At 38.2% G+C, this 144179-nt stretch overlaps 7 protein-coding genes across 9 annotated transcripts; 3 read left to right on the plus strand and 4 right to left on the minus strand.

Moving 5' to 3' along the window:
- Nucleotides 1-860: 860 nt before the first annotated feature.
- On the plus strand, nt 861-6429 carry bri3bp (bri3 binding protein; the record flags this gene model as incomplete). The annotated part of the gene is made up of 3 exons (XM_079250766.1): nt 861-1037; nt 5269-5371; nt 5476-6429. 3 exons carry the CDS (start codon nt 861-863, stop codon nt 5895-5897), a joined length of 702 nt encoding a protein of 233 aa, XP_079106892.1. The 3' UTR covers nt 5898-6429.
- Nucleotides 6430-12701: 6272 nt separating this feature from the next.
- Nucleotides 12702-17171, minus strand: wdr31 (WD repeat domain 31; the record flags this gene model as incomplete). Its single annotated transcript, XM_079250892.1, has 9 exons — nt 17097-17171; nt 16217-16349; nt 15798-15872; nt 15527-15671; nt 15151-15251; nt 14917-14984; nt 13641-13782; nt 12995-13157; nt 12702-12904 (listed from the first exon to the last, which is right to left on the minus strand). Exons 1-9 carry the CDS (start codon nt 17141-17143, stop codon nt 12702-12704), a joined length of 1077 nt encoding a protein of 358 aa, XP_079107018.1. The 5' UTR covers nt 17144-17171.
- A 4816-nt stretch (nt 17172-21987) lies between these two features.
- Nucleotides 21988-41475, plus strand: LOC306764264 (guanine nucleotide-binding protein G(q) subunit alpha). The gene is made up of 7 exons (XM_079251359.1): nt 21988-22940; nt 30144-30328; nt 33255-33409; nt 33508-33636; nt 35602-35731; nt 36739-36892; nt 37925-41475. The coding sequence occupies exons 1-7, from the start codon at nt 22805-22807 to the stop codon at nt 38113-38115; spliced, it is 1080 nt and encodes a 359-aa protein (XP_079107485.1). The 5' UTR covers nt 21988-22804; the 3' UTR covers nt 38116-41475.
- A 1666-nt stretch (nt 41476-43141) lies between these two features.
- On the plus strand, nt 43142-53221 carry LOC306764265 (guanine nucleotide-binding protein subunit alpha-14-like; the record flags this gene model as incomplete). The annotated part of the gene is made up of 7 exons (XM_079251360.1): nt 43142-43265; nt 49921-50105; nt 50304-50458; nt 51079-51207; nt 51291-51420; nt 51515-51668; nt 53031-53221. 7 exons carry the CDS (start codon nt 43142-43144, stop codon nt 53219-53221), a joined length of 1068 nt encoding a protein of 355 aa, XP_079107486.1.
- Nucleotides 53222-54390: 1169 nt separating this feature from the next.
- On the minus strand, nt 54391-94422 carry vps13a (vacuolar protein sorting 13 homolog A). 3 transcript variants are annotated; one of them, XM_079251898.1, is made up of 75 exons: nt 94305-94422; nt 93532-93575; nt 93386-93428; nt 93177-93272; nt 92464-92565; nt 91065-91174; nt 90848-90907; nt 90623-90682; nt 90273-90353; nt 89907-89964; nt 88918-89045; nt 88667-88773; nt 88377-88548; nt 87979-88041; nt 87377-87509; nt 87122-87216; nt 86832-86974; nt 86370-86571; nt 86169-86283; nt 85390-85526; nt 85128-85260; nt 84756-84873; nt 83775-83916; nt 83439-83550; nt 82675-82850; nt 82120-82276; nt 81869-81948; nt 81706-81765; nt 81378-81570; nt 81167-81283; nt 80914-81017; nt 80543-80710; nt 80107-80414; nt 79857-80004; nt 79454-79625; nt 79127-79251; nt 78834-79003; nt 78397-78653; nt 78012-78196; nt 77775-77918; nt 76438-76647; nt 76123-76266; nt 75899-76000; nt 73510-73662; nt 73012-73270; nt 72433-72593; nt 72171-72274; nt 71717-72029; nt 71355-71491; nt 69974-70268; nt 69329-69433; nt 69037-69183; nt 68726-68857; nt 68427-68560; nt 66063-66195; nt 65430-65487; nt 64963-65134; nt 64386-64539; nt 64104-64250; nt 63506-63587; nt 63332-63401; nt 62957-63071; nt 62699-62812; nt 62373-62518; nt 62161-62242; nt 61851-61964; nt 61286-61361; nt 60804-60967; nt 60548-60593; nt 60269-60392; nt 59894-60008; nt 57170-57255; nt 55796-55919; nt 55634-55708; nt 54391-55537 (listed from the first exon to the last, which is right to left on the minus strand). In XM_079251898.1, the coding sequence occupies exons 1-75, from the start codon at nt 94402-94404 to the stop codon at nt 55487-55489; spliced, it is 9762 nt and encodes a 3253-aa protein (XP_079108024.1). In that variant the 5' UTR covers nt 94405-94422; the 3' UTR covers nt 54391-55486. The 3 variants fall into 3 exon arrangements, with proteins under 3 accessions (XP_079108024.1, XP_079108025.1, XP_079108026.1); XM_079251899.1 differs by lacking the exons at nt 54391-55537; nt 55634-55708; nt 55796-55919; nt 57170-57255 and adding exons at nt 57483-57912; nt 58901-58948; XM_079251900.1 differs by lacking the exons at nt 54391-55537; nt 55634-55708; nt 55796-55919; nt 57170-57255 and adding an exon at nt 57483-57912.
- A 1120-nt stretch (nt 94423-95542) lies between these two features.
- On the minus strand, nt 95543-96808 carry LOC306764476 (C2 calcium-dependent domain-containing protein 4C; the record flags this gene model as incomplete). Its single annotated transcript, XM_079251650.1, has 1 exon — nt 95543-96808. The coding sequence occupies one exon, from the start codon at nt 96806-96808 to the stop codon at nt 95543-95545; it is 1266 nt and encodes a 421-aa protein (XP_079107776.1).
- Nucleotides 96809-108439: 11631 nt separating this feature from the next.
- Nucleotides 108440-109396, minus strand: foxb2 (forkhead box B2; the record flags this gene model as incomplete). The annotated part of the gene is made up of 1 exon (XM_079250836.1): nt 108440-109396. One exon carries the CDS (start codon nt 109394-109396, stop codon nt 108440-108442), a length of 957 nt encoding a protein of 318 aa, XP_079106962.1.
- Nucleotides 109397-144179: the final 34783 nt, after the last annotated feature.

Raw genomic sequence — 144179 nt, forward strand, 5'->3', positions numbered from 1 at the left:
AGTCTACACCTGAGATCCTGGGAGATATATATATATATATATATATATATATATATATATATATATATATATATATATATATATATATATATATATATATATATATGGAGAGAGAGAGAGAGAGAATTATTAGTTAGGAAATTGGTCAGGATTGGGAGGCTTATTAGTAGGGATACTCTTGTAAAGAAAATTTTCTCTCGTGCAGAAACCCGGGACGTAGCCATGCAAGCTTGGTGCGTCAAAAAAGAACTTTTTCGATGTGATGCAAACATGAAGGAAAGGAAGCTCACCGTTTCACCAGTAGAGGGCAGCAACAAGCCTTCGATAAGCCTGACCTGCTTCAGCGCGACTGCCACATTCAAAAATGTAGGAAATTTTAGCAGTCCAAAGATAACTCACTTCATAAAAGCTTAAACTCGACTCTGAAGAAATGTTATAATAGTGTTGAATCATAGTATTTATTTAAAGTGTTTATACAGTTATAATATTGATGCCATTTTAAAAGCACAGATTTTTGTAAGAAAAAAAATAATAATGTCGACGTATAATGGTTATAATTATTGCATTATTTAGATTTTAGTCCGTAGAATAGATCATTGTATTTAAATGAGATAATCAACAAGCCTGCCATTATAATTTTGGCTAGATTTCATCCAAGAATGATTAGTCAGGATAGGGCGTGAAAGAAAACGTTTACGAGATGTCAGTAAATGCATCACGGGTTATCAGCACCATCACAGCCTGTATGTCATCTTTCTAGCAAGGTGTCACTGTTGGCAGCTAGCTACCTGATTAGCTTTTACTTTAATTTTATATTATCGATACATACTTTTGCTTAACGCCCCTAAGCTTGTGGTGCCATGAAAGGAATCAGGTTTTCGGTGATTTTCCTGGTTCTTTCTGTGTCTTTGTTGTGCACATCCGAAGCAGCCAGGAGCAGGACCAGCAACCAGAACAGCTTTCGACGGGCAGCGAACGGCATCTATCAGACTCTTAGCAATGTGTTCGGAGAAGAAAACATTAGAGGGTTATACAAGGTGAGCTTTTGGGATTTTCGAAAGCAAGACAGACTGGTCTTGTTCGAGCTGTAGCAGGCCTGTGGTTTGTGGTCTCTGTAGGGTAAAACTGGAGGGAAGCGCGCCATGGCCTGGTTAACAATCTAATGGATGCCATTTTGAAATATTAGCCTTTATCCTGTGCTTTTTTTTTTTAATTGTCTAAAGAAAAGCCCATCCAGCTAGTGTTATTGTATATTCAAAGCATTTAATATGTATTCTTGTAATTCTAATTCGGTATTTTGTGGTGTTATCTACTGCCACTTGTCATACACAGTTCATCAGAATTGTTCTTATTAATGCACTACAGAAATGACAGTCCTATCTGTCCTAGCAGTAACAGCCCTCGCTCTTCTTAAAGACTGTATCCAGGTCAGTGGAAAACTGCATTTACAAAGGCCAAACTGGATCAACGTGTGTGCTTTATTCGGTCTGACTGCATTTCCTGTATTTTGAAGGTGCTGGTTTATTTCCTGCATTTGACCGCTAAGTCAAGTGGCATGTGTTGAGCTCTTTGTGTGTTTAATCTTAAATCTGAAAAAACAGAAATTTCCCTCTTTACATGTGTAGATGTCAGTGTTATATGTTAAAAAGCCTAGTGTCTCATTCATTTCCCTGATATGCAAATTATGAGCAGAGGTGCAGGAAGTATTAAGTTCATGTTGCTATATAGAAATGACTGTAAAAATGTGGCATTAGTTGTAATGTGTATATGTTATCAAGAAGTGTACTTTTGCATGGCGAAAGGTACTTATTAAAGAACTTTCTTCCCTTACCTCACAATAACTCAAGTTTAGGATGGGTCTTGCATTTTTGCAAAAATAGTATTATACCAACTTATTCAATTGTAATTAACTTTATACAGGGAAAACTACCTTTTCCATTGAGCATGTAACTTTTCTACATACATATTTAGTTATAATTGACTTTATACAGGGGAAACTAACCTTTTCCACTGCACATGTAACCCCCACTCTCTTCTTTCATTACTTGGTTGTTTGGAATTTAAAAAAAAAATAGTGATAATTGATAATCTTTTTTAATACATTTTGGTTAAGCAGCTTCTTTCAGATACACCTATATATATATATATATATATATATATATATATATATATATATATAGTTAGATAAATAATACATAATATTTTGTCATTTTGTCTTGTTTGAAAATAACTTTATTTGTAACATAACGTTACCAAAGTTAGATTTGGGTGTTTATGTAACTGAGAAAAAAATAACTAAATGAACTTGAAATGGCAAAAGCAATGTCTAGTGTAATGGAATTATAGGGTAGAATCCTTTAAAATAAATAATACAAAATTAAACTGGCTTCTTCCAGGATTTTTTCTAAACCGTGGAGTAGGGCTTCCCCATCCAGCCGATTAAAATGGGGCAAGAAATTTGTTTTAAATATATAGAAAATAATATTGAGCACAAGTTCAGAATTGAAATCAAAATTTGATTGGGTGTATTCCCAGTGACTTATTAGCAAAGGCTGTAACATGGGTAACAACGTTAGTATCAAGTTAGTAGCAAGTTTTCTTAACTAGAAGTAATCATGCTGTAGCTAACATTACCTCCATGCAAAAGCATTGCTCAACTTACGCAGTTTGTTTGGGGAAAAAAAGAAAATAGTGTGTAAAGATTTTTCATTCATCTTTTGCTGTCTCTGGCTGGTTTCCTGAACATGATGCTGACACACATCGTTCAGCACTGCTCTGCACATCTCCCGCCACTGATCCACCAGAGAGCGTGTGCGTTCATTGTGGGTTTAAAGACAGCTCGAAAAAACACATAACGACATGTTAATGGATTAAACGGTGGTAGTGACTACAGAAGTGTATGGGGCAGAGGGTGCAGATACGTGTCCCACGCATACCCAGCTTCATTTCGCCTCTGCTCCCTCGGATTCCTTTTTCTTTCTTAGAAAACACAGAGTCAACAACCTGACACCGTCCTGGTTTTCCAAATGCAACTGTAACTGATGCAGGTTAAACACCAGCTGATCGACGAGCATCGTGGCATGCACAACCCCACACTGCCATAGAGGAAGTTTCACATTAAATATGAAATTACTTTTATTATTTATTTATTATACATAAAGACACAGAAACCCACCCACTCCTATTGCTGACAACTTTTTCTAGTTCTTGTGGCCTCTTGAACAAAGTTCTTGCTTCTCATGTAACAAGCAGATGTCAGAGGCTTTGCTCTGTTCTGTCACCTCTTTCTACACTGAAGCAAGTCTCAGTAGAACCAAACAGGAAGTTGGGACTCCAGTATTGGTTTTTCAAAATGGAAGCTATTTGCAGTGCAGCGCCACATTTCCTGGGCAGGTTACAATGTCACACTTTCATTATAGTTCTTATATGTGGGCAAATATGGACTTGATGTTAATATGGATCCCTTTGTACAGTATAATTTATATTTGTAACTTTGATAAAAAAAAATCATCAGTTTTATGGCAAGGCGGCTTTTATTTTGTCAGCGATGTGCATGATTATTTACATGTGGCAGAATGATCAACATAACACCCATTTCAACAAATTTCCAAAGTGCTAGCCCAGGAAAAAGCCTCTAAAACAGTCAAGTTAGTAGTAATAGAATATGTAATATATTCACTAGACCATAAAAGGGAAGTTTTAGGGATTTAAAGCGGTGGGCATCAACTCTGGTCCTCAAAATGTGTCATCTTGCAGGTTTTAGTGTTTACCTGGTATAACACGTTTGATTTAAATGAGAAGGTTCTCCAACAACTTATCAACCTGCACCATTGATATGAGTCAGGCGTGTTGCAGCAAGAACATACTAAGACCTGCAGGGTTGTAGATCTTGGGGGACTGGAGCTGGTTCGTAAAATTCTGATCTCCCAAACTGTGATCTGGAGATATTTAGAAGGACCCTGTTTATCTGTATACTTCAGTGGTCGGTCAGGGTGCATACCAGGTCATTAAAACTAAAGATCTGACAAGGTCATTTAAGGCCATGAAGATTTGAAATCCTAGGTTTGGCTTTAGAAATCCTAACAGGATACTAGAGAAGGGAGGCCAGCCCTGGGGTGATGTGGTCAAAACCTTTTTGTGCCACTTTTTTGCTGCTGTTTTATTGGCTGAGGTGGATAGAACCTGACTGATTCCTGGGTACAGTTAGTTACAGCAGGCAAGGCGAGAATATACAAATAGTAGTTGAAGAAATTATGATTTTAGATGTTTTGTTTGTTTTTTTTTAACTATAGATATCAACAAATATTTTAAAGTTTGACCTGAGCATCAAAACAAAGGTTGGAATCAAATTACTTCTAGTAATTAGTTAAATTACTCCTAGACAGTTATATTACTGTCTGATATATCAACACAGCTATATTAATACATTTTACAGAAATTAGGGGGACTAAACAGAACAACCTGAATTTATTTATTTCTTTTTTAAATTGAACGTAAGGACATTTTGATTAGTTTTCAAACACAAGTGTTATTGCCAGGATCATTATTGTTATTGCAAATTTCTGTGAAAATGAGTAATTAAATTTCATGTGCAGTAGTGGGTTGGTTCTTGTGAAGACATTTTCCAGCAGAAGTCTAGGTTCCATAAATTGTGTTTAATCAGTCATTTTAACTTGTCACTATTCTGTCGAAAGTTTATTCATTTCAAGATTCAAATCAGAGAAAATGAGATGCTTTGCTCAAAGTTGCAAAATGCATCTTGGATTTTAATTCTTTATATGGGGAATATGCTAATTCTCCATGTCTTATTGTCCTTGTATTCATCCTTCCTCCAGTACTCCTTATTCAACCATTCACTCAATTAGTTCCCCTGAATATGAATGGGGAAACAACACACTTAAGAAACATTTTTTTCCCCAGGAGAAAGCATAAAACCTTGATACTTATTTATTCTAGGGGTCTATTTTTGGCAGATATACACCTGTTATTGCTCTCACAGTACCAATTTATTTTCAGCTCAAGTAACTATCTTTGAATAAAAAGCACTCAGCAGAGTTCATAAGCGGAAACAAGACGTGCTCACACAATAGCAGAAGACAGAAAATAGCCAGAGAGACTTTGACATTGTAAGAGGCAGAGTACTTTGTATGTGATCCTGTGGGATCACCTGCAAGGCTGAATTTATTCTCTTGGCTGTTTAGAAGGAATATTTCAAGTAAAAATGAGACTTGGATTAACCCATGACTTCTCTTTCCCTTCTCATCGTAGTTTTTCTCCAAAGCAACGGAGCGGTTTGTCCATGGAGTGGACTCTTTTCTGGACACCATCTGGAAGATCTGGTCAGATCTGCTGGATGTGATGGGCATTGATTGTAAGCCTTTAACTGTAAAGAGTGAAGCATGTTCACATGGATATTTTCCAACTTGGTAATAATATTCATTTTCTCCTGTTTTTCTCGTTCTCTTGCTGGTGTAGCCTCAAACCTCAGCCACTACTTTAGCCCCACATCTCTCACCAACTCCCCAGCACGCGCCCTGCTCCTGGTCGCTGCTGTGCTCTTGGCTTACTGGTTCCTCTCTATGTTCCTGGGGGGGTTCTTTTACCTGCTGCACGCCGTCTTTGGACGCTTCTTCTGGCTTGCACGTGTCATACTCTTCGCCTTGTCCTGCCTCTACATCTTGCAGAAGTTTGAGGGCGATCCTGAGCGTGCGGTGCTACCACTGTGCTTCATCATGGCTGTGTACTTCATGACTGGGCCCGTTGGAGCGTACTGGCGCCGGGGAGGAGGGGCAGGTTCATTGGAAGAGAAGATTGATCACCTTGACACCCAGATCAGGCTGCTGAACATCAGGTTGACCCGTGTGATAGACAGCCTGGAACACAGCGGGGATCAGTAGACGAACCGTAAGCTGCAGCCAGGATGAGTTTTGAGAGTAGGGTTGGGGAAAAACCAAGTTTAAATGTTAAAGCAGTACAATCCTGCACACTTCTGGAGAAACACAACTACTGAATATTTACAACTCTACTGTCAGGTGGGGAGAAACCAAGGTTTCAACGCAATGTTTCAAAGGCTTGAATCAGTTTTGGTAAGCAGATGAGTTTAAAAAAAAAAGAAAGAAAGAAAAAAGAAAGTCCTCAGTGACATGGACAGTTGACCTGGAGCTCACAAACAAACCAAACATTATGTATTTAATTTTTGCCTCAAGGATTTGGAAGGTTTTTCTACATCTACAAGAAAGTTGTCAGATATTTCAGGCATCTGGCCTAATTCTACACCTCAACTACTTTTGAGAAGCCTCTTATTTGGTTTTTTGTTTTGTTTTGTTTTGGCATCTACCAACAGTACTTATGGTTAATAAATATGCATTTATGTATGTTTGCTTATCCTCGAAAATAACCAGATGCTCAAGACTTGTCCACAAAAAATTGTCCTCCTTTTTAGCCTTCTTTGGGAGTGGGGGTGATAACAGGGGGGGACTGATACATTGTTATTTCTAATATGTAAAAGCTTAAATATGTCAGATAGTTGTCCATAGTAAGATTTATTTATTCCATATCCATCCAAACTGTAAAAACACATCTATCTAGTTTATTTCACTGAGTCGTCATTCCATGGTGACAATAGTTTAACATCAGGACCTCTTTTTCTCGTGTGAATGTGGGTGGGTGCCAGAGCAAATTCCTGAGACCTACTCAAATGTGTGTGCATGTGAGGGGCCGAGCTAATGAAATGGAAAAGCACTGTACTAAAAATCACCATCTGACTGGAGGGAAATGCAGCCAGCGAGTATTATCTCAGGGACTCATTCAACACATTGAACTGAAATTTGATATCAAGTGTGTTTAAAATGATGTACTGGCCTCTTTGAGTCTTTTAACAGTTAGGATTTGGGATCTGTTTCCTCACAACACTTGACATTTCGCATTGCGAGCCAGTTGCAAAGTTTGATTTGTGCCTGATATGTACACCAAATCTAGATTTCATCTTTCCAATGCAGGAGATCTACAGGGATCTGAACTGCAGCTAGAGGCTCTAACCTTAATTGGGAAATAGAAGTTTTAAAACGTTTGTCGAGCCGTTTTTCCATAAACTATTTGCGAAGTCACATCATGGTGAAAAATTTGTTTAGACATGAATCAAAAGGATTCATGTCTAAACAAATATTAAAGGATTTGGGGATAAGTGAGATCAGCTTTAAAAAAAAAAAAAAAAAGTTATCAATTAAATGAGGGCGAATGCTTTTGTTTCTGTGGACAGAAAGTTAACATACAGCTCCCTCTTTTTATTTTTTTAACTTATGGAAATTCCTGCATCATTTATTGAAGATACTAAGTGATCATCTCTTTACAGTATTTTTAAATGGTACTAAATACCAATTGATTAATCATGCAGTATAACATTGTTCAAACGAATGTTGTAAGCATCCTCATTACTGTAATTTGTTTATTTCTGCTGTTGTTTAATGTTATGCACTGTCTCAACATAATGGCCTTTTTCATACTTTTATTTCTCATTTATGTGTCTCATATCTGTAATTTAATTATACCCCCCACATCTCTTATGTCTAAACCAATCCCAGTGCCGTCCACTTTCAATGAGAGCGATTGAGTTGAGGACACGTTAGGGGTTTTGCGGATCAATGGGACTTGTATTTAAATACTAAGAATGAGTACACATTTATGATATACCCCTGATCGAGTATATTCATTGCAGCACTGTTGTCATGTTTCTCCACATTGTCTGATAAATCTCAGTTTTAACTTTTGTATCAATGCATTTTAAATGCATGTTAATTTCTTTCATTGGAGTAGTTGTTTTCCTTTTTTTTTTTTTAGTTTGATCTTAAAACGAGTTGCTTTCCAAATAGTCCAAAAAAAGTGAAGTCAGATTGTCTTAATATACATTTGTTGTTTAGCAAAAACTCACCCAGTTAACCCACCCAGCTCATGTATCTGATGTAATGTGGGATTTAGTTGCATGTTGCTTTTTTTTGCCTTTTTTCACTAGTCAAAGTATTCATGTTTTGGACTGTCTATGTACAGAACCCTCACGCAATGTGATGTTGGTGTGATGAATTAGCCAGAAAGTTATTCTATTTTTAATCTTATTACTGTTCAAGGTGTTTTCTGTATCTTTTAACATGTGCATGATTTGCTGAACTTCATAGACCAAACTGTTACACTTGAAAGGCTCCTAAACATCACAGGACTGAGCTTGTTATGAAGCAAGTCTTCTCTTTCTCTCCATAGTCACTCCTAGTAAGGACCCCTGATGTGAAAGAAGGTAAATCTTCAGTAGAAAAGATAAGAATCAGTCTTTCTTTTCTCTTAAGACAGAACCCAATGAGAAATGGGTTTGATCTTGGTGAGTTGTGTACTCATGGCCTACAGATCTGACTGTAGCCATAGTCTGTGTATGTTTAAAGATGAGATGATGTAACGTGACCAGTGAAGGTGTTATGCAAATTATTGTTCTGTTGCTGGAGGAAAATGTAACCCATCTTACAGTGGATCATTGCACTATTGTGTGAAAGTTCAAATGTGTATATAGTGTTGTACTCCGACTCATTCAGGATTTTTAAGATTTTTTTTTTTGGATCTTGTATTTTAGACACTGAACTAATCAAATGATTATGGAAACACTCAAAGATCTAAAAAGGAGACTTCTTTTGAGCTATCATGGAAGAAGACGTAAATACTCAAGCTGCCACTGGCTGTAGATCTATCCATGCATCACCTAGAAGCTGAATGGTACCACCTGTTTGTATCTCTCAACATTAGACTGAATACTACACACACATTGATTTTAAGTGTCCAATAAATGTTCTGAAATTCCATTGTTTTCTGTACTGTATTATTTTTCTTTTATTCCAAGTAGCCTGCTTTTTATACTCTGTTGTGCCAATTATGTCTTGTTTTTTTGTTTTTGATCGAAGGAAAGTTTGTAACTTTTAATTTTATTTGTAAATGCAGATGGATTTTGTTTTCAATTTTACCAATTAATATTTTTACACCTTTTCCCCTTAAAGTTAAATGTTTCTGTACTGCTATGTGGCAAAGCCAACCTGTTCTATCTGCTGTTGTGTTGTTTGTGTTATGAATGTGTGTCTTAATGAAAGCCTGTTAGTGGGGGAACATGGCTCTTTTTGTGTCGGAGTGAAAATGAGGTCCAGATTTGAATAAACACCGCCGTATGGCTGAATGTCCAACATTTTCTGATTCATTCATGATCTCACAACATGCTTTCCTCTTGTTCCAGAGTTTATTAAATTAGATTCATTTAGGTATGTATTTCCCGCTCAATATGTCTCCAGGAATGCCTGGAGTTTAGTTTATTTCCAATAAGTACAAACAATTTTCTGTGACCTGAGCAACTTCCACTTATTAAAATACATTTCTTTTTATGCATTTATAGTATCTGATGGTTTTCTTCCATTATTATATTCCTATTCTTAGAGGCACACATCAATCGTGGGTGATTTTTTTTTTTTTTTTTTTTTAGCACTTGGTGACTTTAGAAACAGTGCTTATTGAGTTAAAAGGGAATAGAATTATAATGTGTTGCAAAGAGTACCTCCAGAGGAAACCGTTAGCCCAACCCTTTGGATAAAAGGTGCCAAGTCGGAAAAAAATGTTTTGATGTTGTTGCAGGTGACACAAGAGTTCCATCTGAACAGCTAAATTTTATGAATTATCAAATATAGCTGTAGTTCTGGATTTAAATTCTTTATTTTGTGTGTGTGTGTGTGTGTGTAGGAATTTGTAGGTGGAATGTCACTGCACTGCAAACTCAAAGCACAGCAAGAATAAAAAGTTAATTGTGTGACAGTATGAAAAGCCGTATTTATTGCTTTATTCTCAAGTACCAAACAGATTACATTAAATCTGCAGCTGTTTACTAAGAAATACCCAAAGACCTTAAATGATATGAGTTTCTTTGGTCTCTCTCACTCTCTCTCTCTCAGCAGTGTTCCAAAATCCATGTGAAATAATACAACGTGCATGGACTCCTACACTATGGCCATCCATCCTCCGTTTTCTTAAAACATATTGTTGATGTGTCACATCTGTTTAAGTTATCCAGGAATGGCATGACTATCACTCCGAAGGTAACATGTCATTTATAAATTTCATTTTACTGTAATTGTGTCAATATTTAGTCAATGTAATATCTACCAAAACTACCTTGTCTGTATTTTCAATTTCATTTCAACGTATGAAGTAAGCGACTGGCAGCAGACTCTATGCTGTCAGCAGATCATCTTTATTTTACATTAGCAATTTCATTCCTGCTTGTGTTCTTTGTTAGTGTTCATCAAAAAGATAACTCTGGTCATTTGCATAGTTGTTTTCAAAATGTAATAGCTATTGGCAAAAATCTGCGTGAGAAGAAATAGTCTACACAATAATAAAGAATGTTTATATATTCTAGTGTTTTCATCTGGTCTAACATCAGCCAATCCAAACTTAAGTAAAAAATTAAATTTACAAATAGTCTTCATTATATCTTTTGGTTGGCCACTTCAACATGGGCATCAGCAGGCTAAGCAGATTGCAGCTTTGGTGGTTGCTGAGGCAACAACTTGGGCATGGGAGTTTGGAGAGGCCATAGAGAACAACTTCCTGCTAGCTTCGAGGAAGTTCTGGTCCACCATCCGGTGACTCAGGAGAAAACTGTGCCACATCAACACTGTGCATAGTGGGGATGGGTGGCTGCTGACCGCGACTCAAGATGTTGTGGTTTGGAGGAAGGAATACCTTGAAAAAACCTCCTCAATCCTACCAAGACATCTACCCATGACAAAGCAGAGCGGGAGACCCGAGGATGGGCCCGCCTATCTCCAGTACGGAGGTAGCTGAGGCCGTCATTAGCTCCTTGGTGGCAAGTCTGCGGGGGTGGATGACATCTACCTGGGGTCCCTTAAGGCTCTGGATGCTGTGGAGCTGTCTTGGTTGACACACCTCTGCACCATCTTTTTGCCATCATGGATAGTGCCTTTGGACTGGCAGACTAGGGTGGTGATACCCCTCTTCAAGAAGGGGGACTAGAGGGTGTGCTCCAACTATAGGGGGATTACACTCCTCAGTCCTCCCAGTAAGGTCTATTCAGAGGTCGTGGAGAGGGAGGTCCATCAGATAGTCGAACCTCAGACTGAGAAGGAACAGTGTAGTTTTTGTCCCAGTTGTGGAATAGTGGACCAGCTCTGCACTCTCTTCAGGGTCCGGGGCATGCTAGCTCACCCAACCAGTCTATATATGCTTTGAGGACTTGGAAAAAGACATTCAATAGTGTCCCTTAAGGACACCTATGGGGAGTGCTCAGGCAGTATGGAATACAGACTCTCTTGTACAATCTGTACAGTCCCTTAACGGCCGGTGTTAGACCTTGGTCAACATTATTGGCAGTAAGTCAGATGTGTTTACAGTCAGGGTTGGGCTCGACCAAGTCTGCGATTTGTCACCAATTCTGTTTATGACTTTTATGGACAAAATTTCTAGATGCAGTTTTGGCGTTGAAGGTATCCGTCTTGGTGGCCTCAGGATGTGTGTCTGCTTTTTACAGATGATATGGTTCTGTTGGCGCCATGGGGTCATGCTCTCCAGCTTTCACTGGAGCAATTTGTGCTGAGTGCGAAGCAGCAGGGATGACAATCAGCACCTCTAAAGCTTTATGACTCGTCTCACAAACAGAACCACAAAATCTGAGTAGCTACATCAACAAAAAGAAAACAAAACTTTTGCATAATCTTAGTTTTCAATTCATGATTCATGACAAATCACAGCTCACCACATGGCTTCCTTTCCTTCTACAGTAATGCTTTCAAATTGTCAGTATAAGCCTAAACTGATAAAGTACATTAGTGCTAGGAATGAACACATTATTACTTCGAATAATAATAATGGACATAAAGTGAATCAGAGGCTTTTTTGGCCAGTGAAAGTCTGCAAGTCTGGAGAGTGTTGTATTTTCTTTCTCTGTCAAGTTTACAGCTGCAATACATAAACTGTATCTGCAGCATACCAAGACCAACATATGCTAAGTCATCACCAAAGTGAACTTGCACACTTTGATACTGGACATATCCAGAGTTTAAAGCCAAGGCCTTAGTTAATATGAATGCCACATTGTCCTGTTAGCCTGCATTAAGCACACCTGGTTGGTTAAAGTAATGTATCAAATTTCGTAAATCCCACTTACTGTCTACTGGTTCGAGAAGGCGACACTCCAGGCAAGACTGGATCACCAACCAGGTAACTTCAAAGGTACCTCAAACCACACAAGAGCCTCAAAAGCCCCAGTTTCACCGGGTGTCACTTAGTATTTAGAAATTAAGCTGACTGTACAAAGAATTCAAACTTCCCAGCTGCAATTCCAATGATGATAAGTCCTGGGCTCTTCTTACTTCTCAGGTAAAAAGCTCTTCCAAATTGATCACTTTGATAGCCGTCCATGGGTGTCCTCTGGCGTACAAAAGGTGCATCCCCCCACACGTCATTATCATCTGCTCCTTTTGTTACAGACTTCAGTCGTTCTTACATTATTCTTAGTATGGCAGTGTAGTAAAGCAATACTGTCAATAAAAATGTGAAAAATTGAAACAAAAAATTGTAACATAACATAAAATCCAGCAGTAACAGTTACTGAATGCCAGGCTGTTCACAGGTCAGTTTTACAAGTCACAACCGGCTGCTCTGTGCTGTCAGAAACGGGCCACAACCCTAATGTCCAGGCTTCCTGTTCCACCAGAACATGCACCAGAACCCTGGGCCTGGTGTGATCCTTGGTCCACCTGGATATGGTGGAGACCGGTGTTGAAACTGGCACACAGGAGATTGACAGAGTCACTGGGAGCCAAAGAAACCAGCGGACCAGCGCCATCCAAAGACAGCGTTCCTAGACAGACTGAAATTGATATAGCAAGAGAAAAGATGTAAAAATATTCATTTAAAAAATAAAGTTTTTTTTCTTTCAGTCATGAGTTGGAAATGTTACCTGCTGTATTCTGATCCCAGATTTTGACTGAGCTGTCATGGGAAGATGTTGCTACCCGAGCAGTGTCACCATGACACATAGGAAGAAACATGCAGCAGGCTGTTGTCTGAAGATGACCTCTATACTCCACAACTTTACAGCCAGGCTGACGCAGATCCCAGAGCTAAGAACACACAACCATAACACTGCTTATACAATACTGTCATTTCCGGGCTATAGGCCACTACTTTTTTCACATTATTTGAATTCGGAAGCTTAAACAACAATGGCTAATGTATGGATTTTTACAGTCTAAGAAGTCACTTTGTGCTTCGCGCACACACCTCCATCATGGAGAGCACACTAAGAAATGCATATTATGCAACCTTTAAGTTAAAAGCGATCGATGTGACTGTTCAAGAAGGAAACAGAGATGCTGCACCCTCAGTGCAAGGTACAGCTTGTACTCTGGTGTACCCAATAGCCCCAAAATTAGAATAATAATGTTAAATGTTTTAGGACTACCTGCACAAACAAGTGGAGAATGCACATCTCAACACACATGGCACAAATTAATTTCATTTAGTGCCCCTTGTATCAACCTTAACACATTCACCATTAAAATTCTCACAGGAAACAACCACACAAACCCTTCCCAGTTTCTCACCGTGGCTTCACAACCCTGGCCTCCAAAACCGTTGCTGCTGGACACTAAGTAGTGACCATTTGGAGAAACGTCACAGTGGGTTTGAATGTACTGCTTAGCTGGAAAAGTATTGGTCACTTGCCATGTTCTACTGTCCCACACCCTTCACACAAAAAACACTCATTAGACACAAATAAGAATATACTGTCCTCAGTTGCAAACAAATACTGTATATCGACAATGGTACACATTAAGTCACGTTAATACTACAAGGATCTTGGTTGTGACAGTCCTTTGTTGGAGTGTTCTACTTTTCAACTAATGACTGACACAAAAGAATCATCTTTGTGCAAAAGGCATTAAAGTTTAACAATGAGCGAGTATCCGTTTCTAAAAAGAGAGGAAATATTCAATACAACCTAGCTGATCTATTTTTATATTAAAGAATCATCCAAATATTGTCTTAGAAATGAATGCGGCATGTAGTCATTGTATCACAGTGTACTGATTACAACATCTGCAATTACAAGAAAGCAGCTGGTTTAATGTCTTGATTGCCAAAAATGTTCTCAAGGGTTGAATATACATAAGAGGTCATAGATCAAAGTTTCACTTAGCTCAGTGTTAGCATGTGTGATTACTATAATCACTTCTCTTTTCGATTGCAACAAGTAGCTGCTGTCCACTCAGACTGTCACTATGATGACTTTCATATTTTTAAGCTCTGTTAAATCTCTTGCTTCCACCACTTATTAAAAACACACATTATTTGCTTTATGTGAGAGCTTAGTTTAGCCCCAGTCCCAACGTTTAAAATATGTCCTCATTTAGATAACAGCGGTTAAGTGTTTGCTTAAGTTATGGATAAAGTTTGGAGCATCGATGTAATTCCAATATTATATAAAAATCAAAGTGATTAGCTCATTTTCTATTATAACAACAATTTGAACACAGAAATAAGATGGGTCAGATAATTTATTACCAAGTGCAAATCATCCAGAAAAATGGGTTTTATCCATCTTTGACTGATTAGTAATCAGATATTGACTGGATTTACTCACCACCATAAATATAAAATATAGAAAAACAAAAAAATCTGACCCTGCATAAACATCATTCTGCATCTGCTTATAATACCAGTATATTACCAGCATTGGCAGCCAGTGAGACTTGTGATACCATTGTTTTTATGAAGTTGAAACCATTTGTGGATTTCTCTACAAGCTGAGTCCTTTTATATTAAATATCAACAAAAACATATCCACATATGCAACTGCACAATAAAATCTTCCTGTACCTTATGGTTTTATCCTCGGAGGTCTGAACTATAGAGGAGCTGGCTGGGACCCAACATACATGAGTCACCTAGACAGGGACACAGACGGTGAAGTGAAAGAGTTTACACCTTGCAGAGCATGAACACAACACCTAATAATCCGATTAAATAGAATATTGATTCAATTTTTCTCTGACAAAAACATGCCTAGGAGGCAGTCTAGCATGCTGAGTACACAAAAACTCTTATTCTCACCAGGTTTCTGGAGATGTTGTGTCTCTGTTCACATTTTGCAGATTCTATATCCCACAGGCACATCCAGTTGTCACGTGAGCCAGTGCACAGCTTTCTCCCATCTATTACAAACACATGTGGATGGCTGGTAATTAATATCAAATAGATTAAGTATATGTTCACTGACCACTGGGACAAATGAATAACTGACACAGTTTGGGATTGATAAACTACCTGCACATAAATTAAACCTAATACACCTGGTACTATTTGTTGTGCATCACACATGCTAGAAATGACAAACTGCCAATGTTATCTTGACATAAAAATCTTGAAGACCACAGTTAAAAATTTATTAAAGACAGAGGAAACTATGTGTGTTTCCTTGTGTAACTACCAGGGCTGATAGCAAGTCCATTGACCACCAACTCATGCCCACAAAATTCCTGAATAGGTTCATCTCCCTGGTTTAGGTCCCACATCAGAACAGTTTTGTCCCGTGAAGCACTAAAGATCCATGTACTCCCTGGATAGCAAAGCACCTGGTGGATAGATGGAAGCTGACTTTAGAGGAGATAGGACCAGAGAATGCATGCATGTAAAAGGTGTAAAAGCTTTGGACAGCACCACATCTTTATCAGTCTGTGTACACACAGTATTGACGTTACCTTGGTAACTTCTCGGTTGTGACCCTGGAAAGACTGACACATCCGGCCTTGTTTCCAGTCATACACCACAACAGCCTGCAGAGGGGAACACACACATGATGAATTAATGCCTGCATTATTAACTAGACATAATGTATCAATTCTTTGAACTAGACAAGTCTAACATTCTTATTTGATTTTTATTTTATTGAATATTGATTATTATTTATTAATATTAATATTATTTTAGTATAATTTGAGTACTATTTACATTAACTCATTGGCTGTCAGTCATGGTTATAGCAGATGTCTTTGGCAGCCAGTCACATAAGCAGTGTGCTTAATGAGTAGTAATTATATCCTACAACTTGTACAGTTCAATTTGTCATAAATACTTTTAGCTCATTTATGACTTCCTGTTTTTTTTTTTTTTTTTTTACCTGGTCACTCCCACCAGAAACACAGAGATCTGGGCTGAGACTTGTCACAGTGTTTATGGATCCATGATGGGCAGGTTCATACTGCAGGACCTGACTGTCAAAGGTACTATCAGCCTTCTCGGTTTGAGATGTCCTGTTCAAAGCATCAAGAAAAAACAATACCCATAAAGTTTACAAAGAACATTTTATTGATATCACATTGGATAGCTGATATATTTTTGAAAATATAAACTAATTTTAACAAATATTCTCAACATTTTTTTTTGCTTTGCTGCAAAAATGTAAGCGACTTTTGGTCTTGAATACAGTATTGTTTGTCCATGTGATCCAGATACTATGTCCATCCACAGGCAGCATTTATAATGCTTAAGAGTAATTATTATCAAATCAAAATGATCTTTGATCCATGACTTTGCAAGTTTTTTTAGTAACCTTTGGTTACAGAACTTTTCTAGGGTAGCAAAAATTTGTCTTTGTCTTCTAAGTTATGTCAGAACATGCAATCTGACTTCTCTCAAAGTGATTTATTGTCATCTTTCTTTATCATAATTGTACTTATCAGTTATAAAATCCCATTTCCAACAAAGCTGTGTAAAATTATAACAAATCAGAATTACTTTATCTGTTTAATCAATCATTTTGTAAGTACAAGATTTTAAGGGTTGAGACTGAAAAATTTTGTCTTTTTTTTTGTGCTTGCGTTTTTTGGAAAAATCATGTCGGTTACTTAGAATAGAAACATTTTTGCTCTGACAGCTCAGTTGTCAGAACTGAGTTCAGCTTTCATGTTTTGTTTTGTTTTTTCTAATATAACAATGTCTTGTTCTTGCTTAGACATGACACAACTAAAGGAAAAATGTTTAAACTGGAAATATCTCACCTGTAGAGCTCAGACCTCTTACGAAACTTGCTCTGTAGTTTGCCCATATCTGCCTAGGAGCCTACAGCCACACTGACAGACAGACACATTATAAAAAAGGGAACAAAATAAATGCCATGTAAAATAAACATATCTCACTTCAAGATGTAAAAAGATGTGTTTGTTTGTAGTGTTCAAACCTTGTTACAAAAGTTTGATCCATTTTAAAAAAAACAGCGAAAGAAACCATACTACACAACGCCATTAGGCATAAAATGACTGATGTGCACTGGATGTTCATTATATCATTGCAACAATATTCCCCTCAGTGAGATTAAAACCTCTGCCATACAAGCACCACTTTCTCACGCACGCTCAGCTAAGCTCCACCCTCGTTATCCCGGCGAACTCCCCCAACAGGCGAAAGGAAGGAGAGACCTCAAATCCTATTAGCGCCGCATCATTACCGTCACAAGGAATTAGTCTTTCGAAAACACCTGCTATGAATCGGTGCTGGCAATCATTATACAACTAACTCAAAATAATTGACGATGACTCTGGGTTCTTACACACTCTCGGAGTATGGGAGAAAGACATCTTACCTGTCACTAGGAGGTGTGGTCGCAAGGTGATGCTGAGGTTGAGTCGCTAGCTCGCTATCATGCTAACTAATCTTTATCTATCATGCTAAGAAAGATCAGAGTACTGAAACGTGGACGCACACTCGTTAAAAGTTGTCAGAGTCGTTGTTGAAACGACAGAGAATCGTTTCCCGTGGAGTGCCATGATAGTTTGGAGTTGAAACTCCGTAGGAAAGGGAACAGAGGTTTTCTTCTACTTTTTAATACTCATCCTTCTCTCCGTAGTGACCGTGAAGCGACGCTTTCTCGTATCCAGGGGAAGGTGCGGTCACGTGACACTGAACAGGAAGTGCTCGAAGCTCTTTTTCTTACAAAGTAAAAGCCCTGTAAGACTAATTGTCATTGTACCTGTTCGTTGAATATTTTGTACATGTTCAGGAGAAGCTGTCACAGAGCACTGGATAAAAATGTAGATCCGACAAGAATGCCCCTGCTGGCTGTGCATTATTTCCACCAATATTTGCATATATATATATTGCAATACAACACTGTTTTCATAAGAGTTGTGATACAGTGTAAAATGTACAGTTGTGCTCATATTTATTCATACTCTTTCATTAAAGAAGGAAAAAAACAGCTGCCTGTAAAATAAGCTAAAATTGACCAAAGTAATAATAAATAAAAATTTTATGAAAAACATTACATTTTTTTCTAATTCTGATTCAATAAAAATATTTCTTTTGAAAAGCAGACAAATAAGATAACTTATTACATATTACATCACTCATAAACTAATATTTTGTTGAACAATCCTTTTATGTTTTCGCTACAGTCAGGTGTTTTTAGTTTTCCTTCCTTTTTTAAGTCTCTAGTTATTTGAGTAACTGTTGTAAATTCAGCATTTTCTTTAATGAAAGGGTATGAATACATTGGAGCACAACTGTAATTAAATCCGAATCCAGTAACTTGTTAATCTCATGAATGCATATTTTATCTTGAACAGAACATAAACACCATATCAGAACACTTGAGACATTTCACCTCATTTTGAATTTGGTAACAGAGTGACGTTTACCAAATGTGTATTCTCATCTCTTCTCTTCCCAACTGCCTGTAAATGTGTGGTAAGTGAAGAGACCACTTGCTGGAGTTTTGTCTTTAGTTGCTCAACAATCCTGAACTTTTGTTGCGCTCTTTTTTTTTTGTTTGTTTGTTTGTTTTGTTTCATGATGAATGTTCTCTGTTGGTGAATAGTATGGGTTGCAGACAGGCCAGCTGTCTCCTGTGAAGCATGCTTATGTGATGGATGCAGTCACTGGTTTAGAATAATCTTGCTGAAATATACAAGGCCTTTTCTGAAAGAAACGTCATCTTAATGGGAGAATAATATACTGGTGTAAAACCTTAATGAACTTTTTATGTACAGTATGTTTAGTGAGGGAAATAAGTATTTAATCCCCTGCTGAATTTATAAGTTTGCCCAGTTCTTTAGAAATGAACAGAATCTAATTTTTATGGTTGTTTACTGATTATGGATAGAGATGGAAGTCAGAAGATCAAAATGTTACTGACCTGTAGCTGACTGTCCTTTCAGAGCAGTTTGGTCAACCTTTAGGTACAACCATTCACACCCCAGGCTGTAATCCTGGGTCAAATCCAACAGGTCTCTCAACAGCTAACATAATTTTTCCTTTTCATGTCATGCCTTGGGATTCTTCAGCGTAGCTTTGATTTCTACCCGCCTGACACTGTCAGCAAAGATAAGACCAGCCTCAACTTCATGTGCTCGATTCAAACAAATGCAGTACATGCAATTAAGTGCTGTGTTACTGGAATGTCCCCATTTCAATGGTTGAAATGGGCCACTTAGTTAGGCTACAGTCTAAACTGCTCAATACCTTTGTGAGATGACCTCAATCCAAATGTCTTGTTTGTACCAAAGAGAATAAGTATGTTACCACAATAAAAATGGAGCCAAGATTATTTTTTTCAAATGATAACTAATAATAAAATAACATCTTGTCTTGCACATTTAGCTCACTTCATTTTACTAGAATGACTCAACGAAAGGCAGCCTCTAAAATGTCTTCACTGTAATTTGGATTTTATAGTGCAGGGCGTGTTGTGCAGAGAGAAGTGATGTACCACGCATACATTTCCAACAATTTGTGCTAACTTTACATAGGCAAGTATTCAGCAAAGAAAATCCATACATGCATATCTACATTTTTTATTTATTCACCTGTGCACATCTGTTTCTAAAAATACTATGTGAAATTTCAGTAAAAAGAAATGGTCAATGATTTGCAAATCATTTAAACACTCATGATCAATAAAATTAACTGTCAATAGGTCAGTAACTTGGTTAGGTGAGAAAAGAGCAAATAAGATCCTGATTCATGCAGGAATTAAAACAAAGAATGCTTTGAGATTAAGAAGATTATTTGAGAAGAACATTTCTTTGTGTTGCAAAGAATCAATTGCTGAAAGGACTTGCAGAATCTGGAGAAATATGTATAGGGCATCTAATTTCTGCATGTCCTTTATGCATATGACAAAGCCAAAAACCAGTGCTGAATGGCTGGGATATTCAAGCCTTGAGACAGTACTGCATTAACAATGGGTACAACTGTGTTGTATGAGTTACCGCAATGACTCAGGAACACTTCAGAAAACAGTTTTCCATGATCTCAGCTCATCATTGCATCCACAAATGGAAGGTAAACCACTCTAAGCAAATTTTAGAAACACTCTTAAAACCATTTCTGGGCTCTTTAAAGATTTGTTCAAATAACATGGAAAATTGTCCTGTCCTGAGTGTCCTAACTCAAGTCTCTTTTAAAGAAAAGCTTTAGTCTTATCTTAGTAAAGCTTTTAGTGGAATATTTTTCAGAATGACTATTTTATTTTATTTTTTATTTAAGCTTAACATTTTTAATAAAATTTCCAGTATCTTCCTTTCCTTGATGTAAAAACATTTTACATTCTATGTAAAATGTGAATGTGTCATGTATGCATGTCTCAAGGGTTTGTGGTTTAGAGGTCTTGATGGGTAAATATGGGGTTATGGTTGTTCATGAGACTGGCTTTTACTGGCTGTAGAGAGAGCAGAGAAGTGTCAGGATGCGAGATGGATGCTGAATCAGCCTTCAGATCAACATGTGAAAATCTGAAAATCCAAATGTCCGTGGTGGAGCTTTAAGAATAATTTGATTGACGGTTGACCTGTTTTTCTTGTGTACATCAGTGCATTAATACAGGCGAGGGCCAGTTTGCATTATCTGCAGTTGTTAGGTAGCTACTCAGTGGAAGGATCCCTAGACTTTTATGAGGTCTATTGTGCTGGAAAAGCTGGTGGCACTTGACAGATTTTAGGTTTGTTTGCTAACAGTTGTTTCAGTTTGGTTTTGACAACCATCGATTGAGTTAGTGGCAACATATTGTGCAGGACAAGATGGAGTATACAGTTCCTCTGTGAAATGTGTCTCTGCTAAGTTCAGGATTCTCATCTTGTCGAGACACCTCCCTATTTCTGTTGCTATACTGTTTTGTTAAAGTCTTTCAGCAATCCCTTCAACAAAGCAAACAAACATAAATACAGCTGAATTTAAATCAAGGATTGGGCTCTTGATATAAGTCAGTGGAAAGAAGGTCTTATGTTTCATCTAGCCAATGGCAAACAGCAACACAGTAAATTTTCAAAAGGTTGAGATAATAGAGCCTTTGAGTTTTAGTTTAATGTAGACCATAACTACATTCAGTAGCACAACAATCTGTGGCTCCTGCACTGGCTGTGGAGTTGAATGAACACCTAAATAAAAATAGAACATAATGACCTTCACGGTTTACTGCAGTGCTATTTGATTGCATACTTGTGTACTTGTTATTGTTTCTGCTGCACAGATTGTTCAAGCTGAACTTTCCCTACAGTCATTAATGCATTCACTAACTAAAACGTTGTGCTTTATAAAAGGTAAAAAAAAAAAAAAAAAAAAAAAAAAAAAAAAAAAAAAAAAGCTATTTGTGTTTTCCAGTTGTTGACAAGACGTTTAAGTTGGACAATGTGCCAACATTTCACCCTCAAAGTCAGCGGTAAAACGGCATTTAATGCAGGTGGAATTTCCCTCTCTCACACCCCCTATCCACGGAGTTGTGGGCTCTTTGTGACCATTTGCACGCATTTTCTACTCCACAGGTTGGGAGGGAGGAGGGGGGATAAATACTTGTGTGGCGTTTGTTTGACGTGACACTCCCCCTGGTCGATGGGAGGTCGACGTCACCCTGCCAGCAGAGGAGTGGATGGCCTCTGCAATAAAAACACATGAAGAGAACTGAGGGAAAGGGGAAGATTGGCCGGGGACACGGCGTGGGTCTCTTTTTATTTCACTCCGCCGAATAGCCACGGACATGGCCGCCTTTTAAGCCAAGCAGGGACATATTGTCGGTAGCGAGAGTTGTGGCTGAAATACGTTGTTATGAGTGGCTTTCTTGGCTTTTGGAGCAGACAGAGAGAGATAACTGTACTGTATCCCAGCCCAGCGGATTGGAGTGAAAGTCCGCCATATTCTGCCTTACCACGCCCGGGAGTCGAGCTATTGGAAAATAAACGGACAGCTTCATGTGTTTTTCTCGCCGCCCTCTTCCACTGCTGGCAACTTGGAAACAAGGGATTTCAGTGATTGAAAAATATCAACATTCAGGACTTTAAAGAGAGAGGCTAGCCGGGCACAGATGACAATGCTTAACGAGATCACACAGAGCAGTACGGAGGATGTGTCTTAAAAGGATCTGTTGATCATATTGAGACGGAAAAGCAGATTAAACCAATTAAGACTGCACAGATATTCATTTGAAAGCGCTTTGGAGACTGTTGTGAAGCTATTGGGAGGCTCAGAAAGCGAACCGAAACGGGGGGGAGGGGGTCAGCTTTTCATATATCAGATTTTCCTTCTCTCCCACAATCTGAAAGCTGTTCAGACTCATTATAAGGGCGTCCACGCGTTATTCCACCACAAGCAGGCCTGCATGAGGACGTTATTTGGCTTTCACAGTCCTCTATTCCCCCTCCCCAAAACAAATGTGAAATCTGGATGACTCAGTAAGAGGGGGGAAGAAGCGTAAAAGTGCGTGTTTTGAAAAGGAGCGAGAATGACCCTGGAATCCATAATGGCGTGTTGCCTCAGCGAGGAGGCGAAGGAAGCCAGGCGGATCAACGACGAGATCGAAAGGCAGCTCCGCCGGGATAAGAGGGACGCACGCCGGGAGCTGAAACTGTTGCTTCTCGGTAAGTTCAGCAGAGGAGGGATGGGAGGGGGTGCAAACCCAAATTCCTCTCTGAAGGAAATAAAAAGCCATTGTCTGCGGGGGGCGTCTACTAATGGGGCTTCTCGTCTAGGTGAAATTGGGAAGTGGGTGGTTAAAATATCAGTGTTAGAGGAGTGAGTGCACAGATTTGGCCGCTCAGAGGGAGGCGATGCTGCCCAGCAATGGCCTGCATGGCTTCTAGTATCAAAACCACCTTATTTGAATAACTGGGAACAATTAGTATGAGGAAACAAATGCATATCACTCTGTTTTGTTTTTTTTAAACCCTCCGTGCTTTTTACTGGCCCAGCATTAAAATGTGCAGCCTGGACTGGAAGGCCTGACCAAGTGTTATGACAAATGTTGGCTGGGCCAAAGTCTGCGCTTTATTGGGTGTAATCAAGACACTTTTGCAGCTTAAAGCCGAACCATGGTAATGATTATATCACAGTTCTCTACAAAACTCAGGGGCCTTTTGTCCTCTGCTGAAACCTGCTTGTGATTGTGACAACACCTCTAAATAGTTATATTAATCTAATTTAGATCCCCCCCCCCCCCCCCAAACTCATTAAAATCCAACACCACACTATGGCATTATACAGAGAAATACAGTAAGTCGAATGAAATGAGTGGAATTCCTTGACTCTGTTGTCAGTGTCTCGTGGCTTCATCATAGTTCCAGCGAACTTCTCTTCTAATCCTGGTACCTGTACACTTACAATGTGTTGGGAGGGGAGTCTGTTGAAAGTATTAGTCATACTGAAGAATTGTGTGGAAAACAAGCCATCTACTTACCATCTAGTTTTTAATTTGATTTTCCTTGCAAAGCCCATTAAGCCCATAAGATGTCTGTGGTCCTATGCAATAGTGCCAAAAGTCTCTCTTCCTGATCCAATTCTCCCTTTTCTGATTTCCTTAGAAAAGACACAAAGGAAATGGTGTAACAAAAGCTGAACATTTAGACCTCTCCATGCTTGTTTTGTCTACTGAAGGCTTCCTCAGCAAACAGATGTATTAATTCCACTTTAAAGGATTTGAAGGTGCTGCCACTGCCAGGACCCTGGATAAGTATGGTTAAAGACTGCATTGTTATTGCCCCTTAATCTCTTCTAACACTCAACAATTTGCTCATTATTTAAACACTTGAACAGCCGATCACTTCAACAAAAATGTGCAAAACTGGCAACATAACAGGCGTCATTACCTTGTATGTTTTAAATGAGTCTCCATCTTCATGCTGCACAATATTTGACCATCTATGCCAAATAATTAATGACTCTTTCATATTTAATGCCTGATTTTGTGTTGTATCAGCCAATCACTGTGCTGTAAATTTGAGCTATTATATTTCAGCGTAGCATGCTTCAAATGAGGGGATGTTTACAGTTAATGTGTTTTAATATGGGGTCCTACAAAATATGCTGTAAGGTCCATGAAGGGGAGCTGAACATTTTCATGCATATCTTTCAATATTTATAAAGTTGCAGGCAAGTAGATCTGACTGGATCCAGCTTTTATGTAGATTTTAAGATGCAGATTTCTGCAGTTCGATGTTGCATGGAGAGACTTGTTAGAGTATGATTGGGAAATGTGAGACGGTCAGGGCTAAACCAAGACAACAGTCTTCATTTATCCACATGGCAAAGCGCACACACATACAATATACAACCCAGAACTCATATCATTTATTAGGTAGGTAACTCGTGATTTGCTATGAAATTATGTTCATGTGTGTGTATATACTTCATGTGGTCAAGTTGACCAAAGGAAGTTATGTGTGCTCTATTTGGTTCCAATAACCCATATTCTATACCCCTAAGTGCTTTATGGGTTTTTAAAGCCACTAATTGCTTTGACTCCCGCGGGACTTGAGCACTAAACTTGATTGGAGAGTTTGGTGCTCAAGTCCCGCAGGAGACTTTTTATCTCAGAGAAGTTTTCCTCGGATTGTATATCATGACTTTTTTTTTTTTTTTTAAAAAACAAATTGCCTTGGCTTTTAGACTGCACGCACAATATTTCAAAGCCACTAATTGCTCTGTCAACATGAACTGTATATTTTGAAATGTACACAACAGAGTAAGTGAGAGCAGTGCTAGCATGTAACCTATCCACTTTTTTATGCATCTAATATCCATTAAGAGCTTTTAAAGTAATGATGTTAATGCATTGAAATTAACTCATTTGGCTTTAACAGATTACCAGAAAGAAATTACCAGCAACAGTGAAAAGAGATTTTGTAGAATGAAGAGCTGCCAGGTAAACATCTTCTTTAGTTCATGCTGAAAAGTCAAATGTCCTTTTCATACGGCCCATTCAAGGCAAGACTGGGACACTTTAGTTGAGCATCAAGTGTAATGAGGAGAGTTGTACAGTGACTTAGAGTTGTTTTTTTTTTTTTTTTTTAAATTTAAAAAAAAAGTGAGAAAATGAAAGATATTTGAAGGGGAATACCAATGATGTAGGACCTCTCTGCGAGAAGCAACTGATATTGATCTCCAGCAGCATTGCATCATAAAAACAATCATTGAACATCCTAAAAGCTTGACTCAAAGGTAACTGTGCTTTTCTGTCTCTTAAATACTTCACCTCTCATCCAAAAGGCATTTTTAGTTTTAAACTTGACTGGGGAGGAGTTCCAGATTTTATAAGTTGTAGTTTGGCAATTAACAAGTGGGAGACAGTCACATTCATATGGCTTCAACAACCCTCAAGTGTGAATAGCATATAGAGCTTATAGGTGTTTTAATCTTTAAGGACCCAATCCATGAAAAAAGGTTAAGAAAAGACATATTTTTTTAAATATAAGGTATTTTACTTTTTCCTTGTGTAAAGAGAATTTAGTGATTTTTTTCTTTAGTTTTATTAATCATTTATTCCCATGAAATGTCAAATTTCTTATTGTGTAATCTTCTGCTCTTTGGTGTCTATTAAGGAAGACCTGTATTAATGACCAAGACATCTTAATCAGACCATCTCATAGTCCTGAAAAGTAGTGTGTAAGACGAGACTGTTCTATATTTTGCTGACTTGTGTAGTTAATATTTTAAGATATGTTTTCAACAATGTCCCAGCCCAGAAAAATCCACAAATCCATACAGTTAGATGGTTGATGCCAGTGTTATATCTCCTGTCCCTCCTGTAGTCAGCCACACAGGCTACTTAAAAAAAAACAAAAAAACTACATTAATGGTTTGTTTTTCCATATTGCAACAAAGCAATAAAATAGCATGAATTCATAGATATATTGTATATTTTGATGCTGTACAAACCTACTCTGATGAGGCCCTGTTGCTAATGCTGAGGTGACATGTTTGATAGCATTATTATTAGATTCAGCACACACATTTGTGAGTTAGGGTGGGTTTGTTTTTAAGCTTTATTAACTCGCATGGCTTTCCCATGGCTGCCTTCACCACATAATGGTACAGTACAGTAGCTGTCTGCCTAGTTAACTGACCTGATGCCTCGTTAACAACAGTTCAGGTATTATGGCTTGAATAAAACTATACATTGAAACAAAATGAGTATTTAAGACTAAGTAAGGCGAGTAAAGCTGTAATAGATCATATCAGTGAAATCAAGTTTTTTTTATTTGCTTTTTTTAACACCTGAAGTGATGAGGGAAAAAAAGGTCCCATGTCATCACACTTTTATATGCTGTCATTAAACTGTATTTTTTAGTACAGTTTTTAATTGAGACATATTGTGGCAGAAATGACATGTTTTACATTTAAACAACCTTAAGTGGGTAACATACAAATAAGCTCCTCATTCCTTTTTTTCTATTTATAAAATAAGTTGGTTTTTGTTTTTTTTGCTTTTTTTTGTTTTGGTTTTTTTTAAAAAAAAAAAAGCCATATGTGTGAAAGAAAGCAGATGCTGCATTGGCTGAACATTTAAGTTTGCAAACCTGTTTTGCTGTGGGATATTTAAGATCCCCACATTTTTTCTAAGAAAATCTGTCATTCAGGCATCGGATGTTAAGTGTGAACCCTGATGACAAGCAGTTCCATGTAGTAGATGTTTGATCACAAGGTTCTTAGAGCAACAGGACAGAAGATCACAGCTGCCTGCTCACTGGGAACCTTTGTTTAATTACTATAATGCAGCTATTAGAACAGATGCTGTTAAGAGTCTTTTCATCCGACATCCGAGAGTCAAAGTCAATGCTGAACAGTAACATGAGAAAAGTACTTTACTGCTATCACTGTTGGACAATTGAGATGTGGGTACATATATCTCCTGCACATTTGAACTTAAAGCCACATTGTAGGGTTTCTTAATGTCTCTTTACATGGTGGTAATGCATTGTGGAGTTCTTCATGGGGCAAAACATATAGTCCCCACAGTACAAAATTTTAATGTTCTGGGTTTCAATCTGTTGGTCAAAACAGTCCAAAAGAAAACTGTGACTAAATAATACATTTATATGATATAGACATGACTTCATGGATTGTCATTCATGTCTGAAAGACAGATGGGTTCAACCTAAATGATTATCGGCCTCATCTACATCTGATAAATTAATTTTAAAATTGCTCAATTACAAAACTGGCACAGGTCATCTCCAATCCTTAAGAGACCATCGGACCTAGTTTCTGATATCCTGCCCCCTTTAACATCCACACGTTTAGTTCACATACACAGACAAAATCAGATAAGTGGGATAGCAACAAGTGGGATTTGAAGATAAGTCACAAGAGTAACTGTAATTGAAGAACATTAAGAATATTGTAACATTTTAGTGTCAAGTTGTTCATATAATCTGTTATAAACATGTAAGTGTTCAGCTACACAATCACTGTGAATCTCTCTGTCCGACTGATGAGAGCAGTGGGAACGTTTTGCAAAGCCAAGTAGAATTTATATTTTGGCAGAAGTGGAAGTATCTTAAAGGACTTTTTTACATAGTGGCATCCTTTACAATTTCATCCTGAAGACAGAATTTACCGTTGCAAGTTTGAGTTTCCTGTTGGTGTCTTCTGCTGTCATCCCGACATAATTGTTTAGTGACTGTACAGTAGGATTGGTATGATACTAAAAATTCAAACTCAACACCAATACTAAGGATGGTGCTTGATACATGATACTGTTTTTGATACTACAGAGGGGAAAAACTATTTCTTTAATAAATCAAAGTCAAAACAAAAAAAAACACCACAGTTTATAGGATTAAAAATATAAATATAAGTAAAGACAACAGTGTGAAATAAATGTATTATTTTAAAGCAATGGAAAATACGAGTGCGTTTTTAACTTAGACAATGGTGAAGCGCAGAGAGGAGCAAAGTCAGAACCCGGCAGATAGTTAACTTTTGCTAGCGGTTATACTGGACACTGGAAACTGTTTGAAAGGAAACTGAAACTTTATCACCTCCTGATACTCCACAGATAATCCAAAACAATCCAGAGCGCATCATCTGCTTCCATGGAAGATGCCGTTCTGTTTGGATTCATATCGGCGCGTAAATCTGGAAGCATCGCTTCAAACTCCAAACAACGATCTTACTTACAGTATTTCTACCCTGTTTTTGGCTGCTGCCATTTTGAAAGTGCGTCAGTAGTGTAAATATTGGGTCCACCAAGTAGCTGCTGTAGGGAGAGGGGCTGCCCACTGCCATGCCTGATCAAAATGGTTGGGCGTGGTTGTTCCATGAGTGGCTTTTAAGTATCGATACTAATGTAAATTATTAACTAACTAGATACTACATTTTAGTATTGATTAGTATCTGAGTATCAATTTTTATTTATTTATTTTTGGACAACACTGCTGTACAGAAATACTCTAGCTCGTCCCAATAATTGGAACTTTTGTTAAGTCAGGATCAGAGCTGACAACAAAGACCGTGTCATGCATGTTGACAAGTACATTGGTGAAAAAAATATGTCAATGCTTAACTAAAAGGGTAAAGTAAAAAACTGTACTCTTGAGTTGAATCTTTTTTCAGGTTGGGACTTGCCACTGCTGGTGCTTTGGTGGATTTAAGGGCTTCTGAAATGCATAACTTGTACAAACACAAAGGGTTTTTCCATGACAAAGAGCAGCTTTCTTTCTTCGCTTTTTTCTTATCTGAGTGCAATGAGAGGCTTGGCGTGGTTACCTCAGATGTGATACTGATCCATAAAAATCAACCTCAAACAGGGGTTAATGCTAGATCACTGAATTGATTTTAGATTGTAACTCAGTGACTCAGTTGCTGCTGATAGTAAGCCGATATTTAGACCTTGTATATTAAATTTTCTCTGTATGTGTATGTAGACAGTTTGTTGGAGCTTTGCGAGAGCAGTTTTTTTTTTTTTTTTTTTTTTTACAAATGCGTCCTCTTGCCTTTGCGTATGCTTGAATCTTAAAGTTACCATGAAACTGCTGACAAAGTGCTATTTCTTTCCTATATACTTTTTTTTTTTTTTTTTTTTTTTTTTTTTAAAAGTACTGAGCATGCACATAATGGTGCCGCCAACTGGTTTGTTGAATACTTTTTTTTAACTCTTAAGGTCACAATTTTTACAAATTCCTGCAGTGACCGTATTTCAACAAAGACATGGAAAAGGAGGTTGATACTTGAAATCTGACTGCAATAGGTTACATACCTTTGAAGGATGGTAACCAAGCCTTTATAGAAGTAGAGATTATAAAGAATGTATTTTAAAGACGTTGATGGGAGACTTTTGGACCCAAAGAACACCCTAGTCTCCTCTGATTGGTTAGCTACACAGGCTTGAGCAGGCACAACTATATAGAAAAAATATAAATGTATAATTTTTCTTTGCAATCAGAGTTTAATTGTATCCAAGTAAAAATTGGCATGCACGTCAGCCTTCCTTTTTTTTTTTTTTTTTTTTTTTCCTTCAAAAAATTCAAAGTAAACAGAAATATGTCTCCTGGGGCAGATACTGATCATGAAAATATTTCATGGGGATCTTAAATGAGATTGGTTCTGAATGTTGACAGAAACTGCAGCTGACATGCTGCGATACCATACGATAAAGAATTGTTGTAAAATAACGGTGCTGCTTATGTGTTGGCTCATAGAGGTCCTGGCAAATTCAAAGTGGCTGGATGTTGATTTGAAGAGCACGAACACTGACACACTCAAACGTGTTGTGTTGCTGGATGGAACCCAGCACAAACCTACTATATAAATAAACTCTTTGTCCTCTTTCCTGTCTGCTTTCTCAGGCACTGGGGAAAGTGGGAAGAGCACATTCATCAAACAGATGAGAATTATCCATGGCGCTGGTTACTCCGACGAGGACAAAAGGGGTTTCACCAAACTGGTCTACCAGAACATCTTCACAGCCATGCAGGCCATGATTCGAGCCATGGAGACTCTTAAGATACCCTACAAATACGAGCACAACAAGGTAACTGATGTCCTTTCACTCAATCCGTGTGAATCCTCTTTTAACAGAAATGACAGTGGAAGCTATGGGTGACGAATAGTTGGAGAGAATGCGAGCAAGTCTCTACGAAATGAACAGAGCATGTTGCATATTTTTAGCGTGCCATCTATCTTATTGCGAACAGCCATCCATAATCATTTCCTGTTGTCCTGTTTTGTTTTTTTTTTACACTTCCTGTGTCCTTAAAGCACTCCAGCGCTCCATCACACCCTTTATATATTTGTATTTGCTTGCATGTTTTGCGTGCACTCAAATTCACATGTATGTTCTGCATATGCAAACAAATGCACACATGCAAACCGGCCAGAAGAATGTACTCTACTCAACCAAATTTGAACAACGCCGTTTCTTTTTTTTTTTTTTTTGTCTTTTTGTCATCTTTGTGCTTTATGTTGAACTTGTTATGTTTAGCTTCACAAGCTGCTGCAGTGGCCTCTTTTTTGTAGTTTATTCCCTGTGCTCTTGATGATTGAAAGGAAATGGCATGTAGGACTTGTCACCTTGGCAACACTTTTTATTAATCAGGCCAGTTCAGGTGTCAGCTGTGACCACATGTTTTCAGTTTCTTTTTGTGCCAGGCCACACTTTGGTTAGATGTTTGTTTAGTTGCTCGTTGGACAGCGACATACACCGCTTGAGAATCTTCACAAGGAAACGGTTTCAGTCCCAAAATTTCATTATGCATTAAATTTGCAATATAGCAGCCAGTCAAACAAGAGAGCCAGACCATGGACACCTATTCACCAAGTGTGTATGTAGTAACGCCACGCATGACAACTTTGTTTGGTCTGTGCTGGATCATCAGTCTGCAAACGCGCTTTCGCTTCCCTTCTTTTATGTGTATGCTTCTTAAGAATTATGCTGAAAGTGATTTCCTTTTTGTTTGTTTTAGTCTCCCTAAACACAACAATACAACAGTCTTTAGTGTTTTTTTTGTTTTTTTTTTTGTTTCATTCCACAGTAATTTTAGTTAACCACTTCTGTTATGATCAGTTATAATAATAGTTATGAGGTGCAAAAGCAATGATTAATGAAAGTTATATTTTGCTGTCCTTTAATTATTTATATTTATGCTTTTCATAGAGATCATAAATAGCATGTTGAAATCAATCTTGAAGGCAAAGCTTAATAACTTCAGGTGTCAGAAGACAGTATCAACTCAGAAACACAGCTGTGTCACTGAGTTAGACTCCTTCAATCTGGAAATATACCATTCAGTGATTTGTGAGGTTAGCAAGGAAAAAACACCTCGCAGCACTCAGCTCAGGTTATTGTCTCCTCCAAACTTGTACATTAAATCAGGTTCCACTCTGTGATGTTATTCTGGATTTCAGAGTTGGGAATATGAAATTCTGGGGTGATTTTTTTTTTTTTTGCTTTGTCATTGACAACAAATATTCATCAGCAGCCAAATTAAAAAAAAAAAAATTAAAAAGTCTAATTCTCCATTAGCAGTTTATTTAATGATTTTACATACAAACAATGTGACTGCTAGTAGATTGATGGTTAGTTAGGGTATAAAAGATTGTGTTTAAGCCGGTCAGTCAGTGTATTGGCAGGGTTTTGTGATTTTTGCAGAAGAGTATGAAACGTCATCATCGTGCTGTAGAACAGCATAACACACAGCCTGCTAGGATTTAATTAGTGAATGGAAAATCATCCCCATTTGGGTTTAATTAATGGTTGATTGATACAGATACTAACTTTGAAGATCAAATGATCTGTCCTGCCAAGTGAGCTATTTGTACCAAACATGCATTCCTCTGTTTTTATATAAGGTGTCAGTGGGAAGTGTTTGTTTGACAAAGGTCACTAACATCACAAAGGAAGTGAAATTGAAAGCTGTCTGTGTATGTTTTTACTGTCTTCTTGGTCATTTACAGTAATTCTATCGTAGACTGCAGGCTCATCAGATCCATCCAATCGAGCAGCCATCATGACCATCACATTTTGCCCATTTGTGGTTCAGATTGTGTAGCTGACTCTCTAAACTCTTCTTGTTGAAGACTGAAACCACATTTTATGCCCTGCTGCTGGCCTTTAAGGTCTGCATTAGCAGTTTAACATTACTGCTGTGTATCCATGTTAGCATTAAAGCTGTTTGACAGTTATGTGTTAAAAGTAATTTTGGGAAAAATAATTATTGTAAGTTTTATTAAAATAATATTTTATGCATATTTTTACAGTTTCAGAATTATCTTTGTATGTTTTATCCCAGCACACTATATATTTAACATGTAGTTGTTGTCTTGTGTAAAGTGAAAGGTAATGAATAAGAGTTATTTATCTTTCTCATGGTGGTTGCCATGTGCAGTGTTTACCAACAAACCCTGATGCTAAAATATTATCGCAATGCTTATCTGTTTTAAAGTGGCCTGTCAAAACCATACGCTGCTTCCTACTGCACATGTGGGAATGTTTCCTATTTAATTTTAATATGTAGTTTAAAATCCCATTTAACATAAGAAAGAGAGTTTCTCAGTGTTGCTGAGTGGAAGTGATGTTAACCACAACATAAATGTCAAGAATTCAACCTGTGTGTGAAACTGTTTCAGCGCTGAGGCCCATGTCGGTCCCTATAACATGGGACAAAGGAGATTTTTTTTTATTAAGAATCTGAGGCAGCAAAACTTTCAACTTAATTTTCTTAAAACCTCCGGTGGGATTTGAGCTCTGGATATTCAGTCCATGCTGAGCCTCAGGGTACAAAGTAATTTCTGAGTTTAGAAAATGTCAATAAGTGAGAAAACTGAAGAATTGATGATTAGGATTCACGACCTGTGCTGTGACTTTTTTTTTTTTTTTTTTTTTTTTAATCTTATTGAAAAAGTTTTATTCATGTGTTGTGCTGTTGCATAAACTTCTTTTCGGATGTGTTCTTCATCAGGGTAACGCCAACATTGTGAGAGAGGTGGACGTAGAAAAGGTCACCATGCTTGGGAATCCTTACGTAGACGCAATCAAGAGCTTGTGGAATGACCCAGGTATCCAGGAGTGTTACGATCGACGGAGGGAGTACCAGCTCTCAGACTCCACAAAATAGTGAGCAAAATTAAAACTATAAAGGAAGTCCGACAATTGATGGTGAAGTTTTCCAACGATAATGAATCCTGGGTTTTTTTTATTCCCTGTCTCTCTAGTTATCTGAACGCGCTGGACCGCATCGCTGTACCCTCCTATCTTCCCACCCAACAAGATGTGTTGAGGGTTCGAGTCCCAACTACAGGCATTATTGAATATCCATTTGATCTTCAGAGCGTCATATTTAGGTGAGAATTTGACCCAAAAAAAAGCAAAAAAGGATTGTGAATTTTTTATGGTCCGAGCGATGTGTTGAAGAGTGGATCTGATTAGTGAAACATACTTTGCAGCGTTCTACACTTCAGAGTATAAGTGCAGAATACGACTAAACTTAACTTTTGATTTGGTGGAAAGACAAACAGGCTTTTTTTTCCCCACCAGATAATTAAATTTCCATTTCAAAAAATGTGGAAATGTTGGTGTGAAAATTCCCATTGTGGCATTGCTGCACTTAAAGCGAGTCATCATCTTTTAAACACTCAAATCTTCTTTTAGTTGTGTTTTCAACTCCAAATACTTCAATAAATCACTGAAAGTGCAACTTTGTTAAACAGTTTCATTTTCAGTTTTCAAGAATATTCCATAGCGAGTTCCCCATCTGTACTCACACTTTTAGTATTACAGTAGAAGATTCACAACTTAATGCCACAGTCCCTTGGAAGTTTCACCCAGATGATCTACAGCAGGGCTATTCAACTCGTGACCCACAGGCCAGAACCAGCCCATCAGTCTACCTGGACTGACCCACCTCTTAACTACTCTAAATGGTAAATTAATCATTTAATAGCAGAGACCAAACTGTAAGTCACTCTTGATATTTCGGGACACTACGTAGCACTGCCGTAGCACTGTTGAGAGTTGAAGACACCGGCTTCATATGAAAACGTCACATTTAAAAGAGAAGATGTTGGCAGTGAAAACAGAAAATTGGATTGCAGCACTGATGCGTACGCACACAATGCCAACGCCATGTGCAGAAACATAAAACTCCTTAAACATCTGAGGATCAGTCTTAACACAGAAGCAGAAGGGCTGAGGTCATGTTGAGGCAACATTAAGAGGAGAAGAACAGGTGCTGCTAAGGTGGAGAGACATTACTCAGAGTCCCTCGGCGCTGCAGGCGGGTACTGCCGGGTACTATCAAGTGGAGCTGTTGAATATGTGTGGCAATATCACCATTTTTTACGTCAGTTTGATGCTAGGTTTAAGTTTTTGTGCTGATATTTAAACAACAGGAGTTCCCTGCAAACATAAAACTAAGGCTTCCTGTTTTGCTCAAACGTGCAGTCAGAAAAAGGGTTAGGAAAAAAGTTGTGAAATACATAAATACTACAATAAATAACTACATACTTTCTAGCAGAGTAGATCATTACTTAGACCAGGTGTTATTGAACTATTCAATACTTGGTACCAGACCCACTGTGAGCTCTTAAAAGGTAGTCTATTTTTTTTCCCATTAATAGATACGATGCAGAATAACATCAATAACTCAATTTCTTTGTCTGATGATTAACTGAATAATTGTAAATGCAGGGATAAATAGATGCTGAGGTGTGTGTCCCTGGTCAGTTATTGTGTGCATAATGTACACATTAAAAATCTCAGCATCTACTCAGTGAGTAAAGAATATTATGTGCAGAGGCATTCCAGGAGAACCCAGGGTCATTTCTCAACAAATATCCACCAGGTTCTAATGCTTGGCAGAGGAAAGAAGAAAAAAAACACTTAGTTAAATCTACCAGCAGTTTCTTTTTGCACTTTTGTTTTTATTAGTCTTAGAGAGCTTGATGACCAGAAAAATATTAAGTTTTTAAACCATAAACTGGTTACATTTTCTCTCTTACACTAAAATCCAGCAGGGAATGTTACTGTGGTTTTAAGAAAATGTGATTTTAGATAAAAATGTGATGTTTTATGTTCATTTTGTGTTTGATATATAAGTGTAACAGTGGAAGGAAATATGTGGCCCACCGAATAAAGCCCTCAAACAATTTGGTTTATGGGAAAATGTAGATTAATAGACCTGATCTACTGTCTCGTGGCGCTGATTCCCCTTTCCTCTACAACGCCATGCTGCGTCTGTCAAAGTATTTTTTTCCATGGAGCACACTCAGTGACTCATTTCTCTCTCCTGGACGGTGCTGCCTCAACAGGATGGTGGATGTTGGAGGTCAGAGGTCAGAGAGGAGGAAGTGGATTCACTGCTTTGAGAACGTCACATCTATCATGTTCCTGGTTGCGCTCAGCGAGTACGACCAAGTCTTGGTGGAATCCGATAATGAGGTGATTTATCTTCTTTGTATTAAAAAAAATCAATCTCAATGTGACTCATTGATGGGATACTTGGAACAGTTTTATATTGTTTGATCAGAAGTAGAACATTCTATTCTATTCTACAGTCATTTAGCAGACGCTTTCATCCAAAGCAACTTACATATGAGTGAGAACAACACAAGCACCAAATCAAACAGTAGAGGACATCGTAGGAAGGTGCTGGTGGACTGTCCACTTGGATGCAGATCCTTGCATGAAGTGCTACAGGCTGTTTGTTTACTCTCTTCCCACTACATAATATCACCTATGTTACAATACAAAGAATTAATACCATAAAGTTTGTTGCAAAGAACTGGGCTAAGTTCTCCAATTCTCCAATAAATACAGCCATACTAAGTGTTGAAGTGCTTATTGAAGAGCTGAGTCTTCAGCTTGCTCTTAAAAACATGACACTAAGGTCATGTCACTAAGGTTAATTTAAAAAAAAAAAAAAAAAAAATTTGTTGAAAATAACAGCAATGAAATTGTCCTCCAGCTTGGATTAGGACCACCACTCAGGCAGCGTTTGTGGGTGCCACCTCAGGCCACATCTCCTTCTGTAGAGAATATGCGCGTGTTCGTTAGTTTGTTAACAGTGGATTAATGGGTGTGTGTGGGTGCGTTCATGTGTGTGTTGTCTGCACTCACGTGTTAGTTCAAATGTTCATATTGCACAACAAGAGGACACACCAGCGACATGTCCTTTATATTCTGATGTCAGTGGATTTTTTTTTTTTTAATAAAATAAAGTAAAAGTTGGTGAAGGTGCTTCAATGCTCTGCAAAATGTTGTTCAGTTTAACACTAAGTGACATGGCTGCCCTTTTCTCATTGTTATTGGTAAATATTTTATAAAAATCTCTTGTTAATAGGATGAAAAACAGGTTTAATTAAGCCATTAAGCGCTTCTCCTTGTCTCTTTTTTGTTTCTCTCTGTGTTCGCTACGCTACTCGCTTCCTTTCACACCCTCTGTGTAGAATCGGATGGAGGAGAGTAAAGCTCTGTTTAGGACGATAATCACGTATCCCTGGTTCCAAAACTCCTCAGTCATCCTGTTTCTCAACAAGAAAGACCTTCTGGAAGAGAAGATCATATACTCACATCTGGTTGACTACTTCCCAGAGTACGATGGTGAGTAGCAGTACTTTGAAACCAAACACTCAGACTTTCTTGGGGGGGTTTGTTTGCAAAGAGTTTCTGTATGCAAAGTTATTTGATAGAAGTTTCCTTTAAAGACTCTTGAAGACAAAAAAATTTCCAAGAACTCTCCCGTCAGAGATTTTTTAATTTGCACATTTCTGTATGGAAGTTGTATGAAATGGAAAGTAGTTGGCTTGTAGCTCGTGAGGAAGAGCAGTCGGCTTTCAACTGGAAAGTTAGATCGATTCCAGGCTTCCTGACTCGCGCTGAAGGGTCATTGGGCAAGACACTGAACCCAAAGTTACCCCCTGATGTGCCTATGTGGATGGATGAATGTACCATGTAGTTTACAGCACTTTGACTGGTCAGTATGAGTGGAAAAGCACTGTAAGTACAGGTCATTTACTATTTGGTGTCACCTGCTGACTTGTGCATGTTTTAAGACCTCAAGCGACTGCTGTCATCTTGGTCTTTTAAAACCAGAAGTTATGAGAAAGCAGCTGAGAACAACTTGTCACTTGTAAGCAACACTGACATGATCAATAACCTGATTTAGTGTCCATTTTACTCTAAGTAGGGACCATAGTGTCCATGTTGACATGATGCTCAGGTGTCAAACTTGACATGATTTAAGCATATAAATTATTAAGGAAAAGTCTGCAAAAGAAACACAGTTCGTTTGTTCTTTGGTGTTTTTTCCTGTTGATCCTCAGAGTCCCGGTTTACATTCCTGCATCATACCTTTTTCTGTGGCTTACAGCTGCATCTACATTTCCTGTCCAGCGTATGGCTAAAACTGAGCTGCAGGAACTAAGTTGTGTTGATCTGATGAGAATGTTATACTGTTCTCGTCTGATTACCAGTCAGCTAATCCAAGATTTGCAATGAGGTGTTTACATTAAAAAAAAAAAAAAAACTAGTCTCACCACAATTACAGAGGCTGTACGGTTTGTCATCGCAGCCACTATTCACCTTTAATTCTCTTTGATTTCCTCACATTTGACCCTATTCTTCCCTTTCCAGGTCCACAGAGGGATGCCCAAGCAGCTCGAGAATTCATCCTCAAGATGTTTGTGGATCTGAATCCAGACAGCGATAAGATCATCTACTCTCACTTCACCTGTGCCACCGACACAGAGAACATCCGTTTTGTCTTTGCCGCTGTCAAAGACACCATCCTGCAGCTCAACCTAAAGGAGTACAACCTGGTGTAGAGCGCGGCAGGGCGTGTGGCCACAGACCCTCAACACACAATGACTGACGCAATTTATGAAAAGATAGATAATGCACTCACATGCGCGCACACAGAGAAATATCTGAGGAAAACGGCATCTAATGGCTGCATAATACTAATTTATTTGCCATTTGTTGATCTCTTGGTCCCTGGGGGGTGAACAAATGATCTTGATATTTAAGGAGATGATGGGAAGCAGGGGGAGGGGCCAGGATATTTGCAAGAGTTGGGGAAGAAGCTGATAATAAATGCAGCATGCTCCATCCCTCCTGCCTTTTTTTTTTTTTTTTTTTTTTAACCCTCCTTCCTAACTGTCATTTCATTCGGAGGATTCATCGAAGGCTTTTGCCCAACAGGAAATGATGTAAGAGACTTGTATTTGTAAATTTCTTTTTGCTTTAACAGACTGATTGGCAAGTGTATTGTTAAGTAGGCATAAACTGTGATTTTTAAATTATTTCAGATTGATTTGATATTATCTTCAATTATTATAATTCTAATTATTGTCACATAAACTTTGGTACCATTTAAATAAGCGTGACTTAGGAGTCACATTCCCTGCACACAAGTGTTTATAGTCTCTTCCCACGAGATGGGCTTGTGGTATATCACAACCATGAAGTTCTTGACTGTGAAACTGGCTTTAAAGACATTTCCTTAGCAAGATGATGGGGAAACTCACAGCTGCTCTATCATGTCAAAGGGGAATGAAACTGGCGGAAGCCACTTTACACAGACTGAAGGGAACAGAGATGAGGATCCACGAGACAGCGTTATTAAATGATTACATTCATCTGTGCCACATTAATGCTTTTTTTATTATGGTAATGTGTATGTTTACTGCCAATGCCAAAACAACTCAAGCCCCAGACTCCACTCAGCTGTGTTATCTACTTCAGTGAAACAAGAGGTGTTGAGTGAAGCAAAGGGCAGGGCTATTAGCGCCGAAGGAAGGGACTGATTGACATAACTAACCCCCCCCCCCCCCCCCCCCCCCCCCCGGCCAAAAAATCTTTTGCGCTCTCTCTTTTTCTTTCAACACAGTTAAGCTGTATCTTTGTAATTGTCCAATCACAGCCCGGCTGTCTTGACTGTTGTAGTTGAATATCAGTGGAGAATAAATTTGGCTAGTTGCTGTGTAGAGGGCAGAGTGTTGACGTTCAGTTTGTACCAAAGTAAGCCCTTCCTGTTTATGATTGGCACCTTTTTAACTTACAATTCCCAAGTATTTTTTGTAACAGTTCTGTAAAACATTAGCCTGTAAATTACATTTATTGAGGCATAGTGCAATTACGAATGCTATAATCATTGTACATACATCTTTTTCTCACTTTCTCTGTGTGTGTGTGTGTGTGTGTGTGTGTGTGTGTGTGTGTGTGTGTGTGTGTGTGTGTGTGTGTAAATAATGGGGCATCTATGCTGGCTTTGTAATCATTACTTTTTGGCAGACTGAATGTGCGGTATTGAAAATATGTATCTATGTAATTGTATTGTATGTCTAATGGCTAATTCATTTTTGGAGACAAAAAAAAGTTATTTACATATTTTGTTTTTGTTCCTTTTTTGAAGAGGAGAATGTAAAATTATTGTTAGTTCCAGTTTTATTTTTCAACAAAGAAACATTATTCAGCTTCAGAGTTGCATTATGAAGAATATTGCTATCAGATATAAGATTAATTGGAAGGCCAGTGCTAACGCTAGATGTTTTTGTTGAACTGACTTTTGTATGACAAACTGCAGACTGAATCATAACCACAGAGCTTATGATAATAATTAGGTTAATAACTGGCCTCAGGAATAGAGTATTTGTGGCATAATAGGTGTAAATTGCACCACTTAGTGATTCTCATACCCATATGTTGGATTTGATTACACAGCCTCCTTTTAATGAAAGATCCTTCGCCTATCCTGCACACCTTGTGGCCCTGAATACTCCTCTCCCCATCACCAAGCACATTTGCTAGCAGGATTTCTTATTTAATCAGTATTGTTAAGCCAACATGGACAATGGGAAGGTCACATGTTACACTAAAAAAACCAAAAAAAAACTTGTCATCTCTCCAAAACACACCTGGTGTTTTAAGTCCCCAGTCAGTGATGGCCATTAGTATAGCTGGCCTTATTATGATGAAGGATGGTTAATTTTCTCAATTGTGCTTGTTTCCCATCTTGGTTACCACAATTTGATTAGAATTTGGAGTCTTAATTTAGACCTAATTTAATATTAAGATCATTGAAACCAATTAACAACACCTCACATGTACATATTGCCTTATCAAACTGTGCCTCTGAAGTCTCATGCAAGGCACCTGTGTTTTTATGACCAGTGAAGCTCCTGCAGCTGGTAATGCCCGTTGTGCAGCTGGAGGATTGTTTAGTCTTGGCTTCGACATTCTATGCTGTGAGAAAAGCTAAGGAACAGCTTTGAAATGTAGCTCATGTAGCTATTGTGACATAATTACAGGACATTACAAGTGTATTATGCGCAAACTGTTATCAGAACTTGCTTTGTATTTTTGCAAAGTTGTCACACCAGATTCTTGTCTTAAAGTCTGCACTACAGTGCATTATGATGCATTGAACTGCCTGATGTGAGGGGGCTTGAACAGCAGAGCTCCGACACGTCAGGTTTTGTAGAATCTACTCATAAGGTGTCGCAATCATTAGCAGCCACCAACTGAGCAGTTTTTTTTTTGTGGTTTTTTTCGGGTTTTTTTGGCTACGCGCTGGCATCTCCTGGCTATTTTGGCAGGTAAGCAACCCCTCACTCTGAGGCCCTGCTGTGTTCAGATATTTCAGCTGGCTGGTTAATTGCACTTGACAGTGGTTAGTTTTGGCAGGTAAACCCACTGCAACAAGTCAATTTTCCTGTCCAGTTCACATTATACTCAGAAAATAAAGATTTTTTTCCAGTCGCCACTTGTCAACAGCATGGCTCAGTGGGACAGATTAACATTTTGCTGAAAGTTAAATGCTGTCTATGCGATTCTGCTCATTGCCAGGGAAGATATTTTGAGGCTGGACTATAGTTTCCACTTATCAGTGTTGATGATCTGTTGTTGTGGGCTTGTAGTAATCAGTAACTTGTGTCCCCGCTGTTGTGAAGTGGATATTTACACTCTCCTTATTTAAAGGGAAGATCCTACTGTAAACAATTCACATGCTCCGTTCTAGCAGACTACACAGGTATGTCTGAGAGCTAATAAAGAGGCTCACAAAGTGCAAAATGATCTGAAATCTAAGCTTAATGTCTCGGTTTAGATATTTCTTTGCTTTTTTTTACAGTCAAAAATAAATTGCAACAAAACTGAATTATCCTTGCCAATGTATAAAGTATGAATGGAGTCTGGATGGATGGATGTGAGCCAAAACCTGTTCATGTACTCTGAGGGAGTACTGGGAGTTCTTTTGAGGTTGAATTGTCCTTTTAAACAAGTAAAAACTCCAACCAATGTGGGTCAATGGTTGAGGTGTCATTTTCAATGTATAGAACACAGGTTTAGGGTCTACTTCCTATCAATTGCTTTTTGCTCAAGTATCAGATGCATGTTACACATGCTTTCAGCTGGAGTACTTTTGGACATATTTGCGTCTGAATCTTGAAGATATGAAATTTAATGACTGATTTTTGAACAATGTTATTTCTTGCTAATTGTTTCCTGTGTCCATACACTCCCAATCTCTCAACGTGTTTCTGAATGAAGCAACGCGTTTCTTTTCAACTCTTCTCTCAGTTTATTTAATCCAGGATGTAGTTTACAGACCTTTAATGGGCCTGAAAATGGAAGAGATGAGCAGCGAGTCTTCTAATTAAATAATATGTAAATCAAGGCTGGATGTGCTCTGAGGTTTACAAGAAATGAAAAGCAAAACCTATAAAAAATATTTAGGCAACAATATTTGGTTCTCTAGACAAGATCCTGCGTGTCCCAGTGCACTGATGTGTGCAAGAAAACTGTGGACATTCATATCAAGGTTTCCTCCCAACAGAACGACCTAAAATGTTAGTTTAATCTAATTTTTCTCCTTTTTTTTCACCAGTTTTCTGAAAACATAGTAAGAAACCTGGCTCTGGTTTGACTTGTACTGGACAATAAGACAGTATCTCCATTATTCACCATGTTATTACTGGAGGGTTATACGATTAAGTCTTTTTCATCCGCTCATGTTTTAGGAAATCCTTCCATCTCTTCAGGTTTGGAAACCTCAGTGTCATTCTCCTGAATAAGCCTGATTTCGTCAGCTCCACATGTGCGTATAGGATGCGTAAATGCGCCATGAGGTCATGCGGGATGCGACTCCAACTCTCCTTCATCTCCTCAAGGTGAACCCTCCAGACTCCTAGCGGCAGATGGGTAGAAAAGCGTGCAGAGGTACGGGCATAAGCGGCGGAACTCTACTTCCCCTTTTCCAATGAAACTGTGGGAACTATGGAGCATGTTTTTACTCTCTTACCCGTTTCATACATATCTGACGCCTGTGTGTAGCTGCCGAGCATACCTAATGTTTTCTTATAAAGATATGCACTCCATGGTGGCAAAGATTGTTATGCGAACTGTATTGACTGTGGAGGTGACTTCCCATTTTATCCTCCTCTATTTGCGGCCACTACCACGCCCTCCCCTCTGGCCAGGAATAAAGTTGATCCAAGAGCCTTTCAGGTTCAGACTAACCGCCGCTTTTCTCCAAGAGCCTCCCAAAGGAAAAGAGAAAATCCCTTTCAAAGTTTTATCCTGCCTCTTAGCTTCTGAACACTGAAACCTTTTGGCTTTAAGGAGGATAAAGAAGAAAACAAAGCTACGTTTACCTGCTTGTCGTTGCTCACACAGCTTTAAAACATTTTAAAGAAAAGGGAACATCAGTCCTGAAGATGCGCTGCGCCATTTCTCCTTGAACCTTCAAAGTTCTGAGCTGCGACTTGTTCTCTGACACCACTTCCAAAGACTGCAAAAGTTTTCCCATTTACAGCTGAGGGGCCACTGTAAGGAGCGAGCTGGTCACTTTGGATGATGGCTGGGTGTTGTGTGTCGGCGGAGGACCGGGAAACCAAGAGGATCAACGACGCGATCGAGGAGCAGCTGCGGAGAGACAAGAAGGACTCTCGCAGGGAGCTGAAGCTGCTGCTGTTAGGTGAGCATCACTCAGCAGGACAACCATGTGGCCTTCTCAACACTGGCTTGTAACACTCGATGAGTTATTCATACATGGGTTTGCGTTTTCTTCGAAAACATTCATTTCAAGTTCCTTAAAACAAGTAAAAACTTCATGTCGTCTTTATTTTTCATTTCGCCATTTAAGAGGAGGTGTGAACTCCTCCAAGACGCTCGGTGGACAGTGAAGCTTTGGATTTGCTGTTATCTTGAAGCTTTTTGACCACACATATGAGCAGGCAGGTTTTATGACCAGTGGGACTAAATCCCTAATTATGAAAATAAAAAGTAATTTTCCTATTAAGTATAGATTTTTAAAATGTAGTTTAAGTCAAAACACTTTATGAGGGAGATAAATGGCTGTTTGATTGTTTCATAGATGTAAGCACGCAAGTTTAAGGTTGAGACCATTTTTGGCCTACTTAAAGTAAGAGTCTTCCATTTGTCACTTCTTGTCTGCTTCTTGTCTGATCTTCTCTCTCGAGCCCACCGGTTCGTTGCGCGCGGGCTCCGAGATGAGTCGAGGATTTTGTGCACCGGAAGATTAAAATCTTCATTTCTATAATTGACAGCCAGGTATAAGGTACCTAAAACAGCATTGCAGACAGAAAAGAAGCTGGTTTGGGAAAAGCATTGCGTTAGATGAACTGTGGGTTCACTCCAGGAAGAAGCGCGCGTCACTCTGCTTATTCCTCGCCTGAACAGTGAATAGAAAGACAATTATTAATAAAGGGAAATAATTAGATGTCTTTGTGAAAGCTAGTCTACATTACTGCTAATGTATTATCTTTCATTAACAGTATAGAAAATAAGTTTAAACATTTAGAATTGAGTATTTTGCTGGCGCATAAATATGGGAATATGGAGCAGGGAGTGATCACAGAAACATTCACAGGCCTTTTGTCATTAATATTCACTTTTCCGTGTTACTGAAGTGCGCAAAGCTCATATGCCTGAATAAAGATAGTTTCTGTTTATGTTGTGGATGTTGGAAGCAGCTGTTTTGTCTATACCGTCAAACAATCCAAAAAAGAAAAACGGGATGTTTCCACTTGCATCCATGGTTTATTGCATTTGTCAGAACTTTTTTTTTCTTTTAACTTACGGCAGCTGCGTGGGAGCGTTTCAGGGACGCGGCTTTCTGTCACTCAGTGGTGTGTTAGAAAGCCATAACTAGCTGCTGTGGGTGCGCCTCATGCAAAATAATGCAAATCCATCATGGAGCAGAACATGAGCCTCAAGTTTGCAAATACTGTTCTTTCAAAGGCAGTTTTCACTCAAAAGCAGGTGTTGCCCACACCACCTCAACCAGCATTTCCAATAAATCTCATTTACTTAATTCACATTTTATTATCAGTGAGCAAAAACTTAAGTGGGAAAACCAAAGCAAGCTGCTGAAGTGGTCAAACATACACCAGTTTGTCAGTACGATTCATTTACCTGGTCAGAGTGACTCAGTTCTCAGTGGATTTAATTAAGATGACCACAGTCACAGTCACAGGCCTACAGAGAGTATGAGCAGCGTGGAGACAGAAAATAACACATTAAGATTCTGCCTTGTTACACTGGGATCGCTCCTCATAGAGCCATGAAACAAACAAACAATCTCAAGAAAAAATTAATGAAAGACTTAAACTTATCAGAAATAAGAATGTACAACAATTTGACCAAAAAAAAAAAAAAAAACAAAAAAAAAAAACAGCATTAAAGAGAAAAAAGAAAAGATTTTTCACACGTTGCTCTTTACAAAAAGATTGAGTTTTATGTTTTGGTGTTTACAAACGTAAAAAACACAGATGAGATAGTAGAAAAACTGATGAACATATCAGACCCCTGACCCAAAGCGTACAAGGGCCCTATAGAAGAGCTTCTGTTAAAAGCAGCAACATTTCTTGTTGTCAGTCAGGGCACCAGAAAGATGCACAAAACAAGTGAGATGCAAACAAGAGTTGTGAGATTCCTACAAAGGCATATATTTACCCAAAACAAATATATCAAGACTTAAGTATCTACCCTGTGACTCACCTTAATAGGGAAGAACATACACACTTTAGACATAAAACCTATTGTAAAACTAGGCTTGACCTAACAACAGAAACACATTACAATAAAGAGACCTTTAAGACATATTTAGCTAAGTGTCTTTTTCCTTTGGATTTTGCCCCCAAATTAATATCCATAGCTTAAAATAAAAAAAAAACCCAACTGATATTTTGTCAAAAGAATGTATGTAAATGAGATTTCAGGCTGTTTGCTGTATCGCCATTCATACTTTTGGAAATCAGTTTGTTGTAGTGACTCCATGTTTTGCATCTTGGACTTTTCTGATCTGACAAAAACGTTTCAGTTCCACAAACACAAATGAAAAAAGAAATTCTAACAATAATAATTATTAAAGGATTTTCCACTTTTTTCTTGATACAAGAGAACAGTATTGCTCTCTACCTCCAAAGATAGCGCTTCTAAAATCAAACTATCTAAAAGTAACTATATAAAATAGCAGCTTCTGGTCCCTAATTATCTATTTTCAACATATGTAATGAGCAGATCCTGTCTAGAAAAGTTTCATTCTGCCCCCAACATCACTGATGGGTCAATGGAAGAGCAGCAAGATTTAGAAAGAAAAAAAAAAAGCTGTTTAAATTTTCAATTTAATCAACTTTTTGCAATTTCTTGCATACGTAGCCCTCACTCCAATCGTCATGATGTGCTTTGAGAGATTGCTCATGGCTCGTATTGATCCCACTGTGGACCCACACCAGTATGCGTGTAGAACTGATTCACAGAGGATGCCATTTCTTCTGTGGTCCATACAGTCCTCCCCCACTTAAAAAACAAGGACTCCTGTTTGTGGATTTTACATCAGGGTTTAACAGCAGCATTACAGATCCACAAACGTGGGACTCTTGGACTGTGGTCCACTCTTTGCAATTGGCTCCTGGACTTCCTGACGGGCTACAGACCATGAAGATCCATGGCATCTCCTCTTCCCTCATTACCCTCTGTGTGCTGACCCCCCTCTCCTGTTCACTCTGCTAACACACAGCTGCTCAGCACAACATCTGAGCTGCTTCATTGTGAAGGTTGCAGATGATACAGGTGGTCGTATTGCCAACAGCGACGAGCCCGACTACAGGCAGGAGGTGAAACATCTGGAGGGTTAGTGCAGAGATAGCAACCATCAATGTGAAGAAGACCAAGGAGATGATTGTGGACTTCAGAAGGGGGAAGGTATTCTCCCCCTTCTCCCCCTTCTCCCCTGCACATCAGAGGTACAGTGGTCTCTACCTTCAGGTACCTGGATATCCATGTCACAGACAACTTTCCCTGGAACAACAACACTACCCGCTTCATCAGGGAGGCACAAGAGCAGCTCCACTTCCTCAGGAGGCTGAGCCGGGCCAGACTGGGGTGCTTAATCCTGACATCTTCTTATAGATGTGTGGTGGAGAGTGTCTTGTGTTCCTGCATCACGGTGTGGCACGGAGGCTGCTCAGTGGTGGAGAAGAAGCTTCTGCAGAGGGTGGTGAACAGAGGATTGTGGGACACACTTACATACATTTACATATCTAGATGCAGGAAAAGGGCCTCCTGCATCATGAAGGATGCCACTCACGCAAACTTTGCCCCCCTCACACCAGGCAGGAGGCTGAGGAGCATCAAGAGCAGAACCACCAGACTGAGGAAAAGTGAGCCCCCCCCCATTAATCTGTTTGTTTAAAAATAAACCAGTAGAAAGACTAAATAAAATGTAACCTGAAGAATCCCGTTTACCACCGTGTACCGCCTGGTTTTGTTGTTCTTTTTCAGTGCTTGGGACTGAATAGCAATTCATTTCATTTTAAAATAGATGTTTGTTATTATTGTTTTCTGTGAGACGCCAACCTGCTGCTCTTTTGTTGCTTTCTCAGGTCATGAATGGTCTGAACCACGGGTAGCTCTGATTTCCACCTAAATTATTTCACAGCCATTGTGGGTGGCACTTGTCCTTATGAACGAATCAAGACATCCACTAAAAAAAAACCATTTTATATTACTGTTGTTTTTTGTTTGTTTTTCTAGCTTACATATTTGTGTATATGTTACCATTACACACAAACACACTCACACACTGAAAAAAATTTAATTATGCTTATTAAAAAAAATACCAGTCTTTAGAAGCAGAATCGTGGTTTTCCCCCTCTTACAGTTCTCCTGTCTTACTTGCCCAGTCGCACCTCATCACCAAGAAACTTGACTGGTAAACAAGGAACATTCAAATGAGGATCATTTGTCTAAACCTAATTTGCTAAGATGTAAAGTCTTGTGTTCATGATGCCATGCAAAACAGTCATGACTAGAAAACATTCAGACACATACTCTGGTCTGACTTTTCTGTCACCTATTATTTAGTGAAAAACTCTTATATTTGTAAACTCTCAGTAAAGCGGTGTTTCTCCTCATGAGAACTTGATGAGGAAGTTCAATAATCCTACTCAGGTACTCTGGAGGAGGATCACGGCTAAAATAGGCAGGGCTGGGGGGGCCTGAGGACTGGACTTGAGAAACACTGCAGTAAACTAACATGTAAATGCAAATACTGACAAAATTGATTTTACTTGTTCTGGTGTTTTCCATTAGCCTTACTTTTCAGATGTTTTGAATACTGGTCAAAAAGTTGTACTAAGAGCACTTAAATAAAACCAAAGTTGTATACAGTACTACCACAAACTAACCAAAGTACTGTAATTGGCTGCTCCTCCCAACTAACTAAACACGAAACTGTCTTATGTTAAAATCCAGAGTGAAATCATTGCATGGAAACAAATTTAACTGGAAATTTAAGCAGAGTACAACTCTGCTTAAGCACTTTACTTCCTGAACTATTGACTCACAGGTGTCCGTTTGGCAGTCAAATCTACATTCAAATAGTTCAGTTTGCCTTTGTTTCCCTGCATGAACAAGTTGGCAGTCAAGCAAAGTCACAATACTTGTTTACTTTTTAAAAATTTTGCCTTGATGCTGAGTAACAAGTTTTGCAGAGATAATACATGGATCTTTTCAGTTGCAGGAAATATAAATTGTCACACACAGAGTTAAATCAGTTACATTTCTGTATTTTTCTTGAAAGCTGAAGTTAAACTTTGCATTTAGCGTAAAAATACAACACTTAGTTGAAAACTAACAACAGAGGTTTAATTGTACAAAAACCAAGTGTTGCTAGGAGCAACGCTGACTTTTGTCTGCGTTTGAACTGCTCCAACATAACACTTCTGTTTGTTTCCTTTAAACCTTTAATTTGGTTTAATATTATTAATTGATGTTTAATGAAACAATCCAACATTGCATATAGCAGAAACTATGTCATTAACCTACAGACTGTAACCTGGTGTCTCTGACAGACAGCCGCTTGTAAAAGTAGCTCTGTACTCAGAGTGGAAAAATATTTAAATGGTACCTTATAGTCATGCTTCAATATTAATTATTTAGTGATTATTAAAACAGATATGTTACAGTCAGCAAGTACATCGTGTTCCATTTACTTTTGTACCTTTAGTTAAAGTAAAAAATCAAAACCTCTGACTTTGCCAGTGAGCCTCTCTAGAGTTTAATTTCCTTTGAATGTCACTTCTTTCTTTTAAACATCTCTTGTCCAATCACTACATTGTGTTGGTTATCACACACTTCAGTGTTTTGTTTTGGTTTTTTTTCTGACAGCTTTGACTTGTCAGCGTTGTCCCGCTGCCTTTATAATCACTGAAAAGACTTCTGGAAAGAACAATAATTGCAGCAGTGAGAACTTTATGCAGAACAGGATTTGCTTCAGTGTAAGGAAAGTCTCAACCAGCATTAGTGACAAATATTAATAGTTGATATTAACCAGTAAAACTTTAATAATGCAATCTGTCTACACAGTGAGTTTTAGGTGTAATTTCACAGAAACGGCCCTCTGCTGCTTCTTTATTACTCTGAATGCTGCGCTATAATCAACAGCTTTGAACAAGGATGGCTTTATTATTGTACTGTTTTGTAATTTTACTACAGCCTTTATGATAAATAACTATCACTTTTTGAAATATAAAACTGTATTTGTTTGACTAAAAGTCCCCAAGGATTCACTCTGACACCATGAGAGCAGAGTTCTAGCTGGACTGATGGAGATTCCAGTTTTAACATAGATGAATGTGTGATTTAGTACTCTGTTTCTGAGACTTTACCTGTTAAAGACAGAAAATAATTTGTGGAGTGAAGGTGGTTTAACCCTTTATAGGGCACTCAATGAAATACCTTGAAATTAGAAATTTTAACCTAAAATTTTCCTTCTGGTATGTACCAAGATCTCTATTCTGTTGTTACATTAAAAAAAAAAAAAAAAAAAGTTTCATGCTGAATATGAAACAAAACGAAGTGGTCAAAAATAGTCACATGCACCATAAAGGGTTAAGGAAAACTGGGCTTATACATTGTCTGTATGGTTGTAATAGATCTCACAAACAAAGAGCATAAAACTAATTATGTTTTATAGGCAGTAATATTGATCAGCTGTGTGACACCTGTGCTCTCCACCTATCTGACACCATCACATGCCTGACACAAATTTCTCCTCCTTAACATATAAAGACATCGTTGTGCTTAATGTTTTGTGTGCCTCACAGGAACTGGTGAGAGTGGAAAGAGCACCTTTATCAAACAAATGAGAATCATTCATGGAGGAGGATACACAGATGAAGACAAAAGGAGCTACGCTAAGCTTGTCTACCAGAACATCTACACATCAATGCAGACCATGATCCGAGCCATGGGGGCACTCGGTATATCTTTCTCTGATCCCCAGAACCAGGTACAAAGTCAGAGTGGGTTTGCTCCAGTTTGTTCTTACATCATTTTGTAGTTAAGATTTCTTTTAGAATTGGAAGAAACACAAATGTTAAATGATTCAGTTTTAAACGGAGTAAACGTTTTCCCTCCTCCTGTCTGTTTTTAATGTTTTAGATTCAGGAGATGAACTATTGTTATGTGATTGTCTCTTCGTCCACAGGGCCATGCAGACTCAGTGCTGGAAGTGGAGGTAGACAAGGTAGAGGAGTTGGATCAAAACCTTGCGGTGGCCATCAGGAATTTGTGGAAAGATGCAGGAATACAGGAGTGCTATGACAGGCGCAGAGAGTACCAGTTGTCTGACTCCACCAAATAGTGAGAAAACAGCTGTACAACATTCATAGTACGCACTAACATCCACACAGGTCATCTGTTACATGGTTGTGAAATTTATCTAAAGAAAAAAAACTTTTTCTGGTAAGGTAATGAAGATCAAAATAGAAAGAAAAAACAATATTTAGCTTGACTTTCTTTTTTTTTTTTTCTAACGTTTTTGCAAATCCTCACTGAAGTAAAATCATGTATATTTGTGTCCACCTTTATTGAAGTGTTTCCTTAATTATTGCTTTTGCCTTGAAAGTTTAGCAACACACAAATATTCTTTGAAATGTAGATAAGGAACAGATCTTTTTTCTGAGTAAAGACCCACTGTTTTAAAGTTGCACCACTTCAATTCAAGCTGTTCTGAGGACATGTCTGAAAGTGTTTTTTCCTCCAATCTCTTTAGACATCTACAAAGATGTTATACACTCAATACAGATGTTTTAGAGAAAATGTGTTTAAAGTGACGTCATCTGCGTTATCTAGCCAAGAGTTAAGACGTGTAAATTTTATATTAAGCTTGGATTTAAACAGAAATTTATATATATATATATGTGTGTGTGTGTGTGTGTGTGTGTGTGTGTATATAACTTTTTTTTTTTTTGTTTCTTTAGCTATCTCACAGACTTGGATCGGATTGCAGAGCCTTCTTATTTACCAGACCTTCAGGACATCCTCAGAGTCCGAGTGCCAACCACGGGTATCATCGAGTACCCCTTTGACATGGAGAACGTCATTTTCAGGTGAGATGCCACAGACTGTCATGGCTTTGTTTCACTAGACACAGACATTAGCGTCCTCTTTGCTGTGGCTGCTCGAATTACAGGATGGTGGATGTGGGAGGTCAAAGGTCAGAAAGAAGGAAGTGGATCCACTGCTTTGAGAATGTCACCTCCATAATCTTCCTAGTGGCTCTCAGTGAATATGACCAGGTCCTGGCTGAGTGTGACAATGAGGTGAGGACAGTCATTTTCCAGTTTAAGATGCCAGTTTGATTCCTCACAATGTGCGCTGAACAGCATCTCCTTCTCTGCTGCAAATTTATCTTAGAATCGGATGGAGGAGAGCAAAGCCCTGTTCAAAACCATCATTACCTACCCTTGGTTTGAGAAGTCCTCTGTCATTCTTTTCCTCAACAAAACCGACATCCTCAAGGAGAAGATTATGTACTCTCACATAGCCACCTACTTTCCTGAATTCACAGGTTAGTTTGTGTGAATACTGCTGTTTTAAATTCATATGTGATATATGCTAAGCTAACCGTTTTTATCTAAAGAGTACCTTTAAAACCTTTTACCTTCTTTTGCTCTTGTTTGATGAGGGATATCGAAAGAAAAATAGTAATGCACAGATACCACTTTTTTTTTTTTCGAAATGAGTACAAACTTAAGTGGTTACATTTGAGTCGATACTGAACACCATTATTAATAGCAATAAATCCTCGTACATTTTACTGGCATGGAGACCGCAGTGCAACATACAATGACTGTGGTTAACTGTGTAATATATCAAATGTGTCATTCTGCAGCCATCCTCTATAATTTGGATACATTCAGCATCTTTAACAGGATAAAATAGTTTTTTGGTGGATTCAGTTCACCGCTGTGACAAGGCACCTATATGCCCAAAATCTGATTTTCTCACAGAGTTTAGGTCATTCTGATTTTTATATGGCATATATAATAACATTTACATTTTTTAACAAACTTACACACTAATTACAGATTAATCTCTTTACATTGATCCATTTGTTTTCACAGCCTTAATTTTTTCACTCTGGTATCAGGTGCTGAGGTATCTGAAAACTTTTATGTATTGCAAAGACAAGTACACACACATAGTATTGGACTGATGTCAGACACTGGTACCAGTAATAGCGCATCTCATGTTAAAAAAAAAAAAAGCATTTATGGTTAAAGAAATATTTACTTTGGGATTGCTGAGACAGCTTTTACTTAGTCTTTACTCAGTGTTCCCCTGTGGGAATTTGTATTTGCTCAACTGGATCTAAATGAAAACAGAAATTTAAAACTCTTGTATCTCTTGCAGGATAATCAAGTTTGAACCCTCATCATAATTGTCATAATTTAACTTTGTTTGCACTGTAAAAAGCACAGAGGACCAAAGTGTTGTACAAAATGTAAATGAAAGGCATAAGAAATAAGTAGCATACCTTCATGCTCGACAAGGAGCACTTTAGCACTTAGTTTAACTCTATTTATCAGAGGAGTTTGAGAACTTGGCCCAGTTCTGTGCATGTAGTGAAGAGTGAGATGAGTACATGGCACTACATGGCAACACCTGCATCGCAGCAGTTCAACTAGCACCTTCCTATCATGTCCTCTACTGTTTGATTTTGTGCTTATGGTGTTCTCACTCTCATAAAAAGTCGCTTTGGATAGAAGCGTCTGCTAAAAAACCGTAGAATAGAATAACACATGACACAAAGCATTAAACAAAACACGAATCTCTAAAGTGGAGCATTTTAAATTTGACAAATGATTTAAATTAAATATGAACAATTCAATGAACACCACAAATAAATGATATTTACCCTGAATTTCAGGACCCAAACAGGATCAAGGAGCAGCTCAAGAATTCATCCTCAAAATGTACCAAGAACAAAACCCAAACAAGGACAAGAAGCTGTACTCCCACTTCACCTGCGCCACAGACACAGAAAACATCCGCTTTGTCTTCGTGGCTGTCAAAGACACCATCCTCACAGCCAACCTTAAGGACTTCAACCTGGTCTAAAATTGAAGGGATTTGGAGGGGAAAAAAAACAGGTCACTTTTTTTTTTTTTTTTTCTTAGCAACATAAAGTCTAACACTGCAAATTCAATGTTTTATTTTAAACCAGGTGGAACTGAAGTGCCTGAACAGATTGTGTAGGTTTATGTTTAAATGATCTTTGTAAAGATTTAGTTTTCATTTTTATCTCTATTGCATATAGATATCCTGTATAAATGATACTTTACTGTAGTGCTACAAAAGCAAAATTAGTGGGAAGGAACTTAAAACCTGATCCACAGTATGAACTACTTGTAAAATACAAGTCTGAGTGCTTTAACTTATACATTCTTACTTAGCAGTTGATTGAGTTCCTTTAGGCACTTTTTTTAAGCACTGAACCACAATGCCGTAATCACTGAATATCTTGTCAAACATTTCAGAAAAGGTGGGAAGTTTTTCTGAAATGCAACATCCATTCTTCATGTATTTGTGTGAGCTTTGTTAGCAGGTCTACGCTGCAGGCAGACCCGTCTAGTAGCCCTGCATTCAGTCTGCATCTTTGAATCTGCTCTGTTGTAAGTTCTGTAGAATAAAGGTCTGATGTTGTCCTACTGAATAACCACAGTCATCCAAGGAAAGACGTTGCCTTGATGATCACATATTTCTCCCCTGTAATTCCAACATGCACTACTTCATCGATGCAAGCTTCACACATCATGCACGTTCATGCCGTGGACCCTGATGTGCATCCATGGAAATAAGGAGTCACTCATCCTTGTTTGCTCCCTTTATAGCCAATCCTGACACCTTTACCAGGCGAACAATAATCTGCTGACTGCACACTCCAGAAACACTTTACTTGTACATTCTGTGAAACTCCCATCCTTTGCATTTGAGCCACCTTCCTTTTTGTGTGTTAATATTAAATTCTAGTTTAATTGAAATTTTTCCAAAAATGGGTCAGTGAAACCACCAAAAATTACTCATTTAAATTTTACTGCATTTTGTAGAAATGGAGATGGTGCAATAACTTGAGTTGTGCTTTGAGAATTTGCTCCAACAATTTAAGCATGAATTAAAGTTGTAATGAATAAAACAAGTAATGTATGTTGTGAAAAGGCCAACAATAGATGTGCTTGACTTGTTTTTTGTGCAGGTGATCAATAAAGAGTGTGCAGAAACTTGAAGCATATATTTTATTTTCTGTAAACAGCATGAAAAAGTCACTGCAGTGCTTATTTTCCCTTTCCCTGAATAAAGAAAAAAAAAAAAAAAAAAAAAAACTTGGATGGCAACAGAAATGTTTAGTTATATTAATCTTTAACATGCCCCAAACCAAAAGCAAATCTCTGACATTTATCTAAGAGTAAACATTAGCTGATTATAATTAGCATTCCTTTCTTTAAATATACTTTCTCTGCATTATTCATCATGTTTGGCAATGTGTATGTGGTATAAAAACATAAAAAATACATATTACAATCTGCTCACTGATGTCAGGATGGGTATATACAGAAAGATTATACTATTGGCATATACAGCAGATTGAATAGTACAGTATAAAAATAGCATGCGTCTCTAAATCACACACTGAACAGTCCATTTTGCAGTAATGTATAAAAAAGAAGTAAATAAAGAATAACAATAATACAGTGAAGCTCATTAACAGAAATTTGTTTCCCTTTAAAATTTTCCAGTAAAATGAAGGTTCTGTAACAAGTGTGATTAATTTGGCTTCATTGTTCAGGAAGTTTTTCCAGCTTTATTAGTGACATTTTAGCCCATTAACAATTTAAAAATTAATTGATAGCAATGAAATGGAATGAATTAGTTACTAAAAGCTTAAAACTTAATTATGGCAAGATAAGTATTGAAATACTCCAATTCAAACCAGCATTTTGGATTTCAGCAGATATAACAGTGTTTATTGTAAACTGAAGACAATTTAATTTTTTTTGTTAAACAAAATAAAATATGTAGTGTAACTGTGCAAAAAGACAAGTGCAATCAGGACAAAGAGGGTGAGACAGTTTGGTTCACACTAATCTCTGCTTCTGGGATCAGCTCATGCACTGCAACTGAGAAACTCATTTATAGTACTTCCGTTAATGTGCACGCACACACACACACTACATCTTTAATACCAAACACCCACTAACAGTCAACATACGGCATAGTTTTTGCACTGCTCACACATGTAAGGAAACAAAACGAGCATGCAGTAAAGTCTAAAGGCACTGACACACACACTAGCAACATTTGCGTGTGTTAAGTACATCTTGCTCTTCAGTATTTGGGTAAACTCTCTCTGGCATCTTCCAATTTGTCAAGAACCCACTGAAAAAGTCAGAAGTTTCACAACAATCATTCATAGTGACGACAGGCTGGACAGTTAACACATCTGGGCACTTTTAGTCTAAATGGTTCGCTTACCTTGGCTATCTCAGGAGTTTGAAAGTTTATGATCTTCCCAAACTCTTTGGCATGAAACACTGATTTCACTCTCTCCTGCAGCATATGAGACATGTTTCAAGGATAATTCAAAGGATAATCATCTTATATTACTTTTCTATAGCACTTAAAGCAGCCTTGTACCTTGGCCTCTATACGAAGTCGGCGGTGCTCAACAATCATCGGGTCCTTTGTGAATTCTTCAAAGAGATACTGCCACTCGCAGGTCAGCTGGCCAAATGTGCCTTTAGTCACAAAAAAGATTCCCCTGGAAAATAAATGGTGGGAAAATAAGCCAGGAGAAGAACTGACTGCCACATGGTAAGAGTCCTTATATGAAGGGAGGTGTAACGACACAAACTCTGGAAAAAAACCAGACAGAATGAAAGGTATCGGAGCTAGCAGGTACTGGAAATTGTGGAGTGTGTCGAGTTGTTGCACTGCACAACAGCTACTGTCAACTATTCCAGATATAACAAACATACCTGTTTTTACTGGGCAACTGTGGATCTATAAAAATGAAACTCATTCAAAGGGTCATGTTACTGCACTGTTTAAGTAATACAACACCTTCTCGAGCAGACAAGAACACACCATCTACATCATGACTTTTCATGTACAGATGTGTTTTAACCACCTTTGACGATGAGCACAAGTAGAAAATGCACAGTGTAACAAACTTAGCATCTAAGGTGCTCAGTGTCATTTTTTTACTTTTATCTATTGACTGAACTGCTGACTGCAATAAACAAAATACTCAAGTTTATTTTTCAAGCCTTCATTGGTCGCCTGTATACAGGCGGCTGAAATGAGTTTCCTCCGCAGGGTGGCCGGGCTCTCCCTTAGAGATAGGGTGAGGAGCTCAGAGTAGAGCCGCTGCTCCTTCGCATCGAGAGGAACCAGTTGAGGTGGCTCGGGCATCTGGTCAGGATGCCTCCTGGACGCCTCCCTGGTGAGGTGTTCCAGGCACGTCCCTCTGGGAGGAGACCCCGGGGAAGACCCAAGACACGCTGGAGGGATTACATCTCTCGGCTGGCCTGGGAACGCCTCGGGATCCCCCCCGCAGAGTTGGCAAATGTGGCTGGGGAGAGGGAAGTCTGGGCTTCCCTGCTTAGGCTGCTGCCCCCGCGACCCGACCCCGGATAAGCGGCAGAAGATGGATGGATGGATGGGCCTTCATTGGTTACAACTTTAGAAAACCCAAAAGGTGACATCCAGAGGTGGTAACCTCTCTGGACATTATGCTTCATAACATGGCGGTGTTATATATGTAGTGCGATGTGCATGACGTGCACAATCTGTGTACAAGTTCCTTAATTTACAGTAATAAAAGCAACAAATTGAATTCATTAAAAAGAATAATGAATATTATAAATCACATTAAAACACAAATCACTGTAAAATTAAACACTGACTCTCTGGCTTGTTCACACATTTGGCTTTTCAACAGAAATCTAGAATAGGGAAAAGAAGCCAAAGTGTTCATTTCCAACTCTGTAAGATGTTACAGTCACTCACCTCTTGGTGATCATGAAGAAGTCAGAGTCATTGACCATTGCATGAGCAAAGTATCTATACTTGGCAAAACGTCCATTCTCAATTTTCTGAAAAAATAAAGTACAAAAATTAAAAACTATTTGTTTTTAAAAAAAATAAAAATAAAAAAAATAAAATAAAAAAATAAAAATGATATTCTGTAACAAATCAAATAAAACATTTTCAAATGTTTAAACAGAATTGAATAAATGAATGTGGGCACAAAAGTTAAATGGGATGAAATGAGAAGAGACGGTGATGAAATATGGGATGGAACAGACAAGTAGGTGTTTAAAATATAGTTTATTAAGGATAAAATGGCAGTTTAATATTTCTGGCAATGAAAAACATTCAAAATGAAAGAAAAAATGGTCATAAACATTTTGAAGACAATCTTTAAATGAGGAAATGATAATGACAAGAAGATATATGAAAAAATAAGAAGAGTGGAGATAAAATAGGTGATGAAGATGGAAGAAACTCAACAGGGGACATCAGCAACATATTTAACGAGTAACTAAACAAAACAGATAAAGACACATTCTCGCTTCCTCATTAAAATCTCTGGTTTCACTAACTTCTTCAATAGGATGAAAAACTTTAGTAGCGACTACTGACAGCACCAACACTACACTACGTCAACTCTACAGTAGTTTCTAGCTGCTTTACTCATCATCCTCATCCTCTGAGTCAGTTCTACTCCATTCCCTGTAAGCCAATCGCCTCTGTGGATATGACAAGAAAGAAGAATGAAAATCAGAGCAGAGAGTTTGTTTCTAATGAGCCAGCAGCTCAGACTTTTAGAGAAAACGCTGAGTTTTAATTATCCATCACATTATTTGGTTAAATCTTAATTAAGTATATAAGTATTTATTTATATTTATTTGCTTCATATTCTAATATCTCAACTCACTTTTACTTACAAAAATTTTCAGATTTCCCATAAAATTTCAAAGCACTAATTAAATATAATCCAGTCAACCTGTAAGCTGAATTCAACATCATACCAAATTCTTATTAACACTTCAATTATGTGCAAGACTTTAATTGCAACTCAGTATTTTAGTGCAATAATTTACCTCCTGTTATACGAGGACAACTGAAGGCCCTGTAAAGTTAAAGACTTGGTTGCTATAGTCTAAACTAACTGCAACTGAATAAACAATGCTAAATTTCCTTCAGGATTAATAAAGTTTATCTCACAATGTGAAAGCATGGCTTCCTCTCTCCTCAGTCAAAGACCAGCTCTTTTTCTTTATAGTTTTGCTTTGTCTGACTAAAAAGGTACATTACTTTCAAGAATTAGTCATCTGAAAAAGTAGCTTTAAAAAAGCTTTTTACTCATCTTTTGCTTTGATTTAGCAGAAAGGGGTTCTTCTGCAAACACAAGAGCATGCACGCAAAACTAGCCTACCAGCCCTAAAGCTAGTGAACAGAGGGGTGACAAATTAAAGAAACAGTATGAGGAAAAAGAGGAAACAAATAGAATGTGGGAATGCTGGCTGCATGGCTAATAAAAAAAAAGAGCATGTGAATCATGTGTGGGGACTTCTACATAAACCAAATGCGATATTTAGAAATTTTAAATATGCAGAAATTTGACAAACGTGAACTGTAGTTGTTATGACCCACAGTGACCTGGAACCAGAGTGAAATGTTTTAATTTGTCACCTGTCTGTAATTTCTTTTTAAAAAATCCTACAAAGCTCTGACCTGAGACTCATAAGCAGAAACTTCAAGCCACTCCACCCAGCTCGACTGCTAGATGACGTCACACAAATCAAACTTCAGTGATTCAGGACACAAACACTCACATTCTACACAAAAATCTAGAAATGTGCTGCTCATGTTAATGAGCTGCCTAGCATCGTTTTACTGAACAGCTGCTATAGTTTAATCAAAAGTTTGAACGATTTATATATTCTGATCATTACTGATTTACTTTTCTGAATTGTTGCTTCTGGACCATGCTCTTCCTGGGTGATGATTACAAGCTCTACTACTCATCGGGGTGTTGCATAGTTTAATGTAGACTTTAGATCAGGTAGATTTTTTGATTAAATTAGGGGGCATACTGTATGGTTTCCCACCACTTTGCTGCCACTTTTGCTGTGCTATAAAGTTTAGATTTGCCTTTATGCTCAGTAAATGTGCAGTTTATAGGTTTTAGCATTTCTGATAAACATTTGAGACAATAGAAATTGTAACCTCAAAATCCAAGGACATTAACCATTCCTGTTGAAGTTATCAAATATGATCATTAACTCATTTCGGGAGGTTTTCCACTGCTCAAAGGATGCTCAAGTTTGGAAACTTTGCTGAATAAATGAGTCAATAGGCAGACATAATTACAGTGAAAGGAAGCAGGGCTCACGTTTTCAGCCTCTGTTTACTGCAATGGTGCTAATTATTTATTTTTAAATGAAAAGTCAATGAAATGTGTGTTTTTTTCATAGCAGTGCCCAAACCTTCACATAAAATTATTTTAAACAAAAACCCTAACAATGACACTTGCCACATGATGCATAAAGTGGCACCAAACTACTTTTGCTCAGCTAAAACAGTGAGGCTGAAGTGAACAGTAGCTATGCTGCAGTAAATATAAACTGCAACCAGTTTCGTATGCATTAAAACAAACTGGTTAAAAAAACAGAAGAAAAATTTCTTTTTAAGATGTATTACATGACATACAGATTTTTTTCTTACCTGAAGCATTTGACTCCCGATGCCCTCCCTCTCCTTATACGGGCGTATGACACCATCTTCGTGTATAAAGCGAGGAGGACGTAGAGGTTCAACATCTTGTGAGGTCTCTGCAGCCCTAAGATCAAGACAGAAAGGAACAGAGGAAGATATTGAGAGACAGATTCCTTATGAATGCATACGTACCTAAACACCACATTCCAACTATCAGCTATAATAAAAAAGTTTGTAATTTCACTGATTCACTGCAAGCCAGATACAGCATATCTAAAGTCAGCAAACCTACAAAAAATAAGTTTATCTGCATAATCTACACACACTGGTGTGGTAAGCACATGATCACATGGCACAGACAGAAACTACCAATCACCAACCAACCTTTTGATCCCTTGGAATGTACTGCTGGCCATGTCAATAATGCCTCCTGTCGGTCGAGCTACTGCACCAACCAAACCTTTGCCAACACCTTTAAAGAAGCCGGCTGCACCCTCTCTCTGGGCACCTACACAAAAACACAAAATTGCAGTCATGAAAATGTAAACGAATATTTGAGCATTTCCATAACTGTTGCAATATTTCTGAATGACATAAAAACCAAAATAAATGCAGAAACAGCATTTATTTTTTATTCACCTACAAACAGTAGTCTCAACATACCTTTAATAGGTTTGGTAACAATCCCTGTGATTCCGCTGACAAATCCCTAAAACACATGAGCAACTACTATTAGCAAACAATTCACACATTCCACAATAATTCCCATCGGAACAGTTTATATTATCATTTCTACTTTCAACAATTCAACAAAAGTATTTAAAGTTTTTATTTTTGTGATGAACAGAAACAGATGCAATGTTTTTTTTTTTGTTTGTTTTTGTTTTTTTTAAGTGCAACAAATAACTAGTTTACTCACAGAAACAAGTCCTTTTCCACCCCTGGCCAACCCATCTTTTAGACCACTAGGTTGTCTGTTCATGGTTTCTCGTCTCTTCTGCTGATACTCCTCATCCATGGTGATCGCAGCCACACCCTTTGCTATGGTACCTGTGATCTTCGAGGCTGCACCCGCTATACCCCCTGTTTAATAAAAGTCAAGTTACTATATCAAATGACAAAGAAGAAAAATTCGTGGTGTGTCAAAAGTCAGCTGTTTGAGGTAAAGAAATACTGACAATTAAGAGATTAATGTACTTTATTTTTACAAGTCAAATTTTGTTGAAAAACAACTTCAGTACAGTACATAAAAAAAAACAAAAAAAAAACATATGAAGCATCTGACATCAGTGACACCAGATCAAGTCCAATCCATGCACATAAAGTACATTTTAAACTTCATGAATTTTTTCTTTATTCTTGCAAGATATTTCCAAAACAATATTTTACTGAGGTACTTACCCACAGCTCCTCCGACCAGAGCCTTCACACCAAGAGCCATTCCTTCAACAAACTCCTCAGGACCCTGAATGGCTCCCTGATTTAAAAAAACATAAAAACATCATCTATATGTTCACTTTTCTTAAGAGACTATTTATTAAGCAAAAGCAATCTTAAAATGTAAAAGCAATTTTTACTCCAGATTAAACATTTTGAAAATCCATTAATCCATTTTCTTAACCGCTTGTTCCAAATACAGGTCGCGGGGAAGCTCGAGCCTATCCCAGCAACCATTGGGTGAGCATTTAAATTTTTTTTTTTTTTTTTTTTTAAATTACTAATAATTTCTGAAGCCCTGATGTGAGCGAGAAGTCATTTCAAGGTCATGTTTCCATATTTGTGATCCATCCCTGGGCACCAAAGACTTTTTTTTTTTTCCTACAGAAGACATTTAGATTTTACTGATATCGCAGTTCTATTAAATGATTCCATTGAAACAGCATGTGCAAAAGTGTGGCCTCAACAATGTCAAGTGATTTATAAAGTATGACTTCAGAAAAATGTATTTCTTCTGTTATATTCCTACCCGATAGGGTTCATAGAAGAATGCCTCTACACCCTCTGATAATCCTCTGATCAGCCCAAAAGGGTTTCCAAGCACATCCAGGCCGAGGACAAGCACATACATCTGTTTTATAGCCTGAAAAATACAGTACACATAAACAGTGCTCATTTTCCATTACTGGTTTAAAGAAAAAAAAAACACCACAAGTCTGCATTACAAACCTGTAAAACCTATTTTTACTATTATCATACACCATTTTTAAACTGGCACATGAACATGCTTTTAAAAGAACATAGACGTAAATACAGCCATGGAGGTCAGTGCGTGTTACCTGCTTTGAATAATGTCTGATGACTTCCCACTGTAGCTGCTGAGTAGTACGAAACTGGAAAGTCAACTCAAAGAAGCCCAACCTGAGGGAGAAATAAACCCAAATAAACAAATGACATCAACAAGCATCTAATGCCAGAGCACACAAACATCAAAGACTGCTTTCATTTGTGACTTATGCATGTGTATTCTGGCCTTCTTTTGCATTCATACTTGAAGACGACGTCCTGCACATCAGTGAGAGTTGCTCCGATGCTCTTCAGCAGCAGGTTGAGGGACTGCATAGGAATGAGTTCTGCATCTCTCTTTTCTTTTAAACCATCTTCTCCTCCGGTGCTCAGCGAGAAACTCAAGTGCAGCTGCAAACAAAAGTTTTTTTCTGTTCCCGCCCTCATTTTATAATCATGCAATTTTCTTGCAACGTGATGATGTTGCTTTATTTATGTCTTATTCACTTTAAAGTATTACATGAAGGAGTCAATGTTAAGATCACTTAAAACATTGACTCTTAATAGTTGACATTTGTTGCTTTTACAAACCTTGATGGGGGAAATGTGGAAGTACTCATAGAGGCTGACAGGAGACGTATCAGCCGTGGAGACATGGTTTAGTTCTGTCTTTATGTATTCTATGTCCTTCTCAAACAGTTGCACCTGAAAGAAAAAGGCAAACACACAGGAATATGTAAAAGTGTGCACACTGTAACTCTTGAGTTAATAGCTATATTATTCATGCATTACAGATTTTTTAACAAACAACAAGGTATGGTAAGCCCTGTGCTAATATGTATAGCTGACCTCCTGTTCTGAAGTCCTGATGCTGGCATCCTCAGGGGAGAACAGGTCCAAGATGGCATACAGGAAGCCGAGATCAAGTTTTAGATTCATCTCTTGAATCAACACCTTGAAATACCTAAAATGAGCAGACAATCCAAACATCAGTTTGGAGAAAAACTCATTTTTATTACATATAAATATCTGTTGGTGACTAAAATTAACAAAGGACATTAAAGAAACCTCAAGGAAAATGGGACCAGAGGAAACTGTTTGATTCATCTAACATAAGACACCATTTGTCATTTAGAATCTGTGTTATCTTGCCTTAAAGAAATGGGAAACCATGAACATTACAAGGAAAAGTACGTCATGAAGGGGAAGTCACATAAGATTTACTTGATGCGAGATATATCCGAGTGTCCTGCTGCTCTGGTAACAATGCTGATGTCAGTAAGAGGTTTGGGTTCTGGAAGAAAAGTCAGAATAAAATCATTTTAAAGACCAATAATGGGGGTAAAAAGTAAGAGCTTATTATGGGAAATGGAAGCCAAGACAAGTCCGTTAACAAACCTGAGTCCATAGCAATTGACTTAGGCAGTTTTACTGGGTAAAACACATAGGGGAAGATGGCTCCTGGCAGCTGATTTTGGATCTATAGGGGGAAACATTATGGAAATGGAACACTACTGTATACATAAAAGCTTGGACTCAATGTAAAACAAAAAATAATCATATGCATACATATAAAATCCTTTTGGGTACTGGAAGACAGGCTTAGAGAGGTGGAGGCTCATAACACATTCATTTCTGTCGAAGTGAATTCACTAAAACATATTTAATGTCCTAATGCTCCAAAACTCTTATCTTTTCCTTACACTGTCCACATCACTGTGATACAATATGTATTCATATTTCCAAGTAGTTCTGATGTGATATGTCAATACTGAAGTCAACATTTTAACATTTTGATTCTCGCTCTCTCTTCACCTCCTATTTGAATATCTTAAATTCTCCAAAAAGGCAACATAGTCTAACAGTTGTTTCTGGATTTTGCCTGGGTATTGAGAATGCAGCGACCTTGTTAATGTGTATTCAGTTGGCCGGGACCATTGAACAGTTCAAATGTGACAATCCCAATAGCCCTACTTCAAACTGTACTGCTGCTCACCTGTATGCAGTGGATCTGGACACGATAGGCTTTCTGTCGTGGTGACACGCTGTACTCCACCTTCACTCCAGGCAGGAAGTGCCTCCTGAGTGGAGCATCACATGGCTGAAGCATTCGCATATCCGCAGGATTGGGTGTAAAGCACACCTAAGAGCCATTTAAAAACATCATGAAGTTCAACAATTAGGCCTAAACTACTTTACATTGCTACAATTAATTAATTTTCTAAAGTGAGGTGGGTAATTGATGAGTATACACTCTGTAAATGATTTAGATTATAACCTGGAAGTTGTTCTCCAGGGTCGAGGTGGAAGGGTCTGTGTTCCCAGATTTAATGTATTTCTGAAATTTGCTCTCCAGCATCTCAGTTTCTTTGGTGCTCAGAGTTTTCCACCGATTCTTCTTCTTGGGCTTTAGTTCCCACACCACATCAGAGCTAAGACAAGAACAGGAACAGAAATAGTGGGACAAATTCATCATGTCGACACTACATGATGACTTTAAATATTTAACAGCATCCCGTTCTGATATAAATTATGCGTCTACTTATAACACCTGTACTATTAAGTATGTAATGTATTTATGTCATAATACAGGCAGTATCTGCTGCATCATTCATTCAGATGCTGAGCTGAGAGGAAGTGATGAAAGACAAAATTTCCCACCAGCAGAATAACTATAATGTGCAAAATAAGCATCACTCAACATATGAACACTTAACAAATCACAATAAGTACCATATTTTTAGACCATTTCATAACTCATTGAACCCATGAGGTAAGATGTTTTCAAGCATGTAATTATTACTGGAAATTTCTGAACTTTAACCATTTACTAAACACACACAATGACAAAGCACCTTGTGATCCCAATATAGGAAACCTCTTGGCTGGTGGTGTTGTTGACCAAAGAAACGCCCATGTTCTGTAGCGACAGGATGATTTCCTGTTCGGCCAGCTGCACCTTCTCATTCTCACAGACCAGTTTATACACATGTTGGTCCTCAGTGAACAGCACGACACGTTGTAGACCTTGGCATCAAAAACAGACACTGTTCAGAAATGTAAAAAACAAAAAACAACAACAAAAAAAACCTAACAATCAAACATATCTTAAACTTGGAAAGAATTCAGGGATTTATTTTCAAATTCATCAAGGATGGAAAAGAGCTTAGAATGAAATTAGGTGACAATGTGACACCTTATTATCAACATGTTCTGGTTATTGTGCTCATGCATCATTAACAACAAACTGAAAATGTAAAGATCAGTTTAGTGAATATAAAATGATGAAGGGTAGAGGTTCAGATAGATTCTTGAACTTTACCTTCATAAAATGAAACAACAAAAAGTTTCCCCTCATCGTTCATGTCGCTACGCAGGTCCTACACATGCAAGGGTAGACAAACACACATGTTGTAAACAATCAATACCTTAGAAATATTGCCAAAACCTGTATTCAACCCATAACACTGTGTTCCAAAGAATTATACTCTGGTCAAAAAAATATATTAAAAAATCAAAACAGCTTAATTTTACAGGCATTGTTATAAATGTGAAATGAAATGGACAAAAACCAAGGAGAAAGATCACACTTAAATCTCTAAAAATGTTAAAGATTCTCCAAAAGCTTCTGAAACTGTAAACATATATTCACCATTTACAATACTTTTTTTCAACCAGAAATTCCTTATATTCTTAATAAAAACAATGCAGGGCAGTGATTTGAATCATTGTCCTCTCATTCTATAAACTACCAGCACAGCCTTTTCCCCGGACTCCAGGGCTTGTTGTTAGATAAACGCCTTTTATTGGAATTATTCTGTGAAAATTTCACAGTATAATAATATGAGACTAATGTCCTGAATGAAAAGTTTCTGTGCAAGGTAACAACTACATCCTTAAGAAATGATGACCATCACTCTCAGGCATGTGGATCAATCTGACTCCAGTACAGTACCTCCTCACTTTTCAGCTTCCCAGTATAACTGCCACACTTCCAGCAAAGCTCTCGGGACCCAGTGGGTGCTGTCCAGGTGTAGTACACAGCTTTCCCAGCCTCCAGCTCCTCCTGCTCTGCCTCTTTCTGAGTACTGCACACAAACCAAATGCACCCAGACACACAAAGAAAATCTGTTTAATGTGAAAAAGAACAATTCACTGATCGGAAATAAAAGAGAGAGAATACAAAACCACAGTAAAAAACAGGATGATGTAAAAGAGCCCGCCCACCAGAAGTTACACATGCCAACGATCCAGTAAAATTAAAAAACACAAAAGGTATCTTTCAGAGTACACAGTCAACTCATTGAGAACAACTGTAATCCTGTAATCCTTGAAAAAGTTAAAGGGGCTCTATGATGCTATTTCTAGTTTCCAGCGCTTTCTACAGTGTTATAGTGTTGAATACTCATCAGACACATGAATGGCGCTGTTTTTTTATCACCTAAGCCAGTTTGAGTTTTCCAGCACTCTCTATGTTCGGTTTCCATGGTGAAAGAAACCATTAGTTTTAGAGAGTTTTTTTTTTACTTCAAAATTTTAGTGACCTTCTGGGGGAGGGATTCAGTGATTGGTCAGCTTCTCTAGGTTGTGCACATCCACGAGAAGAAAGCCACGCCCACCATCACTGCACAGTATAACTACGCCTAGCAGTTGACCAATCAGATGCCGCCCGCAGGCAGGACATAGGGTGGAGCTTTCTCTGTTCGCTTGTTTCTGGCTGATCTATTTCTTGTCCTTCTGGACTTGCATATTAAAATAAATCAGACTGAAATGTGCATAATAGAGCCACTTTAAGATTCAAACATGACAAAGATGTAAAAACTGCTCAATGAAATAATGAAAAAGAAGAACAAGAAGGTTCAACTTTTGCATTTAGATAGCAAACACTAGTTACTGTAAGAGAATAGCTGGAAGAAGCAGAAGCTTCAACTCCTTTGGAAGAGTCCCATCAGCGGCAGTCCAAGCTAACATTTCTACAGGCAGAGAGGACAATGCTCACAAAGCAACAGAGTGAATGGTTTTAGATGTCTAATCTGCTCCTTTTACTTCACCGCTGTGATATTTTGCTAAATTACGTAACAAAATTCTTGTGACTATATTTAAAAAAAACAAAAAACAGCATTTTAGGTTCTTGATAAAAGAAATAATTTGGGTGTGATAAAGTAGATGTAGTTGAATTAACCAGTGAAACAGAGTGAACACTTAAGAAGTGTCAAATTTTCAGTCAAAAGGACACATCTTAATGTCACTGAAGAAAAAAGAAAAGGAGCAGATTACACCGATTCAGAGCTGAAGCACTATTCTTCTACTTTATCTGATCAAACTCTGCAAGCAAACGTGTTGTCACTTAAAGCCATGGAGAAAAGAAACGTAGTCATACTTATTTATACCTCCATGCTTTATTCCTAACTTTTGACTTTTTATATAAAACAATATTTAGATCATAACTGATTTTACTGGTTAATTTTTCTACCTTGTGCCATTATTGGATCCTAACAAATTCTCCTGTACTGTTGCACGGTTACATCTACCTATGTACTTTCACTGGACTGATGTTGACCTAGCACTTGGCATTTCACCAAAAGAAAACCTGTCATGACAACTTCTCTGCTATTCCTCAACATATATAAAATCATGAGATCTTCAGCAATAAACTTTATACAACAACAGTCTTTTTTTTTTTTTTTTAATTGATTTTTGGTCTTACTTCCTGCATCATTCAATATTTCCTACTCTTTACACGGTGTGCAGAGTATGTCAGAGCAGTTTCTCCCAATAACATTTTTCTACCTTTCCTCCTCCACTGAGAAGGAGAAGTCAAGCAGCTCATCAGCCAACCACGTGGATACTGTCCGAGCGCTGCAGGACTCGCACAACACAAAATTATCGTCAGCAAAAAACAAAACCTTTTAGTCACTGTTAACATAGTTCAAAACAGCAATAGAAACGGTACTGTCATTCAACACACACATACAAATGCAATGAAAATGTGAATGCTGCATGTGAATAAATATAACATGATTGTTTAAGCCTTCAGTCTGAAACAAAAAATGTGAGAGGACAAAGAGAAAACATTAACAACACTAGAATTGGACAGGCATGACTCTAGAAATAAATAAGTCTTCCACTAATCAGAACATCAGCAAGTTTAATCTTCATCCTTTCTGAGTATCCAAAGCTGAGAAATTTTACCCCACATTGCTCTGAATGTGCTTATTAGTGAACATTATCTTGTTTACAGAAATACATAATATACAATTCATATAACACGTCAAAGCTTCAAACTATCTATCAAGCTTCCCCTCCTCGAGTTACTCACCTCTGGTAGAACTGAAGAGTCTGGTCTTTAGTATGGTTGATGAGGAGGAAAGGAGCGGCCCCGTCATGGTACTCAGAGAATCGGATTGTGGCAGAGTGCTCTGACAGATTCACATCTACAGTGATTCCACCCATCTGCAGCAACAGAAACACACAACTGTCTGGAGAAGGGGATTTAAAAGGCTTTCTAAAATGCAATAGAAATCTGCTGGAACAGAATGAGATAGAAGTCTTTGTTCCAATCTAAAAAAGAAAAAACACCACCACATGCATTAACCTTATGTGTGTGTGGCTACTTACAGAGTTGTCCAGATGCAACAAAAGACAGTTCTCTGGTTGTGTAAAGTCAATAGTCAGAGGAGGCGCTAAGCAACCCTCTACTTTGATCTTTAGCCGCTTGGTGTCGTTTCCAGGCCAGAAGGGAACTGCTGACTAAATGAAGAAAGAAAAGAGTTTAAAAAGCCACTTGTAACAGAAAGCCATCAATCAGTTGTACTTGATACGCAAAACAGATTTTGTTTGAGATGAACATAGTAATTCATGGATAATGTAAACCGAAGTTATGCAAAAAAAAAAGAAAAAATGTTAATTCTATTTTGTTTGGGTCCAACCTGCTCTGGCTGAGCTTCAGTCCAGATTTCCTGCCCCTCCTCACATATGAACACACGTTGCTTGGTTCTGTTAGCCAGCATGTAAAATGGTACAAAAGTCACGATGCGGGTCAGGCTGAAACTGCTCGCATCAATCTTTACACCAACCTGAGAATAGACAGACATCAAACAAATAAGAAGTTAAAAAAAACTTGACTTAAATTACAAAGTTGTTGTTTTTTTTTTTATTTACCTAATACATCTGTGTTTTAGAAGTAATGTGAGATGTTTAGCAAATGTTTTAAATTCTCACCAGATAATCTTTGTATCTGCCTTTACATTTCACTTCTCCATAGCTACCAACTGTGTCCAAGGAGAAGTCATCTGACAGTTCACTTTCTGAGATCATTAGACGGATCTGAGGGCAGACAAGAATTAAGGTCTTATTTACAAACAGTACAAAATGATGGTCAGACACTTAATTATGCGCTGCACAAACTTACACCCAGTATATATATCCAAAATAAAAAAGGTACTGGGTGCAAGTTTGTTGAGTGTATAACTTCAAGAAGAGGCAACACAAAACTAACAGTAGTTCTCCAGACACTTTTTAATGATAATTTAGGTCAGGGGTAGGCAACTCCGGTCCTTGAGTGCCACAACACACCTGGCACACACCAGACCTAATCAGCAGACTTGTGCAGAGCTTGACATCAAAATATGCACAAGTCTGCTAATTAGCCATTGATTTGAACCAGGTGTGTTGCAGCAGGGAAACTCCTAACATTTGCAAGACTGTGGAACTCGAGGACCAGAGTTGCCTACCCCGATTTAGGTTTTTTAACTACAAAATGTCAGATACTTTCTTTCATAATTCAGAAAGTTGGATTGTTGGAAATTGCGTACTTAAAAAAAAAAAAAAAGAATAATTTTAGCAGATAAACCATTTTCCTGTTACCTTATTGTTTCTCAGAAAGTGTCGGGGCTTGAAGGAGAAGAGCAAGGGCATGTCATAGTCACAGGGGTGTTTACGGTGGATATCGTCAGCTTTGTACTGGAGCAACCTGTCAGTCTTATTCACCATCCAGTATGGTGAATGGATAGCAATCTCAGTCTGTCCTGGGTCGTATTTAACATGGACTGCAATGTCCAATTCGGCCCTGATCCTCTCTGCACCTTCTCCATCATCTTCATCATCCTCTCGTAGAGACTGGAACACAATGAAGGTGATTTCATCCTGGTCACGGCAGAGGCTGTAAGAGAAGGTCATTGATTTATTCCAGATAAAAAAAAAAAAGTAATACTTAAGTTACCATTTTTTGTGTACTAAACATTTTGGTATTATAACCATTAGGGGTGGGAAATCAAACAAAAAAATTTAATATCAGGATTTTTTGCTTCACAATTTTAAAATTTGAGAAAAAAAAAAAATTGAAATAATAATCCATTATAAATATAGTCATTTTTATTGTTTTTATTTATCTTTTTAATAGTCTTCTTGGGCGTTATCGCAGCAGAATGATGGTCTGGCCATTGTGTTTTTTTCCTAGTGACTAGCAAAAAAAGTTTTGCACATCTTTTTTTGTTTTTAGTCAACAAAAATTTGCAATATCGAAGAATCGGGAGAATCACAATTTAAATAGAATTAGCACCCAAAAAAACTGGAATCGAATCAAGATGAAAGCATCACAGCCCTAACAATCAATGCCTTGTTTCCATACATGTCGGTAGTTTGCAAGTCATCTAAACTTTCATTCATTCCTACCTCCAACAGATACCTCCCAGAAATATGCATAACATTCCCTCCTTTTTTAACCCCTGGATTTGGTCTAGAGCATGTTAACATATTTAAACTATGTAGGTATATTTTGGAGATTACATCTCTATGATAAAGAGGCATTAGGCTGGTAAACTGATCACGAAACACAATCAATCAACACTTGTATTTACTCCACAATTGGAGGTCAGTGTAATGTATCAAGTGTATGAAGTTCATATATCTTTTAGCAACAACTTTCACAAAAAAATATCACTGAACCTTAAATATCACCTTAAACCTCCCCCTGTATAACTGTTGTTCTGTCACTGTCTTGTCATATTTACCGTAAAACTACAGTTACAAGAAACCTGCCAATAGCTCCTCCCATTGCTAAAGCGACATAAAGCAATGAGAGGAAAAAAACTAAACAAAAACAGCTCCCTTCTGTACAACACCAGGGGGAATAATCCATACACTACCAACCCAAATCGCATGTACCAACCCATTTACAACAAGCAGACAAAGGTGGGGACAGAAGCAAAAAGGATAATTAAGTCAAGGAATAAAACTTAATTTAGACCTGTATTCAGAGGCCCAGTCCTGAGCCAAGTAGTCCAACAGGCGGAGATCAAGACTTGACTGGTTTATAACAGCAGTGTGGAGTTGAGCAGAGTGGCCTGAGTTCAGAGTAGCCTCAGGAGCAGCAATTCCACTGTCCTATTGACCAGTGGGTAGAAAGGTACAGTGATTACAGCAGTAAATCTAGAAAATCACATTACTTTTTATTTATCAGCATGCAAGAAAGAAATCATTGAGATAAACATATTTTTTAAAAATAACTATCTGGATTTGAAGTGAGTTCTCATTTGCATTATGAGGACCCTGATGATAAATTACACACAGTCAATGGTGCAACGTACTTGTATTGTTATAACATCCTACCTTTAGTTTGTAGGCGATGGGGTAAGGCAACAGATTGCGTAACAGGACAGAGGGCCACAGGTGAAGCACAAAGGGCACATCAAAGTTTTCCCCAACACCTCCAGTGTGTTTGAATGTCACTGTATCCCTTAATGGCACCATGTTGACCGTCATAACACCACCCTGATCCCCACGGCGGCGGCAGGTCTGCTGGAGGTGGTTCTCAGCGAGTTGGTTGCCTAAGTCTTCATAACTGAAGCCTTCTGAGCACTCAAACTGTTGGCTTTGATCATCGCCATTGTCCCCTGTTATTGGCTGAAGACTCAATTCAGACCTGAGATTGGTGGTATGTAGTAAATGTGTATGAGGGAGAGTTTGTGTTTGATAGCAAAAAAAACTGTACGGCTAGGAATGAAGTTGAAAAACAAAAGAAGTTTAGTATTGTGCAGAAATGAGCAGGCTTGTCTGTTCCTACCTGTATGAGTCTAGAGGCACACAGAACTCCTCTGTAGGCAGGGCAGTACCCAGATAAACAGATCCTTCAAAGACTTTGAAAGGTATTGAGAAATGATTGATGATCTGCGTAGTCAAAAACAACAAACATAAAATACTGTGGTTAATTGGGCGAAACTTTATTAAATCCTTTAAAAGTGATCAGTAAAGAGGCATTGTTAATACCACCTGCTGTGCAACAGTATCATTAAAATGAAGAAATTTGAAAATGTTGAGTGATTTACCTGAAAAGGAGAGCGGATCTTGATGAACTTGCTGCCCTTCAAAGAGTAAATCTGACAAACCAGGAAACGAGTGACTCCGGAGTCTTTGTGCATCACACTGTACAGTCCCCTGCCCACTTTGATCAGGGGGATCACACTGGCGGAAGTGTGGCCCACAGGAGCTGAAAAAAGAGCAAATGTCAGCAGTCTTTAAGATACAGTTTTGGCTTCATAGTAGACTTTATCATATCATTAACTTCCACAAAGCTGGGGACAAACTAGATAAGAAGGAGTAAAAAGTACTTTTCTGTCATTTTTTTAAATATCGAACTTAACATAACTTTACAATATTCTTCCAAAATATTGTAAAGTCAGATTTCTGGCTTTAGAACAAGCCCTAGATCTGGTTCTGACATGAGAGCAGTAATGTCATCACATTAAAAGAAAAGATATTTTATTTGGCTTTTTTTTTTTTTTTTTTCTTTTTTTTTTTTTTTTAAAATCAGCCGTAACTGTAGGTAGTATTTGCTGTCAATCAGCAACAAGAACCAAGTGATAACTGACTGTGTACAGCATAACTGAGTGTAAAATGCAACTCACTAGGTTGTATGTAGTAGTCTTTTCCACTTAGAGAGATCATGGCTGAGAACTGATCAGAGTCCGTTGTGGCTGAATAGTCCATCTCAAGAGTGTCACCGTCCTGTAGCTTCACCGTGTTGTTGGTGTTCTGCTTAGCGATGGGACAAAACATCTTACTGTGTAGGACAGAAACTGGAAGGCCTAGCCGATTTTTCACTACAAATGGAGCCTCATCCTTTTGAAAACTCTCAGCAGTCTGTTGGGCAGCCTCTGCAAATGCCTGAAAGAAAAAAAAAACCCCACACAAAATCAGATATTTTTTATCAGATATATAGATCGATCGATCGATCGATATAGATATATATATATATATATAGATATATAGATATATATATAGATATATATATATATATATATATATATATATATATATAGATATATATATAGATATATATATATATATATATATATATATATAGATATATATATTACTACAAAACCCTTTCTCCCGCTGCTTACTGTGCCCAGGTTGCTCAGCATGGCCAGTCCACATTTAGAGAGTGTGATGTTGAGCTGGTCCTTACTGCTGATGACGATGACTGTCTTGTAGTCAGGGACAAAGTTATCCACCTCATCTGATAGATCTGTGTGCTTCATAGGCTTCTTCTTCATCTGGTTATAGGATAGTAAACATTAAACATACTATATGCGTTTATGTGCACATGTAAGTGAGAAAGTAAATAAGTAAAATCTATTTAAATAGCACCTTTCATAATAAAAATCACCAAGTACAACTAATATTAAAAGCAAACAAGTCATAACGATAATACTTTAAATTAAGAGTAATCATGAAGGCAGTTAAAATACTTAAAGGAGTCAATGAAGTCTGTACAGTGCAGAAGAGCAATCCACAAACTTGGTGCTAAAGGCTGAAATAATGGGGGAAAGAAAATCCTGGTTGACCCATCACTCCAAGGTTCTGGCCTTGTTGACCTCGTGCGTTCTGGTAGCAGCTGGACAAACCGCATCAGAAACTCTTTCTACCCCAGGGCCATTAGGCTTCTGAATGCCTAACCCTCACCTGCACCGTCATGGTCCCCGTTCTATCTAACCTGCCATTTAACATACCTCATCTGGAAATACACACTGTGCAATAGTGTTACTGAAAGTACAGGTGGATGTGTGTGATTGAATTTCTCTGTCTATTATCATTTCTCATTCATGTCTGCTTGTTCAATTATTTTGTAGGGGTGGGAGGGAAAATCGTTTCACATAAAAATTATGATTTTTTTTTTTGTTATATAATTCTTTGTCAATTTTTTTGGTCAAATATCTATTTTTTTTATTTTTTTTATTTTTTTTTTTATTTTATTTTGAATGTTTGTAAGTTTAAATGCCAGATGAATAAAATGACCACATTTCTCCAGCAGAAGGTGAAATGTTTCTCTTAGACTCTCTAGTAACGTGACATTATGCATGTTTTGGAAAACATTTAATCAGAAGACAGAGAACAGCAGACAACCTGCAAAAATGTGCAGCTATGTCCTCCACCATCACATTTTACCACACATTTTGGATTTTTGCTTTGAAGGGAAAAGCATAGCTGGACATGTTGAGATTTGAGATAAATGCAGAGCTAACAGCCAAATGTGCCACAGCAGCAAGCAGACACTCAAACCAGCAATTTAACAAGAGTATTAGTTCAAACAGCTGGTTGAGATACACTGCTGCTGACTAAATCTTAAAAACTGACACACAGCTGATTTTATTATTTGGATAATCTGGCCCGTGACATAGTCTGTACACTTGGTCATCATTAGGGCTGTGACAATTTCCTTTTGTCCCGATTTGATTCGAATCAGATTTTTTTGGGTGCCGATTTGATGTAAATTGTGATTCTCACAATTCTTCAATATTGCTGATCTTTGTAGATTAAAAAAAATGTACAAAACTCCTAATTTTTCTTGATTTCATTAAGGAAAAAACAAAATAGTAGCCAGACCATCATTCTGCTGCTATAATGCCCAAGATGACAAGTAAAAAGATCAATAAAAACAATCAAATTGACAAAAATTTTATTATGGATTTATTTTTTTATTTTTTTTATTTGAAAAAAAAAAAACTTTTTCTTAAACAAACAAAAGAAAAATCAATTTTAAAATTGTGAAGCAAAAAAATCCCAATATTTTATTTTTTCCACCCCTGGTCATCATGCAACTTTTTCATATGTGCTGGTGTTTAAAAAGCAAACTAAAAATTGGCAATACTGTAGAATTGCAATTTAAATTGAATAAGCACGCAACAAAAAAAAAAAAAAAATCGTGATAAATTGAATCGTGAGAAAAGCATATTGTTCCAGCCCTATTATTTTCTTCTTCTTTTTAAAACTTGTATTTATATTTTATGTTTTTTATGGCACTGTGGCAGAAAGTCATTCTCCATTCTCGTGACCAATGACGATATAAAAATATATTCTCCTCAACTGAAAATCCCAATCACTGTGACTTTTACATTTAAAACATTTACTGGGGAGTTTTAACGTGTATGGCTCTAAAAGTTAAAACAAAGATTTTAAATTGAACTTGCTGCAGCATTATGGACTATCTAAAGGATATTTAAAGCTGATTTAAAAGTAGAAAGACTTAAATATTTTAAATTACCAGATATAAAATTGTGGCTAATCACATGCTTTTAACACCAGTAGTCTGATTTTTTTTACTATTCTGTTGAAATGATAATTTTGAACTAGGTGTTTGGAGTCATGCTCAAGAGACATTGAACTTGGATGGAACAAACTGGCTCATTAAGCAAAGTTTTAGGTTTTATCCATGTTTGACTGATGGAAATTGTTATTGTGATTTACATGTATAACCATGAAATGTGTGTGCATTTTTAGGCTTGTCAGTACTTTCAGTTCCAGTGTCCATGGTCTGAAACCATCTTTGTTTTCATCTTCTAAGGGTTCCAGCAATGGCTCCCACACACCAACCATCTCATTGTAGTAGTGAACCTAAAGAAAAAGCACAACTAAAGTTTACGAGCCTAACAGTCAGTAGAGTTTGGCTATTAGATAAATAAAGTATAAGGCAAATATAATTATCTTTATGAATCTGCTGTGCTTGGCGTTGTTACCTCTAGATTGAGCTCACTCTGTAGGTTAATAAGTGTAGACCAATTTTTCACATCTCCAGAGAAAGATGACTTGGCCAGAAGCATGGGAACAGTGTGGTGTCCCACTCCAGCCTCTAGCGTCACACAGATTGATTTTATGCACAGCTGCAGACAGAGAGTAAATGACATGATTATGTGTGCTTTAGCAAGAAACTAACTAAAGTCTCTTTATTTTCTCTGCAGACCAGAATACCAGTTTAAAATGGCTTAGGTTAATTAAATATACAGCAATGAAAAGAAGCACATTTAGCTATAAAAAAAAATACAGACAAACACCTTTAAGGACTCTCCCTGAGGTATCAAAGGGGTCACTTCCTTTGTGTTTTCATCTCCCTCCTCTTCTAAAAACCAGAGCTGGAGCTCCTTCCAGCTCTGTTTGTGCCATAAGTCCACAGGTACGGGGCTGTCCAGGTCACCGGGGGTCTCTGCCATGGGAGTCAGTGCCGACTGGATCGTTATAACTGTGTTGATGATTATCGGAGATACCTAGGCAAAGAATTATGCAGCATAGAAATAAAATATACCATTACCACAATTTAAAAGAAAACGTAATTTTAAGGGTGGGACATTAATGCAATAACTTTGATTAATTGATTTTTAAAAATCCACAGGTGAAGATTAACGCATTTAAACAGTTTTTGTGCTTCAAACAAGGCAGAACATTTGTCGGTGCATGGTTTTCTGTTACACCAATTACAGATGCACACGGTAGAGCTCGGCTAACAGTGTTTTCAACATAACTTTCTCTCTATATTTACCGAGTTTTCAGACTTTTCTAACAACTATTTTTCAAAAAAGCAACTTGGAACAAATGTCGTGACTTTTTGTGGGGTTATTGGAGACAGACGTGAAAGCAACTCCTCTCAATGAGCCGCGGGTCCTGCTGTAGGCCCTTGTCCCGTCCAGAAGCACTAACGGGGCCTCGGCCCCCACCAGCTCAAAGCTGCAGTCAGCTGGAGCTGGAGATATTCATTGCCACTGGTTGATCCAGTCCTAGCTTACCATCAGATATTAATGCTAGTAATGAAAACTTTGTTTGAAAATGTTTAAAAATGAAAGGCAATACACAATATTTTCGTGTTAATTGGAAAACAGCCGGCCCTGTTAGTTAAAGTACTTCAAATATACTTTCATTTTATGTCTGTTGTGTTTTGGCCAGGAATATGTTGTTCTTCTCCGTCTACTATTTTGAACTGAAATGTAATTAGATGCAGTTATCCAGACGTTACTAGGTCTATTGTCTATTTGATTTAGTAGTCTACTAGAATACATTTAAAATAAAGCGTGTCTTTTGATGCAAATATTTTGGAATTAATCGAAATTAATTAATTACAGAGCCTTTTAATGATTTTATTTTATTTTTTTAATTGAATCCCACCACTAATAATTTAGAATTTCACCCCCAAATTCAGTCAACATTTATTTAACTGCAACAGGAAATATGACTCTTGAAGAGAACCGTGATTTCTGTGCAAACATACTAGGGATCTTCTTTCAATTTACACTGGATGCAATACAAGACCATTGTTTAGGAGGATGAACTGATCCTCGTGTATAGTGCAGTATGATGACATTTGAAGAAAATATAAAAAGCTTAATAATAAAACAATTACCTTTAGTGAGAGAGCATTGATGGACACCTCCATAACCTGAGGGGATGTTGGGGACTGAGTACTGTGAAAGAACACCTGACATGGCTGCAGTACGGTGGTCACGTCGTTTTTCCTCATCTCTCGTAAGAAAGGACACGCTATAACCTAGAATGATCACAGCCAAGTATTTTTTGAAAGATAATATTGATTGGTGTTAGAAAAAAACTGATTCAATTACATTAAGACCAAAATGCAGACCTTTAGGTCATTGATAGCAGCAGTCATCAGTGAACCCTCAGCACCGCTTTTCATCTGAAGCTCACAGTGAGTGGTCATCACTAGGGATGGAGCATCAGCACGTGTCAGGTCAGCCACAAACACAATCTCTGGGTTACGCACCAAAACATTGATCTCCATCTTTGACACTGGAGCTGGAGCTGTACCTGGAAGCAGCAGGTAACAGTGGATATTCATTTATTTAGATCAGACTTGTGAACTACTTATTTATGAAACATAAACTTTCATACAGTATATAGATTGCATATCTTTGACATAAAATCCTAATCAAAGCAAAGATGAACACAATAGGAAGAGATTATATACTTAATCATCTCATTTAAACAATTCGATGAGATCAACTCACTGGAATCTTTAGATGTAACAGAGGAGTTTATGTTCCTGTTCTCTCCAGCACCAGCATTGTTTTTGGGCTGAGGTGCCTGAGCAAAACCCTGCTGTGTGGCCTTAAGAAAGATATCTGCTACTGTTAGCAGGAACTCCATGCTGGCACATAGGTTCACATCCTTCACAACAGTGTCTAAAATGGTGCCATCACGGTTTTGACGGTAGTTCACCTCCACCATCATGTTCTGCTCTGCACCAGGACGCATTGACATCATCCTGGCAGAGAACATAAAGGAATGAAAATATTAAGTGTTGAACACAATAAAAAAAATGCCTTCTAAGAATATACTAATCACAAGAGAAACAGCTAGAATGGTAACTGTTGTCACTACTTTTCTGTTCACTCTATGATCTGACCATAATGTACACTGTAAAGGTTTAATTATCGTCTTAAACCTTGAGGTAACCATCTTGATCTTTGGTCTTTTGTCATCTAGAAGGCACTCAGCAAGTTGGACTGAAGCCTTCATGGTGCTGTTGGAGAACATGTGGACTGAGGTGGAGATGGCACCCAGAGTAAACTCTGCCAGCTTCAGTTGTTCATCGTGCGAATTTAACTGTAGTAACTATTAAAGAAAATAACAGTTTTTATTCGAAACATCTTTCTTTAAAAAAAAAAAAAAAAAAAAAGTGCAGTTCTTTCCTTACAAAATATATCTGCAAGAGCATGTGTTTCTATCTTAGCATACCTCATTCTCATTTGGGCTGTACAGGGCCAGCGTCATGCAATCAAACTTGAAGTTTAATTTGAGAGTGGTCTTCAGCTTGCCATCTTTCTGCGTCTCCACAACAGCAGCTGTCACTACGGTGTTACCTGGAGCAATATTATTACAAAACACATCACCACTTTATAACTTATCGCATTTTAGGTACATTTTAAAATATTGACATTTCCATATTTTATCAGCAATTTTGGGTTTTTTGAATCAAAGTTTTCTTCCAAACTTGTCAAATAGGTAATTTTTTTAGCTAATATGCACACATTAACACAGACATGGATATCCAAATATGCTTACTGCTAGCAGGTCCCGTGGCTCCAGAGTCCTGGGACTCCTTGTTGGATACTGAGTCAGAGGAATGATCAGCGGTGGGCAAAGCAGATGGAGGTGGAACAGCATCAGACCTCTCAGACAGGTTCTCGCCCAAAGTCCTCAAGACCACAATCATGTCATCCTGGCAGAGGATCAGCTGTTCAGAGCAGATAGAACAGGACTTAAATTACAATTGGCATGATGCTGTTTTAATTCACCTGCACACTGTGAGCATATCCCATATCCAGAAATTAAACATAAATGGATAAAGATGGAAAACAAACAATATGATGGTAAAATAAGGAAAGAGCCTAATGAAAGGAGCAAAATAAAAACACTACTGTTGCTGTAAGTCATTCACTCTGTGAGGCCATATACCACTTCTTACACTCATTGGCTTTAGATGAGCCGTGATCTCTATGTCAGGGATGCTGTGGTACCAGTTGGATGAAAGGTTTCTCTGGATTTCCAAGTCCAAGCTGACTGGCTTTAACAGCTGACTCTCTCCCTGAAAACCCTCATTTACGTAAGTGGTTCTGGAAGCAACAACAGTCATATCAAATTGGGGAGAAAATATCAGATATATATAAATCCCATGAAAATATAAGAGCAATTTGCACTGATGGCTGATTTCCTACCTGTACATTTTGAGGTCTGTCAGTTTCACAGTCATTATATCCACAACAGGTGGAATTGTAGAATCAGTTTTAAATGGCTTCTTGGCAAAACAGTTCTTTACAGACAGCAGGCCAAGATCAGCTACAATGACATTTGAAGAGGAGGAAGACTGAGGGAGGAAGATGACAGGTGCATTGAAGTGAACATTCAGAGCAATCCGTGTGCTTCGCTCTGCCAGTTCCTTCACACCTGATGCAGCCTTTTCTGCAGCCTGGACTGTCACCTCTGCCAACGCCTCCTTAGCTTCCTGAAAATTATTGATAAATGCCTGGGAGGAAGAGAATGGGGGAAAAGAGAAAAATTGAACAAACGAAACAGTAACCTTTCACATGAAGCAATAAGAATTTGTTACCTTTAATATCACAGAAAAAAACTTAATATGAGTTTTTTTCTTACCAGTATTGATGAGACAAACTTGTTGAGAAAGACGACCTGAATGCATCCTACTGTCAACTTTACAAATGTGTCAACTTTTGACATGTCCAGATAGGCATCTCCTTCTGTTGCGTCTGTATAGTTTTTCATTCGGAAATCAAATACTTCCTTGTCTGCAATAGACACAGCCTGAGAAGGTAGAACAAGATAATACAACAAAATTAAAATATACAGAGACAAATGGGAGCAAAATCTAAACCATAAATAACTCTTAAATTACAAATTCTTTTCAACCATAAATTATTCTAAATGTTAAAAGAGAATATAAATATTTCAGCAAGAAACAACAAACACAGCACTTCCAGTGCCAGATTAAACACTTGCTGAATTACCTTCTTGTAGAAGGCATCTTTGTTGCAGTCCAGGATAACTATGTTTTTCAGGTTGGCTTGGACTTCCATCTCCTTCTTCCTCATTAGGACTTCAGAAACCAGACCTGGAAAGTTGCGTGTTTCACACTGAGAATGCCTTTCTTTACAGTAGTTAAACTTCATATTCAAAACAAAGAAGTAACTTGTGGAAACAGTACAGTGGCGGTGCAGAGTGGACTGTCAGGATTTTACAAGCACACCATTCCTTCAATACCTTCAATACTGATCTCTGAGATCCTGGCTTTTTGTCCTCGAATGAACACTTTCAAACAGCGGAGATCAGCTCTGACGTGCAGATTAACCACATCTGAAAACTTGGAACTTTTTGAAGCTGTGAAGGGAGATGAAAATAGATCAAAAAACAGATACTGAAAATAGTAAGAATGAAATTGTTCCTTTTAAAGTGAAATCATTGCACAAGTTACTTTTCTTCCTGGTTACAGCAGTTTCCTCCTTCTTCTCTCCTTCTTTCTCTGCTTCATCCTCCTCAGGGATGGTAGGGAGCTCCTCCTGCCCTCCTTCTTTCTTGGTTGATTGTGGAATGAGGTTATTAAGGAAGTTTATGGTGTTGAGAAGAGCCTCCGTATGGAGATGAACATCCATGGATGAGAAGGTCACCTGCAAACACAAGTGCATTGGTCAAAACCTACAACATAGTACTTCTGTAGAACAAAAAAACACAAGTTTAACTTAGAAAAAAGATAAACAGATGAATTGAGAGCCCTTACAAGCTCTAACTAACATTTCTCTCACCTTGATAAGCTGTTCTGTGTTGTTGTGCTGAGACTTGAAGTCTGGACCATTTTTATCGGCCTAGAAAGGACATCTAAATGAGAAGACTGTCTGCAGTGCGTTTAAAAATATTAAATTAAAATGAATAAAAAATGTATCTATTAGCATAAGGGAGCACAAGTACTTTGATGTACTCCAAGGTCAGTAGATCAACTTCAGTGTTGTCTAGAGTGGTGATCAGCTGAACTTGCTTATCTTCAGAGTCTACACAAGAAGGAAACAGATAAAGCACGGCCCTAAAAACATCCAAAACCAAACTGACAATAATGTATGATGTTATTGGAATGAATAATAATATCAACTTCCTTTTTCTACTCAGCATTTGTAATCACTTCAAAGTGTCCTTCACAAAATTAACTAAACGCATTTACTGACCCATATATTCAGGGCATTTTAGGCAGATCTCTCGCAGGTAGGTGTTTGACATCATGTCAAAGGTGCGCAACTTTAGCTCAGTGCCCAGACCCTCTATGTCGAGGTGGAGGACAGTAACCTCCTGGTCTCCTGACACACGACACAACTGGATGGAAAACTGGATGGAGAGGAGAAAGATAAAAAAAAAAATATATACATACATATATATAGCTCTTTTTTTTTATATATACATATATATCTGTGAGTGATAGAAATATCTGCACAAAGAGATTAACAACTTTAAAAGATTTATCTAATACTAAAATAAGATTTTCATAATTTGCAATTTAATTTTACCAATACATAATGAAATACCTAAAAGTTTATTTTAATTGCTTACATTAAGGGGATTTCCATTTCTTAAAAAAGAAGGAATCCATATTTACTGGTGTATACACGAAACAAAATATCAAATGGCTAAATATTGAGTAAATACTTACTATATATAAAATGTTATATAAAATAACAAGAAAAGATTATTTTTGAAACTTTTTTATTAGAAAGAGATTTCTGTACCTCACTGATCTCAAATGTTAGGCTTAAATCGGTCATGTTCTTCTGAGTGTCTTCTTTCATAAGACTCCTTCTTTTGCTTAAATCTGCATACCGCAGAGGCATTGGATTATCTGGGAAGAATGGCTTATCTCCAATGGGAGAACTGGGAGCATCATAGAATAGATCTTCTTCTGACCCTGTAAGATGTCAATAAGATTAAAAAAACAAAAAAACAAAAAAAAACACATGCAACAAGTCAATACATAAAGTACTTTGAAACTAATTGGAAAAAAAGAAAAAAAAAAGTTGTGCACAAATTTAGTACATTTTTATCATTTGTTCTTGTTGTAAATAAACTACACTGCACGTGTCTAAAGGCATCCATCCAATCTACACTTGGTTTGTTGGGATTATTCTTTCAAAACTAAGCAGTCAGTGAGTGTTGAACATATTTGTTCTCTGGAAGTGACCAAAAGAAATTATCTGCTTAATTATGTGATTTAGCTGCATACATTTAAAAGTTAAAAACAACAACAACAAAAAACTTTTCATGACAATCAACTTTACCGCTACCAAATAGGGAAAACCCATTCTGAGCATCTACTGCTGGGGACTTTTTTTTTTTTTTTACACTTCCATAAAGTTTTACTTGTGTGCAAAAGCCATAAAAAGTTTAATATGGAAATATCCTAAATGAGCCTTTTGTTATAGAATAGCATATTGATGTTTGGTCAGAAGGTCAGCAGTAGGAAGTTTTTTAAATGCAGAGCTCAACTGTGGCTCACCCAGTGAGGTGATGCTGATGGTCTCGCATGACTCGAAAATGAGCGAAGAGCGCTGGTCAGCTAGGTTCAGAGGCTTTCTTGGAGTGAGCTGAGGTGTGAATGACTGCCTAGACTGAAAAACAAGTTTCAAAATATGATACCCACACAAATCTATTAATGCTATGAAAATCAAAATGCAGCAGTAAAACTACTCAAATGAACAGGATTAGAAACTACAATGCAAAAAACTATGTTGTTCCTGCATTCTTTTTTTAAACGGTTCAATCATTTGTGTTATGCAAATTATCTCATCCTGATCAAAAAATGAAAAGCTGTCTTGGTACACATAATTCTTACCTTTGTACTTGATGGACCAGAGCTCCGTGCAGCAGGTCTGCTCTCAGGCAATGGGATACTATCTACCAGCTCCAAAACACTTCGAAGTTTGTCATCAGAAATCCGAAGAGACAACAGAGGAAGTTCTCCAGACATCTTATACCTAAAACACAATCCCACGTGTAATCAGAATTAACTCAAAAACCAGTGGCAATTATAGGGTCCCCTGCTGGGTCTCTTGACAGGGAGTATCTAGGCAACCAAATAGCACTTAAAACAAATCCCAAAGATCACCTCAGATTGCAAATTAGAACGTACCATCAGAGTAGGGGGTGGCAAAAGACTATTGACACATTCAACAAGAAAAACTAAAAAACAATGAAAAAGCAAGTATACAAATGTTCCATATGCTCCCAATGACCCATTGTTCATTTGGCATATGAGGACCGAAAAGTTTCCACTGGTCTCTCATGCACAGTATCAGTCAAAGGTTTGGACACCCATACCAATTCAAAGTTAATGGGTAGGTGTGACCTACGTTTTCACCAGTACTACACATATTTTACAAGTAAATATTGTTGCTAATATGTGCTAGAATGATAATCTTTTCAGAAAGAAGATAATCCAGAATAAAATGGAAGTAGTAAATAAAGAAAGGGTCATTGAATAGTTTGTGCTCAAATTATTCCCAGCAATGTAAAGCTGGAAGAACACAACAAAGCTGATCAGGTGTTGTGGAGTCAATAGGTGAATTTGTTAAGCTCTGTCTATGCAGAGAAAACAATGTTTGCAAGTTAGTACAAAACAATACAAAAAAGCCAAACATAATGTTTATTTCAATCTTATTTCAATTACACAATACTGTGTTGTCACACTGTTTATTTCATGGTATTCCTGCTATATACACTGTTCATATTTTCCCTCTTCAACAGAAACTATACTTACCAGTTGTCTAGATTTATGCAAAAAAGAAATAGAAAATTTTAGAAAATGGATACATACTTTGCCATACGTGAGTCCTTGACAACCATTGCCCTGCTGAAAACCACTTTCAGATCCACAGGCTCCAGGATGTGAAGCATTGACTGTTTCTGTTTGCGCGCCTGTTTCCAGTCTCCATCTATGGGAAATGACTTTTTTTTTTTATTCTGCATTTTTACTACTGCCACACAAACACACACATCCAGAGGCAAAAAGATTAAATTATTCTTTTTGGGTACAATTTCTTTGTCCATATACAGGATAGAAACACAATCAGGGCAACAAGTGTTTAACATAGGCACTCAATCTCAGTTTAAGCTCCTTTATGTCACCAGATTAGTTTATATAGACCTAAATGTGGAATTTAGGTTTATGTACTTTTCATGTGTGTACCTGGTTTGCTGTAAAGAAACTGTAGGCTGCTGAGTTGCACGTCAAAGCTATCATATGCTCTGGACATGATGTCTTCAATGTTGCTGGAACACACCGACAGCTGGGGCAGATTCTTCTTGCTTTGACTGGACATCTATAGAAAAAAAAAAAAAAGATTTTTTAAAAGTTTTAACCATTGCTAATCGAATTCTTAAATAAATTAAGTCTGTGCAGTTCAAACAGTAAGACATGTTGGTCAGGGTTTCACTTGACACTCTCGCACCTTAAAGTGGCCAAGATCCAACAGCAAGATGTTTTGGGTTCCATTGTAAAAGCCGCTCTGGGGAATGATGACGTAGGAGGCCATCAAGTTTACGTTGAGGTCGAGAACTTTCTGCGTTTCGATCACATACATTAAACCTGAAGAACACAGAGTCATGTAGTTATTATGCATACTTTAAAAAAAAAAAATCTGTACAATCACAGAAAAATACAATACATAAACTGATACTTGTGTAACAAAACTATTTTCTTACTGACAATATAAAGAAGTCTTGATAAAGTTTGATTTGACACAGTGTGCATTTTAATGTAATTATGGTTGAATAATATTGCCAACATAACTAAATCAACAGAGTCCAAAACTTATTACAGCAATCTTTGATTATAAATACAGATGTATAATATACTCTGATTTAAAAACAAGCTAATCTGTTTCAATTATGTTACTTTAGTCTATTTCTTGTCTAATCAGGTGAATTTTAATACACTACTTACGAAAATAAGATTTAAATGCTGAATTCACTCGGTAAGAACATGAATCATGCCATTTTAAAGGAAAAGTATCTTGACATCAGTAAACAACGGTCGGAAACAATCAGCTTCAATAGAATAAACAGGAACTCAACAATCTGATGAACAAATTGGCTGAGATATTCTGGATGTGTGCAAACACTGTACAAGAAAACTCAGGTCATTGAAAATAAGGAGTGTAAACATTTGCTCATCAGTTTAGATCAGGCTTTTGATACAGAACTTTGCACAGATATATTCCCAACTCACCAGTGGCTGTCCGGTCTCTAAACTGCTCCAATTTCATCAAGGTTGCATTCGTGAGCTCATCCAGCTGCAGGTCATCAGGTGGCATGAAGAATGCCGACATGCTGTTCACCGTTATCTGTTAACAGACAAAAACTTTATGAATTTAATATGATCTTTTTTAAAATATTTAGTCATACATGCACAGTGAAAGACAACACCCACAGCATCATAGATGATTTCCAGTGGTTGAGATTCAACATGAAGTCGGTGGTTAGCACTCTCATCCAATGGGTTGGTCTCAAATAGGAAGCAAAGCAGTGGGGTCCCGGCAGCTGTAGCTGCCTTCCTTGATGAAAGGAGTGTTGGTGCAGGCCTGTTACTGGCTAGACCAGTGACTTCAAACAAACTAAGCTGGGCTGTGAGTCTGATAGAAAGAAAAAGTGAATATGAGCACCAGGTTTCAAACAAGGAGCTATAATTTAAGCACCGAGAGGAAAAAGGGTGATTGTGTGATGACTATAAGTATTTGGTAGCAGGCTTAGTATAGACTTGATAATCACAACTGTTAAATATTTTTATAAATATTATTGCCATAGTTGTGTATTAAGTGAAAGACTCTGCGTTTGCAGAAGAAAATATGCAGCAAGAGAAAGCATTAACAATGACAAAACAATTTGGACAAACTTGATGGCTTGTGCTCCTGGCCTCTGTGTGAGTGTGGACTTGAGCTCTTCCACAGTCAGCTTAATGATCTCATTTCTGTCCTTGTCATCTTTTATGGACACAGACAATCTTTCCATGAGGAAATTGATCTTCATGTCCTCAAACTAAAAATAAAACAAGGCATGTATTAAAAGTATACTTTCAAGTTTTCAAATTTTACCTGAATAAACAACATTGTTCTAGTAAATTTAGAAGCAAATGGAAGTGTACGATTAGTTCATGAGATGATGTATGAAACGGAAGGGACTCACATTCTTTGGCAGATTGGGGTTAGCAGCTGTTTCACTGTATCCAATGGCAGTGTAGAGTTTGGCTTTCTCAGCAGGGGTTAACAGATTGTCAAAACCTGTCACAGAATTAGCCCAAGAGAAAGAAAAAGACTAAACTAAAGAACAATATATGAACAAATGATGCCTCTTTGTGACAGACTGCTAGTGACAAAGTGTTGAAAGATGCCATTTGAGTAGTTTTTGAAGCCTAAAATGTATTTATATTCAACATCTAACCTCCAGTCTTGGTCTCTTTCACTTTCGTATCAGTTTCTCCTCCCCAGTTCCACATCCAGCTGAACCAGCCCTGAGACTCTTCCTCCTCCATCTTTATCCCTGGACGATAAATTTGCAGCCCTGCCTTGCTCGCCTGAGGAAGAAATAAAATGTCAATAGCTTCAACTTATTTACTTGTGCAAACAAATGACAAACAAAATCAAAAGAATACATTAATTTAATTTGATAACTACTGGACTGAACAAAGAAATCTACAGTCTATGGCATATTGCTTTGCAGAGTTGAAACTTTTACCAAACGATGTGATAAGAAGTGAAGTGCAAGGTATTACACTGCATTTTGTCTGGTTTTAGCTCAGTCTTGACTGACCTGGGTCATATGCGACTGGTTCAAAGGAACATAAATCTTTGAACCATTTTACTGTTCCTGGTTGTTTTCTTAGACCAAAAGGCATTAATTATCATGATGCTTCTGTTTCTGAAATCTTTGAAGGTTTCAATTGGGACATATGCTGTAAATGTTGCAATACTTACTGAGCCAAACAAGTTATGCACAGATACAAAGTATACAAAGATAGGCAATCCGCCAAGTTAGAAACATACCTCCACTTCAGCCTGTTGCCTGGCCAATGTGATGTTAAAGATATCCAAAGCCTTTTCATTTTCCTGTGAATAGACACAAAACAAACTCATGAGAGCTTTTAATAGATTTTATTGCTGTGATGGCACACCAGTGAACTGTGACGCTTGTTGAGCAGTAGAGAGATAGAGGATAAGACCTCATTTAAAATCCTGCTGGTATTGCTCAAACTAAACATTTGTCTCCAAAACCTGCTGATAAAAGGTTCTTCTATTATTATAATTTGCCTGTAAAAGTGTGTAGAAACAACCTACACAAGCATTCAAGCTATAATAACTCTGACCATATCAAAAAGACATCTGAAGAAACATATTTCATGGTGCAAATTAATCAGTCTATTAAATATTTTGCCCCATCTCACCTGTAATTGCTTTAGAAGCTCATCGCTGGGTTTCTTGCTGGTGATCTTTGTCTTGTAAAGCTTTCTGTAACACTTAATCATCTGCCGGTGGTGCCGAATGTGTTGCCATGACCACATGTGGAGACGTGGTTTCACATCCACCTCCAGGATGCCTGCAATCACATATGTCCACCTGAAATCCAGGAGCATACAAGCACATAGTCAACTTCACACAGCGTAACGCAAAGCAGACACATGATGAGGCAGAAGCAAAATGTTAAATGTCATAAGGTACACAAGTGTTTTCTGACCATATGCGAGCATTCTTGTGCACATGGACCACAGGCCTGTACTTCCTGTATGGCAGATTTCGTGACATCATATCGACTGAGCCCAGCAACTCCAGGATACTAATGTACTGGAAAGACAGGAAGTCAGCCATCAGATAGACGCAGAGCAGTGTAGAGCCGTTATCATCTTCCAGAGAGATCTCTTTTCACCAGGCCTTGGTAGACACTAGTTTATGAAGTTTTAAATGCAACATGCATTAACACACACCTACCTGGGGTCTGTTGAGTTCAATGGCAACCTCACTAAGATTGACCATTAGGTCCACTTTAGGAGAAGAGAAATCCACATCCGACCTGGGATTCATGCGCAATTTAGCATCCGCTGAAATTGGACGAAAAACTGTGGACCAATGACAGAAAACATATCACTGATCTATCCAACCATCTCTGACATAATAGTGTTTCAATTGCCTTTTGTTTGCCAGTTCACCATAGGCATACTCCTTACCTTTCTCTATTTAAACCTCTTTTAAAAACTCAGTTTTACTCCCTGGCCTTCAAGCCCGTGTAAGAGGTTGACTATAATATGACTTGAGTTTTAGGTACCCTTTTGTTATTATCTCTTATTCTCTTATTGTTATTTTTACTATTTGTGTGGTTTGTTTTATGACTATGCCGGTCTGTGTGGCGGTTATGATTTGGTTCTTTAGTGTAGAACTTTGAAAACAACAACAAGGATGACCAAACTGCTTTATGAAAAAAATTTGCATGGTATTGTTTTCTTTTTAAAAAAAAAAAAAAAAAAGCCAAACCTTCATTTCTCACAATACTTAAATCGATAATAATGTCATAGTGGCGATGTGAATGCAGATATTTGACTTTTTCTTTTCAGGTCACAACAATTGTTAAATATTTTTATAATATTACAGCCAAAGTTGTGTATTAAGTGAAAGATTCTGTGTTTGCAGAAGAAAATATGCAGCAAGAGAAAGCATTAACAATGGCATAACAATTTGGACAAACTTGATGGCTTGTGCTCCTGGCCTCTGTGTGAGTGTGGACTTGAGCTCTTCCACAGTCAGCTTAATGATCTAAACTAAACAATCAGCTTGCTGCACTGTTACAATACAATATTACACATCAAACAGAAACTGACATTTTTGCACCATACTCCCCTTGTCAACTTACATGTGAGTTTAGATCTATTATAAAATAAGGTCTGAACAAAAATTGGACTAAATTGTGACTGCAAGACACTCACTGAAGTCATGACTGACAGGATGAGAACCGCAGGCTTCCATGCTGTTCTGAAGACATTCCTATAAATGGAAAAGGAGAAAGTTTGTTTATGTGTTATTTTTTTCTTTACTCCAAAGAGCATTCAAGGTTTAATCACAATAACTATAAATAGCACATCTATTCAGTCATTTTAAAAAGCCTTGCATTTAGTTTACAAGGCTTGTTTTGTATGACTTTGTTTTCCAACCACTGCACTCTGCAACCACATAACATTAATATTGTATGCACACAGAGTGTATGCTCAGCCTGTAAATGAAAAGCAAAGAAAATGTGGCTAAATGTAGGTAAGTATAGATAAGCTGACAACACACTGACAAATTAGACTCACCAAGGCTTCACCAGCATCATGATTGGAAAAGAGCACTGAGTGGACATTCCAGTAAGCAAATAAGTTATCCAGTTGAACCAACTGAGGAAAAGCAAAATGCAAAGCTATTAGAGTGAGGAGACTGTTTATTGTGTTGTACAGTGCTGAATCTGTTACAAGACTGGATTACAGCCAATACTTTTGAGGAAATAATGGGTTCATCAGACCTGCTGCTGAGAAAGGCATTACGTAGAACTGAACTAACTGGTTTGAATCTTTATAAAATATCTTCAAAACATATTCCATTACATATTCTACGGATCTAAATAAATAGATGAGGCTGGGAAATAAATTAGGGTTAATTTTCTTACCTTAAAAAAAAGTTTAGCGTTCTCATCCAAAATACTGGGATTCCAGTTCTTATCAGCCGTCTGTAAGGTTAAACAAGCAGACAGAGGAATGTAGAGGGCATTGATCAGACAACCTGACTTATTTACTCATAATCAATTATTGCCCAGTAGAAATTATTAAGACAAGCATACTTGTTGATAGTAAAGATATGCTGCAACAGGAGGCACAAAAAGGCAGAACATTACCTGAAGACTGAGGTTTTTTAGCGATACTCCAAAAGACAAAGGACAGTTTGGATTAGTGACCTGTGGAAAAAAACAAAAGGAAAGAAGCTCTAAATCTGCAAAGAAAGTTATTTTCCCATCCCTGTTATTGATGAGTTAAGGCTATTTTATTTTCCATTATTCACTTCCTTTACAAACAAAGCTTTGAGTGAACTGGAATGGTAGCTTGAATACTCACATTATCTTCATAGCGAACATGGATGTTCGAGATCTTAACCTGCAGGTTTTTGATGATTTGAGTGACAAGCTTTTCCACAAAGGTGTCCTGCTTCTCAAGTTTAGGGTTTTCTGTCAAAGGCAAATGTAATTGTGACACCCAAGCCGATAGGGCAAAGCTTCAGGAAAGTTGCACTAGGAACAAGGATATGACCTCCTGCTTCTCAAATTCAAATGGAGGGTTTTAGCTTTTATTGTGCATCCTTAACTTGTGGGACCCAAGGAATAATAGCTGCAGGTTTGCTGCAGCTGATAGGGATCCAAATAAAAACACATAAATATATAATCAATGAGTCAATCTATCTTCACTTCTTATTATAAGACACACTTTCTCATTTTGAGGTGTCACCTTGTCATTTTCAATAGTGAGTTTGTTTTTATTAGGTTTTTTTTCCAAGCAGCTGTCTAATTTGAAAGTCCCCACTTGTCCTGTTATTTTTAGCTCCTAAAAAAAAAAAAAACTTGTAGAGCTTGTTCGATTAGGAAGTGGCTAAATTCACCTTGAGCAAGACACCAAAACCAAGAGTGTCCTTGAGGTGAGTGCATTTGGCTTGCGCTGTAAAGCACTATGAGTGCTCAAGAAAACTAGAAGTGTTACAAATAAAACATGCAGTATATCTATCATTATTCTGTCAACAGCTAAGAGTAGACTGAATGGCTTATTTTGGTCTAATGAACTAAACTAAGTGACAATAATGGTTTGTCATCAAGCACCCATATCTTGCTTATTTTGAAATAATAAGAAGCAAAAATGTTCAAACTGAATGACTATTGGTCTACGAGATAATGACACCTATATACTACTGCAATACTCGTATAAAAATGTCATTTCATTTAACATGCCAGACTAGTTTTTATTTACTCCAATATTGTTTTTAAATTTGCATAAAAAAAGCATTTAAAATGGTCATTAAGCTAACAACCCTGGATATCCTTCTGGAAGTATGATGTTGAAAATAGGGTTTAAAATATAGAAGTATAACACTATGTTTAACCACAGCAAAAAAAACAAAACAAAACAAAACAAAAATTAGCTGTTCCCCTGATGCAGTGCTAAACCACCAGTGACCCACTAAACCATAGAAAATACAGAGTTGGTGTGAAAACTGTTGGTTCTACAGGAACTCAGTCAGATACACCGCAACCAAGAGGCTTAAAATCTGAGAAAGTGATGCTCCACTATGTTCATTTTTACAACATGTCTTCTGTCCATATAACACTACACTCTTTATTTCTTACAGCTTGGTTCAGGGTGTCTCTGAAACCTGTTGAAAATGTATTAACACATAGAAAATGTTTGCTTGGCTCGCATGTTTACAGATACACACAGAGACCCTTTAAAATCAAAGCGGAACTCTGACCTTGCTCAGCAGCTTTGAGTTTTGTCTCCTCTATCCTCTGTAGTTCCCTCTGACGAGCCTCCTGAAGCTGTTTCTCCTCCTTTTCTGCATCATACTTTATACCTGGAAAAAAACAAGAAACTGTCTCTATGAAACTGAAAACAGAGAACTTCCGAGAGCCGATATTACAAACAACGATTTCCTTATAATTTTAGAGGCGATATTTTACCATGAAAAATTGAGATATTTGTTTGCGTACATTGCTGTTCTAAATTGTGCCTGCTACTTAATAAGGTTATACATCAGATTTTACTTGATATCACCTCTGTTTTAATAAGTTCAAATTCTTCCATCCTATAACAACCATTTAAATAAAAATGTGTTTTTGGATAATAAAAGTACATACAATAAACAACCAAATCCCATGGTTATTGATATGTCAGTTAACATTCTTTAGCTAAACTTGAGTCTACTGTAACAATAAAAAAAACATGTATGTTCTGTATTTGACATCTATGTTTGTTTCTATTTGTATCATGACTGTATGCAGCACTGTTGAGCTATGGTTGTTTTAAACTGCTATACTAAAATCAGAATCAGAATAACTTAATTCATCCCAGAGGGCCAAAAAAAAAACCAAAAAACAAATAAATAAATAAATAAATGTGTTATGACATGATACGGTCTTAATCTCATATTTTATGTATTATAGTGTATACAAATGGCTATCTTACTTGCTGTAGGAACTATCAGCAGATAGACACCGTCCAGTGTAGCCTCCACTGACTGGTTGTATAGGTTCTTCCATGGAATCTTTAGCTCCAGACGTCCTAATAACGAAAACACAAAGACCAAAAAAATGAAAGGTAAGAAAAGGTTAATCTCTACAAAAAAAAGTACATTACAACACAGAGTCAAATCTGGCAAGAAACTCAAGTATTACCTATATGACCAGTTCTCACTTTGAAAGGAATGTCAAGTTGACTCTGCAAAGAAACAGACTAGTGTTTATGATGGGGACAAATATATCAACTACTCCAGAATACAACAGTTTACCATTAATTACTCACATGTTTAACTACAACTTACCAAGGCATTCTCCTTGATTTCGAGTTTAACCAGAACAGCATCACCTGCAACAAGATTTGTTTAATAGCATATATTTTCAAAGATATAGTTATTTAACAATAACAGTATATCCATTGTATATTACAATTGGTTTCATGTCAGCAGGACGCGTCTGACCATTGCTAAGAGACTAGCACCAAGTACCAGTCTATGTCGTGCATAAACTAATAAAACCATTCACCACACACTTGACATTTAACTTAGGCAATAATATATGTGCGGCACAGTGAGTTGAACATTGAACATGTCTTTGTAAACAAAGATGTTTTCTTGCACATGTTCATAATCGCTACAATTATCGTAGCTGGTTTATTTATTGACTTGACAGCCTTTTTTTTATCCTTTGCCCGACTAATTTCGAGCCCCACAGACCTTTTTGAAGCAGTGCAATGTGTTAAAATACACAAAATGAAACAAAGGTAAGTCATAACGTGGCTGGGTGTGACCCTGAAATGCTTGATTCTCAGAAACTTGTCCACAGTTTTGCAGAAGCTAAAATGTAACATCTCATGACTGTACCCATTACATAAAAAGAAGACATTGTTTGTTTGTTACACATTACAGGGACGTCGTGATCATACTGAACCGCTAAACAAGATTTTGAAAAGGATACAATTACACTGACAGCTGTGGGAGCCTGTCTGCTCACACGCCTGCTGCTGGCTAACGTTTATTAGCTTTAGCTACGTAGCTTTGCCTGCAAGCTGGTAATAGACAAACACAAGTTCAGATACCTCCCCATATGCCAAGCTTCAGCTGTGAGCTGTCAAGATTGACAACGTAGTCCCCTAAGAATCGGTTGAGGACATCTACCACCACGCTTTCGAAGACCATTTCGACGAAGCTTTTATCTGTCTCTCATGTTGACATTCCGTGAACTCTTCTAAACAAGTAGCCTGTACGTCAGGTTTAATAGGACGTCCTGCAGTTGATGTTGCTTACGTCATGCCGTACGTACGTCTTGTCGGTAGCTACGGCAGGGCGGACGCACAGTCGGAGTGCTCTTACTAAATGGCACTTGTCACCACACACTTGAAGACGTTTTGACACATGTTTTAGGCTAAATCGGCCTTCCATACGCACCAAACGTAAGTCCGGGAACTGACGGAGCATAGGCGAATGTTAAAAGGCGCATATTTTCGCCATGAAGGCATTGTTCAGTTCAATTAAATTCAGCTTTTTTTTTTTTTATATATATATAGCGTCAAATCACGGCAGTGCCATCTCAAGACGCTTTACAGACAGAAAAAAACCCACAATGGAAGCCAATTCATAATAGCCTATATAAGGAAACCAATAGATTGAGTTGGACGCTCCAACTCAATCTCCCATCCTGAGCAAGCACACTGGCGACAGTGGGAAGGAAAAAACTCCCTTTTAAAATTGTTTAGCCATCTATTTGATTTAAAAAAAAAAAAAAAAAGCATGATGATTTTTAACATTTATGTTGCGGTTTTAGGAGATCTTGTTGCGGTCATAGTCTCTGTCTTTGTTTATGTAATGGCATACAAAGCATACCATTTCAAATTCAAAATGTTTATTAAAAACTGCACATTAATAAACCATGGAAGCTGTTAAATTAGGTGAATGTGATTATTATTCATGATTCATGTAAAACTTCTTCTTTGCCATCAAAGAACAATAAAACGCGTCCTAAAACTTTATTATATGCAAGAGTTTGTATTTGGTACACTTAAAAGAACAAATAATTATTTAAAATACCTTGAACAGTTTGAATAGCCTGGTAAAACAAATGTGATACACTGCACTGAAGAAGAAATTACTTAGTAATTGGCACTTTCTTTTTATTATCCATTGAATGAGTGGTCAAAAACATGGCATCTAACATGACAAAAATTATTTCAATTGCTGTAATGATTTTTAGCAAACACCTAGACAGAGCAATATTGGATTTAATTTTAGAATAGTATTATCAATGGTTATGAAACTATGGTTAAAATATAGAAAAGAATTACACAATGTATTTTTTGACAGGAAGCAGCTGAGACAGTGGTTTATTTATAATCCCGATCACTGTAAGTCTCTTCAGCGTTCCAGTTGCAGATTTAACCACAACCTTTAACCTGAGCTGCAGTTCTATCAGATCCTTGTGAGTCAGGTCTGTGAAGAAGAAATCTTCATTAAAAACAGGGCTGCGGCAGTTCTTGATGGTAGCACTCTCCTGCTGCTGCAGCTTCCCTGGTGTCAGACAGAGAATCACAGCACAGTTCAGGGTCTGTCGGTCACTGTGATCCCACAGGCCTTCCACTGATACAACACGCAGTCTGACTGTGGAAAGGGCTGAGAAATTGTTGTTAGAGAAAGTGGTGTATTCAGCTGAGAGGCGGACTCTGCCACGGCCCTGCAAGGGGAGAACATGTTCACGCTGAAGTCTTTCCTGACACCGCAGAATGTCCCATGGGAAGAGTGCAGGTGGGGAAAGGCTTAGTGAGTTTTCCTCCAAGCTTGGGGGACTACAGGGAGAGGTTGTTAAACTTGTACCCCCCTTTTTCAACCTCCCCTTACTGTCTTTGCTGTCGATGAGCGAAGGACAGGAGACTGCTCCTTTAAGCCGTCCACTTCTTAATGGGAAATAATTGGGAGATTTAACCCCATAAGGTGAACAGAGAAGAGACGACTCGCTAGAAAAAGGTGCTTCACTTTTTGTGCTTCTGGTTTCTGATAGGCTTTTGTATGAAAAGAGCGGAAGAAGTCCAGACAAAGATTTTTTGGACTGGTTTGTTTCCTTTACCAGTTTGGCTGTTGTGGAAGGATAGCGTCTTTCAAATGTGTAACCAGGGCATTTTCCATGGAACAGTGACTCTTTCCTTCGAGTGTTGGGGCTCTCATAAATCCCAGCAAGCCCATAACACTCTGCAGAGAATGGCAAAGGTTTTTTTGTTGCATTCCAAGACAGTGGGATGTCATCTTTCTTAGTCTCTACTTTCTTTATCTTTACTTGTGTAGTATTCAAAGAAAGGCTGCTCTTTGGTATTTGACTCTGACTTTGAAGGTATTGTGGGGTTTTCTCAACTTTTTGCTGTGGAATTTTCTTGCAAAGGCGTGGAGGAAGGCAAAACTCTGGGATGTTGTCAGGTGTAATGATGTTGCTATGCAAATTCAGAGAGAGGCTGGTCTTTGAGGGGAAAAAGACATCCTCTTCATTCTTCCCTATGTACCGATTCAGCTCCAAAGGAATGCTCTCCATGGTCTCCCTGATCTTCTCAAGGACCCACATTATTATTTTATTATTTGAGGCTATGAGTGTAGTCCTTGCATGCAAAACAACAAACAAACAAAAAGATAATATTTAGAAAAGAATAAGTTAACAAAGCTTTGTATATGAGTTTCTCTAAAGACAGAAAAAGAACAGTTTTTCTCTCACCTCTGGTGTTGTGATGTGTCCTCCTCGACTGAGAAGTCTGAATGTGTGAGATGCATGAATCTGCGTTAGATTTATATGAGATTCCACGTCATCAGTCTGCCTCCCCCGCGTGGATCAGGAAATGTTCTGTACGCATACAAACACAAGAATGCTCTTGATTGCCACCATGTATTAGCTCTCTCTTTTTCTATTCAAAATCAGCTGGGTGGCTAATACGATCAGGTGGTCTTAAGTGCACTGAGTTGTGATGTTCTTTAAAGAAAAAGCCAAAATATATCACATGCAAGGCTCCTTTTGTAAGTGAAACATCACCATTTAAAACACAGTAATGATGGGAAAAGGGCACATTGGATGCTCATTTAATAATTTTGTTTCTAATAAGATTTTTTGAGATTGGATAACTTCATGTGTCACATTAAACATTTTAAAGAAGTCACCGATAGAAAGAAAATCTGATCAAAACACAGGGCTGCTCCTGAGCCTTGTGTTGTGGTGGTCTTGACAGTGACATAATGGGTTTTTGAGAGAGTTGACCTTTTCTTCAAAAGCAGTTCAAATACATCATTGCACACCTACACATAGAACCCACCACCTCAAACAGCCTGTGACCTTTACACAACTCGTGATCAGACACACAACTGACCGGAAGTGTAGCTTTGAATCAGCTTTTGTTCTTATCTAGTCCGAGCCAAACAAACGGTTGTTTTAAAAGCATTACCCATGATAGTTTGTGATTTTGCCTTACTCTGTAGATAAAAAGCTGAGGGGAACAGATAATCCTGGAGGCAAATAAACAGATAAATGCCTTTTTTCAATTCAAAGATAGATGTATGCAATAATCTGTGTCCTCTGTGGTCAGCTGAGCAAAAAGGCATTAGATGCGTTTGTTTAATTCAGTGCACTTAAAATCCTAAATATCTGAAAAAAAGAATATTCATTCCATATTTGTGACCTAAAGAAACAGAGAAAAAAAACAACAAAAGACTTCAAACACACACATTAATGCAAGCTCACAGCTCAGGTTGAGAGAATACATGCATGATTGTCATCAGTTCTTGTCTAACAGTTCATGCTAAAAAGTTACTGACCTATATAGTGTAGTGAGGTTTACATATTATTCTCTAAATGGGAATAAATAAATGTAACTTGAATTCATTTTGCAGATCAGAGCATCCAGACACATTGCAGTAGAAAGAGTTACCTTTGCATGTTCTGTCCTGCTGTTAATTTTCCTTGCCTCTCTTTAACGAAACAAGAAAGAAAATCATAAAACTGTCAATGCAACTCATTTGTTTTAGACTATTCAAGTGTATAAATGGTATTTTTATTTTCAGAGATTGAACTCATGATTTAGTTGCATGCACATCAGAGACTTTCATGAAATTATACATCTGTCAGGTTTTATGAACCACTGATGTGAAGTTATTGCCTCTGAAATGGTAAAATTAAATTTGCTATGGAAAATGAGCACTTCATTGATATTTTGTTAACAAGCATCGGCCTCCAGATCACAGATATTTGGACCACAAAATGCATAATCATTTATACTGAAGGACCTCTTAATATTGATTGTCATGTTATACTGCTTGTACAAAATGAGACTGACCAACCCCCATCTACAATAAGTTTATTTTAACCACAAGAGGGCATACATGGACTATAATAAAGATAGCGTCAAACTTCTGTTTGCATTACCAAAGAGTTTACTCGGATAAGATCTAAAAAATGGGTTTTGGAAACATGATTTTCTTTTGAAAGTTAACTTAAAGACACAGGAGACATGGAATTATAAGGGTGAACATATTTGTCTACACAAAAAAATACATATGCATATATTGTATGCACAGAGGCAGACACACAGACAAATGTCATTTTACTGTTCATTAAATTAAGGATAGATCAGTAGGTTCATTATGTGTGTGTGCCAAACAAAGGAGGAATATGAGGATGATGAATATATTTAATCAAGGGTCTTCAGATCAGCCATGGGTCAGGATTGCTTTCTGTGGTTGTGAAGATCAACTTTATTACACCAATAAAAACCCAGAGTGCTTTCTGTAATGGAAAGATAAATGACCGAAAGTCAGAGAAAGACGCTGCCTTGAACTGCTGTCACAGACGCAATTAACACTAACGAGACTTATCTTTTAGTCCTTTGTTTTTAAGGTAATAAGTCATTCATTTTCCCACACCGTTTTGTCCAATTAAGGGTCACAGGGAAGCTGGAGCCTATCCCAGCAATCATCAGAAAAGAGGTCGGGTAAATCCTGGACTGGTTGCCAGTCCATTACAGGGCCAACACAGAAGGACAAACAACCATTCACATTCTCATTCATTTCTAGGGAGAATTTAGAGTGATCAGTTAACCCAACATGTATGTCTGTGGATGGTGGAAATACCCGGGCATACACAGGGAGAACATGCAAACTCCACACAGAAAGGCCACTGTTCAAACCTCCCCGAGCTGAGGTTCGAACTAGCAACCTTCTTGCTGTGAGATTGAAACTCATAATAGAACAGAGATCTGATGTTAAACCACTGGCAGAATATTAGCTGATGTTGTAAACTGAGTGTAAAGTGCTCTTATGTACCTTTTCATCAGTTCATACAATTTCCATTCTTTCTATCAACCTATCATGAAAAAACCCCAAAAGAAACAAAAAGATAACTAAATAACTGAACCTATATTTGTTATTCAAGCCTAGTTCCTCTTGCTGGAAGCAGTTATGGGACAGATTTCTTCTAGCGGCTACGTAATATTGACAGCTTTAGAGATAGACCACTTCCTAGTTATCATTTGAGAAATATGTATCCAGCAATGACACAAAAGAAAACAGCCATTTGGGATTACGTCACTCAGTGTCAATGTACAATTTGATTGATGGAAAACATTTCTCCCACACTGGAAGCTGTAACTCAACCCAGCAAGCACCTGCCCCGGGCTAGGATCACAAAGAAAGAACAATGGAAACTTTTCTTGAAAACTCAAACTTGCTCAGTGAGAAAAATATTCAGCACTGTCTAGCTGTTCAGTGTTGTTTGATAGTGCCAAGATTATTACTGAAGAAAGACCATCTGTATCTCATACTGTGTGTAGCCACAATGCAGTTAGTAAATTAAATGTCTAATTTCTTTTTTGTTTTTTGTTGGAACAGATTGAAGAAGAAATGTGTTTTTGTGTCTTTACAGACCAACTCCAAATTATTAAGAAAATTTATTTGAATTTTATGCCAGCAATTCACAGCCAAAAAAATCTTGGATAGAGGCATGTGTACTGACATCTGTACATCACTTTTTGTGTTATCATCTGGAAACTGGGGATACTAATTGTTACAGTTGTACAAGAGAAATATCTGTCCACTTACTGAACACAGATTTTTCCTAAATGGTGCGACATATAATCACTAGCTACTTAATTAAGTACATTTTGATAGTCAGGTTTGACCAACTTTTCTTTAATTCTTTGTGGTGTAGATTCAAATGGTTAATGGACTTTAGTTATAGCACTTTTCTAGTCATGTTGACCAATCAAAGCACTGTACACTGCATATCACATTCACCCATTCACACACACTCATATCCTGATGAACATGTTGGTCCATACAGCAGGCGCTAACTGGATGTTTTCTCTTTTTTTGGACCATTCAACGTAAACCCAGTTGACCCAGTAGATCAGCAGTGTCTGAAATACCAAGTGCATCTAGTGCCAACAGCCGTACCAAGTAAATCCTGTTATCATTTTCCTCCACTAGATGGCAGACATGTGTATCAGCCGTGTATGGACTTCAGTATTTCCTCTCTCTCTTTCTCTTGTCTTTGCAGGGCCGGATTAAAAGTGCACAGGCCCCTGGGCCCAGAATGCTCCAGGGGCCCTTTCCCCACTGCAACATTGTGAAAATTGTGAATGATACTCTGTGAAACATTTTCCCAGCCAATGGTACCAGTAGCAACACACTATTGTTAGTGGTGTAACTATCTGGCTTTTCTGTACATTTTGTTTCATGTCCAAACTGCTGGTGTTAGCTCTACGTGGACCCCCACATGGGCCCCAGGGGGGCGTGGGCCCCTGGGCCTTTGCCCATAATTCCCATTGGCCTTGTGTACATCTACAATAGTTTTTTGGCCACAGAAGTTCTTTGTTGGAAAACTGCTCTTAGAAAATGGGAAAATTATTATTATTATTATTATTATTATTATTATTAGTTTAAACTGTTTTCAGACTTATAGTCTTGTACGAGAAAATGATCTAAACGAAACAGCAAAACCATATTTGTTTCCTGGTCTTATTTGAGGAGCTTAATAGGCAGCACACTTTTAATATAGTTATTTTTTTCAGAATCTCTCTAAGTAGACAAGCTTAAGGATATCTGTAGCAGTTTGGCAAATAAAGCCTTTTTAATTCGAGTGCATCTGTTTTGATATTGAGTGATTTGGTTTAAAGTTTGAAGTTCAGACTCAGCAGTGAAAGTGCTGATGGCATATTTTAATTTAGCTCATTTGCATGTCTCTTTAATCTCCAATATTGAGGGTTCAAATGAGCTTGTCCATGCTCTCATTCTGTCACTTCGCACTTAACCTGTGATAAAACTGCTGTAGTTTTTTGGCCACAGAACTTCTTTGTTGGAAAACTGCTCTTAGAAAGTGGGAAAGTTGGGGAGGAGAAACAGTGGGCAGGAAGCCAGGATGATTGAACCACTGACCTTTTTGAGTTGATAATAAAGTGTAATAATGGCTACTAAGGTGTAATAGTGTGGGCCATTGAAGATGGGTGGCAGATTGAAGATGGTATGCACTGCGTCAGAGGACCTTACTCTGAGGACAGAGCAGAGACAATACTCCTGTCTGATTGGGACAAATACATTTTGACCCTGTATCCGTGAATCAGTGTGTAATTGAGATGGAAGGAGTGGCTCTAGATTAGAAAGAACTACAAAGAGGATGGAAATGGGACAGTTGGAAAAGACTGAAACAGATCAGCTGAAAAACCCCGGACAAAAAAGTATAGTATACACAATATATTATTAGATACTATTTAACTATTGATATATAGGCCTATAGTATAATTACTATGACTACACTCTCAAAAATAGAGGTACAAGATAAGGACATTTCTGTACCTATAGGTACATTTTAAAGAAATGTTCTATCAAAAGTACAACACTGGTCTTTAAGAGACCAGAAACACACCTTCAGAGTAAGAAAAAGGGTTCAAAGTGACATAAAGTACAAATTTGCATCATTTTAATCATAAGGGTAACTGCAGCATTGAAAAATGTTTGTCGTGACAAAAACTATTGTTAGCAGCAGTGCTATGACTTTAATAAAAAAAAAAAAATTAAAAAGTCGCCTCAACAGAAATGTATTGTTAAGACCGGTTTAGACCCATAAAGATGGAGAAAAAAACCTATTGCGGCTGTAATAGTACAAACTAGTGCAGAGTTGAGTGATGACAGTAGTACTACTTAACAGTAATTTACTACACCAGACAATGAAGGTCAGATGCTGCAAACTAAGTGTATGGCTGGTCAGTATTTTGAGTTTTTGAAAATTATTTCTGTATCAAAGATAAGATAATATTGCTAAGTGGCATGGACCAGGCCTAATGCTGTGGAAAACATAAAAAATCATAACTTGATAAGGTGAGGTTGAACTTGATAAGGTACAAAAATAGACCAGAACTGAAGAGACAAGAAATGTCTTTCAAAAGAGTACACCCCCAGCGACAAGCATTTGTACCTTTTTTAGGTACAAGCTGGTACCTCTATTTTTGAGTGTGTATAGTCATAGTATGTACTTTTTTGTATTTCAGGATCGCAATCCTTTAAAACAAAAATACAAAGGTACAAGACAGGTAAAGACCACAGGCAAGGCCAGTCCTGCATCAGTACCCTCTTCTTTCTCAGCCATTTTATGTGTGTAGATCATAGTTTTGCATTCTGTTGTTAAAAACATGCATATCTCTACAAAATATGTCATCTTTATATCTATGCATTTCCTGAAAATCTCAATTAGCCTCTCTGGATTAAGGTTGAGCTCATAATTGTAAATAACTAAGTCGCTAAGTCCCGCACAGCTGTCTGATGAGGTTAACTCTACCAGTGAAAGACACCTCGTGTTACCACCACAACGTGGGACTAAATCACTAGCCAGACTCTTTTCCTCTGTTTTGCCACGATGGTGGAATGATCTCCCAAACTCTGTCCGCTCTGCAGAGTCCCTGTCTTCTTTTAAGAGCAAGCTGAAGCCTGTAGCACTTCATGCAAGGATCTGCATCCAAGTGGACAGTCCACTATCTTTCTACGATGTCCTCTACTGTTTGATTTTGTGCTTGTGTTGTTCTCACTCATATATAAGTCGCTTTGGATAAAAGCGTCTGCTAAATGACTGTAGAATAGAATAGAATAGAACAGAATAGAATAGAATAGAATAGAATAGAATAGAATAGAATAGAATAGAATAGAATAGAATAGAATAGCCTTACCCTAGAGAACCAATACAACCTAATATTGTCACAAGACTGGAGTTTTGACTGGCTGTTGGCATCAGTCTTGATGGTTGTTTTTATCTTTGGTGTGGAAGACACAGCATATTTCCAAAAGTCAACAGCAACTCTAGTTAAAAGTTACCTAAGGTTATGTTTTTGCAAGTTTTAAGAGGCATTTTTAAAATGCATCTACTTTCTAACTACTCAATGCACTGCTTGACAAATTTTCCTTTCTCTGCCCATATAGTCATACCAGCTACTGATGAGCAAAAATTATTCATGCAGTTCTTTAAACAACATCAAAGATCACGAGTGTCCACCTTTTCCTTGAAACCTTGCCTTAACTATATTCAAATTAGACAGAGTTTCTCAATCATTTGCTAACTGAAGATAATTTGCTTTTTAGAAACATATGAGCAGATAAAGTGAAGTTGATGTAAAAAAAAATATGTTTACTTTTATGCTTATGTTTTTCTGCATTCATGCAGAAATTCTTTTTTTTTTTTTTTTTTTCAGTTTCCATACTGTAACAGATTGTTCAGCTCTAAGCTATACTAAAAGAAAAGGGAACAGTGAGATCCTCTATGACTAATAATCAAGATTAATTTGAAGACAGAAAGTAGGCATGGTGTGCAATGGTCAAGAGATCTACCGTTGAGTCTCTCTTCTGACACTTTTTTTTCTCCAGGCCTTAATACCAATTATCCTTAGATGTTTTTTTTTTTCATAGGTTGATGCTGACACGAACCAGGTGACCCTGATTTAATGCCACAATTATGCCACGATTAAGAACCATATGAATATGGCAAAGCGACCAGTACATTAAGATAAGAGCAGATGAAGCCGTATGTTGGCTGCCTGCTTGCAGTGAATCACAGAAGTGATGATATGGACCATAGCTGTAACACACCGACATAAGCTTAAAAAAGTGTTTAAAGTATTTGTTTATGATAATCATTGGTAAAAAAAATAAAAGTATTATAATAATATAAGAATTAGCAGGATAAATCTGGTGATTGAATGTGAAATAATGGTGGTTTGTGACACAAAGCCTGAATAGCACCTGCAAACCTCCATGTGCTCTCAGGGTCAGACTTATACTGTATCACTGAGCTGTGACTGTATGTAACTTTGTCATCTAACAGTGTTTAACAGAAAAACTCAGCTGAATCAATTTCAGTTCTCTTTATGTTTTAACTAAAGTTCAGTTTAATTGATATTTTACACCAAAAACTTACACTATTTAACTGAAAACTCAAGACTTTCAGTTGTCTGAAAATACTTTTGTGAGTTTTGTTTAATTTGCATCATTCATATAAATTTCATGTAATTTATTTTGAGAGTATATGTCTTCAAATAACACCTTTTGACTATTCACCTAATTTAAAAAAATGGACAAATAAAGATGTCTTCTGTTGGATTGACTTGTTTTTGTCACTTAAATGTCATGTACTTATTCCAAATAGACGTAGTCACAGTCTTTGCCTATTCTCTATTTTCTGTGAGCTTAAATATTTTTCAGGTATATCACACCACAGGCTGTCAGAGGGCTGTATTTAATCTGTAAGAAATTTAATTTAATTTCTGACAATTCTGTTTCATTCTATCTGCCTTTCATTTTCATTTATTGAAAATATGTCTATTTTACTTCTGTTCTCTCAAATAAAACTGTTGAACTAAGTTAATAATACGTTGATGGCTTTATCTGAAGAGGACAGGCTGATATTTTTAAAGCTCCATGAAGCTGTGACTGAACAAGGAATCCTTGTTTGACATTTATGGGTTTAAGCAAATTAGAACAAATTTTTCTTGTCTGAGATTTTGAATATATTGAATAAAACGCGGTGTATGCAACTAAGAATAATATTTAAGGTTTGCGTGTGTGCGTCGCCAGTGCAAGTTTGTGTGAGCGGCTGATTAGATCTGATGAATTAAGCATCTACTCATGATGGCCAGCTCTTGCTGATTATTAAGAAAAATGCATGTAGAATTTTGCCACTCTGGCCCCTATGAAGCATGGGTAATTGCCACTAATATATCACTGTCTATGCGTGACTGTGACATTATATTTTAGAGGGCAGACAGTGAAACACCTTTGACATAAATGTTTTATTCACTCATAATTCTGCTATTATTCACTTCAAACTCAAATTTTACACTAGGAATGGTTTTCAATTAATTAAAGACTATTTATAATTATTGCTGACTTTTTTTCCTTGGACACACTTTATATTAGTGGTGTGCAAATGGGGAATTATGAGAGCACTGGCGCTGTGTCCTTTAAACACAGCTATTGCAAGAGATGGATACATTTTTGCATGAACTATGTTTCCCCAGCTGTATACAGTCATAAACCTTTAAGGTTTTTATATTTTTTTCTGTTTGCATTGCTATTCACTTTTTTCCCTTTGAGAAACACTTTGTCTGAAGTCAAAAGAAAAAGACTGCAGATTATAATTATTAGACGTATTAATTTCACTCATTCTTACATCATCTTTTGGGAAATGTGAATTTTGTTTATTACATTTTCATGTTTTATCTAATTTGTTTTAAATAGAATTTCATACTTATTTTAAGAGGAAAGCAGTTGAATATGTTGGCCACAGAGCACATCTGCTTCATGAACACAGGATGCTTCTTGTTTTCTTTGGCTGTAAGTTAGAAGTGAGGCAAAGCATTAAAAGACACCTTCTATAACATCCATTTGCATGCTGTAATTATTTTAAGAGGGTTCACACTTGCAGCAAAAAGATTAAAGATTATAACATCCCATAACACAATCAGATACATGATGTGACATCGGCACACCAACAGTGCTAAAATAACTGAGTGTTATGCATGCCTTTATTTTGCCACTTAACTTTGACACTGAAAAATCATTTATCATATATTATAAATGGATTGACATATATGAATAAAACTGCACAAACACCTTTTACTTTGTGTATAGACATGCGCACATTAGAGAGCTCTTGTCATATTATAATTTCAGAGGCATCTAACCCCAGTGTTGTGAAGACAGAGGATCATGGAGAGTTGTAATGGCTGCATTATTACTCCTCTTATTGTGTCTTAATTAGTGGCGTTTAATTATGTACTAATGCAGTGAGGGCTATTAAAAAGACTGAGACCTGCTGATCAGGGAATTAAAGGCACTCACACACATACACACCTACAGACACACTTTTCACACAGACATTTGCTGTGCTGTGAAATCTCAGTTCCCTTTAACTAGAAATTAGAGCTACCCTGCAGAGAAAATGTGTGTTTATATGTGTGTACAGCTTAGTCATAAAGAAAAGGGGATATTGCAGAAAAAATGAATGAAACAAATAAAAAACAATAAATTAAATAGAAATAAAAGACTTGTTAAGGAAGGCAAACAGAGTGGTAAGACCTGGTGTATTTTGCTCATTAGCAATAACACCCAAATATGATCTAATTTTCCACTCCCACACATGTCCTTCACTGGTGCATCTCAATTATTTGTTCAGAAGCTGGTGTGACAATAGTGTCGGCTGTGGGAGCCTTTGGGATGCTAAACAGGGGACAAGGGGTTAAATATAAGTCATTTTCAGTGGGATGAACCTTAGTCTTTGTGCTGCTGGAGAGCAGAAGCTTCAAAGCTTCATTAAAACAGAGCGGACAAAAGAGCAAACTTGATCCGACCTCCTTGCCTGCTTTTGAAGATGTGGGGCTGCGGTCCAGAGTGTTGACTCCTCATATCCATCACATGGTGATCATGCAGACATCTCCTGGACACAGCATGTTTCATCACATATAAGCCACTCCAGACCATGCCAAAGTATCCTCGTGGCATGGATTGAAACTGACAACAGTATTAAATAATCCCACAGAGTAATTATTATTATTATTATTATTATTATTATTATTATTTTAAATTATTATTATTTGAAATGTCCTTTTTAGATTAAGAACTTCAAAGACAACATTGACACCATCTTTTTTTTTTTATTGCCCACTTTGGATTTCCTTGATATGAGTAAAAATTAGATGTTTGTGTGGAGTAAAAATGGCCTAAATTTTCATGATCAGAGGTTTCCTTACTTACCTTTATGTTCCACAGGAAGAAAGAATTTAAAAAAAAAATCTGAACTGTGTTGCATTAAAATGCTTCAAAACAGATTTAATGAAATAATTTAAATTCATTTTAAAATCAATAGTGCCTGTAAAAGCGAAAATCATTGAGTCTAAATTACCCTGTTATTTTCATTTATTCATTTATTTTTACCCAGGTAAGAAAATCGCACCTCAGAAGGCATGACACTAAAGAAGAAGTCTTAACTTAATTTTCACAGCAGTTTGTATTGATGCAGGAGGTGCCGAAGTTTTATCTATTCCTCATTTTCCTTCCGCTGAGTGCACAAAACATGAACTCCGACAGATCGTGGTCATTTGATTCAGGTGTTTAAATAAGTACAACACCAAAGATATGGTTTCAACTTCTTTATAAATATCTTCAGATAAATAGTGTTGTAATACAAGCATGACACGTTTAATGCACTGCAGTAACACACAAAAAAGTGCAACAGGCCAAATTTAATTTCTTTTTTCAAAAGCATGAAGACCTTCTCGTCTTTAGCTGACGGACCGACCATTGAATAGCTACAGTAACATAAGTAAAACAACATCAAAAATATAAAGTTGTTTGTTTGCATTTGTAAAGAATGTCCAAGTGCTTGTCTCCTAAATGAAAGCTTTCTTTGGATTTAGCGTTTCTACTTGTCTGATTGTATTTATCAGTGCCACAATGTGGTAAATGCCCTTGCAAAGTGTGCAAATAAATTGTGATTTTATCAACATGGGTCTAAAAAAAAAAAGGAAAATATTACACAGCACAATGTTATAGTTTGTACAACCGTCTTATATCTGCAATGCACTTAAACTCTATTTCTGATAGGCCCGTTCCGTTAAATAGCATATAATTACATTGTCTGCCTTGTTTGTGTGACTTTTCAAAGAGCCAGCACTTTACCATCTTAAGACAGAAGGAGAGCCGGGTGTAGAGGGTTTCCTTTCCCCTCTAGCAGATCGCTTTTCTCCATCAGTGAAGCCGGTGAGCAGAGCTGAGCCGGGCCGGACTGTAGCCCCGTCAAACCAGGCACTGGACCCAAGGACGGGGTGGGTTTTATTGGCACTGGAACGGCTGGCAGAGTTTGTCCACTTGCATTATGGTACAAGCCCTTCGCTGACACGCTGAACGGTCCATACTCGGAGGATGCTGTTGGCACAGACACGCCACTTATGGACTCTGACAGCATACCCACATGAGGCCACATCGAATTGACCACACTACTGAGCTGAGGAGGGACCGGGTAACCCAAGTGGTGCATAACTGAGGTGAGAGGAAGCCCGCTGGCCACCACGCCCTTGTAGTCCCGTCCTATAATGTTCTCGATGGCGAACGGGTGTTTAAACCCACCAGGTTGAGCGCAGGCAATGCCCCCGTAACCCTGAAAGTGAGGGAGCCGACCCACGCCTGCTGGAGAGGCCGAGTGATCGTGATGGACGGCTGGTGTGCCCAACTTACTACCTGGATGGTGATGATGGTGGAAGTAGTGCATCATCGGGGAACTCTTGCAGGCCATATGCTCAGCACGCAGAACCTTGAAGCGCTTCCGTCTCCTCAGGAAGCTGCCGTTTTCAAACATGTCACCGCAGTCCGGGTGCAAAGCCCAGAAGCTGCCTTTCCCAGGCTGGTCAGGCCGTCGAGGGATCTTGATGAAGCAGTCGTTAAATGAGAGGTTGTGTCTCAAGGAATTCTGCCATCTCTGGGTGTTCTCTCGGTAATATGGAAATCGATCCATTATGAACTTATAAATGTCACTCAAAGGCAGCATCTTGTCGGCTGAGTTCTGGATAGCCATTGCTGTTAGTGATATGTAGGAGTATGGAGGTTTTTGGTCGCTGTACGAGTTTTTTCCAGGACGGGGCATAACTGTTAATCTACTAAAATCTTCAACTTTAAATTGTTAAATAAAACAGCTTTTATATTATTCTAAAGGATAATTTTACAAAGCTAACTTGATAGTCTTCACATCAGTCTCCATCTGATTGCTCTGTTCCAAAGTTCTGAGCCATTGGGTTAGATTGCCTGCTGTGTAGCGATCAAAAATGTCACCCAAAGGGCCGCCGCTGACAGGTACAATCCTTGAGATGCTTTGTCATCCAGACAAAAAGTCTTTTGAGTGTCTCTTCGCCAAAATTATGCTCTTCAACCTGTGCGTAAAACTCTCGTCTCCGTGCGTAAAAGTTGAGAGGTCCTCTGAGTTGCCCTTGCTTCTTCGGATGCTGTTTGCTTTGCTGTTGCTGTTAGAGAGTGGTGTGGCTCCTCTCCTCTTGTGTGATGCTCCCACTCACCGAACGCTGTTTTTGTACGACCCCCGCAGATCCCCCGCTCTGTTATCTGTTATCCAGACACTTAGGGGACACGTCAGAGAGAAGTGTCGAGTGTGTGTGTGTGTGTGTGTGTGTGTGTGTGTGTGTGTGTGTGTGTGTGTGTGTGTGTGCGTGTGTTGGGGGTTCGTGGAGTGAAGAAATGAGAGGAGGGGCAATCCACATTCGCGTTTGTTTATAATCTATCCCATTTAAAACAGACATTCACAGAACTAAACTGGAGTTAAAGATTTAACGTGTGCCCTCTTTTCGATGATATTTGCCGAGTTTCTGAACTTCCAAATGTTTCTTCGTTTTGCTGTAAAAACCTTGACCTTTGACCTCGCTTTTAATTAAAGAAATAAATGGAAAAAGAACTTTGAATGTGACAGATAACGAATTATATTGTTAAAAGCTCAAACGCATTTGCAGAAAGTGATTTCATTTCTGAGAAAAAATTGAATTCTCTTTAAATAACTCAAAGAAATAGATTTGAATTGAAATGTTGCTATTTGACTTGAGGAAGTAAAAAGGGGAGGGAAGGATGGGATGTATAAACACAGCTTCTTTGTTAAATTTGCTCGATTGCACTTTAAGACTTTGCCAGCCATAAATCATTGTTTTCCTTTGCGCACAATAATTTGTGCGTTCTTCCTCTGCACACAATTACACGAACGCGTAAGGAGCAAAATACACAAAAAACACACATACTGAGCGAAAGAGGCGCTGTTGTTGATTAATTGCTGAGAGGGGAGTCCGGCGGCTGTCTGTCTGTTCAAACACTCTCTGGTGAATCCTACAAGGATGTAAACAAACTTCATCCCCTGCTCTGAATTCTCTTCAGCCGAGAACAACAAAAGCTGCTCCCCTTCTCTATGTTCTACTCTCTGGCCAGGTGTCATGACTGGGTCCTTGACGGCTCCTGTCTTCCCCGGTGCCCCGGTGGGTCCTCGAATACATTACAATAATTAAGCCTTCCGTGATTTAGCCTCCTTGGAGAGAAGTCCAACAATGTAATTAAGGGCAAGCTCGCTGTATTAGGTATGAATATTCAAAACTGTGTCAATTAATTAGCCAGCATATCTCTCCCGTTATGTCCCGGTCCTTAAAGCCCACTCAAAAGGTCAGCTGTGTCAACCGAGAGCATATTTTAAAGACATCATGTAATTGCCAGGAAAATGAGCTTTTAGTGCCACATCACAGAGAGTGAACGTTTATAAATTAGCAAATAAACAGAGATGGGTCGTGTTTTTCTGGTGTTTTTGTTTTCTTTGCTGTTTTCCTGGAGGTTGAATTATTAGTTTTGCAACCCGAAGGTCTCAGAGGCCAACGCGGGTAAAAAGCATTCTCTTAAAACGCCCGGGAAAGATCAATATTAAATCTGTTTTCACAAAGGGGGCCGTTAAATAGACACCGTGACTGATCTGCATAACAAAATTAATTAGGTAGTCTACTGCAGTCTTTGCGTGCACCAAAACTCCTGGACAAATAACTAGTTGTAAAGCACACCTTCTGGGCATATGGAACATATGCTGGAATTATCCTTAATTGACTAATTACATAAATTACTCATTAAGTTTACACCACATCAATTATAAGAGATGTATCAATTAATTTTGCATAAATTACAAGCGGCACGCTGCACGAAAAGGGCGGCGGAGGGAATGAGGGTCGCCAGGAGGGGGTCCTCTCAGAGGTGGAGCGCTGATGTGTGTGTACGTGTGTGCGAGCTGGCGCGTGCGTGAGTGACGGTCGTCTGTTTGTTTCCAGTCTCTAAAAATTATTTGCTCAGCTTAAGGGCAAATATATTCTTTCTGTCTCCCACTCGCAAAGGGAAAGTGTGGGGTAATGGCAATTACACTAATAATACTAATAATACTAAAGACCTCTCTTCAAGTCATAAGGGGCGCATCGTCGCGGAGAGAGCCATTAAAATCAATTAGCGAGGCCCATTGTTTTCGATGGAAAATTAAGCTGGTTTAGGTCTTTATAGTGCTGGCGCTGTAAGGCTTAGTTGTAATGAAGAATTATTTTATGGCAAAACACGACAAATCTTTCACTTTAGCCAAAGAAGAGCGAGAAAGCGGACGCGCTAATGGTTCAAAAAGAGTGTCTGTAAGCAACAAGGATAACGCTCCCGTCCAGTGTCCAACTAAAACTTTTATCATTCTTCAAAGTCAGGACAGTAGCCTAATGGAAAAACACCAAAAAAAAAAGAAAACACCTCGCTATCTCAGACACACACATCATCTTAATCATCTTCATCATCATCATCATCATCATCTCGCATTCGCTCTTAAAACACGAGATATTTAAACAATATTTAAACACTTTTTTTTTTAAATTCTATTTAATTAAACTTTTTAAAAAATGGTTTTTTTTTTTTCAAATATCCTAAGCAGTTGGACATTTTATCTTTTCTCCATTTAGTTTTCATGGGTTTAATATTTCCTCATGATGAGTTACCCATTAAGTATCTGAATATCTATCTACTAAAATTGAATAAGATTAAAATTTGCTTTACTAGAAAAATGTGATATGATTATAAAAACAGTTTATTGAATGGCTAGTTTTATTTATTAATTTAAAGGGGTGCTATTATGGTATTTGGAGTTTTCTGAGCTTTCTACAGTGTTACAGTGTTGAATCCTCATCAGACATGTGAACGGCACTGGGTTTTTTTTTTTTTTATCACCTAAACGCATGTTTGAGTTTGAGTTTGAGTTTGAGTTCCAGCACGCTCTCGGTTCGGTTTCCATGGCGACGAAAAACACGTCGTTTTAGAGAGTTTTTTCTACTTGGAAATCCTTGTGATGTCCCGGGGGATAAGGTTTGGTGATTAGTTACCTTCTACTGGTTAACAAGGGCATGTACAAATACATCAGGCGGGTGGAAAACGTCGGATAAAGTTATTTCCAACGATGGCTGGTGAGTTTACCAAAGAGAGACATCCTGCTGCATTCGTTGCTGTGGGTTGCTGTTTTCCACTTCGTTTTCAGGGTCTGATTCAGGTTCCAACATGTAGGGTTGTATGCTATGTGTTGACATTGTATTTTGTTTTTTTTTTATTGAGTTTATATTAGCCTAATCCTTTTGTTTATGAGATGTTACAATGACGGCAAAAGCAGTTGCGGTGCGCTCCTGATGTAGTGCAGTGGCGGAAGGCGGGGCTTAATGCGGAAGAGTCTCAATCCACTCGTTTTGCCCACAGGCTGATCTGACAGCCTAGGAGAGGGTCGGTCTGAAGTAAATAAAGCGATTTGTGACAATAACTCGATAAATCCCAGCCCTTCTGGTCTCAGAAATAAAATTAATTTAGCCTGAAATGCACATAATAGTTCCACTTTAAACATTGTAATGGTCAAGCAGACACTTAATGAGGACTCTGTACTTGTGTGATGATGTTTAAACATGTTTGTGACCTCAGTGGTGACACTAAACCTTAGCAAACTTGAGGGTAGACACTGGTGGAGCTACATTTTTGCACATGGGGTGGCCAGAAGATAGGCAAGACTTTATCTGGGGGGCATATTGGAATTTATTATGTTCCTCTCTGCAATACTCACATTAAGTGCTGAAATAACTTTGATCAGGGGGACATGAGAAATAACGTCTGCATGAACATGTTCACATTAATAATCAGAATACAGTGGGGCTCCAAAGTTTGGGCACCCTGGTAAAAATTTATTTTAATGTGCAAATAAGGAGCTTTAAAAAGATGGAAAATCTCGAAAAGGCATCAAAGTACAGTTTAGACATTCTTATAACATGTCAAAAAAAGTTACATCTTATTTCCATCATTTTAACCTTCAAAATAACAGAAAACAAAATATGGTGTCTGTAAAAGTTTGGGCACACTTCAGAGTTAGTACCTTGTACGCCCCCAATTTGACAACTGAGACCTGACAGTGTCCTGGATTGTTTACAGTTAGTGTCTGGAAAGACCAGGTGATGTCAATCTCAAAGGTTTTAAATGCTCAGACTCATCTGACCTTACCTCAACAATTGGCACCATGGGTTCTTCTAAGCAGCTGTCAAGAACACTGAAACTGAAAATAGTTGATGCTCACGAAGCAGGAGAAGGGTGTAAGAAAGTAGCAAAGTGTTTTCAGATGCTAATATCCTCTGTTCCGAATGTAATCAAGAAATGGCGGTCATTGGGAACAGAGGAAGTTAAAGCAAAATCTGGAAGACCAAGAAAAATATCAGACAGAACAACTCAGGATTGTAAGAAAAGCAAGTCAAAACCCAAGTTTGACTGCACAATCCCTCCAGGAAGATCTGGCTAATACTTGAGTTGTGGTACACTTTTCCACTATAAAGAGGTACTTGTACAAATATGGCCTTCATGGAAGAGTCATCAGAAGGAAACTCCTTTTACGTCCTTATCACAAAAATCTGCATTTGAAGTTTGCAAACGAATATATAGACAAGCCTGATGCATTTTGGAAACAAGTTCTGTGGATTGATGAGGTTAAAATTGAACTTTTTGGCCAGAATGAGCACAGGTACATTTGGAGAAGAAAGGGCACATAATTTAATGAAAAGAACCTCTATCCTACTGTTAAGCATGGGGGTGGATCAATCATGCTTTCGGGTTGTATAGCATCTATGCCATCTGTGAAAAAGCTGCAGTTAAAGAGAGGATGGCTTCTACAAATGGATAATGATCCTTAAAAACACCTCAAAATCCAGGGTGGATTACATCAAGAGGCATGAACTGAAGGTTTTGCCATGGCCTTCACAATCTCCTGACCTCAACATAATTGAAAGTCTATGGATAGACCTTAAAACAGCAGTGCGTCACAGATGGCTCAGAAATCTCAAAGATCTGGAAGACTGTTGCAAGGAAGAATGGGTGAAGATACCTCAAACAAGATTAGAAAGACTATTGGCTGGCTATAAAAAGTGTTTACAAGCTGTCATACTTGCCAAACGGGGGAATAGAAGGTACTAACTATGCAGGGTGCCCAAACTTTTGCAGAGGCCATTTTTTGTTTTCTGTTATTTTAAAAGTTAAAATGATGGAAATAAGATCAAATTTTTTTTACATGTTATAAGAATGTCTAATCTGTAATTTGATGCCTTTTGAAGATGTTCCATCTTTTGTTAGCTTCTTTTTGGCACATTAAAATAAATTTTTACCAGGGGTGCCCAAACTTTGGAGCCCCACTGTATATAAGTGCAAATATTTAAAATAAGTTCAAATTGTCCATAAAAGAAAAGTTGGTTTGTTTTTGGACACAGAATATAGACCTTAAGGTGGTAGGAAGCGGATGAATGGCTTTTTGCAGTTTTAGTTTGCTGCCTGGAGGTGGAGGTAGACTGGATGCCTGTATTGGAGATACTTTTATACTTTTTTTACACTATCTTTAATGCTTTTAATGTTTTATGGGAAGGACTTTGAATTGTCATGTATGAGAGGTGCCATACAAATAAACTTGCCTTGCCTTACCCAATGTCCTGGCCTGATCCGTACTGTTCATCTTTACAAAAAGCCTTAAAGAAATCTTCATTTTTCTTGACGCAAATCCTTCCATATAAATTTAGTTATATATTATATTTCTTGAGATTTCAATGCTTTAGGTTTCTAGCTTCCTGTTTGAACTAGGTCATGTAGCTCTAATACCCTGTGATGGACTGCCGACCTGTCCAGAGTGTATCCCGCCTGATGATTGCTGGGAAAGGCTCCAGCTTCTCCGCAACCCTTAATTGGACTAAGCAGTATAGATATGAATGCAGCTGTAACTTTGATAATAAGGTACCCTTAAGCATATTTAGTAGTTTATATTTTAGTTCCCATGTGAAAACTTGGTAAACAGAGTTGATGTGGAGTGTTTATTCAGATTTCATATGTAACACCCTGGCCACCTTGTACATGCACCCCTGATTTAGAAGGAGCTGCCAGACCTCAATTACCAGGGTAGACAGGGGCTCAGAGGAATTAACCACCCACCCGGTATGGGTGACACGGGCCTATTAAAATGGGGACTGGATGCAGTTATCTTGAACTTATCTGTAAAATGAAACATTTTCATAAATGAGAAGCTTAAAATTTACAGTGAATTTGAGATGAACAAGAAGGATTGATGTTCTCTGATGCCTGTCTCCCGCCTGTAAAATTGTGTATAAGTGTTAAGTCCACAACTTCACTGGTCTGTTAAGGAAAACTTTTTTAAAAATAACATTTGTTAGAATAAATATCCTAATCATCTTCATACATTTCCTGCAAATGAAAATGAAGACGAATTAAGTCTATCCATTCCATGTTTATTATGCTGGTTTTTCAAAGTGAACCCCTCAAATTCAGGCCAGATCAAGATGACATTCTCTGACTACATTTACCGTAACAATTTGACACTCTTCCATCGATCCCTTTTTTAAAAAAAATATTCATTCATTCATTCATTTTCCGAACCGCTTATTCCAATTCAGGGTCGCGGGGAAGCTGGAGCCTATCCCAGCTGGCTTTGGGCGACAGGCAGGGTACACCCTGGACAGCTCGCCAGTCCATCGCAGGGTTAAAAAAAAATATTTTGTCAAAAATATTTATTCTTTTTTTAAACAATAATATGTCAGTTTCACTGACTGTTGTCTGTGCTTATGCGCCGAACAGCAGTTCAGAGTACCCACCCTTTCTGGAGTCCTTGGAGGGAGTGCTGGAGGGTGCTCCTTCTGGGGACTCCATTATTCTGCTGGGGGACTTCAATGCTCACGTGGGCAATGACAGTGAGACCTGGAGGGGAGTGATTGGGAGGCATGGTCCCCCCCCTCCGAACCCAAATGGTGTTTTGTTATTGGACTTCTGTGCTCGTCATGGATTGTCCATAACGAACACCATGTTCCAACATAAGAATGTCCATATGTACACCTGGCATCAAGATTCCCTGGGCCGCAGTTCGATGATCGATTTAGTAGTCGTATCGTCGGACCTGCGGCCACATGCTTTGGACACCCGGGTGAAGAGGGGGGCGGAGCTGTCAACTGATCACCACCTGGTGGTGAGTTGGCTCAGATGGTGGGGGAGGAAGCCGGTCAGATCTGGCAGGCCCAAACGTGTTGTGAGGGTCTGCTGGGAACGTCTGGCTGAGTCCCCCGTCAGAGCGAGCTTCAACTCCCACCTTCAGCAGAGCTTCGAACATGTCCCGAGTGAGGCGGGGGACATTGAGTTCGAATGGGCTGTGTTCCGTGCCTCTATTGCTGAGGCAGCCAGCCGGAGCTGTGGCCGTGGGGTCGTTGGTGCCTGTCGTGGCGGTAATCACAGGACTCGTTGGTGGACACCAGCAGTGAGGGATGCCGTCAAGGTGAAGAAGGAATCCTATCGGGCCTTCTTGGCCTTTGGGACTCTGGAGGCAGCTGATGGGTACCGACGGGCTAAGCGGCATGCGGCTTCGGCTGTTGCCGAGGCAAAAACTCGGGCATGGGAGGAGTTCGGCGAGGCCATGGAGAAAGACTTCCGGACGGCTTCGAGGAGATTCTGGTCCACCATCCGGCAGCTCAGGAGGGGGAAGCAGTGCTCCATCAATACTGTGTACAGTGGAGGTGGGGAGCTGCTGACCTCAACTTGGGACGTAGTGGGTCGGTGGAAGGAATACTTCGAAGACCTCCTCAATCCTACCAACACGTCTTCCAATGAGGAGGCAGAGCTGGTGGACTCAGGGGTGGACTCTCCTATCTCTGGGGCTGAAGTCGCTGAGGTGGTCAAAAAGCTCCTTGGCGGCAAGGCCCCGGGGGTGGACGAGATCCGCCCGGAGTTCCTTAAGGCTTTGGATGCTGTGGGGCTGTCCTGGCTGACACGCCTCTGCAGCGTGGACATCGGGGGCAGTACCGCTGGATTGGCAGACTGGGGTGGTGGTCCCCCTTTTTAAGAAGGGGGACCGGAGGGTGTGTTCCAATTACAGGGGAATCACACTCCTCAGCCTCCCTGGTAAGGTCTATTCAGGAGTCCTGGAGAGGAGGGTCCGCCGGATTGTCGAATCCCAGATTGAGGAGGAGCAGTGTGGTTTTCGTCCTGGTCGCGGAACAGTGGACCAGCTCTATACCCTCTTTGGGGTCCTGGAGGGGGCATGGGAGTTTGCCCAACCAGTCTACATGTGCTTTGTGGACCTGGAGAAGGCATTCGACCGTGTCCCCTGGGGGCTCCTGTGGGGGGTACTCCGGGAGTATGGGGTACCGGACCCCCTTGTACGAGCTGTCCGGTCCCTGTACGACAGGTGTCAGAGCTTGGTCCGCATTGCCAGTAGTAAGTCGGATTAGTTTCCGGTGAGGGTTGGACTCCACCAAGGCTGCCCTTTATCACCGATTCTGTTCATAACTTATATAGACAGAATTTCTAGGCGCAGCCGAGGTGTTGAGGGGATCCGACTTGGTGGCCTCAGGATTGGGTCCCTGCTTGTTGCAGATGAACTGGTCCTGTTGGCTTCATCTGGTCGTGATCTCCAGCTCTCGCTTGAGCGATTCGCAGCCGAGTGTGAAGCGGCTGGGATGAGAATCAGCACCTCCAAATCTGAGACCATGGTCCTCAGCTGGAATAGGGTGGATTGCCCTCTCTGGGTCGGGAGTGAGGTCCTGCCTCAAGTGGAGGAGTTTAAATATCTCGGGGTCTTGTTCACGAGTGAGGGAAGGATGGAGCGTGAGATCGACAGACGGATCGGTGCGGCGTCTGCAGTAATGCGGACTCTGCGCCGGTCTGTTGTGGTGAAGAAGGAGCTGAGCCAGAAGGCTAAGCTCTCGATTTACTGGTCGATGTACGTTCCTACCCTCACCTATGGTCATGAGCTGTGGGTCGTGACCGAAAGAACGAGATCTCGTATACAGGCGGCTGAAATGAGTTTCCTCCGCAGGGTGGCCGGGCTCTCCCTTAGAGATAGGGTGAGGAGCTCGGTCATCCGGGAGGGGCTCAGAGTAGAGCCGCTGCTCCTCCGCATCGAGAGGAACCAGTTGAGGTGGCTCAGGCATCTGGTCAGGATGCCTCCTGGACGCCTCCCTGGTGAGGTGTTCCAGGCACATCCCTCTGGGAGGAGACCCTGGGGAAGACCCAGGACACGCTGGAGGGATTATATCTCTCGGCTGGCCTGGGAACGCCTCGGGATCAACCCCGCAGAGTTGGCAAATGTGGCTGGGGAGAGGGAAGTCTGGGCTTCCCTGCTTAGGCTGCTGCCCCCGCGACCCGACCCCTGATAGGTGGCTGAAGATGAAGATGATGAAAAAGATTTTTTTAAATATTTTTTTTTTATATCCACTGCTATTTTTTTTATATTCCAATGCTGAGAGACAGAGACCTGATACTCAATGATTTCTAACTTGAATCTCTATTGGAGTATGCATTTGAATAGATAATAAATTATATATTTGTTTTGCTTTTGTGACAGCACACAAAAGGGAGGCTGATATTTTTTTCATATAATATTTTTCAAATATTTTTTCTTTTAACCATAGTAGGCCTATGTACTGTATATTATTTTGTGTTTCAGTTTCTGTAGCTGTTATTTGGAAGCAGCAGCAAACTAGGTATTTTAGTCTGATCTGTGAAGTTTCCTTTTATTAGTAAAAGGATTTTTATTTGTAATGCTAACACTTCAACCCAACTAAGTGATGTCTTGTGTTCAAGTGTTACTGAGGCAACCAGCATAATGACTTTCATTCAAGTGACAGTGGCTTTTTAAAAAAGAATACATGTTAACCATGAGTACTCTCTAACCCTGAACATCCATCTAAAAAAATGGTTGTTGTTGTCTGCCTTTTTTTGGATGAAAACCGTTTTCTCCACTGCTGATTTATAAACTCTCTCCACATCACACCAACAAGATTACATACTTAGGCTTTAAAATTTCCTTCAGGCTGTAAAAGTTCCTCAATCTTTATTACACTCCTCACTTAAGAAAAAGATTACATATGTTGAGATAGCTTTACATATTACTCAATAGCTGTCTTGCTATCATGAGAGTAAAAAGCTTAAAAATCTTTTGAAAAAGCTTCCAATTATTTAAAAAAAAAAAAAAAATGTGTAAAGATTAAACTGTCCAAAATGCCATTGACCAAATTGTAAAATTAAAGTCTCAAAAGTGGACTTGCAGCACCCAACATTCAACTATATTTTCTGCAGTCAACTCCAATATTAATTGTTGAATCAATAAGTAAATTGAAATACAACATAATAATACTAATAAAGAGCTGTGATGAACTAAATATGTTGTGAAAAAAACCCGAACAGGAAATAACTATTATCAGGGTGGTGTTTAGGTCATCTAGTAGAATATTCCCCCATACAGAGGGTACATGGTGATACATAATGTCAAAATTTATTGTTTAAAAACATACAAAAAAAGATATTCCCATCTACCTGTTTCTGTGAGCCATTATCATGGACAAAACAGACAGTATTGAAAGTCATGCTCTGTTGTTCCTCCAGTGTGTTTAACACAACACAACATGAGCTTGATAAAGAAAAAAAACAAAAAACAACAATGACAAAAAAAGGCGGATGTAATCACAACTGCCTGTATTCTTGAGACATACCAGCTCACCTCATTTTGAAAGTGAACAAGACAAAAGAGATGACTGTGCATGTTTGGAAGATGAGGAGACTACTGTCATCAATAAATGGTGGACGACTACAAACTATACCTCTAGGCAACAAGTTGGACAAGTATTCTTGAAAAAGAGACTGCGTGGACAAGCAGAGATCTATTTGAAACAAATGTTATATAGAGTTGAATTCCATGCATCCCCAGTAGGATGTGGTTTATTTGTCCCAATTAACTACATAAATATTTTTCAGAGGTCTATTAAAATATTAATAAATATCATTGAGTTAACAGCATAGAGGATAATTTAGGTTGTGAGCTGGTATTCCTCTAACATCTATTAGAGGCTACTAGAAACTCCAAAAGGAGAAAATAGGCCAAAGTGTTTTGTATGGTCAAATTAAAGTTCATGGTGATTGAAAGACTTTTACAGAGACATTAAGACATCATCATAGAGCAGAAAATAAGAAGCACAGGATACAATTTAAAAAGGGAAAAGAAATAGAAAAATGTTTGAAACTTGACCAATATAAAAAATTTAAGCTTAAAAGTATCAGTGCAGATTTAACTTTTACATAAGAAATCTTTCCAAAGGTGGCTGAGAACCAGTGGGTCTTTTACTTTTTTAAGATAAAGTAAGTGTTTCACCAGATCCAAGGCTTACTTGGAGTTTTTTCCTGACATGGAGAATAGAAGGTAATCACAGCCTCTCCATGATTGGTTCTGACTATGGGAACACTCGATCCAGATGACTTGAGAGGTTTAGTAGGTTCATGGTACAAGTGGTCTCTGATGTATTTTGGTCCAGAATTTTCCGGACCTTTATAGACCAACAACAAAACTTTAAAGTCCATCCACTGATGGAGAGGCAACCAGTGTAAAGACCTCAGAGCTGAAGCGAAGTGGTCCACTTTCTTGGTCTAATTGAGGACTGTAGCAGCACAAATTCTGAATAAGCTGCAGGTATCTAGTTGATTTTTTAGGTAGACCTTCAAGTTACAGTAATCAAGCTGACTAAAGATGAAAGCATGGACTAATTTTTCCAGGTCGTGCTGTGGCGTCAGATCTTTCAGCCTTAATATATTCTTAAGTTAATAGTAGAGTTACTTTGTGATTCTCGTATGTGTTTTTCAAAATTTAAAAATCTGAGTCCATCACAACAATCAGATTTCTGGCCTACTTGGTGGTTTTTAGGAAGAAGCTCTGTGGTAATCTTTAATAATTTCTCTTCACCTCTAAAGACAGTCACCTCAGTTTTGTTTTAGTTTAACTGAAGAAAGTTCATGGACATCTCCTCATTGCATTTCCCGAGAGCCTTTACGGGTCCTTGGTCCCCTGATGAGACTATAATACATATTAATGTCCTTTGCTTGTCTATGATAACTAGTTTTGTTGCTTTTATAACCTGTGCCAGTGGGAGAATGTTAATGTGAAACAACTGAGGCCCCAGGATGGAACCTTGGGTAACTCCACATGTAATTCTTGTCTTCTCAGATGTAAAGTTACCTATTGACACAAGTACTTCCTGTTTTCTAAGAATATGTTTAACCACTTTAGTACAGTGCCAGAGAGACCCACCCAGCTCTATAGCTGTTTGAGAAATACGTTGTGGTCAACTATCAGATGCAAATAGGTGAAAATAACGGATAGAGAGGAAGAAAGTGGACATTCATGTCTAGTGCCCCTGTGAAATATAACACTTTGTGATTTGTAACAGTTGTGGCCTATGGTGACATGTAGTGTTTTATCCAATATGAGCAACTCTCCAAAATCAAGACTGCAAAGGGTACTGGATAAAAGAGTTCAATTTAACTTTTTTATTTAACAAATGAAAGAAGGAAAGCACCCAGAGAGCACCGACCTCTTTCAAGCAGTTCATTTCCACTCGTTTTCCAAATCTTTTACTATCCAATAAAAGATTTGGTTTGTTTCCTGTTCTGAGGTGACAAGCTGAGCACCCAGTGTGGTCCTCTACTGTTGTAGCCCATTAGCTTCATGGTTTGACATGTTGTGCATTGATTGATGGTATTCTTCATTTCTTGATTCTAATGAGTTGATATTTGAGTTACTGTTGTCCTTCTATCATTTCCAATTAGTCCGTCCATTCTCCTCTGACCTCTGATATCAAAAAGCCACTTTGGCGAGATAACTGCTGTTTACTGAATATTCTGTCTTTTTGGACCATATATGTAAACCTTAGAGAGGGTTGATCCCAGTAGATCTGCAATACTCATAGTGATCCATCAGACACCAATAACCATATCACATCCATACCACATTAACAGTAACATAAATCCCCTTCCTTCTCTATTGTGTATTGTGCCCTGTCTCCCTGGCATCCCTGCACTCTGTTTCCCGCTTGAGTTCTCCTCCCTTTCTGCTTGCAGCTGCACACAATCTTGACACACACCTGCTCCTCATCGCTCCCTCTAGTTTAAATTCCCTGCTTTTGCAGTCTGTATTAGACCATTAGCAAACGTCTCTCATTTGTATCAAGCCTATGTTGTCCTTCTGTTCTTGGACCCTTTTTTCTTAATAAACTGTTTGTTTTTTTTTTGTTTTTTTTTTACCTTGGCGCAGCTTTTGAATCATCTTTCTGCTCCATATCATGACATTATGATGCTCTGTTTGAACTTCAAAGCAAGACAAGTTAATTTGTGTAGCATATTTCATGTACAAGACAATCCAAAGCAATCAACAATTTTGATAAGATCAGCAAGTGTCTTTGACCATGTTTGTATAGCTAAATGTATTAAACACAGCCATGTAATTAGACAATTAGCATTTTGTGTTAGCAAGAAATTGTACAAGTGGACATAATGAAGTAACCAGTGGGTCTAAGTGACTGATTTTATTATGGTGCCTTGAAGTTTTAAAATTATTCTGGAGACACATTACATAATTTAGCCCACTTGAGGCTGCAGGTGAGACCTTCGGTTGGCCCTTTATAGTTTGCTTACTAACCTCATGTGGGGGTGGATGATGCTGTCATCTATCTGCTGCAGAAGGCCACTTCACATCTTTATAGTGTTGGCAGCACAGTGACAATCACTGTTTTTCGTCTCTCCAGTGCATTCAACACTGTCCAACATATCCTGAGTAAAACGATGTTGTTGAATTTTTCTTAATAAAGACACAATGAGAAGTAAGGTAAAAGTTTCACAGCGGGCCCCGGCCCTAACTCTGTCGGCCTGTGGGTGGCTGGCACCCAGCAGCTGCCGTACCTTATGCCTCATAGCCATGTGGTGCTCTAACTGGAGCCTTCCTTTGTCATCTTCTGGGTGGTTGCGTCGTCTCCCCTGGGTCCTGGGGTCCCCTAATCTGCCTCTGATCTTTGCAGGGACTGGTTACATTTACACAATTACATTTATCACTATTCATGCCTGCTATTTTGCCACAGTTTCACACACCTGCATTATCATACAGTCACTGGGGTGCCCTGAGGTGTTCAACTCCATATGGGTTAAACAAGATTTTCAAATCATTATTTTCTTTTTCCCTATTACCCAAAATTGGATTGAGTTGGTTAGAAAATGAATGAATAAATGTATTCTGTTTTCATTTCTTTTACACAATGTCCCAACTTCATTGGAATCGGTGTTGTACCCTTAACAGTGGATTGGAATGCCTCATTCTTGTAGCTTTTCTATGTGGTCATGTGCAAAGTCCAAACTTGTGCACACTGTTTTACTTTTTCATGTAACACAACCAGTAATATAACCAGTTGTTTGCTCTTGATAGATGTAAGTACACTGACCTCCATGCCCATTCTTCATACTGTATGCGATGAATGACTTCTGAAATTCACCAAGCTGCTATCCTGAAGGTCAGAAAACTATGTGTAGAGTAAAGGGTGTTGAGTAATTTGGCACAGGTTTTACAAACAAAACAAAACAAGTCTGGAACATACCAGAATGTGAAAAAATTTAGAGGAGACTTAAAAACTGTTTTGTGGTACCCTACTGTATGTATCAAAAGTACATTCATCAAAATAAAACTGGGTGAGATAGATAGATAGATAGATAGATAGATAGATAGATAGATAGATAGATAGATAGATAGATAGATAGATAGATAGATAGATAGATAGATAGATAGATAGATAGATAGAAAGGCTTACTTTCTGCAGGAGTGTGTACATTCATGTTTGTTTGTGTGCCTACGCAGGTTCATCTTTCAGATTTATTGAAGTGCTCCCTGACACAACACTCGTACTGAAAAGGGGTTGCAGATGCCTTGCGGTGATTGTGGATCATATTGCGGCACATATTCTTCTGCTCCTGAAGGGTCAAGGTGCTGAAATTGACACTAAAAACCGCCACTGGCAATGAAAGGGTGTGGTACGTGAAGCTGGGAAGCTACAGTATACTCTCTGTACGTTATCGGTAGGAGCGCGTGTTGCTGTGCGGGATAGGACGTGTGTGTGTGTGTGTGTGTGTGTGTGTGTGTGTGTGTGTGTGTGTGTGTGTGTGTATTGGTGGGTACGCGTGACAGGGAACGCGGTTGAATCATTGAGCGCGCCTCCGTTGGATCTCCTGTTCCTCCCGTCACACCCACTGCTCGGTGTTGTGGGTTCACCCCGTGGAGAAGGGGAGGACCGACCATCAGCTCACACAGCGGCAGCAAGTGCTGCAGTGCGAGCGCAGCAGGGGACTCGGAAGCGGAGACAGAAAACACACACACACACGCACATACACATTTCAGTAACGTGACAGCCGAAACTTGCTCTATGGAGAGATCTGCAGCAGCGCCGTAGCGACGCAGGCCGACATGGAAGAGTATTTACGGAGGGTCCAGAGCAGACTCGGGGTGAGTTGAGAGCCCTCGGTGGCGTTAAGACCAGCTTGTGGGCATACTGAATGAGATCATGACGGGAAAGCAGCTATTGCTGTGCTACAGGCGGCGTCCCTGTTGCTGGAAAAAAAAAGCACACGGCTGAAGCTTCTCACGAACCTTCATCGCCACCCCCATAGAAAAAAAAGCACCTGTAGATCTCCAGCGACATTATAGGGGGAAGAAAAGCGTGTTTGTTCCAACACAATTCTCACGTTGTGTTTACAGCAGCAGTGTGTGCGTTTCTAATGAGGGGAAGGCGTGACATCAACAAGTTTTAGCCAGAGGCTGTCCTTCCCTGCTATCTGCCTGCTCTGCAGATAGTCACAATTTGCATTTGATCCAGGGTGCTTTATGTTCAGGCCTCATGCAAATACTTATCAGCTTTATTAGCTGAATGCCACATAGAGGTAGTGGGTTCTTTCCTTCTCTTTGGGGCTCACGTGTTATGAATATGTGATATTGTTGGGCATTTGTGTATACATTGTTGGCCTTTCTACAGTTAGTCTTTCAGCTGTGTGAAACTGTGTTCACAATTTAGAAATCCCTGCTCCTACCTTGGTGATATGAAGCCCCAGAACCGACCTTTCTACATGTGCTTCTTTAGTACTTAGCTATAGTAATTAGTCATTCAAACACTCCTCACATAGAGAGGTTTAAACTGACATGTTATATCAATTGTGTACTCACACTGACAGTCGTGAAAACACTATCATACCTTCAACCAACCTACATATATACATTCACACACACATACAATGATATTATTACTAGATGAAATGTGTGAGATGTCTTTATGAGAAACACATGGTGATATTGATACATTGCAGCACAAATATATAATGAAAGGTACAGTCTGCACATTATTTTTGCCTTTACATAATGTGTTGGAGTCTAAGGGAAACACAAGGAACAGAATATATTAATATGTAAAACAAAGATGCTCGCTTCCATTGTATTTCCAACCACACTACAGCATTCAGAATACTTTCCTTCATCTTGTAAACAGGTGTCTGAGTATGTGATTGAAAGCTGCATATGAACAATGTCTTTGGAATGGCATTTTAAAGAGAAATTCAGAGCTTTTTTTTATGTTGGATGTACTTCGCATAAACATGGTGAAAGCTGCAAAGAAGAAAAGATCAAAGAAGCAAATCCGCAGATCAGAGCACAGCAGGTTAATTGAGTGATAAGGAGGACAACTGATGAGTGCCATGGAGGTTTAAGATAAAGTGTAACACATGTCCATTTGCTTTCATGCACACACACATGCTCACTATCTCTTGCCCACAGCTCTTTAGTGTAAACTTTGATGACTCACTCTTATGCTGACCACTCTCTATCTCTGCCATTCTCCTTGTGTGTCTTTCTTCCCCACTCTCTGGATGGCCATGATCCAGAGCACCCATACCCCTAATTGGCCTGGCTCGCAGTACTTACCAAGCTCATTTCTCCTCTCACTCAGTTTTTCTCTCTATAGCTCTTCATCATTTGGCATAGAGCTGAAGCAATGTGCTCAGTGTACTTCCAGCAACTACCCTGCTCAGACTGCATACTAACACATATATGCACATACTGAAAGGCTTTTAGTCTACTCTGACTACCTTCAGTTATTTACTTTATGTGCTTAGGGCATGCTTACATTTCTTGCTATTCATCCCTCTAAATGTTATAACAGTCTGAAAATTGCTGAGACCTAAAAATAAAAAGAATCTAAATGAGATGCACTTCCTGATAAAAGCTGTAAATTGAAATGACTGGTGAACCTGACTAGCTTAAAACATTCATTTTGCTCTTTTTACTGCATCAAGCAGCTTTAAATTACATTTGAAGGCAATGAATGACAAGAATGTAATCAAAGTAAAGACTGATGACTGACTGGTGTGTATGTGTCATACATGTGCATTCTATCATATAAATGATAGTGCTATGGGGAGCTTTTCTGTTTTTAATTTTTATGATCTTCATATTTTAAGAAATGGTCTGGGTTCTTTAGTTTACGTATAGACATACCTCAGTTGAAAATGATTGTTTGATGACTGTGTTTGACTGTGTTATCACTTCTCTAAAGTAAGCGTTGATTGAAAACTGATCAATTTGCTCATTTTAAAGCGCTGTTTGACCAGAAAAGGATATTCTAGACCATGTCCAGAAGGAGAAGAGAGCAGATGATTGTGGTAAAACAGGGATGGAGAGCACTCAGACTGAAAGATATCAGATGGCTAATACATGCTCATGTACGCACACAAGTTCTCCTGTTGCAGTGGCCTTTTCTACTGCTAATGCATCACTTCCTCTTCTCAGGCTATCTTGTATTGATTTATTCCCCCTCTCCCACTCCTCTGAAGGAGCTGGTTCCCCTCATCCACACTAACCTTCTTTATTTCATGGCTTTCCCTCTATATTCTTTCCTTTCTTCACCCCTCCTTACCCCCTTCAATTTTTACTTCTCTGAACCTTCTTTTCTGTTTATCAATATCCTTTTCTTTCTTCTTGCTCATCTTTCTTACTATCATGTGTTTTCACCTGTCTATCTCTCATTTTCTCTTCTCCTTTTCCACACTTCCTCTGCATATCTGATCCTCTCTATTTGATCCTCCTTTTTAAAAAGCTTCTTGAAACTCGTTGGCCTCTTTTCTCCAGTTTCTCCACAATTCTTCCTCTTTCACTCTTTGGCTAATCAACCTCTCTCCTACACACACACACACACACACACACACACACACACACACACACACACACACACACACACACACACACCTTCCCTCCCTCTTTCATTTCTTCAACCTTCTTTCCATTCATCCATTATGGCCCTGATGGTGAAATCCTATGAAGAGTAGCTCTATTTCTTACAACTTTCCGTCCATATTTTATCTTATTGTGAAATCAAAATCCCTGAAACCTGCATAATATACTGGATATATTAACAAATATATTAGTTTGTCTTAAGTTTCTGTGGTGATACTTATGACAGCAGTCAAATTGCAGTGGACTACAGCAAAGAAAATCCTCTTTTTTTTTTTCTTTTTTTTTTTTTTAAACACACACCACAGCTCACAATTACTTGCCATCAGTGCTTCAGCTAGCAATATTGTTGTTGGCCTGTTCCAACATGATGATAATATGTTAAGCTTATTTCCCACTTTCAGAAGTTATTAAGCCTCCATGTCGGAAATGAGTTCAGAGCTTTAAAAAAATCATTTTTAGCTACTAAACTTGGAATCAAGCTGACAGATCTGATTTACAGAATTTGGGTGCATTTAATGTTTGTTATAGCAGAATCTGCCTGTGAAGAATGAGTAGAAAAGGTTCCAAATAACTTTTTTTGTTGCTGTGAAGCTGCCCCCCCCCCCCTTTTTTTTCTGCATTGCTTAACTGTACCATCTTACAAACTAATTAAGATGAGCTACAGATAGATGTGATATTAACTGAATCCACATTTTGCTCAGTGATTAATGATGCATGCTGTAGTCTGGGCTTTTGCAAGCGATGATTCAGCTTATCTGTTTGAGATAAAACAGGAGAGATTGACAGAGGACAAACACCCACTACAGCTTTGGATGGCTGTGAGAACTTTTGTTGAAATTGCTTAAAGTGACTGGATTATTTTGTCTATATAATTTCAGTAAGTACTGAAACACAGCTTACTGGAAAGCTTCCCTTAACTTTTGGTGTTTTATCAAAGTTTTTCCCTGTTCTTTCACCATTTAGTACCTTTTAATACCCTTTCTGTAATCGGGCAGTGCCAGAGTTTCATCAATTACCAACCATATTAAAAACAAATTTAAAGAATGCCAGTCAACAAACAAAGGACCAGACATAATTTTCTGCCTTTTTCACACAGATATGAGTGCTTAATCTCTTTAATGGAGTTCTCATTAATGTCCTCTTAGCCAAAATGGAGAGTTTGTCTTCATTGTTAAATGGAATGTACAAAACTCATCACTTTTCTGATAAATCATGTTGCTTTGTGAAAGGCGAAAGAAGATCTTACTGATTTAGACTATTGTTCGACTGCCTTTATTTTTTTTAACCACCAGTGTAGTGTGAGTTAAAAAGTATTCCCATTAAAGCATGAGCTAAACCTTGCAGCACCATGGTTTCATTATTAATTCATACTATGGTTTTCAAAATGCTGCAGTCATCTAACACAGATGTGGTGTGCAGGCTCAAAGAGGTTCGACTGACACATAATACTGTGTGTATCAGCTGTCCAATCAAACAGGGATGTACTATCACTTTTGGTCAACTGCCTCTGGTTTTCAATTCTTGTAAACAAAGATCATATATCAGAATAGTTTATCAGAAATTATGTGTAAAATCTTTGAAATTACAAAGAAGAGTTCATATTTACTGTGCCCATTTGTTTGTGTGTTTACAGGGAGATCTCTTGAAGGATCCCGTCCATGTCGTTTTAGGTGGACCAGAACCTGATGTTGATACTGTTGCTGCAACACTTTGCTTGGCACTACACCTCAGCCAGGTATCATACAATCAATCAGTGGATTTTACACCTTTAAGCTATTGACCATCAATGTTTTGGTTTTTTTTTTTAATTTATTCAGACGGTTGCAGCTGAAGTATTTAGAGGTTTTGATTATGGACTATCAAGGGTAGTTGCAGGTGCACCAAGAACTTGAATTACTTCATATGAAAGTTAACGTTTATTGTCCAAATCTGCCCCTTATCTGTGTTTAGGAGTGATGTACCTGATGTATTTCTTTGTCACAATCTTTTTTTAAGCAGATTGCATATAAAAACAGTAACATACAATACCATGCCATGTAAACATAAAAATATACTGAAATGCCCTGTAAAACTTTCTATCTCCAGACATAAATGTAGACATAAAAAAAATGTTTTTTTTTTTAAACATATTTCTATGTTTTCCTCTAGACAGATTTCTCCACCTTGCATCATTTCCCTGATAATTTTAGCTGCAAGTACCTCCTTGGTTTATTTTATTTGTTGTATCATGGGAAGATCATCATTCAGTGATGGCATACTCAAAATCAGCCATATTTAGAATATGCATTGCATTTATTAATTATCTCCTATTGTTGACAACTTGGTGTACCAAATTATTTATTTGTTTATTAAACTGATGTGTACAGTGTTTCTTTTTATTTATTTTTTTTTTTTTTTTAATTTTTCTTGTACTCAAGCTTAAAACTTTAGACATTTTTTTTTATTTACTCCATCCATTCATCTATTTTTTTTTATTTTAATTTTATTGATTTATTATTATTTAATATATTCTTGGAGGGTTGGCCATTTTTAGGATTAATTGATTTATTATTATTTAATATATTCTTGGAGGGTTGGCCATTGTTAGGATTATGTCTTATCTTGCTTTTACTTCTGCTTATTTGCTTAATTTATGCGTTCTAAAGCATCATATGAGTGACAAAATAACCCAATTCCATTGATTTGAATACTTTATTGGCTTTAGTGTGCTGCAACTTTATAAAATATGTTATGGATGTAGTATGGCCTTTAAAAGGTACATTTATATTTGCTTATGTTGAGTATTTTTGCATGCAAAATGGGAAGATGTATTTCCCCATTAAATTTGGTTTCATATGGCGTGTCCGTGTGCTCCAGAAAGAACCAACAGGTGGAGTGTGTGTACCGTTGCTGTGCAGCAAGCGATGTGACAATGTGTTGCCTGAGGAGACCACAAGGTATTTACAGCGAGTGAAAATTAGCCAGAGCTTGTTGCTGTGGAGGGAGGATGTAGACCTTGTGAAGCTTCATCACGCTGGAAAGCTTTCACTCACACTGCTGAGAGATGGGCTGCTAGACAGGTAAACACACAATTATTTAAATCAGGCCTGGACCTCTGGACCCCAGTTAGTTTGTATGTAAATTCAGCTCATTTTAATAGTTTACCTGAAACAGTCAAACTAAATGTTATGCTTCTGTGGAAGCCTAGCTGATTAGTGCATGTTGGTGCTTATGTAAATCACAAGCATCCACATATGAACTAGGTTTCTATTGAGAATATGAAGTTGATGATATGATGAATAAGATTTTGAGATGGAGACTGTGAATTTTCAGGCCTGTGTGTTAATCTCGCATGACCCTAAGGAAAGTTGTTTTTTATGCAGATGTCTCAGAATCACCACTCTTTCCCCAGCAGCCATCCATATCCCTTCACCCCATTTCTCCCCCTTCTCCCAGCTCTGAGTACCACGCTCTGGAGTCAAGCATCCTGCAAGTGGTCCATCATGATGGGCTGCAGGATGCTGGGAACGATGGGGCACTGTCCGCAGTGACAACAGTCACTAGAGAGATTCTTCAAGAGGCAGCAGAGCACATCAGAGCAGCGCTGGGGGATGTTCTCAGAGGTGAGGGAGGTGCCACATACCCCCTAGGGGGAGTAATGGGGCGATGAAGGAGGACACACACAAATCCCCTGACATGACTCGCTTAACACCCACTTGGAGAAATTGAGAAAGAAGGAGATGAGGGGTGGTGAATGTGAGTAAGGAAGAGCTCAGGAGTCCCATAATGTGACTTTTATAAAATAAGTTGGGATGTTAAGTTCCTTCTCTGCTGTCAGGTACTTTTTTTCCCCCAGTATCAAGAAAAGTTGTCAGAAAAACATTTGCAAACATAATAAAGATTTTATTTTTAAAATTCCAAAAAGGGTTTTAGTCATGGAAAAATGAAAGAAAAGAAATGAAGATGTAGTGATGTTCGTGTGGGAATCTCATTTGCAGACACTTGCACTTGTGCGTGGTTGGGGGAAAAGATTACATTTTTGAGTAAAAATGACTGACTTTAAACAACTCTATTACTTAAAAAATTACTGATATCCACTCAGTAATGATCTGCTGTCTAATTCCTTCACTATTGCTGTTGTTTTGTGACAGAGGCAAAGTTACTTAAGATGGATGAAGAAAAATGCTGACAGTAAAATATAGCTTTGAGACAAAGAAAACAAATATTGATGTACTTAACGATCCACTTGTCACATTTCTTTCTGAGATTTTTTTTTTTGGTATATTGCATTTTAGGGTTCATTGATTCCTATAAAGGGCAGTGGCCAAACGTATCAATAGAGATAACACAGAGAGATTTTTTACCTTTGCCTATTTATGGCTATTTTTAACATAATTGATTTACTGTTATTCACTCATGCAGTGCACTGATAATCAAAAAAAAAATCTTAAAGATTTAAGAACCATGCAGTGTTTATTAACCTTATAATGCAATTCACTGTACAAGTGGCTCCTATTAGCTTACAACCAAAATGTGTTGCGCAGGGCCATTGACCAACTCAACCAATAATTCAGTCTCATAATAAAGTCTCAAAAAGGAAAATTGACGTTGTCAAGTTTTGCTTGTTATTTAACCTACGCTGAACTTAGTTATGAACAATAACCATGATGTATGTCGATTGGAACTTTTTGTGTTGTGTGTGTTTTTGTGTGTATCCAGAGGCCTTGCAACAACAAAGAGAAGCGTTGTGGCTCAAACATGGCAGTCATTCAGAAGAGCTGGAGGAGCTTGCAAGAGCCTTGGAGGAGTTGGGGGATGCCACTTTTGATCAACACGCTAAAGGGGAGCAACAAGGTGCATTTCTTAACACGGGATTTAACTGAACAGAGTAGACAAAGTGATAAAATTAAAAGGTTTGAAATAACCAGAGTTTCTTGCAACACACTCACATTGAGAAAGACATTGATTTATATGTCTCAAACCCTTGTATATTTTCATGGACTGTGTAGTGAATAGGAAATGAAAATTTGATGGCAGCAGCATGTTTAAAAAGTAAACTGTGGTAATAAAACATGAAGACAATTGTGTCATTATGACAAAGAAATGCAGCTGGTTCAGAAATGCTCAAATAAATAGGTTAATTTATAAACGCTAACCACATGATTTTCTATAGAAAGAAAGATATCAGAAGGACTGAGTCACACTAAATAAAAACTGGGAGGGTTCAGCTTTCTGATAAGATACAAAGCAGAACTATCTTTCTGCTTGTCGTCGATTCACAGTTCAAAAGCCAGCATCCATACTGCTGAGGGGTTGTATTAGTGTGTGCGGCATGTGAGTGCACCTATAAACCTGAACAAAATATTTGGGTTTAAAAAAAAACAAACAAAAAAAACTACACAGTATTAAGCATGAATTTTCTTGGGTGTTAGTACAGATTTCTTATCATGCTTAAACCTTATGTTTGGCTTCTTGAACCTACTGTCATACATAGAATAAAGGACTGTTTTATGATATAAAATATCCTTCTTTTTACTGATTTATAAAAAGAAATAATATGGTCATCATCAATAAAGTGTGTGAGAGCTCTGTGAGAGCACATGAACAGCCTTAAGGTTGATTATGTCCGGAGGACGTACAGACAAGTTGATATAAGAACTGTTCTCTACTGACAAAAAACCAGAAGGATGTGGGAGCTGTCAGTCAAGTGCCGTCTGTATGCACCTGTGTAGAATAATTAAAAGGTCTAATTAAACAATATTTTATTAAATATCAAACCCATTTACCATCCTTGCTCAGGCTGTGAGCAGGTTTGCTTTATACCTTAATCGTCTGGTTGTAGAACCTCACTGATACTTAGATGCCAGCCAGCTTTGTGCATAAATTACAACATATTTTCCTCTCTGGGAAGGGCATTCATTATTGTGTTTTTTCCTGTCTGTTGTGAAACTGTTTTGTATTCTTTTGTGTGTTTTTCATATAACTGTTAGTCTGTTTGTGTGTGCTGACTGGATGTAGACTTGATGCAGCTGCTGACAATGGAGCTGAAGGAGTTTTCTGATGGAGAGACGACCATAGCACTCACCTCACTGACCAGAGATAAGGAGGTACATTTGTTTCTTAATTTCACCAAAGAACATTAGAACTGTGTCAATGTTGTGCCAAGTTAAATGAAAACTCTAAAATTTGTCTTTCTTGATATTTCTTTATATTTATTCAGCAACATTTAAAGGTGTACACTTTTAAAGCTTCAAAATCCATTCTTTTTTTTAACATATAAAACAATATTGGGGGAAAAATATCAATCACTTAATGTTACTTAATGTCCCCATAAGTCCAGATGCCTCTTGTAAAATTTCATGCTGATCATCCTGCGATATAATGGCGTCCACTTTTCAAAGAAACTTATAATGGCTCTCTCACTTCTAAAAGATAAATGGAAAAGAAAAAACTTCTGCCAAAAGAAAACAACAACAACAACAATGTTTCACTTCCTGAAAAGTAATTTTTCATGGCTTGATGTGATGGTTACATCACACCTGCACTGTATCACTTTCAGGAAGTGTTTTTTTTTGGGTAGTGGTGGAGCCCCTCTGCTGTTTTCCATTTATATGAGATGTAGATGGAGGCCTAAAAGCTGCACACACAGTCATGTATCACTGTCCTCCCTGCTGATCACTGAACGTCTAACACACACATCGATATGCGCACACATTCACACACTTAATGCGTGAGGTTAGTGTTGACTTCTGTGTTTGTCACTCGCTTGCTTTGCTTCTTCACATTTGCAGTTGCACACCCTTTCACACACATACACAGGGACTTTAATACTTTAAGTCTACCCCTTGCTTTTCTTCCTGCTGTAGCCTCTAATGTGTTTGCCCCCCCTCTCCACCCCCACCACACCCAAAACCAACCAAAAAAATTATTCATTATTTCTTTTATATCTCCTTCCCAAAGCTCATTTTTCTCAGCGGCTGCTTAGCGTGTGGTATTAGGCTATGTGTAAAATAAATGATGTCTGTAGCCGTAGGGGTATGGCTCTGCAACCCCTCCCCCCCCACCCAGAAAACTACCTAACGTCCAAGGAACATTAAACACCCAGATCCTCGTTTAGCGAATAAATAACCATTCATTTGAATGGCTTTGCCTGTGTGTGTGCACCGGACTTTCTGTGCATATTTTACCAGCGCTGTGCCTACATGCTGCGTGTCAGGAGGGAAACATGGGAGAGATAGAGACAGAGAAGGAAAGGAAGAGAGAGAGAGGGCCCATTAAAGACTTAATATAGAATAAATGGCCAGGGGCCTGCGTGTCGCCAGCAGACCCCAACTCCACAGCGTCATGGTGGGTTACTAATGACCTGAGATCGGGCTCCAAAATGAACTCCTTATATGCATGTCATTTGCAATGTGTATATATTTATATATTATTTTTTAATTGTGTTTGAAAAGAGAGTAAAACGGTATGAGAGTCATTTATTGAGGGGGCTTAGGGAAGTTCTGCCTTAAATGATTCTTTCCAGAAAACTAAATAAATTAGATTCAATTAGTCTTTAATGGTTTATGTGTTATGTGTTTGTCAGAGTTTGTTCTGCATGTGTGTGTATGTGTGACAGCAGTTAAAGAGGACAGAGTTAGATCTTTTGGGGATAAAAAGTGATTGCCTTGTTGGCAGATGAAAAAGATTGTAGGGTAATCATATCAGCCCTGACGCAACTTTGCTTTCTGGACAAACATACATTAGACTAGATACTGTTTTATCATGAAAGTGCAAATAAAATAAGTTACATTTTTTTCAGAATCACTACAGCTGAATCATATATTAAAATATCTCTCACTTTCACTAACAATACTCATGTTTGGCTTTAGTTTCAGAAATGCTTTCAGGTTTTCTACATTTTGGTGCATTTCAGTCTCTTCAAATAATCTTTTTTTCTCTCTCATCAATCAGCGCTGTTCTCTATGTTGTGAAAGCAGTGGACTATTTTTCATCCTTATTAAGAAACAGAAATATTCCATTTACATAGATATTCAGATTTTTCAGTCAGTGCTTGGTTAAATCACCCTTGCCAGGGGTGGCATCCTGAAGTTTTCTGAGAAATGATGCTACAACCTTGGCACATTGTTCCTTGCTAAGCTTCTTTTTTTGTTCTTGGCAGAACCACTGCAAACATTTTCAGGTTTTCATAGAGATGATGTGCTAGAGTCAGTTTCCAGACTTTGATTTGGTCTCCTCAGCTGTTTTGCAGAGTTTCCTCAAAGCCACTTCTACGTGTTCTTTGTGGTTTACTTCGCTGTTCTGCTCAGATTTGCTAGTTTTTGCAGTTTTCTCCATTTTGTCTCATTACCAAGTCACTTTTGGAGGAAGCAAGAGATTCTCTGTGTCATGCTATTGCATACTTGCTATTGAAAACTGTGATACTTTTAGCAATCAAACAGTTTTGGGGACTCTGGCAATAAAGTGGGAAATTCTGTACTGAGAACTAAATAATAAGTCAAGGCTTTAGCTTTGGCCCAGTACTTTTTTTTCTATGCATTACAGAGTAAAAAGTACTGTGATTTATAAAGCCATACTCTACTATATAGCCATACTATAAAGCCTGTTAGATGCATAAAATTTTTGATGGTAGTGCCCAGTACTTGAGTCATCTTAAACCAGTTAAAATGTAGGCTGATATGCCTAATTGACCGGTTATCATTTATTTACATCACAGATTGTGTCCGTTGAGCTGGAAACCACTCTTATACAGAGATTTTTAGACGCTTCCTAAACTGTTCTACAACCCAGAGCGATCCTTGGTTCCCGCAGGCAGACATAAGGACAATGAGGAATCTCCAGCAGTTTATTAACCTAAAACCATAAGTTATATTTTAAAGTTTGTAGGTTCTGATACACAGCAAATCAGCATCATGAGAAGCATTTTTATTATAAGGCTTACGAGTTGTAATACTAATCTGAAATGGGAAATGGTAATGGTTAAAGAAGAAGGATTTCTGTTTGGCCACTTTTCTATAGATATTGGTGGCTGTTCTAAAGTTCTTCCAATTATTTCTTTCCTCATCCTTTTCATTTGTTTACAAACTTTACACACAAGATGTATAGAAGAAGAAAAAACACAGCCAAAGCAAACGATGAGCAAAGGAACGTGAAGAGCAGCTTTTCAAGAGAATTACCATTATTGTTCTATAGTACTTTATTGAAAGTGTGCATAAAGTCTGCAGACCAGTACATCTGAAGATTCAACACAGCTGACACAGAATACAAGAGTTAAAATAGAGTAATAGAGTTAAAATGATTTAGCCCATGTAGATAGAACTACTATGAATAGATCGCTAAGATGCTTTTGTGTAATGTCTCATTGGTCACAACCATTGAATGTTTCAGGTGCTGTTTTGGCAGCAGTTAACCAGCCGGTAAACTCGACTTACAATTTTTAAGCATCACCTATAAAAGACAAAGAAAGAAAATTAAAGCCAGTGACTTGAGGTGAGTTGGTATAAGGTACCAGCCTCTTGTGAAGCACTGTTTAAGTCACATACATGGAGTTTCAAATTAATGAAAACACATAAAAAACACATTATTCAAGTGTTCATGCCAGAGAGTGTGTTTAAGTTTTTCACAGCTCAAAAATTAGCTCTGGCAGATGAAGCTGCAGTCGGATGAATAGTTGTCATGCTGTGGAGTTGATGAACTGTGGGAAGGACAGGAGCCCACAGCCACCCACCCACACTTACACACACACACACACACACACACACACACACACACACACACACACAGACACACACGCATACAGAGTCATGAAATGAATAATGTGTTTGCATGTGTTAATATGGACATATATTACTGAGTATCGGAGTATATTCTCATCGCGCTTTATCTGTTTTAAACACTTTTTTGTTTTGTCTGTTTAGCTCTGGCCGTGAAACAGGGTGAAGTTTGCATTTTAAGCTGACCGCTCACATAAATACATGAATGTTATGTTTCAAGAAGACATAATAATAATAATTTTTATATTTGTTTTCTCTGTGTGGTGAACAGAATCAATCATGTTTTGTGTTATGTGAATGTGGCCACTGAGGATGCATTTGTTGTGTAAATTTTAGATTTCCATTCACTTATTTTCTGCCAGTTAAACAAAAAGGCAGCAGGTTAAGAAGTTAAGACCCTCATGCCACATGTGTTTGCCAGTGTTTGGTTGTAAAGTGTCCTTGGGTTTCACAAAAGGTACTTTTGAATAAAATGTTATTATTTATTAAGGACAACACCCCTTTTATTTTTTTTTAGTCCCGTCATCACTGTGTATGATGCATCAATGTATCGGTCTATCTTGTGCTCTTTTTGCTATAACCTCTTTTGGGGCAGCACATTCCATCCCCTTAGGGGGTACTCCACTGTTATCTAACACAGACCCATGACCTCAGACTTAGAAGTTCTGGCACTTATCCCAGTCACTTCACATTCTGCTAAGAACCACCTCTGTGTTTCCTAATGGCCACGGTCTGTTGAAGCCAGCGGCACTGGATCATCCTAAGCAAACAGAGAGGGAATTCTGAGGTATTAAAATGGGATACCTGGATGCGTCCAGACATCAAGATACTAAGGTATCCAGAATCGTTGAGAACCCAAATGGGTCTCAACAACTGCATTTAGTATTTTGGATGAACACAATCTTTAGAGTCCTTTTTTTAATTTCTTTTCTCAATGTTTTAATTAATTATTTGTTTTGTTTTTTGTGAGTGTGCTTATGTGTCCATTCTTGCATCTAAGCTTTGTTTTAGGTTTTCTTTTGCCAGCGTTGATTGTCTCTAACGTGTTGTTTGTTCACAGTCCTCCGGCCCTTCTGTTTGTTTATGCAGGGCCAGTTTTGCCCTACGCCACTTGCACAAATAATTATCCTCGCTAATGAAGGGGCCCACAGCCACAGCACTCAGTAAATGCCTTTCTGATGAGAAGTACTAGGAGACAGCAGGTGCATGGTGGGCCTTCCAGGGACTAAGATTGAAGACCGGGAAGTCATGATGCCCCACTCTCCCATTTCTGTAGTTTTTTGTTAAAGGTGCTTGCCCAGTTTTTGGTATTCCTTTCGTCTTGTTTCTCACTTGGTAATAAATTCATGGTTCAAACACAATAACAGAATGCTACAATGTGTTCCAAGATGTAAACGTATTTATTTGGTTGTAACAAATATGATTCAAAAACATATTTTTTTTAAACGAGTTTGAGAAACTGCTGCACATGGTGCTCGTTCTACCGCATCCTCAGTGTTTCACACTGATGTTTCTTCCTCATCATTTTATCCGAAAAGAGAAAATGTTCTGATTCTTTCTTTTCCCCCATTTCCCTTCTCCCCCTGTGGCTTCCTTGGGCTTTGAGGGCAAACAAATAACAAAGCAAAACATTTATAGACTCAGTGCTTGCATCTTGGCCCCTAAATCCCTGCACTTAGATCTGAATGAAGCATGTGGCGAAGGCCCATATGAGACAGACAGACAGAGAGACATTTGGGTTTCTCTCTCTGCAAACTTTCATACCACCCTCCCCTTTTCCCTCTGTCTCTCCAAAAACTTCATAAGCAGTAATACTGTGTAAGTGTGTGTAAGCAGGAGTGTGAACAGGAGCTGATGACTGTTGATATGTGAACACATGCGTGTGCGTGTGTGGCAAATGGTATATGCTACACATGTGTGCACGCATTTGCATGTGTGTGTTTGAGCAGGGTGGTGTCAGCTCGCTCCTTGCCACCCCATTTACTGTAGCTGTACCGCTGTGATCACAGACAGATGTATAAATCAAACCTCGCTTGATGGATTCATCCGGGTGGCGAAACGATCGCCTGAGAAGAACTCACAACTCTCTTAGCATTCTATGTTCTGACGGAAAGGGTATGCAAAGAGCCTAAATGGATGAACGCTTGATTAATTCTTTGCCGGAGATGTTGGCGACAGCAGGAAATGTGTTTTTGCTTTGACTGTGTTTGCATGGGAATTTACGCACGCGGGGCGTGAGTTATGAGGCCTGAGTTTTGTACCTAAGGCTATTGTGCATAATGACGGCAGGTTGGGAGAACTGCAAGCAGCCGCTAAAGACTTGCTACCTGTGGAGCAAAGACAACCAATGAGAGAGGGAGGGAGAGAGCGAGTGTGTTTGTGTGTGTGTGCAAGAGTATGCATGATGTTGTGAGTATTGGAGCCCAGTGCGGGAGAAGGATGAAGTTGCAAACTGTGAGACAAGATATGAATAGGCAAAGTGTAACAGCAAGACAGACATTCAGGTGAAAGACGGAAAATAAAACACAGAAAATTTATTTCTAGTAAAGGGAACAAAGTATTTTTCTAAAAAAAAAAAAAAAAGTTTGTAATCCCTTAAAAATATAGTTTCCCATGACAACAAGATTGTTCAATCAGAAGTATAAATTCCGTGTGCTGTGTGTAATGTGTGCTCACCCTAATTTTTAAAGTTCTTACTGTGCACAAGAATCTGCGCCAGAAATTATAGCCACAACAAGAAAGTTTTCTTTGCAAGTAGCACTTGTTGCAATGAATATGAGTAAAAATCACAACTTGTAATTAAAGGATGTCTTCAAAAAACTAAATAAAAGCTACTTTTCTCAGTTGTTCTGCAGAAGTCACTCATCATATGATCACAGCTCCTAATCAAAGACAAATCCTAATTCCTAATCTGTAAACTGAAAAGGAAATTTAATTAATACTTAGCTACCCTACTGTCTTAATAACTTTTTTTACTCTTTGTTTGAAAGTTTACATGGGGTTTAAAGCATCTCTCTAGTATGTTGATTAGGCAAATATACACAGCCATAGAAAACACAAGCCCTGAAACATGTTAGTAAAACATAAATCTAAACTTTAAAAGAATATGCACAAGTCTCTCTCTAGTTAATGTCATTGCAATATTTGCAATTGCTGCTAAATCTCTCATATTTTTAGCTGAATATTTTCTCAAATCAGACCTGTACCAGCAGTTATTAGGCATTTCTGCCCAATAAATAATAAATTATGCCTGATTATTCTTCAACCCTTACATTTCCAAAACATTTTAAACACTGTGTAGGCAGTGCAAGGCAAGTATGTTTGTTTTAGCACATTTCATGGAGAAGGCAAATGAAAGTGTTGTACATAAACATTAAAATCATCATAGCATAAGCATTACAAAGTACATTAAAACAAACTCAATAAAGAATTTAATCAAATGGACTAATACTAAAATAGAATAAGATTTGTTCATGAGAAAAGACAGTGGCTAATGGATAAGTTTTTTATGTTTATCGAGTAGTCATCATCAAAGTGTCTAAATGTTTTCTTATGCACTTGCTTTTTGTTTAGTTTTTTGAAAAAATATTTTTCTGTGTTTTCTCCTACGTTAGAACTCAATAAGTGAAAAAATATTACTTTTTGGTACACAAAATGAATAAATGAATGAACTTCAGTGAAGAACAACAGCTTCATCACCACACATAAATATAAAGTATTGATCACTTAAGTTTTACATACTAATTGTTTCTGCATGAAATGAGCGTTCATCACATTTTCTGACTGATATTAAATTATATTAATGCTTACTTTTTGTTTTCAATCAACAAATTAAACAAATGACCATTTAAAGTGCATGGTTTGCAGTGACTAAGGTTTCAGAGTTTAGAGGAATGCTCTTTGTGACATCTCCGCAAAGCTCAACAAATGAGATACAGGTTCCTATGCAAGAATCTTAATATTCTTGGAAACAGTTAGCAAGTGGATTTTAAATCTAACATGTTGATAATTTATAAGAAAAGGCAATCTGTGTATCTGGGGGTGGCAGAGGGAGAAGAGGAGGGGCAGCAATATGAGTAGTAATTTACTCAGTTAAGAGCCAAATGGCAGACAGACTGTCGCCCTGCGTGTTATCGCAGAGAGTCGCACTCTGCTCATTTTCTGACTATATTTCCTTATTTTGTGTGTGTGCGTGTGTGTGTAGTTTTGTGTGCATATCACACAGTTGAGTGGTAGCTTTAGAGTACTAGCATCATCTGTACATTTTTGTGTATAATGCACTGCAAATGGTGGAGACTTTTACAGTATCTTTTATGTGTACATACTGGTACATGATTGCTGATTAACTGAGATTATAGTTCCTAACTGCTGGTGGATTTTCATGTGTAACCGCGTGTGTTAGTTCCATGTGCCTTCCCTTGCGCATTTGTTCCCATGTGAGTGAATGTGTGTGTTTTTATTGAATCTTGGGAGGCTTCATTGCACTCATCAGGATATCAGTGTTGAGAAATGGCAGTGTCAGTAAAGTGACAGTTGTGTGTGCGCCAGGATTGATGGGCCAGACTCTGACAGGAGCCATATTGCGGAGAGAGAGAAGGATGAAGGGATAGAGGCTGGAACAAGGGGCGGAGTTTTGTAGCCCCTCATCCTCGCAGGTTAATATTGACACAGCCTGGGCAGATACAGCGCCTGAAGCTCTCATCCATCACTTTCAGTGGACCCATGCAAATACACTCTCACACTAACCATGAGAGGGAACACACAAAAACCCACGCACAAAGTCTATTGAAACACAGCACAGAATAAAAATTCAGACACATGTTCAGACGGTACTGTACTACTTGAACTTGTCAGATAACTTGAAAGGTATTTCATGGATTCTGGCCACAGACATGTAGAGCAGAAACCTTTGTTTTCACTTCAACTAAATACATATCTCTTTCTTTGCAACACTTCCATATAAACATGTGCAACAACAATTTTGAGAACTTCACAAAGCAAACAGGCAAACAGTTGTACAACAAACCATGATTAATCAAGCAAATATGTTTTCAAAAGTATCACTTTACAACGCTTTATGTGTAACCCTGCGTGGCAAATTATGGTTGCAATAACATTGTTGTTAATCATTTCAGAGAAAAAGAAAAAAACAAGTTCCCTTGACAAACAAAACAATTAATTAATGCAACTTTCCATCCATCAATCATTTTGTGTCACTGAATTACCATAATCTGTGCATGGTGGCTGTTTTAAGAGCAAACAGTTAATTTCCAAACAATAAATCACAAAGTGTCTCTCTACCCCTCTGTGCGCTTTGACAGCTTTGTATCTCATTGGCACAAACGCAGACTCGCATAAAACTACTTTTACCAAATTGGATGAAATTAGATGTGCAATAAAGAGCACAAGGTCTAACAAAGTTAGAAACTGCTGTAACTAAATGTGAGGATATATTAGCTGATCACTGTAAGGCTGGTGTAATAAGGTTAATGTTTGGCACGTTTTGTTTGTTTGTTTGGTTCACCTTTCAGGACTGGCATGGTTACCTGGATGAACTGAAATCTCTCAGTTACCAGCATGGCTATGATGGTCTTGTGGTTCTCTTGACCATCAGTGATACATGTCATCATCCCCGCCAGCAGGTGGCAGTGTATTCAACCAACATGGACATCCTGAACCAGGTAAAATAAGACCACCAAAATATCCATGAATCCATTAATAGACAATAGTATACACCAGTGCCTGTTATGTTTTTTAGAATAGAAATGCCTATTTGGTTTGTTTCAATTGATACTTTTCTGTGACTTGAATTGTTTCCTGCAATTTAAATTACATAAAATGTTAAGTAAACATATCTTGCTATTTAGGACATTAGGCCTGAATCAATAATTCATTTGTGGCAGAAATCTTAACCTATCTTGATTAACTTTTGTAAAAAAAATAAATTTAAAAAAAAAAAATTGAAATAATTTGTAAGGAATCAGGTAGTATATAAATATAAGCAACTCTCGTTACAGATCTGCACTGATCTGGAGGAGTCTTGCAGCTGGTTGCTTTCTGGAGAACTGGAGGACAAGGAGAGTCTTCAAATCTATCACATTCCTATAAACACCTTTTCATCTTCTGGCACTCCCCCTCTGCTGGAGGAAGAAATTTGGGGTCTCCTCAAAGATTTTGTCAACAGACGGAGCTCGGTATTAGCCTGCAACCCCAGCAGCAGGACGTCTTCCACAGAAGGAGTAGCAGGCAGTGTGGAGTTCTCCCAGGGATCATCTGGCATCAATGACATGGATGGTTCTGACACAGAAAGAGTTGAAGGAGGCAGTGGAGATGTGGTGGCAGTAGCAAGGTATAAAATAATTTATGAGGTGTCGGTGAAAGCCTTAGACTAAAGTTATTAATGAGTTTAGGTAAGCATTAATAGTGTTGTTTCCTCTGTGTGAATAGGGGGATTGCAGAAGGTGAAGAGGACACAGGAGCTGCAG

This window comes from Telmatherina bonti (genome assembly GCF_933228915.1).
Source record: "Telmatherina bonti genome assembly, chromosome: 13".
NCBI classification, from domain to species: Eukaryota; Metazoa; Chordata; class Actinopteri; order Atheriniformes; family Telmatherinidae; genus Telmatherina; species Telmatherina bonti.

Coding starts and splice junctions, on each gene's coding strand:
- LOC306764264 (XM_079251359.1), top strand. CDS start 22,805: ATGACCCTGGAATCCATAATGGCGTGTTGCCTCAGCGAGGAGGCGAAG. Junction 33,637..35,601: donor CTTCAGAGCGTCATATTTAG/GTGAGAATTTGA, acceptor CTGCCTCAACAG/GATGGTGGATGTTGGAGGTC. Junction 35,732..36,738: donor TGGTGGAATCCGATAATGAG/GTGATTTATCTT, acceptor CCCTCTGTGTAG/AATCGGATGGAGGAGAGTAA.
- vps13a (XM_079251898.1), bottom strand. CDS start 94,404: ATGGTCTTCGAAAGCGTGGTGGTAGATGTCCTCAACCGATTCTTAGGG. Junction 93,429..93,531: donor AAATCAAGGAGAATGCCTTG/GTAAGTTGTAGT, acceptor GTTTCTTTGCAG/AGTCAACTTGACATTCCTTT. Junction 57,256..59,893: donor TCGGGAGTCAAATGCTTCAG/GTAAGAAAAAAA, acceptor TTATTTTTTCAG/AAAATTGAGAATGGACGTTT.